The sequence below is a fragment of the Lagopus muta genome, chromosome 30 (genome assembly GCF_023343835.1).
Source record: "Lagopus muta isolate bLagMut1 chromosome 30, bLagMut1 primary, whole genome shotgun sequence".
In the NCBI taxonomy this organism is placed as follows: Eukaryota; Metazoa; Chordata; class Aves; order Galliformes; family Phasianidae; genus Lagopus; species Lagopus muta.
In genome coordinates, this window is record NC_064462.1 from 847,537 (window position 1) to 950,154 (window position 102,618).

At 52.5% G+C, this 102,618-nt stretch overlaps 3 protein-coding genes and 2 pseudogenes across 17 annotated transcripts; 4 read left to right on the forward strand and 1 right to left on the reverse strand.

Moving 5' to 3' along the window:
• Window positions 1-19,762: 19,762 nt before the first annotated feature.
• LOC125686052 (maternal embryonic leucine zipper kinase-like) lies at window positions 19,763-39,752 on the forward strand. Of its 15 annotated transcripts, none has more exons than XM_048929712.1 (10): window positions 19,763-19,902; window positions 20,996-21,082; window positions 21,519-21,635; window positions 22,177-22,320; window positions 24,025-24,102; window positions 25,162-25,254; window positions 26,361-26,463; window positions 27,940-28,676; window positions 29,590-29,676; window positions 30,397-30,499. In XM_048929712.1, exons 3-8 carry the CDS (start codon window positions 21,624-21,626, stop codon window positions 27,975-27,977), a joined length of 468 nt encoding a protein of 155 aa, XP_048785669.1. In that variant the 5' UTR covers window positions 19,763-19,902; window positions 20,996-21,082; window positions 21,519-21,623; the 3' UTR covers window positions 27,978-28,676; window positions 29,590-29,676; window positions 30,397-30,499. The 15 variants fall into 15 exon arrangements, 3 of the variants coding, with proteins under 3 accessions (XP_048785669.1, XP_048785670.1, XP_048785671.1); XM_048929713.1 differs by having other exon boundaries at window positions 27,940-28,544; XM_048929714.1 differs by lacking the exon at window positions 27,940-28,676.
• A 3,468-nt stretch (window positions 39,753-43,220) lies between these two features.
• Window positions 43,221-54,435, forward strand: LOC125685962 (translation initiation factor IF-2-like). Its single transcript, XM_048929501.1, has 9 exons — window positions 43,221-43,278; window positions 43,327-44,321; window positions 46,470-46,525; window positions 46,670-46,848; window positions 47,108-47,200; window positions 47,452-47,811; window positions 48,534-48,712; window positions 50,774-51,118; window positions 52,077-54,435. The coding sequence occupies exons 1-3, from the start codon at window positions 43,221-43,223 to the stop codon at window positions 46,494-46,496; spliced, it is 1,080 nt and encodes a 359-aa protein (XP_048785458.1). The 3' UTR covers window positions 46,497-46,525; window positions 46,670-46,848; window positions 47,108-47,200; window positions 47,452-47,811; window positions 48,534-48,712; window positions 50,774-51,118; window positions 52,077-54,435.
• A 959-nt stretch (window positions 54,436-55,394) lies between these two features.
• On the reverse strand, window positions 55,395-64,753 carry LOC125686051 (coiled-coil domain-containing protein 81-like). The gene is made up of 12 exons (XM_048929711.1): window positions 64,072-64,753; window positions 60,406-60,467; window positions 59,701-59,854; window positions 59,202-59,458; window positions 58,786-58,856; window positions 58,324-58,403; window positions 58,091-58,202; window positions 57,611-57,731; window positions 56,903-57,040; window positions 56,462-56,604; window positions 56,128-56,253; window positions 55,395-56,024 (listed from the first exon to the last, which is right to left on the reverse strand). The coding sequence occupies exons 2-12, from the start codon at window positions 60,418-60,420 to the stop codon at window positions 55,904-55,906; spliced, it is 1,338 nt and encodes a 445-aa protein (XP_048785668.1). The 5' UTR covers window positions 60,421-60,467; window positions 64,072-64,753; the 3' UTR covers window positions 55,395-55,903.
• Window positions 64,535-73,931, forward strand: LOC125685963 (E3 SUMO-protein ligase RanBP2-like; annotated as a pseudogene).
• A 4,012-nt stretch (window positions 73,932-77,943) lies between these two features.
• Window positions 77,944-97,221, forward strand: LOC125685964 (maternal embryonic leucine zipper kinase-like; annotated as a pseudogene).
• The last annotated feature ends 5,397 nt before the right edge of the window (window positions 97,222-102,618 follow it).

The following is a 102,618-nucleotide window of genomic DNA, read 5'->3' on the forward strand; positions in this document are numbered from 1 at the left end:
TCCAGTCAGCCAGCCAAGGCAGGCAGGCAGGAGGCAGGACTCCAGTCAGCCAGCCAAGGCAGGCGGGAAGGAGCCAGGACTCCAGTCAGCCAGCCAAGGCAGGCAGGCAGGAGTCAGGACTCCAGTCAGCCAGCCAAGGCAGGCAGGCAGGGGCCAGGACTCCAGCCCGCCTGCCAAGGCAGGCAGGCAAGGACCATGACTCCAGTCAGCCAGCCAAGGCAGGCAGGCAGGAGCCAGGACTCCAGTCAGCCAGCCAAGGCAGGCAGGCAAGGACCATGACTCCAGTCAGCCAGCCAAGGCAGGCAAGCAGGGGCCAGGACTCCAGTCAGCCAGCCAAGGCAGGCAGGCAAGGACCATGACTCCAGTCAGCCAGCCAAGGCAGGCAGGCAGGAGGCAGGACTCCAGTCAGCCAGCCAAGGCAGGAAGGCAGGAGCCAGGACTCCAGTCAGCCAGCCAAGGCAGGCAGGCAGGAGTCAGGACGCAAGCCCGCCTGCCAAGGCAGGCAGGCAAGGACCATGACTCCAGTGAGCCAGCCAAGGCAGGCAGGCAGGGGCCGGGACTCCAGCCAGCCTGCTAAGGCAGGCAGGCAAGGACCATGACTCCATTCAGCCAGCCAAGGCAGGCAGGCAGGAGCCAGGACTCCAGCCAGCAAGTCAATGCAGGCAGGCAGGAGCCAGGACTCCAGCCAGCCAGCCAAGGCAGACAGGCAAGGACCATGACTCCAGTCAGCCAGCCAAGGCAGGCAGTCAGTGGCCAGGACTCCAGCCAGCCAGACAATGTAGGCAAGGAGGGCCAAGGTTCCAGCCAGACAGCCAATGCAGGCAGGCAAGGACCACGACTCCAGCCAGCCAGCGAAGGCAGACAGGCAGTGGCCAGGAATCCAGGCAGCCAGACATGGCAGGCAAGGAGGGCCACGGTTCCAGCAAGCCAGACAAGGCAGGCAGGCAGGAGCCAGGATTCCAGTCAGCCAGCCATGGCAGACAGGCAGGAGCCAGGACTCTAGTCAGCCAGCCAAGGCAGGCAGGCAAGGTCCATGACTCCAGTCAGCCAGCCAAGGCAGGCAGGCAAGGACCATGACTCCATTCAGCCAGCCAAGACAGGCTGGCAGGACCCAGGATTCCACTCAGCCAGCCAAGGCAGGCAAGCACGAGTCAGGACTCCAGGCAACCAGCCAAGGCAGGCAGGCAGAGGCCAGGACTCCAGTAAGCTAGCCAAGGCAGGCAGGCAGGAGCCAGGACTCTAGCCAGCCAGCCAATGCAGGCAGGCAGGAGCCAGGACTCCAGTCAGCCAGCCAATGCAGGCAGGCAGGAGCCAGGACTCCAGTAAGCTAGCCAAGGCAGGCAGGCAGGAGCCAGGACTCAAGCAAGGACCACGACTACAGGTTGCCAAACAAGGCAGGCAGGCAGGGGCCACAACCACAGCCAGCCAGCCAAGGCAGGCAGGCAGGACCCAGGAACTCCAGCCACGAAGCCAAGGCAGGCAGGCAGGAGCCAGGACTCAAGCAAGGACCACGACTACAGGCTGCCAGACAAGGCAGGCAGGCAGTGGCCAGGACTCCAGCCAGCCAGACATGGCAGGCAAGGAGGGCCACGGTTCCAGCAAGCCAGCCAAGGCAGGCAGGCAGGGGCCACAACCACAGCCAGCCAGCCAAAAGAGGCAGGCAGGGTCCACAGTTCCAGCTAGCCAGCCAAGGCAGGTAGGCAGGACCCAGGACTCCAGCCACCCAGCCAAGGCAGGCAGGCAGGAGCCAGGACTCCAGCCAGCTAGGCATGGCAGGCAGGAGCCAGGACTCCAGTCAGCCAGCCAAGGCAGGCAGGCAGGAGTCAGGACTCCAGTCAGCCAGCCAAGGCAGGCAGGCAGGAGCCAGGACTCCAGTCAGCCAGCCAAGGCAGGCAGGCAGCGGCCACAACCTCAGCCAGCCAGCCAAAAGAGGCAGGTAGGGGCCACAGTTCCAGCTAGCCAGCCAAGGCAGGCAGGCAGGACCCAGGACTCCAGCCATCCAGTCAGGGCAGGCAGGCAGTCAGGAGCCACGACTCAAGCCACCCAGTAAATGCAGGCAGGCAAGGACCAGGACTCCAGTCAGCCAGCCAAGGCAGGCAGGCAGGAGTCAGGACTCCAGTCAGCCAGCCAAGGCAGGCAGGCAGGAGTCAGGACTCCAGTCAGCCAGCCAAGGCAGGCAGGCAGGGGCTACGACTGCAGCCATCCAGCCAAGGCAGGCAGGCAGGGGCCAGGTCTCCAGCCAGCCTGCCAAGGCAGGCAGGCAAGGACCATGACTCCACTCAACCAGCCAAGGCAGGCAGGCAGGAGCCAGGACTCCAGCCCGCCAGCCAAGGCAGGCAGGCAGGAGTCAGGACTCCAGTCAGCCAGCCAAGGCAGGCAGGCAGGAGTCAGGACTCCAGTCAGCCAGCCAAGGCAGGCAGGCAGGAGCCAGGACTACAGCCACCCAGCCAAGGCAGGCAAGCAAGGACCACGACCACAGGCCGCCAGACAAGGCAGGCAGGCAGGGGCCACAACAACAGCCAGCAAGCCAAGGCAGGCAGGTAGGCAGGAGCCAGGACTGCAACCAGCCAGCCAAGGCAGACAGTCAGTGGCCAGGACTCCAGCCAGCCTGCCATGGCAGGCAGGCAGGAGCCAGGACTCCAGTCAGCCAGCCAAGGCAGGCAGGCAAGGACCATGACTCCACTCAGCCAGCCAAGGCAGGCAGGCAGGAGCCAGGACTCCAGTCAGGAAGCCAATGCAGGCAGGCAGGAGCCAGGACTCCAGTCAGCCAGCCAAGGCAGGCAAGCAAGCACCACGACTACAGGCTCTCAGCGATGGCAGGCAGGCAGGGGCCACAACCACAGCCAGCGAGCCAAGGCAGGCAGGCAGTGGCCAGGACTCCAGCCAGCCAGACATGGCAGGCAAGGAGGGCCACGGTTCCTGCAAGCCAGCCAAGGCAGGCAGGCAGGGGCCACAACCACAGCCAGCCATCCAAAAGAGGCAGGCAGGGTCCACAGTTCCAGCTAGCCAGCCATGGCAGGCAGGCAGGAGACAGGACTCCAGCCAGCCAGCCAAGGCAGGCAGGCAGGGGCCAGGACTCCAGTCAGCCTGCCAAGGCTGGCAGGCAAGGACCATGACTCCAGTCAGCCAGCCAATGCAGGCAAGCAAGGACCACGACTACAGGCTGCCAGACAAGGCAGGCAGGCTGTGGCCAGGATTCCAGCCAGCCAGACAAGGCAGGCAAGGAGGGCCACGGTTCCAGCCTGGCAGCCAATGCAGGCAGGCAAGGACCACGAATCCAGCCAGCCAGCCAATGCAGGCAGGCAGGAGCCAGGAATCCAGACAGCCAGCCATGGCAGGCAGGCAGGAGCCAGGACTCCAGTCAGCCAGCCAAGGCAGGCAGGCAGGAGCCAGGACTCCAGCCAGCCAGCCAAGGCAGGCAGGCAGAAGCCAGGACTCCAGTCAGCCAGACAAGGCAGGCAGGCACGAGCCAGGACTCCAGCCAGCTGGCCAAGTCAGACAGGGAAGGACCATGACTCCAGTCAGCCAGCAAAGGCAGGCAGGCAGGAGTCAGAACTCCAGTCAGCCAGCCAAGGCAGGCAGGCAGGAGCCAGGACTCCAGCCAGCCAGAAAAGGCAGGCAGGCAGGGGCCAGGACACCAGCCAGCCAGCCAAGGCAGGCAAGCAAGGACCATGACTACAGGCAGCCAGACAAGGCAGGCAGGCTGTGGGCAGGAGTCCAGGCAGCCAGACATGGCAGGCAAAGAGGGCCACCGTTCCAGCAAGCCAGCCAAGGCAGGCAGGCAGGAGCCAGGACTCCAGTCAGCCAGCCATGGCAGGCAGGCAGGAGCCAGGACTCCAGTCAGGCAGCCAAGGCAGGCAGGCAGGAGCCAGGACTCCAGTCAGCAAGCGAATGCTGGCAGGCAGGAGCCAGAAGTCCAGTCAGCCAGCCAAGGCAGGCAGGAAGGGGCCAGGACTCCAGTCAGCCAGCCAAGGCAGGCAGGCAGGAGCCAGGACTCCAGCCAGCCAGCCATGGCAGGCAGGCAGGAGCCAGGACTCCAGTCAGCCAGCCAAGGCATGCAGGCAGGAGGCAGGACTCCCGTCAGCAAGCCAATGCAGGCAGGCAGGAGCCAGGACTCCAGCCAGCCAGCCAAGGCAGGCAGGCAGGAGCCAGGATTCCAGCCAGCCAGCCATGGCAGGCAGGCAGGAGCCAGGACTCCAGTCAGCCAGCCAAGGCAGGCAGGAAGGAGCCAGAACTCCAGCCAGCCAGCCAAGGCAGGCAGGAAGACAGGAGCCAGGACTCTAGCCAACCAGCCAAGGCAGGCAGGCAGGAGCAAGGACTCCAGCCAGCCAGCCATGGCAGGCAGGCAGGAGCCAGGACTCCAGTCAGCCAGCCATGGCAGGCAGGCAGGAGCCAGGACTCCAGCCAGCCAGCCAAGGCAGGCAGGCAGGGGCCAGGACTCCAGTCAGCTAGCCAAGGCAGGCAGGCAAGGACCATGACTCCAGTCAGCCAGCCAAGGCAGGCAGGCAGGAGGCAGGACTCCAGTCAGCCAGCCAAGGCAGGAAGGCAGGAGCCAGGACTCCAGTCAGCCAGCCAAGGCAGGCAGGCAGGAGTCAGGACTCCAGCCATCCAGCCAAGGCAGGCAGGCAGGGGCCAGGACTGCATTCAGCCAGCCAAGGTAGGCAGGCAGGAGCCAGGACTCCAGGCAGCCAGCCAATGCAGGCAAGCAAGGACCACGACTACAGGCTGCCAGACAAGGCAGACAGTCAGTGGCCAGGACTCCAGCCAGCCAGACAATGTAGGCAAGGAGGGCCACGGTTCCAGCCAGACAGCCAATGCAGGCAGGCAAGGACCACGACTCCAGCCAGCCAGCGAAGGCAGACAGGCAGGAGCCAGGACTCCAGCCAGCCAGACAAGGCAGGCAAGGAAGGACCACGACTACAGGCGGCCAGACAAGGCAGGCAGGCAGTGGCCAGGACTCCAGGCAGCCAGACATGGCAGGCAAGGAGGGCCACGGTTCCAGCAAGCCAGCCATGGCAGACAGGCAGGAGCCAGGACTCCAGTCAGCCAGCCAAGGCAGGCAGGCAGGGGCCAGGACTCCAGCCAGCCTGCCAAGGCAGGCAGGCAAGGTCCATGACTCCAGTCAGCCAGCCAAGGCAGGCAGGCAGGGGCCAGGACTCCAGCCAGCCAGACAAGGCAGACAGGCAAGGACCATGACTCCAGTCAGCCAGCCAAGGCATGCAGGCAGGAGCCAGGACTCCAGTCAGCAAGCCAATGCAGGCAGGCAGGAGTCAGGACTCCAGTCAGCCAGCCAAGGCAGGCAGGCAGGGGCCCGGACTCCAGCCAGCCAGCCAAGGCAGGCAGGCAGGAGCCAGGACTCCAGCCACCCAGCCAAGGCAGGTGGGCAGGAGTCAGGACTCCAGTCAGACAGCCAATGCAGGCAAGCAAGGACCACGACTACAGGCTGCAAGACAAGGCAGGCAGGCAGTGGCCAGGATTCCAGCCAGCCAGACAAGGCAGGCAAGGAGGGCCACGTTTCCAGCCAGGCAGCCAATGCAGGCAGGCAAGGACCACGAATCCAGCCAGCCAGCCAATGCAGGCAGGCAGGAGCCAGGACTCCAGCCAGCTTGCCAAGTCAGACAGGGAAGGACCATGACTCCAGTCAGCCAGCAAAGGCAGGCAGGCAGGAGTCAGAACTCCAGTCAGCCAGCCAAGGCAGGCAGGCAGGAGCCAGGACTCCAGCCAGCCAGAAAAGGCTGGCAGGCAGGAGCCAGGACTCCAGCCAGCCAGCCAAGGCAGGCAAGCAAGGACCATGACTACAGGCGGCCAGACAAGGCAGGCAGGCAGTGGGCAGGAGTCCAGGCAGCCAGACATGGCAGGCAAAGAGGGCCACCGTTCCAGCAAGCCAGCCAAGGCAGGCAGGCAGGAGCCAGGACTCCAGTCAGCCAGCCATGGCAGGCAGGCAGGAGCCAGGACTCCAGCCAGCCAGCCAAGGCAGGCAGGCAGGAGCCAGGACTCCAGTCAGCAAGCGAATGCTGGCAGGCAGGAGCCAGGAGTCCAGTCAGCCAGCCAAGGCAGGCAGGCAGGAGCCAGGACTCCAGTCAGCCAGCCAAGGCAGGCAGGCAGGAGCCAGGACTCCCGTCAGCAAGCCAATGCAGGCAGGCAGGAGCCAGGACTCCAGCCAGCTAGCCAAGGCAGGCAGGCAGGAGCCAGGACTCCAGTCAGCCAGCCAAGGCAGGCAGGCAGGAGCCAGGACTCCAGCGAACCAGAAAAGGCTGGCAGGCAGGAGCCAGGACTCCAGCCAGCCAGACATAGCAGGCAAGGAGGGCCACGGTTTCAGCAAGCCAGCCATGGCAGGCAGGCAGGGGCCACAACCACAGCCAGCCATCCAGCCAAGGCAGGCAGGTAGGCAGGAGCCAGGACTCTAGCCACCCAGCCAAGGCAGGCAGGCAGGAGTTAGGATTCCAGCCAGCCAGCCAAGGCAGGCAGGTGGACAGGAGCCAGGACTCTAGCCACCCAGCCAAGGCAGGCAGGCAGGAGCCAGGATTCCAGCCAGCCAGCCATGGCAGGCAGGCAGGAGCCAGGACTCCAGTCAGCCAGCCAAGGCAGGCAGGAAGGAGCCAGAACTCCAGCCAGCCAGACATGGCAGGCAAGGAGGGCCAAGGTTCCAGCAAGCCAGCCAAGGCAGGCAGGCAGCGGCCACAACCACAGCCAGGCAGCCAAGGCATGCAGGCAGAGTCCAGAGTTCCAGCCTGACAGCCAAGGCAGGCAGGCAGAAGCCAGGACTCCAGCCGTCCTGCCAAGGCAGGCAGGTAGGGACCAGGACTCCAGCCGTCCTGCCAAGGCAGGCAGGTAGGGGCCATGACTCCAGCCAGCTAGCCATGGCAGGCAGGCAGGAGCCAGGACTCCAGCCAGCCAGCCAAGGCAGGCAGGCAGGGGCCCTGACTCCAGCCAGCTAGCCAAAGCAGGCTGGCAGGAGCCAGGACTCCAGTCAGCCAGCCAAAGCAGGCAGGCAGGAGCCAGGACTCCAGCCAGCCGGCCAAGGCAGGCAGGCAGGAGCCAGGACTCCAGTCAGCAAGCCAATGCAGGCAGGCAAAAGCCAGGACTCCAGCCACCTAGCCAAGGCAGGCATGCAGGAGCCAGGACTCCAGTCAGCCAGCCAAGGCAGGCAGGCAGGAGCCAGGACTCCAGTCAGCCAGCCTAGGCAGGCAAGCAAGGACCACAAATACAGGCTGCTATAAAAGGCAGGCAGGCAGGGGCCAGGACTCCAGCCAGGCGGACAAGGCAGGCAAGGAGGGCCCGGGTTCCAGCCAGACAGCCAATGCAGGCAGGCAAGGTCCACGACCCCAGCCAGCCTGCCAAGGCAGGCAGGCAGGAGCCAGGACTCCAGCCGTCCTGCCAAGGCAGGCAGGTAGGGGCCAGGACTCCAGCCATCCAGCCAAGGCATGGAGGCAGGAGGCAGGAGTCCATCCAGCTAGCCATTACTTTCTGGCAGGAGCCAGGACTCCAGCCAGCCAGCCAAGGCATTCAGGCAGGAGACATTACTCCAGTCTCCCAGCCAGGGCAGGCAGGCAGGGGCCACAACTACAGCTAGCCAGCCAAGGCAGGCAGGCAGGAGCCAGGACTCTAGCCAGCTAGCCAAGGCATGCATGCAGGGACCATGACTCCAGCCAGCTAGCAAAGGCAGGCATACAGGGGGCAGGACTACAGCCAGCCAGCCAAGGCATGCAGGCAGGAGCCAGGACTCCAGTCAGCCAGCCAAGGCAGGCAATTAGGGGCCATGACTCCAGCCAGACAGACATGGAAGGCAGGCAGGGTCCATGGTTCCAGCCAGCCAGCCGTGGCTTGCAGGCAGGAGCCAGGAATTTAGCAAGCCAGCCAAGGCAGGGAGGCAGGGGAAGGACTCCAACCACCTAGCTAAACCGGGCAGGCAGTGGCCCGGAATCCAGCCTGCTAGCCAATGTAGGCAGGCAGGGGCCAGGACACCAGCCATCCAGCCAAGGCATGGAGGCAGGAGCCAGGACTCCAGTCAGCCAGCCAAGGCAGGCAGGCAGGAGTCAGGACTCCAGTCAGCCAGCCAAGGCAGGCAGGCAAGGACCAAGACTCCAGTCAGCCAGCCAAGGCAGGCAGGCAGGAGCCAGGACTCCAGCCATCCAGCCAAGGCAGGCAGGTAGACAGGAGCCAGGGCTCTAGGTACCCATCCAAGGCAGGCAGGCAGGAGGCAGGACTCCAGCCAGCCAGCCATGGCAGGCAGGCAGGAGGCAGGACTCCAGTCAGCCTGCCAAGGCAGGCAGGCAGGAGCCAGTACTCCACTCAGCGAGCCAAGGCAGGCAGGCAGCAGCCAGGACTCCAGCCAGCCAGCCAAGGCAGGGAGGCAGGAGCCAGGACCCAGCCATCCAGCGAAGGCAGGCAGGTAGGGAGGAGTCAGGACCCCAGTCAGCCAGCCAAGGCAGGCAGGCAGGAGCCAGGACTCCAGTCAGGAAGCCAATGCAGTCAGGCAGTAGCCAGGACTCCAGTCAGCCAGCCAAGGCAGGCAGGCAGGGAACCGGACTCCAGCCAGCCAGCCAAGGCAGGCCGGCAGGAGTCTGGACTCCAGTCAGCAAGCCAATGCAGGCAGGTAGGAGCCAGGACTCCAGCCAGCCAGCCAAGGCAGGCAGGCAGGAGCCAGGACTCCAGCCAGCCAGCCAAGGCAGGCAGGCAGGAGCCAGGACTGCAGCCTGCCAGCCAAGGCAGGCAGGCAGTGGCCAGGACTCCAGCCAGCTAGCCAAGTCAGGCAGGCAGGGGCCACAACCACAGCCAGCCAGCCAAAAGAGGCAGGCAGGGTCCACAGTTCCAGCTTGCCAGCCAAGGCAGGCAGGCAGGACCCAGGACTCCAGCCATCCAGTCAAGGCAGGCAGGTAGGCAGGAGCCAGGACTCCAGCCAGCCAGCAATGGCAGGGAGGCAGGAGCCAGGACTCCAGCCAGCCAGCTATGGCAGGGAGGCAGGAGCCAGGACTCCAGCCAGCCAGCCAAGGCAGGCAGGATGTGGTTTGGAAGTGGCTGTGATGCCAGCCAGGATGCAAAATAATGAAATAAACAAACAAACAAAAAAAAGAATTAAACAATCCTTGTTCATGCCTGGTTTCTCAATACTCAATACGATTCTCAATACGGCAGATTCTCCCCATAACAACTTTTCAGAGACACAACTAGTTGAGTGTTTTTTGTCTTCTTTTTGTTTGTTTGTTTGTGTGTTTTTGTTTTGTTTTGTTTTGGTATATGTTAAGGCACTGTCTAAATCAAGTCACTTTCTTGGAGTGGGTCCAGATGAGGGCCAGTAAGATGATGAGAGGGCTGGAGCACCTCTCCTATGCAGAAAGGTTGAAGGAACTGGGCTTGTTTAGCCTGGAGAAGAGAAGGCTCCAGGTCCTTCCAGTCCTTGAGGGGAGCGTATAAAGAGGAGGGGAATGGCTGATTATGAGGGTCGCAGTGCTAGGACAAAGGGGAATGGTCTTGTTGGAAATATCCAAGTCATGTTTGTCAGGACGGTATCTCTGATAAAAGCAGATCTTATTCGCGATTGCAATGGCGGCGTCCCGCAAGCAGCAGCGCCTATGGACACGACATGACAGCCTTTAGACCCTGCTTTCTCCCCCTTGCCTCCCCCCTCCCCTGTTTCCCCACTGGCTGGGTACTCCAGGTTCACAACCTTATCAGAAGGTTGACATTTGCTATTTACTTGTTAATTTATTTGTTACCTGGTGTCAGTCAGCAGCCATCCTGTTGTTTCCAAGCTGTCTTGGTGCTCTCCTGGTCCTGTTGATATGATATTCCTTAAAGTCTTCGTTGAACAAAGAGCGCTGGGGATGATGCCAGGCCTTCCGATGTCTCTCGAGGTGCTTCCTCGGGCTGCCATCACTGTTCTCTGGTTTGCTCTCGTTCAGGATATTCTTGCAGTGTGTATGACAAAATATACATCTATACACCTCTATACAGAGTGTGCGTGCCTGGGAAGGTTCGTCCAGAGGATCAGTGATGTAAACTTATCCACCTCTGGAGCTCTCCTTTGGACACTCTCTCCTAGCATCTCATGGAGTGGCAGCCCAAGCTGCCCCCAGCGCTGGAGACAAGGCCGCACAGCGCAGAGCAGAGCGGGACAGCCGCTTCCCTGGCCTGGCAGTGCTGGGCCTGACGCAGCCCAGGGTACGGTTGACCCTTGTGACTGCCAGGCGCACTGCCGGCTCAGATTCCATTGGCCATCAAACCAGATCCCTTTTTACCAGGCTGCGCTCCAGAACTTCCCCCCTCATGTCTGCACACAGAGCCAGGGCACCCCGTCCCAGGTGCAGAACCCAGCGCTTGCCCTTCTTCGTGCAGAAGGGAACCACCCCCATTTTGTCCAGATCTCAAGGCAAGGCCTCTTTATCCTCAAGGAGGTCTAAACTCCTCCCAGCTTAGCATCATCCACAAACTGATTGATACAACCAACAGATCTTTAGTGGAACCAACAGTAAAAACAAGATAGAGAAATGGCCTTAAAATGGAGCCCAGCAGACTCCCAGTGGTGACACACAGGGCAACTGTCAGGACAAAGTCACCGAATCCTCCAGTGCAGCCATGTTTTAGTTGTCAAGGGACATTCTAAGGAATGCATAGCCAAGGCTTTATGATGCCATGAGCCACCTCCCTGACAAAAGCTCTAGATCTGGGAAACCTGGCAACAGAACACCAGCTGTGATGCAAGGCAGCCAGCCAACAAAGGCACGCAGTCAGGGGCCAGAACTCCAGCCAGCCAGCCAGCCAGCCAGCCAAGGAAGGCAGGCAGGGGCCAGGACTCCATCCAGCCAGACAAGGCAGGCAGGCAGAGGCCATGACTCCATCCAGCCAGGCAAGACAGGCAGGCAGGGGCCATGACTACAGCCAGCCAGCCAAGGCGGGCAGGCAGGATCCACAGTTCCAGCCAGCCAGCCAAAGCAGGCAGGCAGGAGACAGGACTCCAGCCAGCCAGCCAAGGCAGGCAAGCAGGAGCCAGGACTCCAGCCAGCCAGCCAAGGCAGGCAGGCATACAAGAGCCACGGTTCCAGCCAGCCAGCCAAGGCAGGTAGGTACGAAACATGTCTCCAGCCATCCAGCCAAGGCAGGCAGGAAGGCATGGACCATGACTACAGCCAGCCAGCCAAGGCAGGCAAGCAAGGACCACGACTACAGGCAGCCAGACAAGGCAGGCAGGCAGTGGCCAGGACTCCAGCCAGCCAGCCAAGGCAAGGACAGCCACGGTTCCAGCAAGCCAGCCAAGGCAGGCAGGCAGGGGCCACAACCACAGCCAGCCAGCCAAGACAGGCAGGCAGGGTCCACAGTTCCAGCCAGACATCCAAGGCAGGCAGGCAGGAGCCAGGACTCCAGCCATCCAGCCAAGGCAGGCAGGCAGGAGCCAGGACTCCAGCCAGCCAGCCAAGGCAGGCAGGCAGGGGCTAGGACTGCAGCCATCCAGCCTAGGCAGGGATGCAGGAGCCATGACTCCAGCCAGCTAGCCAAGGCAGGCAAGCAGGGTCCACGGTTCCAGCCAGCGAGCCAAGACAGACAGGCAGGCAAGGTCCATTGTTCCAGCAAGCCAGCCAAGGGAGGCAGGCAGCAACCAGGACTCCAGCCAGCCAGCCAAGGCAGGCAGGCAGGAGCCAGGACTCCAGTCAGCCAGCCAAGGCAGGCAGGCAGGAGCCAGGACTCCAGCCAGCCAGCCAAGGCAGGCAGGCAGGGGCCAGGACTCCAACCAGCCAGCCATGGCAGGCAGGCAGGTAGGGGCCAGGACTACAGACAGCCAGCCAAGGCAGGCAAGCAAGGACCACGATTACAGGCAGCCAGACAAGGCAGGCAGGCAGTGGCCAGGACTCCAGCCAGCCAGACATGGCAGGCAAGGAGGGCCACGGTTCCAACAAGCCAGCCAAGGCAGGCAGGCAGGGGCCACAACCACAGCCAGCCAGCCAAAAGAGGCAGGCAGGGTCCACAGTTCCATCCAGCTAGCCAAGTCAGGCAGGCAGAGTCCACGGTTCCAGCCAGCCAGCCAAGGCAGGCAGGCAGGCAGGAGCCAGGACTGCAGCCATCCAGCCAAGGAAGGTATGCAGAAGCCATGACTCCAGCCAGCTAGCCAAGGTAGGCAGGCAGGGGCCACGGTTCCAGACTGCCAGCCAGCCAAGGCAGGCAGGCAGGGGCCAGGACTCCAGCCTGCTAGCCAATGTAGGCAGGCATGGGCCAGGACTCCAGCAATCCAGCCAAGGCATGGAGGCAGGAGGCAGGAGTCCAGCCAGCTAGCCATTACTTTCAGGCAGGAGCCAGGACTCCAGCCAGCCAGCCAGCCAGCCAAGGCATTCAGGCAGGAGACATTACTCCAGTCACCCAGCCAGGGCAGGCAGGCAGGGGCCACAACTACAGCTAGCCAGCCAAGGCAGGCAGGCAGGAGCCAGGACTCCAGCCAGCTAGCCAAGGCATGCATGCAGGGACCATGATTCCAGCCACCTAGCAAAGGCAGGCATGCAGGGGGCAGGACTCCATCCCGACAGCCAAGGCAGGCAGGCAAAGACCACAACTCCAGCCAGCCAATCAAGGCAGACTGACTGGGGCCTAGACTCCAGCCAGGCAGCCAAGGCAGGCAGGCAGGAGCCAGGACTCCAGTCAGCCAGCCAAGGCAGGCAAGTAGGGGCCATGACTCCAGCCAGCCAGACATGGAAGGCAGGCAGGGTCCATGGTTCCAGCCAGCCAGCCGTGGCTTGCAGGCAGGAGCCAGGAATTTAGCAAGCGAGCCAAGGCAGGGAGGCAGGGGCAAGGACTCCAACCACCTAGCTAAACCGGGCAGGCAGTGGCCCGGACTCCAGCCTGCTAGCCAATGTAGGCAGGCAGGGGCCAGGACACCAGCCATCCAGCCAAGGCATGGAGGCAGGAGCCAGGACTCCAGTCAGCCAGCCAAGGCAGGCAGGCAGGGGCCAAGACTCCAGCCAGCCTGACAAGACAGGCAGGCAAGGACCAAGACTCCACTCAACCAGCCAAGGCAGGCAGGCAGGAGCCAGGACTCCAGTCAGCTAGCCAAGGCAGGGAGGCAGGAGCCAGGACCCAGCCATCCAACGAAGGCAGGCAGGTAGGCAGGAGCCAGGACCCCAGTCAGCCAGCCAAGGAAGGCAGGCAGGGGCCAGGACACCAGTCAGCCAGCCAAGGCAGGCAGGCAGGAGCCAGGACTCCAGTCAGTCAGCCAAGGCTGACAGGCAGGAGCCAGGACTCCAGTCAGCTAGCCAAGGCAGGCAGGCAGGAGCCAGGACACCAGTCAGCCAGCCAAGGCAGACAGGCAGGAGCCAGGACTCCAGTCAGCTAGCCAAGGCAGGCGGGCAGGAGCCAGGACTCCAGTCAGCCAGCCAAGGCAGGCAGGCAGGAGGCAGGACTCCAGTCAGCCAGCCAAGGCAGGCAGGCAGGGGCCCGGACTCCAGCAAAACAGTCAAGGCAGGCAGGCAGGGACCACATCCACAGCCAGCCAGCCAAGGCAGGCAGTTAGAGTCCACAGTTCCAGCCAGCCAGCCAAGGCAGGCAGGTAGGCAGGAGCCAGGACTCGAACCAGCCAGCCAAGGCAGGCAGGCAGGGGCTAGGACTGCAGCCAACCAGCCAAGGCGGGCAGGTAGGCAGGAGCCAGGACACCAGGCATCCAGCCAAGGCAGGCAGGTAGGCAGGAGCCAGGACTCCAGTAAGCCAGCCAAGGCAGGAAGGCAGGGGCCAGGACTCCAGCCAGCCAGCCAAGGCAGGCAGGCAAGGACCATGACTCCACTCAGCCAGCCATGGCAGGAAGGCAGGGGCCAGGACTCCAGCCAGCCAGCCAAGGCAGGCAGGCAAGGACCATGACTCCACTCAGCCAGCCAAGGCAGGCAGGCAGGAGCCAGGACTCCAGTCAGCTAGCGAAGGCAGGCAGGCAGGAGCCAGGACTGCAGCCAGCAAGGCAAGGCAGGCAGGCAAGGACCATGACTCCACTCAGCCAGCCAAGGCAGGCAGGCAGGAGCCAGGACTCCAGCCATCCAGCCAAGGCACGCAGGTAGGCAGTAGCCAGGACTCCAACCAGCCAGCCAAGGCAGGCAGGCAGCAGCCAGGACTACAGCCACCAAGCCAAGGCAGTCAAGCAAGGACCACGACTACAGTCTGCCAGACAAGGCAGGCAGTCAGGGGCCAGGACACCAGCCAGCCAGCCAAGGCAGGCAGGCAGAGTCCACAGTTCCAGCCTGCCTGCCAAGGCAGCGAGGCAGGAGCCAGGACTCCAGCCAACTAGCCAAGGCAGGCAGGCAGGAGCCAGGACTCAAGTCAGCAAGCCAATGCAGGCAGGCAAGGAGCCAGGACTCCAGCCAGCCAGCCAAGGCAGGCAAGCAAGGAACACGACTACAGTCTACCAGACAAGGCAGGCAGGCAGGAGCCAGGACTCCAGTCAGCCAGCCAAGGCAGGCAGGCAGGAGGCAGGACTCCAGTCAGCCAGCCAAGGCAGGCAGGCAGGGGCCCGGACTCCAGCAAAACAGTCAAGGCAGGCAGGCAGGGACCACATCCACAGCCAGCCAGCCAAGACAGGCAGTTAGAGTCCACAGTTCCAGCCAGCCAGCCAAGGCAGGCAGGTAGGCAGGAGCCAGGACTCCAGGCATCCAGCCAAGGCAGGCAGGTAGGCAGGAGCCAGTACTCCAGTAAGCCAGCCAAGGCAGGCAGGCAGGAGCCAGGACTCCAGCCAGCCAGCCAAGGCAGGCAGGCAGGAGCCAGGACTCCAGTCAGCCGGCCACGGAAGGCAAGTAGGGGCCATGACTCCAGCCAGCCAGACATTGAAGGCAGGCAGGGTCCATGGTTCCAGCCAGCCAGCTGTGGCTTCCAGGCAGGAGCCAGGAATTTAGCAAGCCAGCCAAGGCAGGGAGGCAGGGGCAAGGACTCCAACCACCTAGCTAAACCGGGCAGGCAGTGGCCCGGACTCCAGCCTGCTAGCCAATGTAGGCAGGCAGGGGCCAGGACTCCAGCCAGCTAGCCATAACAGGCAGGCATGCAGAGCCAGGACTCCAGCCAGCCAGCCAAGGCAGGCAGGTAGGCTGGGGCCAGGACTCTAGCCAGTCTGCCAAGGCAGGCAGGCAAGGAGCATGACTCCACTCAGCCAGCCAAGGCAGACAGGCAGGAGCCAGGACTCCAGCCAGCCGGCCAAGGCAGGCAGGCAGGAGGCAGGACTCCAGTCAGCCAGCCAAGGCAGGCAGGCAGGAGCCAGGACTCCAGTCAGCTAGCAAAGGCAGACAGGCAGGAGCCAGGACTCTACCCAGCTAGCCAAGGCAGGCAGGCAGGGGCCAGGACTCCAGCCAGCTAGCCAAGGCAAGCAGGCAGGAGCCAGGACTCCAACCAGCCAGCCAAGGCAAGCAGGCAGGAGCCAGGACTCCAGCCATCCAGCGAATGCAGGCAGGTAGGCAGGAGCCAGGACTCCAGTCAGCCAGCCAAGGCAGGCAGGCAGTACCCAGGACCCAAACCAGCCAGCAAAGGCAGGCAGGCAGGAGTCAGGACTCCAGTCAGTCAGCCAAGGCAGGCAGGCAGGAGCCAGGACTCCAGACATCCAGTCAAGGCAGGCAGGTAGACAGGAGCCAGGACTCTAGCCACCCAGCAAAGGCAGGCAGGCAGGAGCCAGGACTCCAGTCAGCCAGCCAAGGCAGGCAGGCAGGGGCAGGACTCCAGCCAGCTAGCAAGGCAGGCAGGCAGGAGCCAGGACTCCAGTCAGCCAGCCATGGCAGGCAGGCAGGAGCCAGGACTACAGCCACCAAGCCAAGGCAGTCAAGCAAGGACCACGACTACAGTCTGCCAGACAAGGCAGGCAGTCAGGGGCAGGAATCCAGCCAGCCAGCCAAGGCAGGCAGGCAGAGTCCACAGTTCCAGCCTGCCAGCCAAGGCAGCGAGGCAGGAGCCAGGACTCCTGCCGTCCAGCCAAGGCAGGCAGGCAGGGGCCAGGAATCCAGTCAGTCAGCCAAGGCAGGCAGGCAGGGGCCAGGAATCCAGTCAGTCAGCCAAGGCAGGCAGGCAGGGGCCAGGCCTCCAGCCAGGTAGCCAAGGCTGGCAGGCAGGAGTCAGCACTCCAGCCAGCCAGCCAAGGCAGGCAAGCAAGGACCACAACTACAGGCTGCCAGACAAGGCAGGCAGGCAGTGGCCAGGACTCCAGCCAGCCAAACATGGCACGCAAGGAGGGCCACCGTTCCAGGAAGACAGCCAAGGCAGGCATGCAAGGACCATAATACCAGCCAGCCAATCAAGGCAGGCAGGGAGGCGCCAGGACTCCAGCCAGCCATCCAAGGCAGGCAGGCAGGAGTAATGACTCCAGTCAGTCAGCCAAGGCAGGCAGGCAGCAGCCAGGACTCCAGTCAGTAAGCCAATGCAGACAGGCAGCAGCCAGGACTCCAGTCAGTAAGCCAATGCAGACAGGCAGGAGCCAGGACTCCAGACATCCAGTCAAGGCAGGCAGGTAGACAGGAGCCAGGACTCTAGCCACCCAGCAAAGGCAGGCAGGCAGGAGCCAGGACTCCAGTCAGCCAGCCATGGCAGGCAGGCAGGAGCCAGGACTCCAGTCAGCCTGCCAAGGCAGGCATGCAGGAGCCAGGACTCCAGCCAGCCAGCCAAGGCAGGCAGGCAGGAGCCAGGACTCCAGCCAGCTAGCCAAGACAGGCAGGCAGGAGCCAGGACTCCAACCAGCCAGCCAAGGCAGGCATGCAGGAGCCAGGACTCCAGTCAGCCAGCCAAGACAGGCAGGCAGGAGCCAGGACTCCAGTCAGCCTGCCAAGCCAGGCAGGCAGGGGCCAGGACTTCAGCCAGCCAGCCAAGGCAGGCAGGCAGGAGCCAGGACTCCAGTCAGCCAGCCAAGGCAGGCAGGCAGGAGCCAGGACTCCAGCCAGCCAGCCAAGGCAGGCAGGCAGGAGCCAGGACTCCAGCCAGCCAGCCAAGGCAGGCAGGCAGGGGCTAGGACTGCAGCCATCCAGCCAAGGCAGGAAAGTATGGGCCATGACTCCAGCCAGCCAGACATGGAACTCAAGGAGGGCCACGTTTCCATCAAGCCAGCCAAGGCAGGCAGGCAGGGGTCACGGTTCCAGCCATCTAGCCAAGGCAGGCAGGCAGGGGCCACAACCAGAGCCAGCCAGCCAAAAGAGGCAGGCAGGGTCCACAGTTCCAGCTAGCCAGCAAAGTGAGGCAGGCAGGAGCCAGGACTCCAGCCAGCCAGCCATGGCAGGCATGCAGGAGCCAGGACTCCAGCCAGCCAGCCAAGGCAGGCAAGCAAGGACCACGAATACAGGCTGCCAGCCAAGGCAGGCCGGCAGGATCCAGGACTGCAGCCAGCCAGCCAAGGCAGGAAAGTATGGGCCATGACTCCAGCCAGCCAGACATGGAAGGCAGGCAGGGTCCATGGTTCCAACCAGCCAGCCGTGGCATGCAGGCAGGAGCCAGGAATTTAGCAAGCCAGCCAAGGCAGGGTGTCAGGGGCCAGGACTCCAGGCATCGAGCCAAGGCAGGCAGGCAAGGTCCATAGCTCCAGCCATCCAACCATGGCAGGGAAGCAGGGCCACAGTTCCAGCAAGCCAGCCAAGGCATGCATGCAGGGACCATGACTCCAGCCAGCTAGCAAAGGCAGGCAGGCAGGGGTCAGGACTCCAGTCAACCAGACATGGCAGGCAGGCAGGAGCCAGGACTCCAGTCAGCCAGCCAAGGCAGGCAGGCAGGAGCCAGGACTCCAGCCAGCTAGCAAGGCAGGCAGGCAGGAGCCAGGACTCCAATCAGCCAGCCAAGACAGGCAGGCAGGAGCCAGGACTCCAGCCAGCCAGCCAAGGCAGGCAGGCAGGAGCCAGGACTACAGCCACCCAGACAAGGCAGGCAAGCAAGGACCACGACTACAGCCAGCCAGCCAAGGCTGGCAGGCAGAGTCCACAGTTCCAGCCAGCCAGCCAAGGCAGGCAGGCAGGAGCCAGGACTCCAGCCATCCAGTCCAGGCAGGCAGGCAGGCAGGAGCCAGGACTCCAGGCAGCCAAGGCTAGCAGGCAGGCAGGAGCCAGGACTCCAGTCAGCCAGCCAAGGCAGGCAGGCAGGGGCCAGGAGTCCAGCCAGCCAAGGCAGGCAGGCAGGAGCCAGGACTCCAGTCAGCAAGCGAAGGCAGGCAGGCAGCAGCCAGGACTCCAGCCAGCCAGCCAAGGCAGACAGGCAGGAGCCAGGACTCCAGGCAGCCAGCCAAGGCAGGCAGGCAGGGGCTAGGACTGCAGCCATCCAGCCAAGGCAGGAAAGTATGGGCCATGACTCCAGCCAGCCAGACATGGAACTCAAGGAGGGCCACGTTTCCATCAAGCCAGCCAAGGCAGGCAGGCAGGGGTCACGGTTCCAGCCAGCTAGCCAAGGCAGGCAGGCAGGGGCCACAACCAGAGCCAGCCAGCCAAAAGAGGCAGGCAGGGTCCACAGTTCCAGCTAGCCAGCAAAGTGAGGCAGGCAGGAGCCAGGACTCCAGCCAGCCAGCCATGGCAGGCATGCAGGAGCCAGGACTCCAGCCAGCCAGCCAAGGCAGGCAAGCAAGGACCACGAATACAGGCTGCCAGCCAAGGCAGGCCGGCAGGATCCAGGACTGCAGCCAGCCAGCCAAGGCAGGAAAGTATGGGCCATGACTCCAGCCAGCCAGACATGGAAGGCAGGCAGGGTCCATGGTTCCAACCAGCCAGCCGTGGCATGCAGGCAGGAGCCAGGAATTTAGCAAGCCAGCCAAGGCAGGGTGTCAGGGGCCAGGACTCCAGGCATCGAGCCAAGGCAGGCAGGCAAGGTCCATAGCTCCAGCCATCCAACCATGGCAGGGAAGCAGGGCCACAGTTCCAGCAAGCCAGCCAAGGCATGCATGCAGGGACCATGACTCCAGCTAGCTAGCAAAGGCAGGCAGGCAGGGTCCAGGACTCCAGCCAGCCAATCAAGGCAGGCAGGCAGGACCAGGACTACAGACATCCAGCAAAGGCAGATATGCAGGAGCCATGACTCCAGTCAGCCAGCCAAGGCAGGCAGGCAGGGGCCAGGATTCCAGCCAGCCAGCCAAGGCAGGCAAGCAAAGACCACGACTACAGGCAGCCAGACAAAACAGGTAGGCAGTGGCCAGGACTCCAGCCAGCCAGCCATGGCAGGCAAGGAGGGCCACGGTTCCAGCAAGCCAGCCAAGGCAGGCAGGCAGGAGCCAGGACTACAGTCAGCTAGCCAAGATAGGCAGGCAGGCAGGGGCCAGGATTCCAGCCACCCAGCCAAGGCAGGCAGACAGGGCCCACGACTCCAGCCAGCCAGCCAAGGTAGGCAGGCACAAGTCAGGACTCCAGCCAGCCAGCCAAGGTAGGCAGGCAAAAGCCAGGACTACAGGCTGCCAGCCAAGGCAGGCAGGCAGGGGCCACGACTCCAGTCAGCCAAACAAGGCAGGCAGGCAGGGGCCAGGACTCCAGCCAGCCAGGGGCCGAGTTGATTCAAAATTCCACTGATGCTCCTAAAGCACTCAAAGTGCGTTTGGGGGGCAGTGATAAAGCGGCTCTGACCGATTCGTCATTAACGTGCGTTATGCGGCAATCCAGGCCTCCTTGGCCTGCATGAATTCAGTTTCACCACCGCGTTCCATCTCTCTTCAGCGCGGCAGTGGAGCCGGAGACCCACTCAACATGGTGCCGCTGTGTTACCGCACCGCATCCCGTTCCTACCTTCCTCCCGTCATGCACTGCGCCACAACAGCCGTTCCGGTTTCGGCGCTGCGGTGATTGGTTCATCCTCTCCCCCGGCCGGAAGTGAGCCTTCCGACAGCGACGTTCGAACCCGGCGTGCTGCCGGCCGGGCCGCGCTCTGTGCAGCTGCCGGCTGTCCCGCTCGCATTCGGCCCGTCGTAGCGCTGTTCCGGTCTGCGGCGGAGGCCTGGGTCCCCCTGGAAAGGAGGTTGGAGGGCTGGGAGTAGCGCTCCGTGTGTCTGCGCTGAGGCGGCGGCGCTCCTCGGGCGGAGCGGCCTGCAGAAAGGCCGGGCTGCGCTGTGCCGGAGCGGAGCGCGGGGTGGGATCGAAGCTGAGGCGGTCCTGCTAAGGGACAGAGCGCTGCTGGGCCGCTTAGGCGTATAGGGAGTGGCTCTAGCTGCTTCCTAACGAGGTTCAGCAAGGCCGAGTGCCGGGTCCTGCACGTTGGCCACAGTAACCCCCATGCAGCGTTACAGGCTTGGGGCTGAGTGGCTGGTTGACTGTTAAGAGGAAAGGGACCTGGGGGTGCTTGTCTGAACACGAGCCAGCAGCGTGCCCAGGTGGCCAAGAGGGCCTGCGGCCTCCTGGCCTGCATTAGAAATAGTGTGGCCAGCAGGAGCTGTACTCAGCTGTGGTGAGGCCGCACCTCGAGTATTGTGTTTGGTTTTCGGCCCCTCACTGCAAGAGAGACATTGAGGCCTGGAGTGTGTCCCGAGAAGGGCAACGAAACTGGTGAGGGGTCTGGAGCACAAGTCTTATGAACAGCGGCTGAGGGAGCTGGGATTGTTCAGTGTGCAGAAGAGGAGGCTCAGGGGAGACCTCATTGCACACTACAACTTCCTGAAGCTCCTTGTGATGAGGAGGGGTTTGGCCTCTTCTCCCAGGCAACAAACAGGACTGGAGGAAACGGCCCCAGGTTGTACCAGAAGAGGTTTAGGTTAGACATAAGGAAGAGCTTTTTCTCTCAGAGAGGGAAAGAGAATTAGGATAGGCTACTGGCTGCGCAGAGAGGTGGCGGGGTTGCCGTCCCTGGCAGCGTCCAAGAGGCGTCTGGATGAGGAGCTGCGAGATCTGGTTCAGTGCTTGTGGGAGCAGTGGTGATGGGAGGGCGGTTGGGACTAGATGATCTTGCAGGTGGTTTTCAACCTTGTGATTCTATGATTCTAAAGCTGTAGTCCAGCCCTGCTGCTGCTCTGTGGCACGAAGCTCTGAGCAGTGCTCTGTACTGTTAGCGTAAGGGAAGTCTGAGCCTTGCAGTGTGATTCACAGTCAACTTTTAGCATTTTTGTTTTGAATTTTAGGTGGTTTTGCAGAGGTGAAACTCGGACGGCATCTTTTTACTGGTGGAAAAAGTTGGAGCAAAAATCATGGACCAAGTTGCTTTAGGGGTAAGCCAAAAGGTATTTAAATATGATGACACCTTCTGTTGGAGTTGTGGAGTTCTCGAGAACACAGAGAGGTGGTACATAGAAATGTAGCCTACTTTTGAAAGATGCTGTAGGAGTGGAAAAAGTTCAGCAGAACACCACAAATCTTGTTCCTCGTTGTTCAGAGGGCAATGTTCTCTGGCTGGAGGAAGTTCAACAGTACTACAGCAACTTTAACAAAATGCTAGTAAAATTACTGGATATTTTACCTTTCAGCTTTCTCTGATCTGTGTTTTACAATTCCTATGGGAGTGATGTCAGCCATTGCTGAGTTGATGCTGAATTGTGTACTGTCACATACAGGCTTTGACATCTTATGTTACACAGTAGTCAGATGTGGTACCTGGTGTGCCAAATTAGTTAGCAATTTCATAGCTTGCTTTTATGGTCTCTTAAGGATGACTTGCCTCGTGTTGGAACAGGAGTTGGTGCCATGAAGAACTGAAGTCAGCAAGATGTTTGCCAATTGTATCATGTAACAGAGACATCAAAGAAAATATTCATGGTCTTGGAGGTAAGAAATAGTGCTTGTGCCACGCTTAAGGCTACTGTTTTTATCTTTAGCAGCAGACAATACTATAGAAATGAAGCTGAAATGAAATGATTCTTAAATATCTCAGTGGTGAATGGGTTCAAGATTCATTGGTTTTAAAATGAAGAATGCAATGTTCTATATTCTGTCTTTCTGTAAAAGGCACTAATCAGCATTCACAGTAAGGGAACTGGTTTTAATTCCTAACTCACACTTCAGTTTTTAAAGTAGCATCTGCAAGGTCTGCAGGACACCAGAGCCCCCACGTTGTTGCCATCTCCTGAGTGATTTATGCCACCCACGACATTGAGTGCAGTGCCTCAGTTACCAGATTGGAGGCAAGGGTCAGATTGTGTAGCTTGTGTGGTGTGCCACAGTGCTGGCCCATGGCATAACTGGAGCACTCTGTACTGCTCTGAGCACGGGGAATGGTGTCCTGTGCTTGCTGTGCTCTCACTGCTGCTTATTTTTCTCGGATGCATTCTAAATACGTTGTCAGATAACTTTACCTTTCTCATTAAAGCACTGTCCTGGAGGGAAGCTGTTTGATTATATTGTTTCTAAGGACCACCTTTCAGAAGAGGAAGCTCGAGTCTTTTTTCGACAGACTGTTTCAGCACTTGCTTATGTTCCCAGTCAGGGTCATGCCCACAGAGACCTCAAACCAGTAAGTCTGAACTGTATTCAGTCTTTCATAAATAACAATGAGCGTGTTTTTATTTTTCCATTGGGAGAGAAAGTTGTCCCTTTGTGGTTGTGGTTTATTTAACCTGGCAGGTGCCTGAGCATCACGCAGTGCTTCACTCAATCCACTCCTTTCCAGTGAATTGCAGGAGGTAATGGAAGGGGGAAGAAAACCACACAAAGTAGAACTCATGGGTTGAGATAAAATTATTTACTGAGGTAGAGGAAGGGAAAAGGATAACAGTTCTGATGAATGCAAAAGCAATTGCTCACCACCTACCAATCAATGTCCAGTTAGGCTCCTCGTAGTAGAAGAGATTTACATGAACTTCTACGCCCTTCAGAACTCCTTCCACACCATGTCATATGGTGTGGGATATCCCTTTGGCCAGTTTAAGTCAGCTGTCCTAATTCTGTTCCCTCTCACTTCCTTGGGCTCTCAGCTGAGAATGACTTTGGCTCTGTGCAACACTGCCTAGCAGTAACTACAGGTGTCAGCGTGCAGTGTGCTCCAGTTTTGTGCCTCAAGGAAGAGTGGTCCTTCAAACAAACAGTGGCTATGCAGAGTATGGGATGAGGTGCATGCCTTGGCTCCATCCAGTGGGTTTTCTGTCACTGAAGGCTTTAAGCATGGGTTAGATACTGGAAGGTTTGAGTCTTTCTACACAAGTAGGTTAGAACTTTGCATTTCTTAAGTTGCTGATATCGCCGAGTAAAGCAAATCATTACAGCACAAGCATTTTCCTAGGCATCTTATGAAATCCTCATATCTAAAGAATCTTTCCCCTCTGAAAAATAAAGCATTGCCTATACTTTTTGCAAGGAACTGGCTTCCAGCTGAAAAGCTGGTGGATTCACAGGCTCAGACAGTAACTTGGAATGGAGGTGACTTCTAGAGATTTGTGCCTGAACCTGCTGCTCCGAGAATCCTGACACCAAGTTTCTCAGAGCTTTTTCGTTTTCATGCTCAACCTCTCCCAAGGATGAGGCTGCATGCTCTCTGTGGGCAATCTGTTCAATGCTTGAGCAGTTTTGTTTCCTTCTGTCCAGTCTGCTGTTTCCATGAATGACTGTTTTCGGTCACTATCCCACCATGACCTGCTGTACGGATTCTCAGGAATCTGTCTTCCTTTCTTCATGCCTCCCTAGTGGGCGTTTAGAAGTTGCCATGAGGTTCCTCTGCACTCTGAACAAACCTCTTTCTCCCCAGTTTCTCTTCTCTGAGTGGGAGCTTCAGCTCCCTGCACTGACTGGAGGCCATCCACAAAGCTTGCTTCAGGTTGTTATCTTTCCCAGCCAAAAACTAACTACAGTATTGTAAATGTGGTCCAATGAGTGTGCAGCAGGGGTGACTTGTCCTGGTCTGGTTGTGCTGCTTTTGAATGCAGCCCATTATCCTGTTGTGCTTTTTTTTCTGTCAACACACACTGCTGGCTTGCATTCATCTTGTGGTCTTTCACCACTTGTCCTCCTAGTCCCCGGGCCCTTTCTAACCCACCTAGGGTATGGGAACTTGTTAGCAGTCAGTGAAAATCTCTGAGAGACAGAGACAGAGAGACAGAGAAAGAGAGACAGAGACAGAGAGAGAGAGCTAACCACTGACCACATGAAGAAATAACAGAAGAGAAAATATGTTTCCTTGAGCATTCAGGTGAAAATAATTCCTGACTGCTTTTTCATTCACCAGGAAGATCCGCTGATTGATGAGAAACATGTTTCTCATAATTTGAAGCTGACAGACTTTGGACTCTGTACAAAGCCAAAGGTAAGAGTATCTGAAATCAAATATAATGTGCCCCCAAGTAATGCATGTTTTTCTACAGTATGCAACAGGGACTTGCCCAAACACCCTACATTCAAGCTGTCTCTGTGGTTGACATGCAGTTGCATCTTGCTTGGAAGGGCCTTAGCTGTGTGAGAGTGAACAGATTGCTCAGAAGCACACTCAGATTCTTTTCTCTACCCAGACTTCCTATTTTCACAGTCTAACTGTAGATAATCTTGTACGTGTATCACCTGTCTTATGCAAGGGCCTGCCATAGGAGCACTGGGCTGGCATGCCATTATCTCTTCAAAGGAACTGTGTGTAGATTGAGATTATGGATAAAACCAAAGAGTTTTGCAGGTGACAAACAGATCCTGTGGTTGCATATGCTTGAACTGAATTGTTTCTTGATCTTAAAATGGCTTGCTAGGAGCCTTTACTTAACATGCCAGATGGGTGCTGGTGAGAAAGAATTCAATGGGAAGAGTGCCTTCCTGATTCAAAGAGAATTACTTATCCTCAAATCGCTTTTCCTGGCCAAATTTAGAGCCTCTCGCAGGTAATCAAGACCAACAGGCTGTTGTCCCAGTGGTATAATGTCATCTTGCTCTGACCTGTTTAGCACAAAACCCAAGTAGAGTAATAGGATACTCTGAATAAGGAAGTATTCTACCAGTTGTTCTTTGTCAAGTTTGTAAAGTGATTGCATGAAATTGCTCTAAATGACCAGCGAGCCTCAAACACAACAGCTCTTGCATGACTTCTTTCTCAGTTTGGTGTTTGCACAGACAGTTCATCTTAGTAGGTGATCAGCTGAGGAAAATAATGCATCATGCCAAGGATACATCAGATAAGTGAGCAGCTTGGGATCTGTGTATTTGTACAGTGCTCATGGTCTTAGACAATATTTGCTTAGTGAGGTCACCTATTGAATGAAAGCCAAATATGTAGTGAATGAAAGTATGCCCAGGAGAAGAAGCCTCTGAGGCTTCTGAAGTGTCACTGCAGAAAGCATGGACTCTGTTAAAGCAAACTCTTCTGTTTTCTGTGTTATTCCAGGGAGGCCTTGATGACCGCCTGAACACGTGCTGTGGAAGCCCAGCATGTGCAGCACCAGAGCTAATCCAGGGCAAAGCCTATATTGGCTCAGAGGTATGCAGACCAGAGTTTGTTTTGCACCTCTCCCCTCTTTCCCTCCCCAGAGAGCGATTAAAGGCAGTGCAGCTCAGATACGCTCACTTGGTTCCCCTCCTGAATTCTGCTGGGTTGCGTTGCTCAGTAGCTCTCAGAAGCTGTCAATGGCCACAGACTGAAAAGTGCAATGGGCCGCAGTTCACACAGCTGGCTGGTTTGTCTCTGGCTGATCCTCATCTGTCTCCACCAATTGTTCCCTACTTTGGGGCTCTGTAAAACAGCAACTTCAGAGATCTCCTACTATTAGTAAGTTTTTGAAACAGCAATTTGCTCTGCTTATTGTCCATCATTGGTCAAACTCTTGTGCGGTCTCAGGATCTTACATGTTTTGTTAGACTTGTCTTTAGCTTCCAAGTTGTGTTGAAGACTTGCTTCCACTGTGATGCTCAATGTACTAAAAATTGAGAGATGAAAACGTGAAGAGTTTTTCCAGCCTTGATTTCATGTCTAGAACTTTGGAACCCACTACTTGCAGTTGTTCAACTGGTCTGGTTTGAAATGCCCTGGTGCTTGTTGAATTGCTCTGCTGTTAAAGATGGAGCAATTCTTTCGGGTACCATTGCACCGCTGTTGATGGCTTCTAATTCTTGCTTTCTTTGTTTTCCACAGACTGCTTTTCAAGCCTCCTTTTTCTTTACAGTCAAAGTGAGAATTGCACTGTGAGGTGTAGAGCCTTGTTGTGCCTGTACATAAAGAGAACAGCAGCAGAGCCTCACAGCTGACTGCTGGCAGCTCTCGTTGTAGCCAGTAGCACATAACTGTGCCAAATCCTTTGTGATGGGTTTGATTTCATTTTTGCCAGTGAAATCCTTGTAGGTATAAGGTACTGCAGAAGGGTGATGAGCTAAGATGGAGATACTGGTTTTCGTGGTGCTTTAAGTTGAGCGGAAGAGCAATTGAATTAGGGTCATATGCTTTGTCTGGAGCCATAAGGTTTTTTTCCTGGGGGAAAGAGCCAGCTTTTCATAGGCTGCATGTGGCCTTTGGCAAGGGCAGACAATGCAGTCTGTCAGTAAGGCATTTTAGGTGCTTCAGGTTTGTAAACTTGTCCTTTTATTTTTCAGGCAGATTTTTGGAGCATGGGTGCACTGCGGTACGCTCTGCTGTGTGGGTTTCTTCCTTTTGACGATGGCAGTGTGATGGCACTCTACAGCAGGATAACAGGAGGTATCGATGGTGCTAGAATACACTGAGAAGGGAAATAGCTGAGCATGACGAGAGGCCTTGCTTTTCTGATGGCAGAACATGCTGAGCTGTGCTGTGTGTGGAAAGGCCTGTCTGCTGAATATTGTCCCCTTTTTTGCTGCTTTGTCTACCAGTATTTTGTGGGTTTGGTTCTGCACTTGGTTGGCCTATGCGGCGCTGTAGCCTGATTATATAACATGGTAGCATGCAGAGTTTGAGGAGAAGTGTTTGCTTGCCAATGGGCTAATTTCTGTATCTGGTTCTTCAACTGGCTGCTCCCTGTACTACCTGTAGTAAAAATAGAAATACATCGTTTGATTTACCAGAAATGAATGTTATGGAATGCCAGCTCTTCTCCTGTCTAGGAAGAGCACAGTTCTGCAGCTGCTATCAGAATTTCCTCTTCCAGAACCAGGAGGAAATGTAGGACCCCACTGATTGCCTTTGAATTCAGCAGTTCGTTCTGTTTCCTTTCAGAGCGCACAACAACCTGAGCGTGTGAATCAAGTGACACGGCTTTTCAGGCTGGTGTGAACTGTGTTGTGCACTGAGCCTTTGTCCCTTTGTAATTAGGACGTTGTCCATGTCTGCAGGACTGCAGAAAATCCTTTGTGCTAATCACTACCCCAATTTGCAGAACGTGGCAAATGGAAAATGATCCAACTGCTTCAGGTGCACATTTCCTTAAAATTGTGGATAGTTTTGGACTGCGAGTCTGTAAGCAGAATGGAGCTCTTAAAGCTGTCCAAGATTGTTTCTGCACCATTTAGTTCTATCTGTCTGATGCACACAGGAGCTGAGGGCTGCAGTGCTTGAACTGGTGGAACTTGTTTAAGTGAACTGGGATGAGCAAGTTTCAGAACTGAGTCAGAATGCAGTAAAAAATGGATACTCTCACAAGTATTAAGATACTGCCTTGCTATTTCTGCACTGAATTTGTTTTGATTTTATGTGGCTGTGATCTGAAAAGTGCTTGGAATGCAGACACCAAGGCATTGTTGTGTCATTGACTGTCACACGTTACAGATCCTGAGATATCCTGGAATCTAAAACTCAGAACTGGTTTAAGTCTACTGCTTGAATCCAATCACAGCATCTGTGTTCAGTGTTCTTTTCCCTGCTCCACATCACTTCATTTGGGAAATACTTAAGGAAATTGACTATGTGCCATAACTGCTGTTAGAACAAAGTATTTCTGGTGTGCTGTTGGGCATTTTGTAGCTCTTGTGAGCAGTTTCCCTTCCAGCATTGCCCTCAGCCAAGCACGTGTGAATTTTTACCATTACATTTGTTCAAGCTGTTCTTAAAGCAGAGTTTGTAATCTCTGTTCCTACGCTTTGAAAGGAAAGAGATGTCAATATCATCCAAATAATTTAATAGTTCCTTTTGAGCTAGTTGTTGAAGGTTCATTCTCAATCCTCTCTTATTTTAGTGAAGAAAATAACTTTTTTATTGCAGAGAGGAAAAGACACTGTTCCAAAATGGCTTTCCCCTAGCAGCACGCTGCTACTTGACCAACTGCTGCAGGTAAAAGGGCTGCTTCTATTCAGATTGATGTACAAAATGCTGTTGCATCAGCTCAAAGCATTGATGGAGTGCTTAGAAAATATGCGGTGTTTAAACAAGTTAAACTGCTCCACACCTGATGTCCTTGAAGAAAAGGTTAGCATTGCCTTGTGCTGAAAATTCTCCAATAGTCACGTAGTACTAGTTAATGGTTATAGAAATGATTGCAGTTTTAATAACTACACAGTCTTCAAGCAGCTTGCATTTGGATGTTCTTAATTGTGCTGTGTAATTAAAAGTGATCTGTACACAAAAGCTGTTTCTCCAAGGAAGCTGAACGTACTGAGTGTGCCTTTGGGCTGTATCTACGCAGTCTCACATACAAAATGCTCGTGGAACATTTACTGTAACCATAGGTGCTGTAACTGTTCTTCACAGCTCAGGTGTTTGACCTTCCTTCTGGTGAAGGGAATAAATACTGCTGGTCTCTATTTGTGCTTCCAGGCACCTTGAAGTTGTTAGGAAAAGAATAACTGTCTGCAGTTCTTCTCGGTGATGTAAGTAACAGCTTGAATGTTGCTGCCCACTAGGCAGACCCAAAGAAGCAGATGACAGTTAAACTCCTGTGAAATCACCCTTGGCTCATGCAAGGTTATTCTGGTGCTGTTCAGTGGCAAAGTAAATACCCAGTAAGTACACGCACTCGAAGAAGCCTAAGTATGTTCTGGAGTCTTTCCTGGACCACTGGCATCCTCTCAGAAAGGGAGTGATAACACATTTCTTCAGAGGCTGCTGACAAGTGGTGACTCTCCGGGGTCCATTTTGGCACCTTCAACACCTTTGTCAGTGACAGAGAGAATGGACCTAGAGAGCACCTTCAGAAAGCTTGCAGGCAGCCCCGTGCTGAGAGGTGCGGTGGATCAAACAGGAGGTAGGGATGTCTCATCCTGGTGGCATTCAGGGCCGGGTTGGATGAGGCCCCGGACAGTTTGATCTGGTGAGTTGCAGCTCTGCAACTTGGAGCTTGATGGTCTTTAAGGTCCCTTCCAACTCAAGCCGTTCTATGATTCTCTGGAACTGTGCTTGTGCTCCTTATCTCTCAATTGTCTGACCTGTGTGAGAGGTTGGGGTAGCGGGGTTGGGGTGGGAATTGGGGGTGCGAGGGAGATTCTTGCTGCAGATACTGAGAAGTTGCTGTGTATTTGCAGCCAATGGCTGCTGCTGGCCTCTGGGTGCCACTGTTTCTCTGAAGAACAGCTGTGCTGATGGTACACCACCATGTGCTGTGCATGCCGTGCAACTGAATAATTAAGAGGGGACAGAGGTGTAACTTGTGCTCTAGTGAAAATCTCATCTGCTGACAGGCTTTTGTACTTGAATGCAGAACCTGTTGCCACAGAGGGACCAGTTGCTGAAGCGTGGTGACTCTTTCTGTTTACTCCTTGCAGTATTTAGCCCTGATGCTAACTATTTAAAATAGAAAATCTGAAATGGTGGCTAACTATTGGCTTGATTGGTGCATATCAGAAGACTATCATGGTGATAGTGGCTCTGTGAGATGACTTGGAAGCTGTTTCTTCAGTACAGGTCTTGTTCTTGCAGCTGGGGCACCTTGATGAAGACTGTGCAACAGAACTTGCTGTGTTTCACAACCAGAGCAGAGAGAGTATATTGGCATTAATATCAGAGGTAATGAATGTATGTAACTCATTGTATTTAAGCTCACTACTGCAGTAAATAACCTTTCTGTATTAACAGACTCTAATGCTTGCTTCTTCTCAAACGTGAAATCTTTCATACCTTTCAGAGCTAAGGTACCCCCGCTGAACTCCATAGTCTATCTGTAGCTAATAACTACATTTCTGAAGTTCACACTATTTGTCTGCTTTAATTTTGTTTCCTAAGCCTTTCTGTTATTTTGTACCATGTTAAAATCCTGATGAATCTCTGGAAGTCCAGATAGACTCAAAACAGGAACTTATGGATGCACAGCAGGTGTCAGGTGCTGGCTGAACTCACTGCTCTGAAATGTTTCATTAATAAGTGGAAAATATCAACTCCTCGCTCAGACAACGAAACAAGTTTTGGGAATTACAGCTCACAAACTCTTAAAGAAATGAATCCATCCCAGTAGCTTTTGAAAATGAATGAGAAAAGCTAAACTGAGTGCTTGTAGAAATATTGTATCAGTGTTACTAATGACATTCCAAGCTGCAGAAGAGATTTAAAACACGATGTGTACTCTGGCTTTAACCTGAATCTGAAAACTGTTTCTTGAAATTGAATTGTCTTTCTATTAAATAGAAAGTGGTAGAACTTGGAAGGATTGTTAAGATTTCCAGATAACTTTAGTAGGAATAGATATAAAATGTAAGTTTTACCTAGGGGAGACATTTCTACTTTTTTCAGGTGCAGAAAATAATGAGAACAATCTAGCTACAAGGGGAAGAAGTTCTTCCATGTTAGTCTGTGATATTTTCACAGTCCTTTATCAGAGGACTTCTAATGCCTTATAAGTAATTCAAGCTCATTGTGCTACACTGTGAGTCTATCAAGCAATTTACCCATCGTTCTCATAGCAGTCAAAAAGCTGCTGAAAACCAAGTTGAATGTTGATGCTCCTTGGAGCTGGGCTGAAATATGACCCCCAAAAATGGGAGTCCAGCTGAAATACTGTGCAAAGTGCATTAATAGGAGCTTTGCCATTCACTCCAGTAGAGCCATTCTGGCACCAGCTTTACTTTTCACTTTCAGCAATTGTACTGCTCTCAAGCAAAAACAAGAGCAGTCTGCTTCTCTATCTTAAACTTGTTGTGTGAGCAGCTAAGGTCTGAAACTAGCCTGATGTGATCAGACATGAAGGTTGCACGTCAAGGGGAAAATATTCCAGACATGCAGAAACGTTCAGAACACTAAGCTTTCTTTGTACTGACAACTTCTCTGAAGAGATCTAAATACTCTTGTTTTCAGGTGGAATCGTGACCAGATGTCACAGCCTATCTCTTGCTTCAATCCAGGAAGGTTCGTGGCAAGCGCATCCACTTAAGGATTCCATCACAAACGACGTGCAGTACAACACAGCCAGCAAGCCAGGGGTAAGTGTTAGAGTTCAGCACAACATTCTGGTAAAAACACTGCTGTGTGCTAAAGCTCAGCCTGGGTAAACAGCCTGGTGGCCTCAACATCTGTAAGAGAGATGTGTGCAGCCAGTCTTGGTCGTCAGATCTTGTTCTATGATAAGGCCCCCCACTTTGTGTATGAAGGCAGAGGATGTAATCCTTCTAGATTTCAGGGAGGCCTTTGATCCTGTCCCTCGTGGCATCCTTCCAGACAAGTCATCCAAATGTGAGATGGACAGGTACAGGCTATACTGAGTGGCTCCGTGGCAGAGCTCAAAGAGTCACAGTGAATGGGGCTCCCATTGACTTGGACGCAGGAGAGGCGTGCATCCTCTGCAGGTTTTCTTAAACAGCTGATGATATTTAACTGGGAAGTGCTGGAGGCACCCTGGAGGGATGGGAGACCTTGCAGAAGAATCTAGATAGATCAGAGCGTTAGGCAATCAGCAGAGGAAAATGCCAGACATTGTACCAGCAATGGAATAGGAACAAACATACAGATGAGGAGACAAGTGTCTGGAGAGCAGTACTAGGACAGGGTCTAGAGGTGGTGGGGACAGCAAGTTTAACATGAGCCAGTGGTGTGCCCTGGCAGCCAGGAGGAGGGGAACAAAGCTGCTAACAGGACTGGAAGGTGTGTGCTCTGGGGAGAGGCTGAGGGCACTTGCATTGCCTAGTCCAGAGAAGAAAAGGCCAGGAGATGACCTCTTTGCTCTCTGCATCTCCCTGAAGAGGGGAGAGCAGAGGAAGGTGCTGTGTTTACCTGGGAACCAATGACAGGACGATCAGGAATGGCCCAGAGCTGCATCAGGGGAAGTTCAGACCAGACAATAGGAAACATTTATTTACTGTTAGTGTGGTCAGCTGCTGATACAGGCTTCTTAGGCTGGTGGTTGATTCCCCACCAAAAAAAATCAAAGCCATACAGAGTTGAAGTTAGGCAAACAACTCGAGGTGATTGCTCTTGAAGAAGGACCTTGCACAGAGAAATGCCCTTTTGCTGCATGTTCCCCGTCGGCCATGAAGACCAATAGTACTATTGAGGTTGGAGATCTTCCTGCTCTGGATTGGTTCCTTTCATTGTCTCTTGGTGGATTGTTTTCTCCAATCTTCAGGACTGTGAGATCTGCCAATGCTTGCAGAGTCTCAATTTAGTCTTTCTTACTTCCTTATCTTGCAGTTAGAGTAAGCTCTGTGGCTTTCTTTACTTGCAGCTGGGTGAAAGTCCAGCAGTCTGTTTCCTCAGGCTTCAGCAGATTTAATTGCATCTTCTAAGCAAGTTCTGTGCAAGATTATTCTATTCAAGTAGCACAACAAATTAGAGAACAAGAATAGCCTTATGAATATAGAATCATAGAATGGTATGGATTGGAAGGGACCTTTAAGATTATCTAGTATCTATAGGCAGGGAATACCTCCCCCTAGATCAGGCTGCTCAAAAGTCCTATCCAGCCTGGCTTTGAATGCTTGGAAGGAGGAGGCATTCACAACCTTGCTGGACAACCTGTTGCAGTGTCTCACCATCCCCACTGTAAAAAGTTTCTTCCTAATATGTAGTCTAAATCTACCCTTTTCCAGTTTAAGCCATTTCCCCTTGTCCTGTCACTACCTGGCCTCATAAAAAGTCCCTCCCCAGTTTTCCTGTAGGGCCCTTCTGGTACTGGGAGGCCACTACAAGGTCTCCTTGGAGCCTTCTCTTCTCCACATCGATGAGCTCCAGCTCTCTCAGCCTTTCCCTACAGGTGAGGTGTTTCAGCCCTCTGATCATCTTTGTGGCCCTCCTCTGGACCTGCTTAACAACTCCGTGTCCTTGTGCTGAGGGCTGCAGAACTGGACGCAGTACTGCAGATGGTGTGTCAGTGAGAGCAGAGCAGAGGGGCAGCATCACCTCCCTTGAACTGCTGGTCACAGAATCACAGAATTGCAAGGTTGGAAACGACCTGCAAGATCATCTAGTGCAACCACCCTCCCATTCCTATTAGTGCCACAAGCTACTAAACCATATCTCGTAGCTAATAATAATGTGATTTCTGTGATCACAGTGAGTTAGTCTTTCACACCCAGATCATTAGTCTTTCTGGGTTCAGCAACAGTGAAGTTGCTCTATCTATCTAGCTGGCACTTGTGACATGGGTGCCAGGTAGGTCTGGTTAGTGCTGCTATTGAAAAAATGCATTATGCCCTCACATACGATGATGAAAATCACGTAACACAGCAGCCTACCAGTCCTTCCACAGTAGTCAGAACAAACTTCACCTGCCTGCCTGAAGATAAGGCATCTGAATACATGCTCAACCTGCCAAAATACATGAACAGCAAATGCCTCTAATTAGAACTGGTCTCATGTGAAGACAAGAAAGTGAGAGAATGTAACCTTTCACATAACCTGGCATTGTTCAGCCTGGGGAAGAGATGGCTCAGGAAGATCTTATTGTGAGTGAATACCTGGGCTGAGGATGCAAAGAAGGTGCAGCCAGGCTCTTTTCATTGGTGCCCAGTTGCAGGACATGGGCAGAAACTGGACTGCAAGAGATTCTGTCTAAACATCAGGAAAAAATTCTGTGTGTGGGTGACCAAGCACTGTCACACGTTGGCCAGAAATGTTGTGGAGTTTCCCTCCTTGGAGATTTTCAAAAGCTGACAGAAATAGTTTGGGGCAGCCTGCTTTAGGTGACCCTGCTTGGGCAAGAACGTAGGACCAGGTGAGCTGCGAAGTCCCTGCCAACCCAGTGTGTGATTCTGTGAATTTGATGGCACAAGAGTATGCGTAACACCACCTTATTGGAAACAGTTTTATGTGTAAGGAAATTCCAAAAAAATCATTATGGCCTACATTTCTTCTGAAACACAATAGTCACGATATCCTGCTCAGGCATTCATATTGTAATGGAACGTGATTTCAGTTACAGAATAGAGATTGCCCATAGCTAGCAGCCCTCTGGAAAGGGCTTTTTAGTAAGTCATCATAGAGCTTCCCTAGATCTGCTGTTTCTGCTTTCACTAGCAATGAGACACGTGATCGTTGTGACATCTATGAACACAGGTCAGGAGACACTTATCTGTCAGTAGAACGTAGCTTCCAAAAATGCCTCCTTTCTATCTCAGGACTGATAAGGTAGCTGTATGCAGTATTGGCAAAGTGGTATGAAATAAGTCCATGGGAAGGATGTTCCTGAAATCATAATGAGCTGTTAGAAACAAAAGATGTTTTGAGACCACAGTCATGTGTGGTGTGAGATGTGAAGGTTAGCAATCTTGACTGAAATACTGAATTCCATGATTCAGTAAAGAACTTTTGCCTGGGCTTCCTCATAGGCTTCCAAACACTGCTTCAAGCAGTGCTGCAGATTGCACAGTTATATGTTTTGGATATGACTTGTTTACCTTTCTATGAGCCACTTTCAGACCTCACGGCATTCTGTTCTTCAGTTCTTTCCAGGCTGTTATTTGACTTTTGTTGAAAAGAGCTTGTGGTCCAAGTCTCCAAATGGAAGGCTCTGAGATGCTGCTCTTGTTGACACAGGTTGTAAAAGATGACTGGAGCTTTAAGAATAATTTCCCTTCTGCTACTGATATGAATGTCAAATCCACAATTACAATATTAAGAGCATGATATAAAATTGGGGCTGTTGGCATGTGGACTTCCATTAGCTGTTAGCCATAGTTAGGAACTTGCAAAGCAATCATATTTAGATTTTACTGGTATTATTTTTTTCTGATGAAACCTTCCTTTTAATCCTGCAGAAGAATCTCAACTGAACACTTCTTTTCAGTCTGAAAAGGCTGTGACATCTGAAGATGTGCCAGGTTGCAGCCATGTGCCACATGCATTTGGATCCATGGAATTTGCTGATGGAACTTCATTGTTTGAAGAATCTCCACTAGAAGAGTTTGTTCTAAATGCTCACAGAACAAAGCAGGTGTCTGAAGATCCAGTGCTAGTTTCTGACAGAAAAAAATACAATTCTTAATCCAGAAATCTGCTTCTCAGTGTGTATAATGCTTATTACATATTTAAGTATCTAGAGGACCTTGACCAAAGGGAGATACAGATTGAGCAAAGAAGTATGTTGAGCATAAATTGTGATGCCTTCTACCTGAAAGCCATGGTTCATTTGATGAGAACCTTAACTTCAGTGTTCAGTTTGCACTGAAACAGCGAGTAAGGAAACAAGCGAAGGAGTCAGTGAGGATTTTAAAACAAAATGGGAAGTGATAAGGCACAGTTAATAAGATTTTGGAGTTAGGCAAGAGGTGGACAGAGCTTTAAATGTACCAACAGAAATTCAATCTCTCTGTATTGGACAAGAAAACCCACAGTGAAGCAATTCAAATTTCGCAGCTAAAAAAGTGATAATTCATAGCTATGTTTAGATAAGCTGGTGAGGAGTAATCCTAAATGTAGAATTTAGATGAACAGATAGAAAAATGGCACTTGACAATCTATAAGAAGCAAACTCATTTTAGGGGAGAATCAGAGGTACTGAAGAGTTTTTAACTACTTTGCTCAATAGACAAGTAGTGTAGGATGTTTTTATGAGCATTGTGTCTGACCTGCTTAGATGTTAGAATTTCCTTGACAGTGACTTCTCTGGATGTGATTGCAGTACCTGGCAGCATTCAAGGTGTGATACTCAGCTGGGCGATATGGAATTCACACTGTCAGCTCCAGTGACAGGAAAAGTGGCATCTATGAAGCATGCAAAGAAATGTGGATGCAGAGTCAGCATGAAGAAATGCGCTGCCCTTTGCACTTCCTGCTCCAAAGGCCTCCTTTCCAAAGAGTGAGACACAGAAGCAAGTGCAAGGCAAACCCCTCCAGGCACCTCCTTCCACAGGTATGTTGTGTCTAACAGATGAGAACCTAGAACATGTGTAGCTTAGGGATTTTTTAAATTCAAACGTGAACACAATACTTGTAGATCCTAACCTTCTGTTTCTGGAAGATGTAGGTTTGGGGTTTTTTTGGTCACAGCGCATGTATTCACCAGCCTGTACATCTGACAGTGCACAGCAAGAGGTTTAGCCATATGTCAGGGCAGGTTACTCGTCTGTTCATTACAGAGGTTCTCACGGTTTCACAAGGAGGTGCCTTTAGATGCATCCAGATAATGAGACAATTGCTGTTCCTAAAACTGGCACGTGGTTCCACTTCTCGTGGAGATCTAGGAGAAAATTTCTTCAACGTTCATTATGGTTTTTTGTTTTCTTCTGGGCTGCTGTGTTGAGTGAAAGAAAAGGGTAAATGCTTTTATTTAACTGTGCTCTTATTGCATCTTGCTTCTAAATGAAATGTAACCTGTACTTTCACATATCTGCTTGGTGTGGCATTGAAAATACTGAGGCTAGCAATGTTAACAGCTGCATTTACGTGATGGACCAGAAACGTGTCCATGCTGTATCAGCTCCTCTGGGTTACAGAGATGTTTGTCCTCATCCTTTGTGTTGATACTGCACGTGTTCACTCTGCCCTTTAAAGTATTAAGCGCTTCTTACAGTTGAAGATTCTTCTGTTCCAAGTGCTAGGGAATATTGTTGAGAAATGCTCCATCTCTGCAGGCTAATATGTTACTGAGAGTCACTGAACATACCACTTTCCTTTGCTAAGTGTTCAACGAAGCGCATTACGAAGGCTGGTTGTTCACACAGGTTTTATTTTTGTCTTAAGACTGCATGTGGTAACTTCTGATGTTGGTCTTATGGCAAGCTTAAAAAGTGAAAGTAGGTATTTCTTACGTGAGAAGTGCAGAAGTGTGATTTCAGCTCATTTCTGTTAGATATTCCTGAGAGTTAAGCAATTAAAATACTGTTGTTGTTCTATTGGAAGTTCTTGCATTCAGGATAGTTAAAGCAGTGCTTAGAGATATAACAATAAATGGTGGGAGTATCTCTTGGAAGTGTTGAGAACATGGCTGTCTGGGGCCAGCTGCTGCTATGGAAAGCTGAATCTTCGAGCTGTATTGAGTTGTCTCCACAAATGCAAAGCTGCTCCACAGAGCTCTTTTCCAACACATGGGCAATAGAACTTTTTAGGCCGTTATTCAACATGTAGTATTAACTGTGGTGATGCAACTCGCACCTTTCACATAAAGGAAAATGCTTGATGTGGAATGCAACCTTTTGACATAGTAAATTCCTCAGTGTTTGTCCTGAGACCAGTGGCAGAACAAGAAGCCAGTTCTGGTCCTCATCCCTTCCAAACTGTAGTACTGCACTGCGCCGGCCCCTCAAAGACTTGAATACAGAGCTCAGGGGGGATCAGTCTCAGTTTTCTGTTTAGTCTTGTTGTTCTAGTTAAAACCTATTTTATCACGCTGAAGATGCAGACTAGAGATAGATAGGAGGCTGGCTTTAAAAAAGTAATTGCTAATCGTGAGAAATCCTGACTGAAGAGAAGTCAATCCTCTACTGCAGAAACATACCTGCTTTGGTTTGGATACTTTCTTTCAGAGAGCCAGTGCACGACAGTCATCGCAGTTAAGAAGCCCAAAACACCAGCAAATACGTATGAACTGACAGCAGCTGAGGTTCTTCCTGAGAGGAGGTAAGTGTGCAGTTATCTGTATATGTTCTTGGTTTAGAGCAGTGCTACCTCAATCAGTGAACAGCCTAGGAAGCATTGTTCACAACAGCAAGCTGTATTTCCTTTCTCTTGGTTAAAATTCTCCTAAAACCTCTTGTATTCCCTGGGAAACACTGAAAGCAGAAAATAAAAATTAAAACTAGAAGTCACTCATCTTCAGAATGCATTCCTGTTTTCCATAACATAAATCCCATCTTGTTCCATTTTCCCTGTGCTGCAGTTTTAAAAAGCATCTCTGAGCTTCAAGCTCAACTGACATGTAAGCAGAAACTCTCATAATACACGACACTTCCTTTTGTTTTCTTCTTTATCTGATCATATTCTAATAGTGCATATGAAATAACTACAGTCTGATTGCTGAGGAAAAGTGCCGCCACACTAACAGCTGCTGTTATTCCCAGTTGACCTCCTCCTCTCCAGAGGCTCCCAGTACCAACACTGCGATTCTCTCTGCAGAGGCTAGCCTCACTTCCAGTGCCCTGTCCTCTCCACCTCCCCCTGTGCAAGTCATGCTGTTTACAGCAGCAGTCTCCATCTGCAGCTCACTCTCTCACACCAAGTTCTGCTCGCAGGGAACGGTGTGGGGGGTTGCTCTCACCCCAGCACAGATGAACTCACTTTCTCTTTAACCCTTTTTCCTTTGTCGTACCCTCAGTTACACTTCCACATACCCTCCATTCTACTTCTGTATACCAGTAACAATTGCCTTTCTTATGCCATCAAAACAGTTTGTCCCATTCCTTTCACAATCCACAAATCAAACCGTACAGTTCTTCAGCTTCCACAAACACCCAGCACTTGGTCTCTCATGATTAGGGTACTCCATTATAAAACTGGTCCCGTTATTCCATTTATGTTCCTAGTTCCTTATTTGATATTCCCCCCGGCCCTCCTGCAGCATCCTTCCAATGTGCCAACATACACCTGAGAGGTGTTTGTTTGTTTGTTCTGTTGGTATTTCTTTCCCTTGCGATCCTCCCATAGCGCTATTTTGTTGTTTTATTAGTTTATTAACGTTTCCACTAATTACTCCTTTTACCCTGAAGTTTCCCCAAAACAATCCCCAAAACTTGTTCCACCACTGTTGTCCACACTCCAGACACGAGTAACACCAATCCCCTTGCTGTATCTCTTTACAAGCTGAGCAGAGTATAACATAATCTGGATAAAATAATATGTGAAATATACACCTTTATTCCGGTCGGTCACTGTAATTTATGACATATAGGTTCCCATATTCATCCCACTCCAAAAAGTTCATTTGCATTTACACTAAAACCATTCAGATTCCCTTTTTCCCAATTTATCAAAAAGAAGAATTTTACTTCTTTATTGGTGAGCGAGAGGGATGGGAATGTAACAAATGAGCCTTGACATAAGGCACTTGATTAAGAATTGATTTTTTTAATGACAGATTCAATTTCGTTTTGAAAACCAAAACAAAACATTTGGCAATCAAAGAAAAGCTCTATAAATACTGGTTAATAAGCTTTAATATCATACCAAAATACTTTTTCACGTCAGTTAACGTAGTTAATAAGGTATTTGTGGGTTTTGTTTATATACATACAATATATGGCTTTATTTCACAAAAACAACAACAACGAACACCAAAGCATTGCTAACAGCAACAATTAGTCACCAAGATTCCCTTTTGAGCCCTTTTCACATTAACCAGAGCAGGGGTTGGCGTTAGACTTGGGTACATCAAGGATTTCGGTTCAGGATAGGGTTCTGAGAAAGAAACAGTCCTGCAAGAGGACTCGAGGTCGGGAACGGACTCCATCAGGCATGCAGACCCCCGGCCGCGTGCCACTGCCAGACCCTCGCCCCGAGTCCAACAGGAGCACCCCAACAAACAGCCCCGTGCCACCCTCAGCTCCGCGAGACCCCCACCTCCCCCAGCCCCCAGCCACAAGCGGCCCCCAAAACGCGCCCAGGCCTTCAGGGCTCCAGAGGGACGCCCCAAATGCCCGCGGGACCCCGCAAGTCCCCACGATCCACAGCCCAGCCCCGCAAGGAGCCCCATTCCGCATCCCGAGCCCCGGAGCCGCTCCCGGCCCCAAACCGCAGCCCCCCCCCCCCCCCGCTCACGTGACGCGCAGCCCGTGCTCCGCGCGTCGCCTAACGATGACGTCACGCCGCCGCACGGCCGTAGCCCGGGCATGCCCTCACTCGGCATGGCGGGCCGGGCACCGCCGGACGAAACGCGCACGCGCACGGCGTGGAGAGGAAGCCCGCCCTGGAGTCGAGCGACGGCCGCGGCGGCCAATCGGCTCTGCGGAGACGGGGGGGCGGGCACGCGCGTGCAGCCAATAGCGGCCGCAGACGTCACGCATCTCCCGGCCCCGTTCCCTGCGGTGGCGTGCCGTGTGTCGGAGGCGCAGCGCTGCCGTCAGAGCCGCCGGCCCGGCCGGGCTGCCGTGCCGTGTGCCGCCCTCCCGCAGTGAAGGTGCTCGGGGGGGCCTCAGCGAGGCGTCCGGCTGCAGGCTGCAGCTGCAGGAGAGCCCTGCTCCCTCGTGTTCCCTCTCCTCGGAGGCCATATCCTCCAAGCCCTTCCCCAGCCTTGCTGCCCTGCTTTGGAGCTGCTCCAGCACCTCCGTGTCCTTTCTGTGCTGAGGTGCCCAAATCTGAGCACCGAACTCCAGGTGAGGCCTCAGCAGTGCCGAGTACAGGGCAGGATGAGTTCCCTAGTCCTGCTCACCACTCCGTGCCTGATCCAAGCCTGGGTGCCGTTGGCCTTCTTGGCCACCTGGACACACTGCGGGCTCGTATTCAGCCGGCTGTCCGTCAGCACAAGGTCCCTTTCTGCCAGGCAGCTTTCCAGCCACTCCTCCCTAAGCCTTCAGGGTTGCCTGGGGTTGTTGTGACCGAAATGCAGGACCAGACACTTGGCCCTACTGAGACTCCAGCAGTCAGCCTTGTCCCACGGATCCAGTCTATCCAGGTCCCTCTGCAGTGCCTTTCTCCCCTCAGGCAGATCAACACTCCTCCCAGCTTGGTGTCCTCTGCTAACCTACTGAGGGCACGCTCAGTCCCCTCATCAATGTCGGTAGTAGAGATGTTCAATAGAAGCGGCCCCAGTGCTGAGCCCTGGTATATTGTATTATATTGTGTTACAGTGTGTTATCTTGCATTCTGATCTCTTGTTTAGTAAATTAGTTTGTTTCTCCTCAGAACGTTGCCGCTGTTTTGTTTTGGGGCCCATCTCTCTATCCTTTATCCCTGATCCCTTTCCGGGGTCCCTCCACCCTGCCAGTCACGGAACCGGGCCAAACCAGCCCATAAACTGTTGACAAAACCCCATTCCTGGAGACATTCGAGGTCGGGCTGGACGGGGCTCTGAGCGACCGGATCAAGAACCTCCTCAGACACTGTACACCTCCCCTACAGCCAGCCCAGGGCCTCACAGAAACCCACAGTCCCCATCAGCACCCCTTATCCCTTCCCTGGGCTCCCCCAGAACTCCCGTTTCCTCCTTCTGACTTCCCTTACCCCTCGGGTCACCCTTGGGATCTCACAGTCCTGACAGGACCCCCCTCACCATCCCAGGACCCCCATATCCCACCTGGGGCTCTGCTGCTCAACCCGGCGTCCTCAGTGAGCCGTGCCGCAGTGCTGCACCCTGAGCCCTTCTGCAGCGCTGCAGGACGGGACACACGCAGATCCCAGGGCAGTGGGCACAGCTCTGCGTGTCACCACCCGGCCCAGGAACGCCACCCTGCGCTGCCTGTGAAAGTCTTGCCTTGGCTCCTGGCACATCTTCCATCTCCAGAGCACACGAGCAGTGTCCCTCAGGCTGCGGCTCCGGGTTGACCCCGCAGCGTCCAAACGAGGCACCCTGCAGCAACCTACATCTCAGGATGGGCTGCAGCTGCGCCCCAGTGCCTTCATTACAGAGAGGAGAATGAAGGAGCGCAGCGGGGCATATTTGCTCCTGACATTTCCCCCGTCTGCATTGGCTGTGCCATGGGAGCGGCATTTGTCACAGAGCTGTGAGTGCAGGTGTGTGTGCATGCAGGGTGTGCAGAGATCATAGAATCACAGAACGGCCTGGGTTGAAAAGGAGCACAGTGCTAATCCAGTCCCAACCCCCTGCTGTGTGCAGGTCGCCAACCAGCAGCCAGGCTGCCCAGAGCCACATCCAGCCTGGCCTTGAATGCCTGCAGGGATGGGGCATCCACAGCCTCCTTGGGCAACCTGTTCCAGTGCCTCACCACCCTCTGGGGGAAAAACCTCTTCCTAATATCCAACCTAAACCTCCCCTGTCTCAGTTTAAAGCCTCTTGTCCCATCACCACCCACCCTCACACACAGCCCTTCCCCTCCTGTTTATATGCTCCCTTCAAAGACTGGAAGGCCACAATGAGGTCTCCCCAGGGCCTTGTCTTCTCCAAGCTAAACAAGCCCAGTTCCCTCAACCTTTCCTCACGGCAGAGCTGCTCCAGGCCTCCGATCATCTTAGAGGCGGTGTTGAACATCAGTGTGCATTGCACGTGGGTGTGAGCAGGGTGTTTCCACGTGAATGTTAGTTTTGCACGTGCGTGTGTGTGCACACGGCTGTGTGCAGGGCTGGAGCTGCACTCGTGTCTTCATGCACGTTGGTGTGCGGAGGGGTGGGTTTGCACTCGGGTGTGTGTGCGTGAACACGGGTGTGTGCATCAAGGTCTTTGCACAAGGCTGTGTGGTTTTGCACACGTTTGCGTGCACGTGGATGGAGCGTGCACACAGGGCTGTGCAAGGATGTGCTTGCATGTGCGTGTGGTTGCACAGGTGTGTGTGCAGGGAAGTCCTTGCACGTGGACGTGCGGTTCTGCACAGGGCTGTGCACACAGATCTGCGTGCAAGGGAGCGGCGGAGGTTCCTGGGAACAGGAGATTCCTGGGAGAGGCAGAACTCACACGAGAGTGCTGGAGAGCACAGGGCCGGGAAGCACAGCTCCGCAGCACTGCGCTGTGCACAGCAGCCTGCAGGATGGCACCGATGGAACCAGGACACGGCGTCACACCAGGCGCTGCAAAGGAAAAGCTCCATCCCAGCCCACACAGGGACAGGCAGGCAGGCGTTGTGGAGGGCTGCACGACAGAGGGGCGCCTTCTGAGTGCCACGACCTGGAGTGCTGTCTGTGGGCAGAGCAGCGCCGGGATGGTGGTCCTAAGCTGCAGAGATGCATGTTGATAAATCCTTGTTATCCTGCTTTACAGGAGTAGGGTGTGACAAGAAACCAATGACTACCAGTTTACAGGAGGTAATGAATTTAAAGTTTCCCTTCTTCCCTTGGCACTTAGCTTACAGAGTTCTGCAGTGCCGGGTGCTGGTGTCATACCTCTAAGCCACAATATTGATGGGCTCAGCTGCCACCAACTGGTAGCTACTCAGCCACCTTGTGTGTGAAACGAGGAAAAAACGCCATTCTGAACCCACAGCACCTCAAAGCCCCTTCAAGAGCCCCCAGTACTGCCCTGAGCCCTCCAGTTTTCCCCGCTGCCCCTTCAAAGCCTCAGGAGTGCCAGCAGCACCTCGTGCCTTAGGATGCCCGGTGGATTTCACAAGGATGCTCCCATCTCCTGCATTGTGATCAGTGGCAAAAGTATCCAACGGCGCTGACCGGAGCTGGGGGCTCAGCGGTGACATACAGGGAAACCTGCTGTGCTGCAGCGTGAGCCTCCGGTCCCGCTGCTGGGCACCGCCGGGTGCAGCCCGGCTCCGTCCTCTGCGCAGCTCCCTGTACGGACCGATGGCCGCGCCCGGGATCGCCCCGAGCCTCCTCTTCTGCAGGCTGAGCCGCCCCAGCTCTCCCGGAATCCCACCCCAGCCATTTCCCACGCGGTGCCGAGGAGGGAGGGGACGCGGGGGGAGCGACGGGGCCGGCGCTCGCAGTGCTACGACACGGCCGTTTGCGCCGCCCCGTCCTTACCCGGCGGTGGGTACGGGGACGGGGCGGCTTATTGGAGCTGCAGAAACGACCGCGGGCAGAAGCGCCGAGAAACGAACGGGAAACGTTTAATCCACGAACGCACACAGCGACAAACAGAGAAACGACCGCGTTGCCAACCGGCTCCCGTACAAACGGCGACTCTGGAGGACGGCTCGGTGCCGGCGGGGGATGGACAGGCCCCGCGCCGCCTTCCTCCGACCGCCCGGCGTCCCCGAGGCACGGGGCGGGCGGCGGCGCAGCGCCGCTTTCCCCGCACGGAGCCCCGCGGCTCCGCCGCCACTGCAGAAGGGGCCGGGCGCTGCGCGCGGGGTCCTTTCCGCCCGCTGTCGCGCCGTCATTGCGTCATCACCGCGCGTCCCGCAGGGCCCCGGCCCGGCTGCCCGCGGCGATGCCTGCGGTTGTTGCGTTGCGGGAACTCAGCGCAGCCTGCAGAGAGCGGTCCGGCGGCACGGGAAGATGGAGGCCGTGCGGTGCGAGTGCCTCAGCGGTGTGTGCAGCCCGCGAGGAGCCGAGCGGGGCCGGGAAGAGGAAGCCGTGAGAGTCCCGGGGAGGGACGCGCGATGGCAGCGTCAGCGGCGGGCTCGGCTGCTGCCTCCTCCGCTCCTGACGCCGCGCGCTGGCGCACTTTGAGAAGCGCCCAGAAGCCGGAGCCCGCTGTCACATCTGTGGGGTTCCACGGAACGCGCAGACGTGGGGTGAGTTGAGGTTGGATATCAGGACCAACTGCTGTACGGAAAGGGTTGGTAAGCACTGCAGTGGGCTGCCCAGGGAGGGGGTTGAGTCACCATCCCCGATGTGTTTAAAAATCGTCCGGGTGCGGTGCTCAGGGCCGTGATTTAGCGGAGGGAGCAGCCTGGAAGGAGCGGTCCTTGAGAGCAGCCCTGCGGAGAAGGACCTGGGGGTCCTGAGGGATGAAAAGCTGGACATGAGGCAGCAGTGCTCCTGCAGCTGGGAAAGCAAGTGGGATCCTGGGCTCCATCAGCAGAGGGGTGACAGCAGGGACAGGGAGGTGATCGTCCCCCTCTGCTCCGCTCTTGTGAGGCCCCATCTGCAGCACTGCGTCCAGGTCTGAGATTGAATAGAGACTGAATATGAGCCAGCAGTGCGCTCTGGCAGCTCGAAAGGCAAATGGGATCCTGGGCTCCATCAGGAGAGGGGTGGCCAGCAGGGACAGGGAGGTGATTGTCCCTCTCTACTCTGCTCTTGTGAGGCCCCATCTGGAGTACTGTGTCCAGGTGTGGAGCCCTCAGTACAAGAAAGACATTGAGATTTTGGAAAGGGTCCAGAGGAGGGCGACTAAGATGATCAGGGGGCTGGAGCACCTCCCCTATGAGGACAGGCTGAGGGAGTTGGGCTTGTTCAGGCTGGAGAAGAGAAGGCTGCGGGGTGACCTCATTGCAGCCTATCAATACGTGAAGGGAACCTACACCCAGGAGGGGAGTAAACTCTTCAAAAGGGCTGACGACAGCAGGACGAGGGGAAATGGTTTTAAGTTGAAGGAGGGAAGATTTAGGTTAGATGTTAGGGGCAAGTTCTTTACTAGGAGAGTGGTTAGGCCCTGGAACGGGCTGCCCAGGGAGGTTGTGGATGCCCCGTCCTTGGACGTGTTTAAGGCCAGGTTGGACGGGGTCCTGGGCAACCTGATCTGAATATGTATGTTTGGTGGCCCTGCTAGGCAGGGGGGTTGGAACTACATGATCCTTGGGGTCCCTTCCAACCCGGGTGATTCTGTGATTCTGTGATTCTGTGACCTGTCTGCAGCCCCCAGTACCAGAAAGACAGGGAGCTGTTGGAGAGGGTCCAGAGGAGAGCCACGAAGCTGATCCGGGGACTGGAGCACCTCCCCTGTGAGGACAGGCTGAGGGAGCTGGGCTTGTTCAGCGTGGGGAGAAGAGAAGGCTGCGGGGTGACCTCAGTGCAGCCTTTCAGTACCTACAGGGAGCCTGCAAACAGGAGGGGAATCAACTCTTTGAAAGGGGAGATACCTGCAGGACAAGGGGAATGGTTTGAAGTTGAGGGAGGGGAGCCTGAGGTTGGATGTCAGGGGGAAGTTCTTTACAGAGAGAGTGGTGAGGTGCTGCAACAGCTGCCCAGAGAGGCTGCGGATGCCCCGTCCATCCCTGGAGGTGTTCAAGGCCAGGCTGGATGGGGCCCTGGGTGGCCTGGTGTGGTATTGAATGTGGAGGTTGGTGGCCCTGCGTGAGGCAGGGGGTTGGAGATTTGTGATCCCTGAGGTCCCTTCCAGCCCTGGCCATTCTGAGATTCTGTGAGGGTTGTTAGAGTTAGGGCAGTATGGTCAGGCTGTGGTTGAACTCGGTGCTCTTGAAGGTCCTTTCCAACGTGAGTGATTCTGTGATTCTGCGGGATGCTGTGTGCTGGATTGCTGTTCGTTGCAGAGCAGCAGCACAGGGCAGGACTGGGGACTGGGAAGATGGGGGTGGTGAGGGCAGTGTGCGGCCGTGGGCTCCTCCGGCGGTCCCAGGAAACATCTCCACGTGTCTGCGGCTGCGTGGAGGTGTGCTTGTCTCCTGCTGTACCAGAGATGGAGGGGATGGCGCTGACTGAGGGCAGGGACTGGAGCAGCACAAAGGCGCCGTGAGGCGGCCGCAGTCAGTCCGGCCGCAGCACAGACAGATGGCGCTGCGTTGGGTTTTCTTTCTGCCGGCTCTTGTGCACTCACAGCACTTCTGCCTCCCTCCTCTGTTGCACTGACCTTGCTTTTGTGCTGCGATCTGCCTGTTTAATAGCCCTGCTTCCTGCTTATCGCCGTGCTGTACAGTCACAATCTCTTCACCAGCAGCTGTTTGCTGGAAAACTAATGCTCTTGCTGGTTTTTATTGCAGCTGCCAGCTGCTGGTGGACCTGAATGAGAAGAGATTGACCCAAAACTCGAATGATGGTGAGTGTGCTTGTTTGCAGTGCCACGCTGTGCCAGGCATTTGCTGCAATCAAGTCAGCGTAGGGAGTGTAGGTAAGCAGGAAGAGCACTGTCTGTCTGTCTTGTTATGAGTGGTAAATGTGTAACTTCTGTTTCTTCCTATAGAGGACAATGCACGTCTGCTTTTCCTGCTTGAGAAAATCCAACTGAATGCCAGCTCACAGAGGAAGTATTTTTCCAGATAAACTCTCTGGGCATGCTGTTCTCTCCTGGTTGAACCCAAAGGTTCCACCCATGCAGAGGTTATTCCTGTGCCCGTCTTCCAAAGCCCAGGCTCCATGAAGGTGAGCACTGTTTTGCTGATGATCTTCGTTGGAACACAACTGCCCTAAAAATTGTTGGAAAGTGGAAATGGAGCTGCCCTTCGTGTCCTGAAATGCAGCTGCTCTGGAGGTGTGGGTCTTTGTGGAGCTTTGTGTGCATAGCTGTAGTCCTGGGGCTGTTGAGAGCTGGCTGTGTAGGGGCCTGGAGGTGGCACAAGAGCAGAGGGCACTTGTGATTCTTGCGCAAGCAGCCTGACCAGCTTCCATTTGTTGCTTGCAGGCACAGATGAAGATGCCATCACTGACGGCTTGACCAAACTCAATGCTTCCCAACGTCAGCGAGTTCTGATCACCTACAAGAGCACTCCTGCAGGTAGGTGCTCTGCAGAGATGTGTGAATGTGGTTGGGTCACTGGGTGAAAAGCGAAAAACGACCCAGCCTCCATAAGAGAAAGGTCAGCAGAGACTTTACCTGGCCAAGGTTGTTTTGTTCCTGTTCAGTTCAGAGCAGTTGTTGATGCAAGGAGGGTTGGAGCCTGAAGAGAAGTGGTGAGCAGCTCAGTTCCTTCTGTCCTCGAAGGCCGCACCTTCTGCCAGCTCCTTTCTCCTCTCTTGGCCTTCTAGGGTTTGATCGATGACTGGAAGTGACTTGAAGCTGAGTGGGAATTCTGAGAGGGTGATGATTGGGATGATGACTGCCAGCACCGTGTGTGACGTGCAGAACTAAGGAGGGCTGTGAAGGTTTGGAAGTCTTCCTTTCGAATGGCTCAAGTTCTGGCCAAGGACTTGCTGCTTTGTTATGTATGCCTTCTTATTTATTAACTCTTAAAGAAACCTGGCTGCACGTCACAAGCAGGTGCTGGTATCTGAAATCTTGCTTGGCGATTCCCTAGGGAGCAGGAACAGGTGAAGGCTGCCTGATTGAAATTCTGGCTTCTCGCACCAGTGAAGAGATTGGTCGCATTGATGAGAACTGCGAGCTTCGTAAGCAGAGCAAAAGGCCAGGCCTTGTCCTGCTGCCTGCCATCAGTGTGTGTGTGTGCAGGCAGGCGTGATAGGAAGGAGTCTGGGGAGCTTTCAGGTGTGACAAACTGGCCAACCTGGGTGTTGCTGTTTGTGCAGAGAGAAGCTAGACTGGAATTTCAGCAGCAGCTGAGCTGGTGTAACTGAAATGGGGAGGAGCATTCTGTCTGTCAGCAGGACGTGTGGCTCTCTTGCCAGTTTCTTGCTGTCTGCGCTTCTTAATTGGAGGCTGCAGCACTGATGATGATGGCTGGAGCGCTGCAGTGATGCTGAGAGCCCTGGGCCCAGCTCTGCACCCAGCAGGTGATGGCTGGCAAATGTTATGGGCAGCACCCAGGCGGTGGCCCTGCTCCTCACGGGTGCTGTGTGTGTTCCTGCTGGAAGCTGGCTGCTCCCTTGAGGATGGCGTCGTATCTGACACATCTGCCGTGTTCCCAAGGGTCCTCGTGTCCCTCGCGGCGCTGAGCCACGCTGAGGGAGAAGGGGCTGAATGTTCAGAGCTGTGGGCACAGCTCTGCACTCGGTGGTGAGGAGCTCCAGGCTGGCTTTTTCTCACCCTGTGCGTCCCATGGCTGCTCCTCAAGCCCAGCTTCTGCAGGGAGGGGGCTCTGACTCTGGGTGTGTGTGAGTGCTGTGGGCTTTTCTTTAAACATGCCAGTAAAGTGGGTTGCTGCTCGTTTCAGAAGGAGCCCAAAGCACACCTGAGCTGCGTTTCGCTGTGTTTGTGAGCTGTGTTCCCTTTGAAGGACTCCATTATCCATCTCCAGCACCCGTTCCTGAATGGGGAGTTCTCAGGAGTTGCTTCCAGTAGATGCTCTGGTGAACCGAGTCTTCTCTCCTTGGGTCCTTGCAGGGAACAGAGGTGAGGGAATGCATGTGGATGATGGCCTTGCTCAGCAGATGCTCAGGTGTGTAGCAATGTGCTTCCCAATCTATTCTTGTGCATGTGATGTGTGGTGAAGAGAAGCCAGCCTGTGAAATGGGAATAATGGTTCTAGTCTCGTTTGCAAGCCTCTAATGAGAGTCTGTAGACTGGCTGGCTGCTTGGCAGGGGCAGTGACATTTTGGCTGTGGGTTGCCGTGCCTGGTTGGTGCTTGCTGGAAAATATCCATGGTCTAGACAAGCACAGGCCAGCAGTGCTCTAGCTGCAGGAATTAAAGATCTCCTGTATGCCCAGCCTTCTCCATCAGCCTTACTTTGTCATCCACAATGTCTGTCAGTGCCTGTACGAAGCGGGGGAGAAGAAATGGGGAACAGAGGAGGTGCAGCTGATGTCCGTCCTCTGTACACAGAACAGGGATCACCTGCTGAGAGGCAGCACCCCTGCACAGTGTGCTGGGTTTTCCTTCCCTTCCTTGTTTGTGCGTGGTGCCCTTGCAGGAGCTCCGTAGCTGTTCAGTGGATGTGAACTCCTCTGAGGCAGCAGGTGTCCTGGAGAGAGCCCCAGTGCATCCATTCCGTTCGGGCTGTTTCATTCCCTCCTGAGACTGAAAGGGGCTTCAGAAACCTCAGTACAACTGGCTGCAGCTCCAGCATGGAAAGCAGAGATCACAAAGTGATCTCCACGTCCTTGTGGAGCTCCAACTTGTCACCTTGCTCTCTGAGCGTGGAGCAGGACCAGCCATGCTGCGCTCTGTGTGTGTGTTGCCTGTGGGGCTGGAGGTGGGGAAGCTGCCCCAGTGACTGCAGAAGGGACTTGGGCTGCACTGTGCCTGCTTACAGGTCAGCCTCATCGTCTTGCTCTGTTTGCCTTGACTGGTGGGAGCGTAAGCCACCAGGTTTGTGTGTGGAGCCTTTGCTCTCAGCCCATTGCTGTCACTGGAATGGTAGCTATTAAAGAAGGACTGTCCGTAAAGCGCGTCTCATCAGCACTGCCTGATGCCTCCTACCGAGCTGCCTTGTCCTGGGGTTGCGTGCCAAAGGTGCCAGCACCTCCTGCTGGGACTCCTGGATCACACTGCCCTTAGAACCCTGCTCGTGGTGCCTTTGTGATGTGCAATTCTCTACCAACCTCTGGGTTACACCTTTCTCCTAAGCCCCACGCTCCTGCCTGCTAAGCTGTGGTTCTTAGCACTACAGAACGTGGCTCTTGTTGGCTTTTGCAGGTGTTTGTAAGTGGTGGTGATGTTGGAAATGCCCAATAATTTTCCAGGACGGTGTCTCTGATAAAGCAGGTTTTATTTGCAATGGCAGTGTTGGGCCTCCTGCAAGCAGGAGCGCGCACAGAAAGCACCTTTTATGCCCTGCTGCCCGACGCTGATCCCTTTCTGCCCTGGCTCCTCACTGCTGAGTGCTGCAGGTTCGCACTCTGTTGCGACACTTCGCTGATCCCACAAATAGCAAGTGCACACAGATCCTTGCCATGCAGACACAAACATCTCCGTTGGTTAATGGCCTTCTGACCATTGCTTTCTTAACAAACATCTGGTCGTCACTTTCGGATGCCTGCTTTACAGCATAAACGTAAACCTGACCTCTTCATTGTTTAATTACCCCCTTGGCATTTGCGCCCTTTACACTGGGTCACCGTTCTGGTCATCCGTCTGTCCTTGGATCGAGATAAGCTTGGAGGGAGGATAGAGGGGAGCATCCTGGATCTGCCTACAGCATCCTGACATTGCCACAGAGCGGGACAGCTGTGCTTTGTGTAAAAGCCCTGGCTCCTTGAAAGCTTGTTAAACGCATTTCACGTTCACTGGCTCACCAGTCTTACAGCATGTTTTCTAGTTCAGAATACTGTACCTACATTGTTTAAAACATTTAAGGTCTATTGCAACTGTGTGAGGAAGAATGTGTCGCACAGCGCAGTAACTGTGTGTCTAAAGTGTGTTCCTGATATGCAGATGATATCTCTCCTTGTCACATCAGCTACTCCTACAGACAAGTTACGGAATGCAAACACGTCGTGTTCTGTTTCTTTAGGTCAGTTGTCCATCTCAACATCCAGCGCAGGAACAACATTTCATTCCCACAGTGCATAATGCTGTGAAGGCATCGCAGGCCGCCCGCTCGTCTCCGCTGTGCTCAGGGGCTTTGCTGAGCTGCAGGCCCAGCGCTGCAGCCCCACAGCGCAGCCTCACGTCTGGTGACGGACTGCAGCTGGAAAACCCTGGCAGCGGAGGACGCTCCTGCCCCACAGAAGGACTCGCAGCTCCAGCGCCCTCAGTGCTGGAAGGAGGCTGCGGTGCCTCCACGCGATGGATGCGGTCCACCCGACAGCTCGTGTGGCTCACCGTGCGAGGCCAGCAGGAAGAAAGGTGGGCACGGGTAAGGCTGCATCAGAAGTGAGTGCAGAGCTGTGGGGCCGGTGGTCCAGGGTGCGGGGGCCCAGGTGGTGCTGCGGGACAGGCGTGACAGGAGGGCACTGGTGGTGCTGCCCGTCCTCGGCTGCAGGACTGGTGCTGGTGGCAGGGGCTCGGGTTCTGTGCCTGCAGCACCGATTTGCGGGTCGGTGTCTGCGTGGGAGGGATGGCACCCATCTCTCTAAGGGAGGCGAGGATGTTTTCGTCAGGAGGACGGCAGCTTCACAAGGGAGGCTTTGAACGAAGAGTGGGGAGGGCTGCTGAGCAACAGGATGGGGTGATGCGAGGGAGAGGGAGCAGAACATCGGCACTGCAGGGTGGCAAGGAAATGCCTGGAGGCACCACGATGGGGAGATCCCCCAGAGCTCCAGAGGAGGTTCTGGTGGGTAACGGGGGGAGGCTGCTGGGAGAGAGGAACGGATGGACAGAGGGATCGACGGAGGAGAGAAGTGTTGGAGGGAGGGAGGGAGGGATGGACAAAGGGACGGAAGGGCCGTGGGATGGATGGAACGCTTGTTGGATGAGAGGATGGATGCAAATACAAGTGGATGGAGGGATGGCCAGGAAAATAGGATTCCTGCCCCAGAGAGCAGTGTGCCTCTATGGGCACCTGTGGGGGTGGCCCTGAGGGTATGGAACCCACCTGCCATTGCCTGGAGCCCATCGGTTCGTTGTAACAGCAGTACACTGACAAAGTGCATGCTGCAATCCTTGAAACCACGGCGTGCTCGTGGATTTTGGCAGCCAACTGACAACGTGGTTTCAACATTGCTGAATAGGCATTTGTTCTCCAGCAAAACAGTTCAGCATCTGCAGAGCGCTGCCAGTAACTGCAGTGGAACAGGGAGGAATTGTGAGAACAGATTTCTGCCTAGAATGCTTTCCAATTTAGTAACTAATGCATTTTATTTTTACTCTTGTAGGATTATCATGAGCTCTAGATATGCAGCTAAAAGAGTCTGAAAACCAGGAGTCCAAACCCTTGTCTGTGGAAGGCCCACCTAGTTACCCAGCTCCTGAGCAAAGAAAAGGAAGAATCAAGTCTTCAGTCAGCACACACACTCCAGTCAGTCAGCTCCGCAATAAAAGCTACCTTTTCCATGCACCTCCACTTACGTGTGGCAGAAAAGTGTTCTGGGCATTCAGCACATTGGATTCACATTCAATTAGCAATCCAAACTCCAAACAGTTATTTATGATTTCTTCTCTCCTTCTGCAGTCTCGTTTCCTCAAAGGGCGCTGCTTTACCCTGACTGGGCTGGCTCCTGCTTTTACCTTCACTGCTATTGGGGCTGCATTTTTGGCTCTGCCAGGCATCCCTGGTAGCCACACTCCTAAGTGCACGTGGTGTAAGATTTCTGTAACTTCTGGGGGGACGACCTTGTTTTTCCCAGGTTGTGTTAAAGCCAGAGGAGGGGGAGATGGTGGGGAGGGAATGGGGTGAGGGGTGGGCGATGGGGAGCTGGAAGGGATGGAGTGGGGGGTGTGGGGGAGGAGAGCAGAATGGAGGACGTGGAAAGAGATGGATGGAGAACAGGGGAGAGGATGGGTGGAGAAGAGGATGGGTGGAAAACGTGGAAGGAGAGATGGACAGAAGCGAAGGGATGGAGAACAAGGGACCAAAGCACCAAACCCCTCTCACCTTTGGGCCCAGCTTCTTCTTCAGTGCAGCTCCTGCGGCAGGCAGGGCCTCAGCTCTTCCCACATTCCTCCCTTCCTGCAAGGTTGCTTTTTTTCACGCCTACTTTGCTGTGCTATGGGTAGCTTTCCTACTTGCTTTCCTGTATATGTTACCATCCATTGCTTTTCACTTTTTATTCTCTTTTTGTTTCATTATTTTCCCTTCAACCCTCCCCACCCCCTCTCTCCTCTCCTCACCCCTACCTCCCATTTTTTCCTTCCCCTCCCCCCCCTACTCTTTCCTCACCTTATGGCAAACTTTCCCAAATAGCTGCAGGCTTCTCCAAGTGCAGATTTGCCTGCCAGGTCTTAATAGACTAAGATGCAACTTTTTAGGAACAAAGTCAATACAAAACAAAAGAACAGAAGAACAGAAGAAACCCAAACACATTTCCACAAATGCCTTTGTTCACACCTACCCATTTCAATCACTGGATGTCAGGGAAACCGAGGAGCTATTCCACTGAGCTGAGGCTTGGCTCTTGGTGAGAGGTGTTTTCTGAATGGCAATTTTTCATTTCGCTTCTGCTTTTTAACTTTCCTACATGTGCACATGTAGCACTGGGAACAGGAGCTGTCAGGCACACAGAATTGAAGGAATCCCATGGAACACCAGTGTGAGGTTGGCATTTCCACTGAGCCGTCAGATGCACACTGCAGGATTGTTCTGGGACCTGCAGCAATGATTCTGCACATCTCCTGAGAAAACTGATAGCACTGCACAGCATCCAGGGCAAGGAGAACTTTCTAAACGGAAAAACAGGTCAAAGAAACGGCAAAGGAATGGAGAACAGGAAGGATTAAAATTTGCAGTAGCAGCTTGAGAGCTGTCTGATAGACTGCAAGAAAAAAAACAGAAGCATTGGTCTTCTGTCCATCAAATAAGTACAAAAATGACAAAGCTAAATGTAACACAAATTACATTAACTGGCTGCTGTTAATAAAGAGACATGCACATCTGAAATGCTCCACAGAATTCCCAGAGATCACACCTTGCCACAGATGCCCCAGGTACCCTGAAAGGCAGTAAGATCTGTGAGCTGCGTTTCTGAGCTCTGTTCCAGAACTCTGAGATGACAGACAGCAGGACTTCAAATGCTGACGTACCAAACTGACACCAGGATTTCCTGCCTCTCTTTAATCACGAGCAGTTTTGAGCACAGCATTACTGCACCGCAACGTTTCAGTTCACTTCTAGAGCCTTCTGCCAGACGTGGGTTTCAGAGAGGGGCAGTAGTCCAGGGGCTCAGGCACTTGCTGTGATCCAGGGCTGCAAATGGTCTTTGTCTACTGAATTTCACCAGACCGTTCCTGTAGCAGGGAGCTGCCCATAGCTTTGCATCAGTCAGCTGGCTCTGAGGGTGCAGGCAAGGCTTTGGCTCAGATAGACCGGTACTCTTCTTTTCTGCCAGTACTTGGCTGACGGAGTTTGTGGCCGTTCTGTGGCATGGAATGCAATCAGCACGGAAGCATCGTTTGTCGTTGTGGATTTTGAGTAAGATTTCTCACCCTCTGCTCATGATGGGTAAGAGTTCAGGTGTCCAAAGAGAATAGTTGAGCCGAGAAAAAAAAAACAGGGCGGGAAAGACAAAGGAACCGAGGTCGATCGGCGGGGCGGATCCGGGCGATGGGGGCGCCGCCGACCCTCACGTCTCGCCACCGTCCGGCCGAGCCATGGGGTCCGGGCTCCCGGGAGTCGGGTGGTGGGAGGAGGACGGGTGCGAGCTGCGATAAACACCCGGCGCGGTCACAGGCGCACGCACAGCTCCAAGTTCTCCCTTAGAAGCTGGTGAGCTGCTGGCACGGGCTGCCCAGAGACGCTGTGCGCATCCCGCCCCTCCGAGTCCGTTCCGGGCTCCCGCGGCGCCCCGGCTTCGGAAGCGGCCGCTTCAGCCGCGGGGAGCGGCGGCGCGCAGGCCGCGCCGGCTGCCATCGGCCCGGGGCGACAGCGGCGGCCCGTCCCGGCCTCTCATTGGTCAGTGCCGGCGCCGCCCCGCCCCCGGCCTCCCTCTCATTGGTCAGCGCCGAAGCCGCCGGCTCTGTCTCTTCTCGCTCCCCTTCCCTTCAGCTCCCCGTCCCCTTCCGTTACCTTGCAGCGTCTCCCCCCGCTTTCCTTCCCTTCCCCTCCCTTGCGGTGTTTCCCCCCGGTCCCCTTTCGTTCCCTCGTGCTGTCCTCCCCCCTTTCCCTTCTCTTCCATTACACCATCTCCCCCCCGTCCCCTTCCCTTCCCTGGCACGAGAACCTTTCTCGTGTCACACGGGCTGAATTCAGCTCAGCAGAGTCTGGGTGCTGGGCACAAGAGAATTCTGCCACAGCGTTTCTATTTCTGTTGCGGGAAGGGAGCGATGGGGATACGAGGGGATGCATGACTTGTGCACAGGAAACGTGCACGGCCGGCAGAGATGGCTGCCGTCCTGGGCACCCGCTCTTGCAGAGCATGGTCCTGCTGGGCCTTGGCAGCGGCTCTCCTTGCCACCCAAACTGCTCTCTCAAACCACCCAAACGGCTCCAGCTTCCTCACGTCAGTTGATGGCGACAGACACGACATCAGCAGACTGAGTGGAAATAAAGCCAATTCATTTTTATTGGGAATACTGCATCCAAAACTGAGGTCCCCGGTACAAGAAAGACGCAGAGCTCTTGGATGAAGTGCAGAGGAGGGCCCCTAAGGTGATCAGAGGCCTGGAGCACCTCTCCTGTCGAGAAAGGTGGAGGGAACCAGGCTTGTTTAGCTTGGTGAGGAGAAGGCTCCGGGGAGACCTCACTGCGGCCTTCCAGTTCTTGAAGGGAGGCTGTAGAGTAGAGGGGGAACGGCCGTTGATGAGGCCGGATGGTGACAGGACAAGGGGGAATGGTTTTAAACTGTGAAAGGGGGGCAGAATTTGGTTAGATGTCAGCAGGCGTTCTTCACACGGAGGGTGGTGACGTGCTGAACAGCTTGCCGAGAGCTGGGGGACGCCCCATCCCTGCGGGCATCCGAGGGCAGGCTGGATGTGGCTCTGGGCAGCCCGGTGGCGGTGATCTTCGAGACCCTTTTCAACCCAGGCCGTTCTACGAGTCTTTGGTTTTCTACGATCTTCCATTCACAGGTGGAAATCTGGACGGCTTCCCAGCCCCCGTGCCGAGAGCTCCACCGCGGTCACCACCGATGGCTGCACCTTCCCCTCTGGAGCCGTGCGAGCATTCAGCCCTAGGGAGGCGAGAAGAGCACGGAGCGTTAGGGCTGAGCGCAGGCAAGTGGTGCAGGCCGGGCTGCAGCCCGGCTCTCAGGATCTGCTGCCTACGGAGCTCACCGGAGGAGGTGCCGCTTCTGCTCCAGCTTCTGCCGGTTTCTTTCTGCTGTGCCGGCAAAAACCTCTTGCTGATGGAGGTGCGGCTCCAACCTTCGGAGCACCTGAGCCGCTCGCGGGGAAAGGAGGCTGCAACAGGAGGAGAAAGTCATCCCTCGGGCTCCGCTGAGCCGCCCCTGCCTCTGCCCTCACCCGGCCCCGCACCCCCTGCTGCCCCCCACGTGTCCCCAGCCTTGCGCCCCGCCAGCAGTTTTTGGCCCGGGCCGTGCCTGTCCCTGAGCTGCAGTCACAGCTGCCCGAGAGCCTCAGGCAGCCGGCAGAGCCCACACACACTCACTCAGCATGCAGTGTCAGCTTGGTCGTCGTCCCCATTATACTTCCCGGCAGCAGACCCTCGTCCTTCCTCCATCTCCTTCCCACTTGCTGTCTCCTGGGCTGGGCTGGAGGATGTGGAACACGCACTCTCTCCCTGGCCAGCAGCTGCCAAAGAGGAGACGCTGTCAGCAAAGCGGCTGGGAGCACGGGGCTGTTCCCCAGAGGCCCTCTGCCAAGGGCCCTGCAGCAGGCCCCGGCAAGCAGGAGACTCGTCCCTGCCGGACCATGGCTCCCGCCGCCCTTCCCTTCTCCCTGCAGGGCCGTGCCAAGCTCTCCTCCCGGGAGGAGCAGGCCAGCCCCTGCCATGCTGCACGGCGCCCATCCCGCTCCCACCCCCTGCGCCCTGCTGAGCTCGCACCCTGGCTCAGCGGCTGTTGCCAGCAGGGTCGATCCTTGACGGTACCTGGGGCGGATGCTGGTCCTCCCCTGCGCTCCAGCCTTCCCATGCCGCCATTTCTGCCTGTGCTCGCTCTATTTGCTGTTGGTGCATGGGCCACGTGTGGTCTGCTTCTTTCCACAGGGCAGACTCTTTGCGGAGCTCCTGCAGAGACACAGCAGCATACAGGATCAGCCTCTGCCCCTGGGGCCTTCCTTCAGCTCCCCACTCCTGCTCCTCGCCTCTGCCGGCCTGTCGGCACTGCTTTGCCCCTGAAGGACCAGGGGCCCCAAAGGCAGGCCGGGATCTACAACTCCTGGCCAACGTGGCTCAGAGGCCGTATTCCTCTCTCACGGCCCCTGCTCAAAATCAGTGCTGTGGCAGGTGGCAGGCCAGGAGGCGAGAAGAGACGGGGAAAGTGTGCAGCACCCTCCATCTACCAAAGAGGAGCTGAAGGAGCGGACAGAAATGTGAAACGGTGGCACCCGAAGGGCTGTGCTCCAGATCACTGCACACACAGAGGCTTTTGCTTCCCTCCCTGCAGAAGCACTCAAGGCCAGGCTGGTCGGGCTTAGAGCAACCCGGTCTAGAGACAGGTGTCCCTGCCTGCAGCAGGGGATTGGAACCAGGCGGTCTGAATGGCCCCTCCCTACCCAAACTTTCCTAGGATTCTACCGTCCTATCATTGGTGCAGTCTCAAGCAGCACAGTCCCTGCAGCAAGGCAGAGCCGATACCTGCAGTGCTCTCTTAGACTCCTCGGTGGCAGGGAGTGCAGCGCTGGTCTGGGCAGCAGATGTTTCCTTCTGTCCCGCTTTCTTTGTCCCACGGGAGCTGCCTGCACACGGCGGGAGCGCACTGCAAACAGACATAAGAGGAGTCTGCAGGAGCCCGGGGCACCTCAATTTCCCCCGTGCTCCCACAGCCATCAAGATGGGCTCCGGTGCAGAGCAGAGAGACCCCTGAAGGGAGAAGAGCTTCTGCTATCGGAAGGGATCGGCACTCAGCTCCCCCAGGGACCGGGGACCAGAGTAGAACAAAGCTGGTGTGTCTGCCTCAGGCGATCGTGCTGCGCGCTTGCCGCCCTGGAAAGAACGGCCCCCCCAGGACACACGTGTGTCAGGAGCCTTTGTGGGTGCCGAGAGCTGGCAGCTCCAAAGGGGAGGCCGCTCCTACACGAGCGCACGCATCTCCTTCTTTTTGCCCAAGGCCCTCACCTGCCAGAAGGCTCCTTCGCCACATCTTGCTGCCTTGAGCTCGGCTTGCGCTGCAGCAGCATGGAGGGGGGAAGTGTCTTCCGCCTCTGCAGCAGCCTGCCGGCAGAGACCCCTGGAACCAAGAGAGAAAGAAGTTCTTCAGAGCAGCCCCACGGGCACGGCACGTGAACCTGGATCCGGTCACCCGGCACGGGACAGGACCCCCCTCCTTACAGCTGGGACCCGCTCCTCACCTTTACTCATCTTCCGCTGTATGGCAGCTTTTTTTTCTGCGGCGGCCTCTGCTCTGCTCTTTTCCACGGTGAGCTGAAACCTGGAAACAGAGAGTGACAACCCTTGAAGAAGGATGACCTCCTGCCCCACGCAGCTGGTTGGTGGTATTTATCCCTGTGCTCTGCAGAGCGTGGCGCCCTTTTCCTTCCTGGCCATGCCAAACCAGCACACGTAGCCCAAATTCCTCTGCACGTGCAGTCCATTCTCTCTGAGGGGAATCGGGACAGCTTGGGCACCAGAAACACAACCCTGATTCCCCAAAAAGCCAAAAGGCAGCAGTGGAGAACCAGGAGCCAGACTTTCCAGCATTTCTCCCCGACTAGAGGCTGAGCACGGAGACCCAGCAGGGCACGACCCAAAGGAGGAGGTGGAAGGAAGCCTGTCTACTGGCCAGCTAAGTGCTGCAGAGGAAATGCACTCACCTCGGGAACACGTGGATGCCATGGGCAGCGGTCTCTGGCCCGAAGTCAGCAGAATCGTCTGTCCAGAATCTCTGCAAAGGGACACAGACCTGCTGGAGGCTTGCCAAGGACATTTTTTCATGGCTCTTGTTGACAGGAAGCAAGCCTGGCTCCCATGCCAAGAGAAAGCTGCTCTCCACCAAAGCCTCCTCCGTGAACATCAGAGCTTTGTTCTGCTCTGAAGGAGCAGGATGGCAAAGTAGCGAGGCCGTGCAAGAGCACTGCCAGGCTTTCTGCATGGGCAGAGATCCGGGAAATCTCTTTGCCAGTGGAGAAAGCCGTGGGGGCAAGCGTGGGGAAAGGCATTGGACTGGCCTGCCACGTCCAGGCTGGCCAGCGGTGATCCGACGGCGCACCTCACAACCTCCTCAACTTACGGTGTGGATCAGTGCGAGGACGGGGGCATTGCTCTCCAGCGTTTCAACGCAGCTGCAGAAGAACCTCATGAGGAGGAAGCCGTCTTGGCAGGTCATAACGCCGAGGTTCTTGAACACGAATGAGACGGGCTCCCTGCTCCTCAGGAGGTGACAGTACAGGAGCACGCTCTCCCGCACGCAGCGTGGCACCAAGTGCAGCGGGACGCCGGAGGCTCGCGAGAGCTGCCGGTAGTTGAGCGGCTCAATCTTGACGTCGTCTGCAAGGAGAAGGCACATCCTCACTGCCACAGCCAGCCCATGCAGCATTCATAACCAAATCCCACAGAAAAGGTGCTTTGGAGAAACAGCTCTTGGGCTGCGGTTCCTCCTGGAGGAACTCGCGCTGCACCCCGAGCTTTGCAGACACTTCTCTGCTGCTCCCGGCCGTTTCCAAAGAGCAGGGAGAACACAGCCGGCCGGACGTGGGGCGGGAAGGGGAAGGTGGCTGCTGCCTTCTCACCAGGGATGATGTCGTTGGGAGACTGGAGTTCCTGCAGCCACAGCACCCCGATGTCCAGCTGGAAGACAGGCCTTAGAACCGAAAGCGCCTCTTCTTTGCTGTGGAATTGCTCTCGGACCCCAGCAAAGACCCCGAGTCCCGGAATCAGGACTCCCTGCACAAGGAAAAGACAGAAAGGCTGACGAGCGTGTACTTTAGGGGCGGCAAAAGCCACGAACATCAGGAGCGTGGGGTCACTGCTCTCCACCCTCCCCACTCCTGATGGACAGCGGAGTGAGATGGGGCTCTCTGGAAAGCATTGGAAAAGTCTGTGCTCCCTGCAAGACAGTCACCTCCGCACAGTATTTCCCAACATCCCTCGGCTAGAGAAGAGCCCGGGCATGGACAGCACAGGGCTGAAGCCTGGGACCGATCCCAAGGATTATCCTCGGCACAGGGCCAGAAAAACCCCCCACCCATTTCTCCCTTTGCTCTCCCCGTTCTGACCAGGGCAGAGTGAAGCCCCTGCGTGTGCCAAACGTTTGCTCAGAGCAGCTCTGGCCTTGGCTTTCCCTCCCAGTTGGCCAACAAGCCGCTCTGGGCACCCGGCTTGGGCTCAGCGTGCTGCTCAGTGTGGTGCTCAGGGAGGGATTGCTCTGCGGGGCCCACACTCTGGGCAGGACTGAACCCCTCTCCAGGGCGAGGGTCACCAGCACACCAGCCCACCTTGTCCAGCTTCATCTGTTCCAGGATGTAATCAGACACAGCGTCCCAGACTGCCACAATCTCTGCAAAGGAAAGAAAAGACAAGTCAGGCTCCAGGCCAGCCTCTTCACAGCTGCTTGGCAAGCTCCTCACACAGACAGCGATCGGTGCAGGCACACGCACACACCCCAAAAAAGCACCACCATGGCTACCAGAGCTGGGCTTTGCTCCGATTTCAGCCTTATTCGGAGCCCCAGGGGGAAACGGGGACATAGGAAGCCTCTGGGACACAGGATGCCTTTCCTCCCAGAGCTGCAACCTACGGAAACACCGTCTGCCAGGGAAACCTGGCCTCGGACTGCCCTATCACAGGGGACCGAGCATGCCTAAAGGAAGCGGGGGCTCTGGGCAGCTCTGCTCTCGGGACCTGGCTGCCACGTGGTCCCCAGAGCCCAGCGGGACCCTTGGGCAGGGCTCTCGCAACAGCCCCCAGCCACGTCCAGCCAAGCACAGAGAGCAGGAGCTGCGGCTTTGGACAGCCAGCAGCCCCGCGCGATGCCTTGGGAAGGGGGTCCGGACAGCCTTACCTTCAGCAGAGAGTTCCAGCAGCGTTGGGAACGCGTAGGCCAGCTCTGAGCTGACGCTCACAGTCCAGCAGCCTTCCATGCGGCTTGCCGACAGCCTCAGTTCAGAACTAAGGATGCCCTCCGCCAACAAGGCTCCTCAACCAACCAACAATTCTCTGCAAAGCGCCCCTGCTCCTCCACGCGTCAGTGAGGGTCACCCAGAGCAGCCTGGCTGCCCCGGAATCGACTCCTGGTCGCAGAAGGACAGAGCCCCTGAGCAGTGCTGCAGCAGCGCCCAGGCCCTGCAGGGAAGTGCCGGCCCTGCCGCTGCCCCGGGGAAGATCTGCTTGTGATGCAGCGCATGGCATTGTGACATCAGCCCGTGTCACCTGGAGCTCTGTTAGGCATTGTGACATCAGCCTGTGTCACCTGGAGCTCTGTTAGGCATTGTGACATCAGCTCGTGTCACCTGGAGCTCTGTTAGGTCACCGGCACGGAGAGGGCAGCTTCTCTTCCAGGAGCAGTTCCGCTCAGCTTACTGAATTACGGTACGCAGGAAGGCAAGCCTAACTTTAATGGCTCGGTAAGAGCAGCTGTCTGCCTAATAAACAGAAACCTGTGCATTCACAGGCACACGCACACCAGGTGAGGTTGAAATATCGACCATTGCTGTTCTTTACTCGGCAAACGGCACGAGAACCTGCCATGTGTCACACAGGCTGAGGCTGGTGAGCTGCTGGCACAGCTGCCCAGAGACGCTGTGCGCACCCCGTCCTGAGGGGTGTTCAGGTCCAGGCTGGGTGGCACCCTGCGCAACCTGACCTGGAGCCTGATCTCACTGTTGGCCGCAGCAGGGGGTTGGAACTGGGTGATCTGTGAGGCCCCGTGTGCTGAAAGGCAGCCACGTGGTCTCCCCAGAGCCTTCTGCTCTCCAGGCTCAACGAGCCCCAGTCTCTCAGCCTCTCTCCAAAAGAGACGTTCCTGATGCTGGCCTTTCAAGTCCCGTTGCTGATGTCCAAGTTTTGTGCCCATCGCGTGCTGACGCTGTTGTGCCAATCCATGGGCTCAACAGGGAGAACAAAGACACCAATGTCTTTGGGACAGGCTTATTTTATTGCCTATGACAACGTAACACGAGCAATAGTATTTACTGGCAGCCTCTGTAGCCAGGAGAGAAGCTTAACAGACAAGGCAATAAGCAAGGCAGTGGGCCTACTCATGGCCATGTGAGCTCAGCGATGGAGAAAGGTGCATCACCACCTGCCCCAGCACTTTGCCATCAGCCAGACCCGCAGCCACTGGGGAGCCCTGTTTGCAATGAGGATCTGTGGGGACGTGGATTGGGGATGGGAATGGGGTGGGGGATGGGGACGAGGTATGGAGGGAGGGATACGAGATGGGTTTGAGATGGCTATGGGGTGGATGCGATGGATATGGGATGGGATAAAGGTGTGGGATAAGGATATGGGATGGCTATGAGATGAGGCTGTAGTGGTTATGGGGCCATAGGGGCTACTGGTGGGACATCTCCAGATCATCCTAGAGACTCCTCAGAGCTCCTGGGCCCATCCTCGGAGTTTCCAGATCCTTCAAGGGATCCCTGGGAGCATCCTGGAGACCCCCTGGACATCAAGACCCCACTGGGACATCTCCAGACCCTTCAGGATGAACCCATGGATCCCCCTGGACCCACCTGGGAACACCCCCGCATGCCCCAAACCCCTCGAGGACATCTGCAGATTCTTCTGCATGACTCCAGGGGTGGATAGGGGAGGTTGCGGGAGGGAGAAAAGGGGCTAGCGAGGCTTCTAGAGGTGGAAAGAGGGTCTGGAGGTGGAGAAAGGGTGGAAGAGGGAAACTGGGGGATTGTGGTGGGCTAGAAGCCCTGTGATGTGGAAAGGGGACCTGGGGGTGGAGAGGGGATTGTGAGGGGGAAAAGAGGAGAAAGAGGCTTCTGTGAGTGGAAAGGAGGGTCTGGGGGTGGAGGGGTACATTGTGGAGGGGAATATTGTGGAGGGCAACTTGAGGAGTTGAAAGGGGGAAAAGGGGTTTTTGTAGGGCAGAAAGGGCAGGTCTGGGAGTGGATGGAGGATTGTGAGGAGAAAAAAAAAAGGAGTGGGGTCTCTACAGGGAGGAAAGGGGGTCCAGGAGTGGTGAGGAGGTTGTGGGGGGCTTCTATGGGGTGGGAGTCTGGGGTAGACCTCAGGGGAGTATTGGGGGGGAGAAGAGAGGAGTGGGGTGCCTATGGGGTTGAAAAAGAGTTGGAGGGGAATTTAGTGGGTTGTGGAAGGGAAAGGGGTGAACAGAGCCTCTGCAAGGCAGAAAGCGCATCTGGGGCTGGAGGGAGGAAGGGGTGGGAGGAGAGAGCCAGGGGTTGCGGGGGGCTTCTATTGGGCAGAAAAGGAGTCCGGTTGGGGGGGAATGGAGGTCAAAATGGGGGAACTGACTGCAGGGGTCAGGGAGGAGCACACAGGGGGTACAGGGGACTCCAGAGGTCAGAAAAAGGGGTCAGAAGGTGGGGGGAGCAAGGAGGACACGGGACCCTGGGGGCCAAAGAGAAGGTAATGGGGGGTGATGGGAGACTCTAAGGATCAGAATGGGGGAAATGGAGTGGGGGTACCCGGGAGGAGGAGAGGGGATTCTGGGGGTCAGATAGAGGGGACTGGGAAAGTGGGGGGACTCTAGAGCACAGAATGGGGAGACTCGTGACGGGGTGGAGGGACATTAGAGATCAGAACGGGGTACAGGGGAGGGATCGGGAGGGCGGGGGGACAGATAGGTGGACCCTGGGGGTCAGAATGGGGGAGGCGCAGAGGGGAGGGCTGGAAGAGGACTACAGGGATCAGAACGGGGGAAACGGAAGGGGGAAAAAGAGGGAGGGAGGCGCAACCCCGGGGGTCACACAGAGGGACGGGGGGGGTTGTGGGCGATCCGTGGCAGGGGGAGGGGAGGAGGGCAGTGAAACGCACGGGGTGGGGGAGGCGGGGAGACGCAGGGCAGCCGCCCCCGCCGAGCGGAACCCCGAGCACCACAGTGACGGCACGAGGCCAACGCAGAGCGGCACGCGGCCCCTGCAGCACCTGAACCCCGGCCCCCGCCCCGATGCCCCCCGAACAGCCACCTGCAGAAGCCGAGGCGGCTCTCGGAGGCCCGGCTGCTCCGCACGGCCGCCTCCTGCTCGGGTCGCGGGGCTGATGACGTCACTCAGCGGGGACGGCGCCTCGCCGCAACGACGGAGGACGGCTCGGTTCCGCCTACCGAGGACAGCTGGATTCCGACGGGGGACGGACGGGGCCGGCGGCCGTGCCTTCCCCTGACCTCCCGGCGTCCCCGAGGCACGGGGCGGCGGAGCGCCGCTTTCTCCGCGCGGAGCCTCGCGGCTCCGCCATCCCCCCGGCCCCATCGCTCCGCTTCCGGGGCCCCGGCTGCGGCTGCGGGGACGTGGGGGACCTCAGCGAAGCCGAGCCCGCGCCGCCCCGGCCCCGCTCCGCTCCGCTCCGTGCTTCCTGGAGAGCGGCGAGCACGGGCTGGCGGCCGCCGGCAGGTGGGGGAGCGGGGCGTCCGGCGGGCGGCGCGGCCCGGCGATGGCGCTGGGGAACTCGCTGGAGACGAGCGGCTCCGCGGGCGCCTTGATGTCGCGCTCCAGGCGGCGGTCGCGATGCCGGCCCGAGGCCGGCGCTGTGCGGAGCGGGACACTTCTACGTGCGTGCTGGAACTTTCCTGCTGGAAACAGCCCAGAGCAGCGCGGCACGATGGAGAGATGCGTGTGAACTCGCAGCCTGGTGTTACCTGAACAGTTTCCATGTAAGTCCCTGTTCAGTTTGTGCCTGCAGTGGTTGCAGTTGAGTGCTCTTTTTGTGCTTTTTCTTTTTGTCTCCAGGGCGTTAAGATAGAATTTGACTTTCAGTGTCTCCTAGTCTGCTGGTTTCTGCCTACTAATACACTATTTGTACGCACTGCTAGTCCCAAGTGTAAAAGAAAATACTGCTCTTTTCCTGTCACTTCTGTTCCCTTCTTTGTTCCAACAGGTTTGCTGCTTTTTTTTCTTTCTTTTTTTCTTTCTTTCTTTTTCTTTTTTTTTTTTTTATGGTAAAGCTGAGGCAGACATTTTCAGTCTTCACTATCCTATGGGCTGTAGATGAAAACAAAGAAAACGATGGGCATCGGGCTGAATTGTTCCTGAATAGATGAGACTGACAGCTACTTATTTTGAAGACAATTGCAGTGCCCTTATAATAAAAATTCACAGTAACTCTGGAGAACTGGATTTGAAAATGCCTTGGGACTGCTGTCAGCCCATATGCTAAAAGAGTGGCTTAATTACAGGGAGAGTGTAAGTTAGAAATTTGCAAATATCATAAGGGGAAATCTTGCTTCCCAGCCTGAAGCAGCAGGAACAACCCACTGCATCAAACATTGTTGTCCTTGTTTGAGTGTTCTTATGTGACACCATGTTTCTCTAGGTCATGTGCTGCTGAACTGAAGCCACGGCAAGGAAGACTTCTTGAAAGAGATTGTGGAATCTTTTGCAAACAAAAGTGGTTTATTTACATTGTTTGAAAGCCTCGTTGGGAGTGGAGCTTCTAAAGAGAGATTTTTCTCGGCACAGATGATGTGGGAGATGTCAGTCCCCAGGCACCAGAGCAAGGAGAAGTTACTGAACACGATATTGGTGAGAGGTGCTGCTTAAACTCCGCATACACGTGACTCTGTATCAGAGGTTCTTCTCCAAGTGCTTCATTTGCAGCAACAGACCAGTGTCTGTCATAGCTGTTCATCGTTCCCCTAATGAGAGGGTGCTTTGCAAGAAGTTTCACCTTCAGCTGCAGCGGAGAGGCAGCGTCATCATGCCAGGTTCTGAAGAATTTCTCACATACTTCCTGCTTCCACACTGTTGTCTTCTGGTCTGTTCTGATTCATTTCCAGTTGAAGCTGCCTGTTGAGCTTTGTGTGCTTGTACGCTGGTAAGGGCTGACAGGAAGGCCCGTACTTATTTATGTGTCATCTATGAACACAGGTTAGAGGCATGAAAGTGAAATAATTCCAGCATGAGTTGTGAACTAATGAGGTCTTCCCATTTTTTAAGCTTAACCTGATGATGAAGTCTGGCTTTGAATTTGAGCGTAACAAGAGTAGAATGCTGGTGGCCTCCTACTTGGCTGTTAGTGGTCGGAAACATGTAGACTATTCAGGGTGCAAAGCAATGAGGCTTATGGCCCTTTCTCTTTGTATGTGTGTTATATTTGTGCATCTGTTTTATATATAAAATAGAAGTTTCTGCTACTGCGGCCTCTCTGAAGAAGTTTGTTCATCATGTTTTGAAATACATAACGCACCATTTAAAAAACGGTTTGTGCTTCTTGCTCGTAGGCCAAAGATTTTCCTTGTTAGAGAAGTGTGATGTTATCTCCATTCTGTGCTTTGTCAAAACCACTGACAAGTGCCAATGTACTTTGGTTGCGCCCTTCTGTGAAGTAGCTGTTGCTTCTGCAGGAGTTATTTGTGTAATGTGAACAGGTGCAGAAGTTACTTGAAGAAAGCAGCATCTTACTTGGAACTTCTTAGTTGCAGCTTGTTAGACAGAGGCGAGCAGGTGGGAGGAGGTTGGTGGGGAAGTGCTTTGATGGGAGAAACGTTCAGAGCTCGCTCCTCTAGCAGTGAAACCCAGCTCTGATCAGATGCAGGTCTTCCTAACTCGGACGCAGACCCTAGCTTCTCACAACCCTTGTTGTTGCACAGGTGCTGTTCGGATGCACAGCTGTAGTCTCCAGCACCTCGCGTGGCTTGGCTTGCAGTGGAATTCTGTGTCAGTGTTATTCCCACTGCGCAGATCGTTACAACAACTTTTTCACTCGCCCACGAGACATCGAGACTGGAAACAGGTGCTCCTGAGTCTGTTTGCCTGCTGGTCCCTGAAGTAAGCAAGCTTCCCAAGTTCTTAAATGCATTTAAATGCCGGGTTTTTGGTCCCTAATTCCTTCTGTTTGTTTGTTTTTACCAAAGCAGGATTTTTTCCTCGGGATGGTGTTCACTAGCAACTTAGAACTGCAAGAGAAGTTCAGCACTCAGCGTGGCACACATCAACCTCCTTGCTTACCGTTGCTGCTGTGCAAACAGAACTGTACTGAGAAGCAAAGGTCCTGGTGGGATGCTGTGTGTACTCTCATGCAGAAAAAAACAACGTAGGAATTCTTCAGTTTGGAAATATTGGAAGCAACCTTCTAGAGGGCTTCTGAATAGATTGCCATGGGCTGCATAAAACCAGTTCCTTTTGTTTGAACGTTCAAGGCTTTTTGCTGCAGGGGTGTGAGATGGTGAAGAGCTTTGTAAAAACGGGCTTTATGGTTTCTGATACTGCATTTGTAAAGTACTGGCTTAGGACTAAAGCTGCTTGTTGTGTTCATCAAACAAGTGACGTGTGAGCAGATGGAAAAGAGGGAATGCTAACTGAGGAATGTTTCTGTTGACATTCAGGCCGGACTCGGCAGCCACGGTGAAGCTTCTTGTACAGCGTGGATTGAGTACTGTGTGAGCCCTGGAGAGACACGGCCTTCACCTGCCTTAATTATACACTGGGCAAGAAGCCTGCAAGCAACAGTAAGTTAAGATTGTCTGTAAATAAGTACCGTCTGTTTTTCTCTGATGTGCAAAGGTAACAGGCTAAATAAAATCAGATGAGAATGTAGTATTGAGAAGTGCTGCTGATTTTGGTGGCATGACTGGAGCAACCACCTTGCCTGACAAGTACTCTCTACCTCACGACTCTGAACGGCACAGGTAAAAGCAACGTTGTTTTCTCCCCATGTTGCTTTCTGTGACTATAGAGAGACCTTCTGAAATACGTCCCAAGTGTCAGAGAAAAGTTCTTGAAACTTCTCGAGAAAACAACTGCATCAGAGAAGAAAAAGTAAGAATGACATTTTATTGGGATTTTCTGTGACAGTTTGAATTTCTCTTCCTCAACAGGGCGTTAGCCTGAACTCGTGCGACCAGAAGGAATCTATTGGAAGAAGCGTCTGCTACTGGAAGGAAATTCTGCTTAGGTTGAAAACTATCAAAAAGCACAGAAGTATTCCTGAACCTGCTGATCCTCTCTTCAAGCATTTCCATGGTGTGGACATCCAGGTACTGATGGATATTCAAAGAGGAGAGTAAGAGGGGTTGTACGTCGCGGGCTTGCATGCGAATGGTTGTTTGGTTGGTGTTTTGTTTTGGTTGGCTTTGTGTGTTGATGGGTGGTGGTTGTCTTATTTTTTTGTCACTGTACTGCTAATGCTGAGATTTGGTAGTATCTTTCTGTTGAACTCCTCGGAGTTTTAAAACTCTGTGATTGGAGGACACTGAACTGCCTTAGTACCAGCTTTCTGAAAAGCTGCTTTCCTGTCATACAGGGAAACCAGGCATAGTCTTAACCTCCTCCTGTCTGCCTACTTACTGGATGCTTACAGTCTTACACCGACTGTTCCAGGTGTCCACACTGTGTTGTGTGTGACTTGTCTGTGGCTTTGGTTGTAGGTCCTCCAGGTTGCAGCCTGTGAAGAAGAGGCACGTGTGGCTTTTGCAATGCTGGGTGCAGCTGAAGGCAAAACTGATGATGCTTTATTAGCCTTTGAAGCTGTTAACAATGCGGTTTCGTACTGGAACCTATGCACTGTAAGTTTGTGAATTGCATTCCCTCAGAATGCTTTTCTGTCACTTGCGTTCTGACCAATTCTTCCTGATCGATATGCTGTTACTTAGCTGTGTCAAAGAAAGGCAGAGGAGGTTGAGAGTGATGGTGTGCTACCAGAGGAACAAGAAGAACGCAAAGCCTGTCTTGTTGAAAGGCAGCACTGCCTGATGAAGATGATTGAGGAAAGCTCCACTGACCCGTCAGTAGCTGCCCAAGTAAGTAAAGGAATTAATGCTTGTGTGAATGGTCCTCTTAGTTAATGTTAACAGATGTAGGGCTTTCCTGGGGGAAAACAACAACAAAAGCACCCAGAGTTTCTGCAGAAAGCCGTGTGCACTGTTCAGCCGTAGATCAGGACGCAGTCTCTTGCTCTGAGGAAGAACTGCCCTCACGACTTGCGTTTCCAATCAATTTCTAGCTGCCGCTATCTGTTAGAGCTGTGACGGAAATGCTGAACGCAGTGATCCGGGAGCTTGGGGAGAACGGTGAGGAGGGAAGTCTTGCCTCCAGAAACATCTCACGAGCTGCGCACGTGGAAGTGAAAGATGCAGTTCCATCACCCAAGAAGTTCTCTTCTCACCAACTAACACCTACCAGGTATATTAGCCGGTTACTCTTTTGGGGAAGTGTTCCTTTTGTGTAAGAAAATCCAAGTTCAGTAAGCCTTTGCTCAGACTCTCCTTCAGTGGGCAGAAGATCACAAGTCCTTACTTCAAAAGCTGTGTCAGCAAGTGGAAGCTTTAAAGGTAAACAGCTTTTGTCACTATACTGGATGCAGAACAGTTGATCTTTTTGTTCTGGTAAGTACTTTGTGACCCAAGCATTGAACTAAGCTTCACTTGCCAGGCTGCCTCTTAACTCAGTGAAGAGAACTGCTATAAACATCCGCTTAAATTCAGGGCAAGAGTGAAACTTTGTTGCCTACAAACTGTAATTTGGTACTCAGATATAGGAAGTAATCCTGAGGATTGTGTGTGCAGAAAGTTGTGCTTTCTTCAGCTTAGCTGTTGTCATCTTGGCTCTGGGTTTATTTCTAGCTTCAAGGAACAGTCTCGGTTTTGTAAAGCATGGGCAGATCGTGGATTATTGCAGCAGTTAACTCTTCTTTTTTTTTGTCTCAGATCTTGAACGTGCTTTTAAATAGCAAAGGAGCGTAGGGATCATTCCTTGGGTTTTCCCCACATACCTGTGTTTCATACGTTTCCATTCTCTTAATTGAAACCCTGTCTTTAACAGAATGAAACACGGGAAATGAAACGTAACAGTTGCAGTGTAAGCGTGCCATCTCATCGCTGGCCTGCTGAAAGCTGTGGAGCAGATCCTGTGTCAGATGGTTATGGGAGAGCACAACATGTTTGTGAAGCTCCTTGGAAGGGTAAGTTGATGCTGAATTTTTAATTGACCACGTAGCTAAACAGAGTGAGACTTCTTAAAACCTTTCTGCAGTGTTCTGAGATGAATGAGTAAAACTGGTCCCTGGGGAAAGTTCATTCAAGTCAGAAATGAAAACTGGATGTAAACCCTTTTCTTGGTGTTCCTTTTCAGTTGCTACCTCTGGCCCGTCTGTTTGCAGTAGCCAGTCACCTGCTGTGACTCGCAGTGTCTTTGAAGAACTGCTGCAACCAATGTACCACCAACAGAGGTGAGGACAAACGAATCTGCTCAAGCCATTTCTACTGCTTTGTTGAAAACAGCTGGTTGTGATTCTGTGTGCAGCTGGGTATAACTGCGGTTCCCTAGAGAGCATTTACTGCACTTGAGGTCTGCTGGAGACAGGCAGAAAGTTCCATTATCAGCTGATCTTTGGGATGTGGGATTTGGGAGAAACAGCCAGCAAGAGATGTTTTTAACGTGCTGGCACATGTCCTCTGCTCGTTGTCTGCGATGTTCTTTTCCCCACAGTAGTATGGGGACTTGCTGGTTTTGACTTTTTTGATACTGAAGGAAATGAGTCAGTTCACTTACGCTTCTCTCCAGTCTGTGTGTTCAGATACCATCCAAGTTTTGAACGTATGATTTCAGTTTAAACTGGTGAGAGTTGAGATCTAATTTTAAGGTGCACCTTGCTATGAAGAGTGCACGTTGCATGGGCTTCAGCCCCCTGATCCCTTTTTCTCCTTTTGCACGAGGAAGTAACGGTGTGTTTTTCTTTAGGCACCTGTCTGTGGCATGAACGGAGCTGCACCTCAGCACGTAGACGTGCTCAGCAACAAGCGATCCACGCGCCGCCCCTGCACAGCACTTGTGCTGGTGTGTTTCCTCAAGGCACCTGTGGTGCACCTGTGTGTTTTGATGCTCCATCTGCTGGAATCCTTTCTCCTCGTGGAGGTGATGATCGCTACAACTACGGCCTGCCCCAGGCGAGCGCAAATCCACCTCTGCCTGAACCAGGCTGTTTTACAAAACCTGCGTTTGCACCCACAGCTTTAAAACCTGCAGAGTCCTGTGTCGGTGCCGCACAGGACAAATTAGGATCCGCCTTTGTGAAAAAGGAAGGGCAGTGGGACTGTAACATCTCTTCAGTGAGAAATGAACCCACTGCCCCAAAATGTGTTGCCCTGCAGAACGCAAACAAAACTCGTTCAGCAGTATCTCTTCAAGAAGTTTCCTTTAAACTCGATGGGAAAACCCCAGCGTGTACCTCTCAGAATCTGGCAGATGCTGAAGCGAAGCCTGCAGAGGGAAGATGTAACTTCTCAGTGTGGATGCCTCCAGGCGGATTTAAATTTGGCATAGAGGAGTGCAATACAAATTGCGCTAAGAAAGATGATCCACCCAAGGAGCGTACAGCAGACTTGACAAACATGGATGGAAAAGACAAAAATGAACTGCCCTCAGGTGGTGGAGTTACACTCCAATCTCAAGAAACAGCAAACAGGGACAAGAGTGAACACACCTGTGAGAAAGGCACGTGGATAACACCTCATGTTTCTGGTACGAACGCAGCCAAAGCATCTCCTTGTGGTGCGAACTCTGTAGCTGTGCTGGAGGAAGCTACCAGGGAACAAAGTGACCTCAGCCATGGTGGTGATGGTTCTGATGCTGCTGTAGAGGCCTCAGAGGCTTTAAGCACCTCTGAAACGCCAAGAAAAACCATGGTTTCTGCTCCAAAGTTTGTATTTAGGTCTGAATGTGTCAAGAGCGTTTTCAGTAATGAAAAGACATTCCCATCTGGCAATACCTCTGCCATTGGTTCCCTCTTTGGATTCGGCTTTAATCCTCCAGGAAAGAGCGCTGATGGAATTTCAACATCTCAGAAAGCAGAGCAGGAAAAACCGGGAGTGGCTGAAGCACCCAAAAGCTGCAGTGCAGCTCAGAAGAGCCCAGAAGAGATGTGAAATAAGTTCTGTTCAGTCGCTGTGTCATATCTTCTGGAATTTCATATGCTCAGAGCTCATCGGTAGTACAGCTGCTGCAGACAGGGAAATTGTGGCCAGCACACTGGATAGCTTAAAAATCAAACAACTTCCTGTGCAGCGTGGTGCAGGCAGTGTTGCATTGCTAAAATGAATTTCAAACGCTGGAACCTGTTGGGCTCTTCCTAATGAGGTTCAACACGGCAAAGTGCAGGGTTTTGCATTTGGGCCGGAAGAACCCCAGGCACCTGTAGAGGCTGGGAGGAGCAGTCCTTGAAAGCAGCTCGGCAGAGAAGGACCTGGGGGTCCTGATGGACGAGAGACTGAACATGAGCCAGCAGTGCGCTCTGGCAGCTCGAAAGGCAAATGGGATCCTGGGCTCCATCAGGAGAGGGGTGGCCAGCAGGGACAGGGAGGTGATTGTCCCTCTCTACTCGGCTCTTGTGAGGCCCCATCTGGAGTACTGTGTCCAGGTGTGGAGCCCTCAGTACAAGAAAGACATTGAGATTTTGGAAAGGGTCCAGAGGAGGGCGACTAAGATGATCAGGGGGCTGGAGCACCTCCCCTATGAGGACAGGCTGAGGGAGTTGGGCTTGTTCAGGCTGGAGAAGAGAAGGCTGCGGGGTGACCTCATTGCAGCCTATCAATACCTGAAGGGAACCCACACCCAGGAGGGGAGTAAACTCTTCAAAAGGGCTGACAACAGCAGGACTAGGGGAAATGGTTTTAAGTGAAGGAGGGAAGATTTAGGTTGGATGTTAGAGGGAAGTTCTTTACTAGGAGAGTGGTTAGGCCCTGGAACGGGCTGCCCAGGGAAGTTGTGGATGCCCCGTCCTTGGACGTGTTTAAGGCCAGGTTGGACGGGGTCCTGGGCAACCTGATCTGAATGTGTATGTTTGGTGGCCCTGCTAGGCAGGGGGGTTGGAACTACATGATCCTTGGGGTCCCTTCCAACCTGGGTGATTCTGTGATTCTGTGATCTGTGATTCTGTGATTTTGAGAAGGCAGGGCTTTTCATTCACTTCAGTGCATGATGAGTGTCGAGCTGAGGGTACAAAGCCACTGAAGAAAGGAAAACACTGAATAATTCTGCATTATCTGATGTCAGAATTGTAACAGTGCTGTAGGTGACAACAGCTTCTGGGGAAATCACGCATTACTGTGCTGTGTTTTAGGTGGAGGTAAAGTCTGGAGAAGAATGTGAAGGAATTGTCTTCAAAGAGAGGGCAGAACTTTACAGCTGGGCCAGAGATGCTGCTCAGCGGAAGGAGCGCGCTCTTGGAGAGCTGAAGGTCCTCTTCCGGACACAGCAGAAGTATTCCAGGACCCTCATGAGAAGGGACCAAGTTGTTGAGGTGCGTGCAAAGCATGTCATCGCCACAGAAATGAACTCCTTGCCCTCTGAAACATCAAACTGTTTGAATTTGGACAGCTACAGGTGATGCTGGTGAGTCGGTTGGGTGGTTTTTACAGTTCTTTTCGGTCTCTCCTGCAGTTTGTTTGGCTTTGTTTTACCCTGGAGATCCTACAGAACAAAAGCTGCTGATCTCTGGCTGCAGTGAGTAGAGCTAAGGAAATCTCTTCTTGGGTTTGTTTTCAGACGGTGAAGTGGAAGTAGAGCGAGTTGCGGTCAGATGAGAAGTTCAAGAACTGGCTGATTCTTTCGAGAGGAGATTGAAGAATGCCAGCAAAGCTTGTCAGAGCTGCAGAAGGGCCAGCTCTCTCTGGCAGCGGAGCTGTCAAAGGACACCAGCCCTGTTGTTGTGTATTTTGACGTTTCTGCCAGCGATGAACCTTCAGGACACACAGCCACGGAGCTGCTTTCACACATTGTCCCTCGAACGGCTGAAAAGTTCAGGGCCCTGTGCACCGGGGAGAAAGGCTCGTGGATTCAAGAGTACCACGTTTCACAGGATAGTTAGTGACTTCCTATGTCAGGTAAGCTTAATGTGAAGGCTTTTCACGGAGAGAAAAAACCCACCTGGGCTGCAGCAGCGCATGGATCCTGCCTGAAAGTGGGCTTTTCCGGTTTTTGACTGTAGTGAGAGTAGCCAAAATCAGCAGGGCTGCTGTCAGCAGCGATGCCTCAAGCTTTCCCGACACTTCTAGAGACGATCACGTTTTATTCTTGGACAGCTGTGACTTCATGGGAACGCCACAGCCTGCATGTGAGACTTCATTTTGTTCATGCTGTTATCTGCCTGATCGCTCCTCTTTGACAGCTGTTTGATTTGTGGGCTCTTGAGAGCCAGCTTTCAGCCTTTGGCAGCAGCAGGAAGCGGAGCTCCCGACGTGTTGTAGGCAGCGTTTGCTCTGCTCAGGGGCCTTGGCTGCAGCGTGCGTGCAGAGAACAGCGTGTGTGTTTGGCATGGCTGTGCAGCAGAGAATGGAAATGGTAGTTTTCTCATTTTTCAGTGCCTCCCAGGACAGGACTCTGTGGTAGATCAGAAATTGGTGTGCGTGTTGGATTTGCTGTTTAGCAGGTGCATTCTCCTGCTGCATCTCTGTGTATCTCTGTATCCTACTGTACTTTGACTGCAGGAGTTTTCTCGCAGTAGGGTCAAGGCCACCCAAACTCAGTTCTGTTGTGCTTTGAGTATGGAGCCCTTTCAAGGCTTGATTATAGACCTAGCAGAGTAGAAGCCAACGCTGTGTGAACGACAATTCAAGAGTGTCCTTTTCTAGAAGAAGAGCAAGGCAAAAGCGAGGACGTAATTCTAGCGATTCAGCTGCAGGCTTCTTTTAACTTTGTGTAGCAGGGCATTTTACATCCTGTTACTGTGTTTCCTACAGGTGAGTTCATTCTTGGTTGTGTGACTGCTATAAACAACCGCTGGTATCCAGAGTGCTTCTGCTGTGATATCTGCCAACAGGTATTGGCAGGTATTGGATTTGTCAAGAATGCTGGCAGGTGGGTCTTCACCCTTCCTTCTGTCACTGGTAATGATGAAAATGGAATGAAAGTTGGGAGGGATGTGCAGGGTTTGGTTCCTAAAGCTTTCCTGCTGAGATGGAGTAAGCGAAGTGTCTTTTATGAGGAAAAGGTCTTAGAATGCATCACAAAACTGAGAGTGGTATCTTAGAATGTGCACGTGAAATATTAACTACTTATCCACTTCGACACCAGATTTCCTGTCAAGTGTGTGTTTTGTGCTGGTGATGTTTCAGGATCAGTAGGATGATACAGTGCCACAGACCTTTAGAAACAAATCAGATGCAGAAGTTTTGTAATTTTTAAACAGATTTTTATTTTCCTGACGTGGGTTCCCAGTATGAGTCCAGTTTATCACCGTTTTCACTACTAAATGCTCTCATTTCAGTGGGATCCTTCAGGGATTTTTTTTGAATAGACGTGTAGCTGTTGCTTTCATATCTCTAATGTGATACACACAGTTATGTAGAGAATTAGGGCCTGTTTTGCCATCCAGCTTCCGATCTAAATCTCTGAAGAGTCTGAGGGTAAAGCATGGGAGTGGGGCGGGATGGAAGACTGCAGTTTGCAGCACAGGGTGCTTCCTTAGGAAATAGGAAATCTGGGTGCCAACTTGCTTATGGCAGCAAAATGATTGACATTATTTTTCTGATACAGAGGGCAGGAAATTGGTCTTCTTCAGCTGCCTCAGTCGTTGTCTTGCCTACATTCTTTGTTTTCAGTTGAGTTGCCTGAGCATGCTTTTCTTGTCATCTTCCCCTCACCTCGTCTTGCCGGCTTCTGCAGCTGCAGAATACGGAGCTGCGTGTTTCTGCGTCCCCCAGCGATGCATGGATCAGGGGCAGTGCAGGATGTAGCACACGTTGTTAGTTGTTTGGTTCTTAGTACAGGGGAAGCTCTCATTGCAGTGTCATGGCAGAGGCTGGTTTGAAAAACAACCTGTAGTACTGTGTCAGTGCTATTGTCAGCTTACATTTTTCTTTCTCTGATGTTTGACATCATGGGGAAAATGCAGAGGCGTGCATTTTGCTTTGGGTTACGTTTATGTAAATCTAATGAAACCAGTGCTAAGAGAGCCAGGATGTAAGCCAGGCAATGAGTACAGCTTTCTGACCTGTTTGTGACGAGTTCAGTAGCTATTTTCAGAGAGATTTGATGCATCCTACTTAGCAGGCTTTTCTCAGGATCAATCAAGCTTGTTTAAAAAGTAATCATACTGAACTGTCGTGTGTGATGCTGGTGAAGACATTACTGCAGTATAAATCCTGTTACTGAAACAAGTGCTGAAAATTAAATGATCTCTACAGACAAGAAATGATCTCCTGCTTCAGCTCATGCTCTCAATTAATGAATCTTTGAACAAGAAGGAACTCGCTGCTGATGCTCGCGAACCGAAAGTAGAATGATTACATTGTTTACCTGCCGTGACAAAATGGGCGTCCCCACCTGTGGAGCACGTGGAACACCAGTGAAAGGACGTGTGGTGAACGCTGTGGGCAAGCAGTGGCACGTGGAGGTAAGCATCAGCTGACACGTGATCTGTCACACATGTAAGGGCTGACGTGCTTAACTGGAATATCGCCGACCAGCTGCTGTGAAAGGATTAGAAAAGTGTGCAGCAGCGATCAGCAAATCATCTCCTCATCCCTTGTTCAACCTTCATTTGCCTGATCTTCCACTGAGAAAAGACCTCTGCCTGCGGAGCTGAAATCAGCAGTCCAAGGAAGCATTGCAAGGTCCCTGTAGAACAACATGTCACCAAGTGAGAAGCAGGATGTGTGGAAAGGCAGCCATGTTCTGTGACAAACGCAGCACTAGTGGGCATCATAACATTGCTATGGCTTCCAGTTACTTGCCAAATAAACATCTCTAAGGCAGTTGAGGTGACAGTTCCTATTTCAAGTCCGTGTGCAAGATTTACTTCTTCCATTTAAGCTGTGAAGATAAGCATTCTAGTCCTTTTGCTGTGAAATTCTCCTGCAGCAGGTGCTTTCTTCACAAGATGCAGTGGTGGTGCAAATTACTTGACCTCACTGGGTTCTGTCAATAATAACATACCAGAATCACTTCAGTGCTTTTTTTTTTTTTTCTTTTTTGTACCTTTTGAGTTGAAATGTTAAAGACAGTAAAAGGAACGTTATTTTAGTGATCCAAAAGTACAGAGCAATAGTTGTAATTCTTATTTCCAAGATGGCACAGCGAACTCAATAGGCTTTGGTCATGTTCAGCATAGGGATTGTTTGTTTGCTTTCTCGGAAAAAAAAAAACAACACCATTATTTACAAGAAATTGAAAAAGGATCTGTACTTTTCTTCGTAGCATTTTGTTTGTGCAAAATGTGAAAAGCCATTCCTGGGTCGTGGTCATCATGAGAGAAAAGGCTTGGCATATTGTGAAACCCACTGCAGCCATCAGGTAAGGCTGCATGTTTTTGAAAATTGTGATTTTTAAACTCACAAACAGATGTTATTAATGGGAGCAGGAAAATCAGGGAGAGTCTGTTTTCTTAGGATCACCTGTGAGTGTAAAGCCTAATCAGTAGGTGTTCTGCTGCAGTCGGTTTGTGCGGGTTTCTCTGTAGGTAAGTTTTGCATTGCAGAAAGAAAACTGCAGGTAATTCACAAAGGATAGCTGGGCTAATCAGAATCTAATTGCTCTTCAAGCTTAGTGTTGCTTATCTTGAGCTGTTTCAAGCTTTTGCAGATGTCTAAGATGGGAGCAGCTTGTGACACCCAGTTTTCCCCAAGCACATCAGGACGATCTGCCGCTCAGGAGCTGTGGTTTCACACAAAGCCTTTGGGTGGCGTGGACTTCCTTACAGCTGCAGTTCTCAGACGACCGTGCGTTAAGATGCGCTGCATCAAGCAGCTCTTCCATCCGGTTGCTGAAGACCAACAAAGACTGAACTTGTCAGAGGACAGCACCTAGCATTGAAAGAAGAGCTGTACGTAGTTGCACCGTTTCCCTCCAGCCTCCCTTGACTGTGCGGTCCAGGACCGTAATGGATAGAGCTTTCTGCTTTGGAAGATGTGAATGTCGTTGGAGTCCAGCAGGGCATATCTGGAAATATTTGGATACAGCCGAAGAGCCCTCGAGCACACTGAGGAGCTGTGAGAAGGCACTAGGGTGCTCTGAGATGTCTCTTGGTCCCCCTGCAGCACGCATGATTGCTCTAGGGCGTGTCTGGATATCTGCGGAGCAAACTGTGGGGCCCTGAGAAACCTCTGTGGCACATTAGGGGGCACTGGAAGCCAGAGGTCAACAGGGGAGTCCTTGGAGACCCCTTGGTAAGACTGCATGGGCCCTGGAGAGTAGGAGCAGCTTGTACTGCTTGCACCTGCTGGGCTGGGAGCTGATTGCCTGGGAGCTGATTCCCTTGGTTTGATTAATGTAATTACCGGATGATAATTAAATCACGCTATTCAACAGTCATTACAGATCACTTTTTTCCCAAAGTTCTGTCACGCAGCTGTTGCAGCTTTGCTACAATATGCCGAGTTGATTCAAAGTTCCACTGATGCTCCTAAAGCACTCAAAGTGCTTTTGGGGGCAGTGAGGAAACGGCTCTGACAGATTCGTCATTAACGTGCGTTATGCGGCAATCCAGGCCTCCTTGGGCTGCATGAATTCAGTTTCCCCGCCGCGTTCCATCTCCCTTCGGCGCGGCAGTGGAGCCGGAGACCCACTCAACATGGCGCACTGAGGCACCGCACCGCATCCCGTTCCTACCTTCCTCCCGTCATGCACTGCGCGACAACAGCCGTTCCGGTTTCGGCGCTGCGGTGATTGGTCCATCCTCTCCCCCGGCCGGAAGTGAGCGTTCCGACAGCGAAGTTGGAACCCGGCGAGCTGCCGGCCGGGCCGCGCTCTGTGCAGCTGCCGGCTGCCCCGCTCGCATTCGGCCCGTCGTAGCGCGGTTCCGGTCTGCGGCGGAGGCCGGGTCGCCCCGGAAAGGAGGTTGGGGGGCTGGGAGTAGCGCTCCGTGTGTTTGCGCTGAGGCGGCGGCGCTCCTCGGGCGGAGCGGCCTGCAGAAAGGCCGGGCTGCGCTGTGCCGGAGCGGCGCGCGGGGTGGGATCGAAGCTGAGGCGGTGCTGCTAAGGGACAGAGCGCTGCTGGGCCGCTTAGGCCTATGGGGAGAGGCTCCCGCTGCTTCCTAACGAGGTTCAGCAAGGCCGAGTGCCGGGTCCTGCACGTTGGCCACAGTAACCCCCATGCAGCGTTACAGGCTTGGGGCTGAGTGGCTGGGTGACTGTTAAGAGGAAAGGGACCTGGGGGTGCTTGTCTGAACACGAGCCAGCAGCGTGCCTAGGTGGCCAAGAGGGCCAGCGGCCTCCTGGCCTGCATTAGAAATAGTGTGGCTGGCAGGAGCAGGGAGGTGATCGTCCCCCTGTACTCAGCTGTGGTGAGGCCGCACCTCGAGTATTGTGTTTGGTTTTAGGCCCCTCACTGCAAGAAAGACATTGAGGCCTGGAGTGTGTCCCGAGAAGGGCAACGAAACTGGTGAGGGGTCTGGAGCACAAGTCTTATGAACAGCGGCTGAGGGAGCTGCGATTGTTCAGTGTGCAGAAGAGGAGGCTCAGGGGAGGCCTCATTGCACTCTACAACTTCCTGAAGCTCCTTGTGATGAGGAGGGGTTTGGCCTCTTCTCCCAGGCAACAAACAGGACTGGAGGAAATGGCCCCAAGTTGTACCAGAAGAGGTTTAGGTTAGACGTAAGGCAGAACTTTTTCTCTCAGAGAGAGAAAGAGAATTAGGATAGGCTACTGGCTGCCCAGAGAGGTGGCGGGGTCGCTGTCCCTGGCAGCGTCCAAGAGGCGTCTGGATGAGGAGCTGTGAGATCTGGTCGAGTGCTTGTGGGAGCAGTGGTGATGGGAGGGCAGTTGGGACTAGATGATCTTGCAGGTGGTTTTCAACCTTGTGATTCTATGATTCTAAAGCTGTAGTCCAGCCCTGCTGCTGCTCTGTGGCACGAAGCTCTGAGCAGTGCTCTGTACTGTTAGCATAAGGGAAGTCCGAGCCATGCAGTGTGATTCACAGTCAACTTTAAGCCTTTTTGTTTTGAATTTTAGGTGGTTTTGCAGAGGTGAAACTCGGACGGCATCTTTTTACTGGTGAAAAAGTTGGAGCAAAAACCATGGACCAAGTTGCTTTAGGGGTAAGCCAAAAGATATTTAAATATGATGACACCTTCTGTTGCAGTTGTGGAGTTCTCGAGAACACAGGGAGGTGGTATATAGAAATGCAGCCTACTAGTGCCATTGCCTTTTGAAGGATGCTGTAGGAGTGGAAAAAGTTCAGCAGAACACCACAAATCTTGTTCCTCGTTGTTCAGAGGGCAATGCTCTCTGGCTGTAAAATGGAGGAAGTTCAACATTACTACAGCAACTTTAACAAAATGCGAATGAAAATACTGGATATTTTACCTTTCAGCTTTCTCTGATCTGTGTTTTAGAATTCCTATGGGAGTAATGTCAGCCATTGCTGAGTTGATGCTGAATTGTGTACTGTCACATACAAGCTTTGACATCTTATGTTACACAGTAGTCAGATGTGGTACCTGGTGTGCCAAATTAGTTAGCAATTTCATAGCTTGCTTTTATGGTCTCTTAAGGATGACTTGCCTCATGTTAGAACAGAAATTGGTGCCATGAAGAACTGAAGTCAGCAAGATGTTTGCCAATTGTATCATGTAACAGAGACATCAAAGAAAATATTCATGGTCTTGGAGGTAAGAAATAGTGTTTCTGCCACGCTTAAGGCTACTTTTTTTATCTTTAGCAGCAGACAATAATATAGAAATGAAGCTGAAATGAAATGATTCTTAAATATCTCAGTGGTGAATGGGTTCAAGATTCATTGGTTTTAAAATGAAGAATGCAATGTTCTATATTCTGTCTTTCTGTAAAAGGCACTAATCAGCATTCACAGTAAGGGAACTGGTTTTAATTCCTAACTCACACTTCAGTTTTTAAAGTAGCATCTGCAAGGTCTGCAGGACACCAGAGCCCCCACGTTGTTGCCATCTCCTGAGTGATTTATGCCACCCACGACATTGAGTGCAGTGCCTCAGTTACCAGATTGGAGGCAAGGGTCAGATTGTGTAGCTTGTGTGGTGTGCCACAGTGCTGGCCCATGGCATAACTGGAGCACTCTGTACTGCTCTGACTGAGCACGGGGAATGGTGTCCTGTGCTTGCTGTGCTCTCACTGCTGCTTATTTTTCTCGGATGCATTCTAAATACGTTGTCAGATAACTTTACCTTTCTCATTAAAGCATTGTCCTGGAGGGAAGCTGTTTGATTATATTGTTTCTAAGGACCACCTTTCAGAAGAGGAAGCTACGAGTCTTTTTTCGACAGACTGTTTCAGCACTTGCTTATGTTCCCAGTCAGGGTCATGCCCACAGAGACATCAAACCAGTAAGTCTGAACTGTATTCAGTCTTTCATAAATAACAATGAGCGTGTTTTTATTTTTCCATTGGGAGAGAAAGTTGTCCCTTTGTGGTTGTGGTTTATTTAACCTGGCAGGTGCCTGAGCATCACGCAGTGCTTCACTCAATCCACTCCTTTCCAGTGAATTGCAGAAGGTGATGGAAGGGGGAAGAAAACCACACAAAGTAGAACTCATGGGTTGAGATAAAATTGTTTACTGAGGTAGAGGAAGGGAAAAGGATAACAGTTCTGATGAATGCAAAAGCAATTGCTCACCACCTACCAATCAATGTCCAGTTAGGCTCCCAGCAGTAGAAGAGATTTACATGAACTTCTACGCCCTTCAGAACTCCTTCCACACCATGTCATATGGTGTGGGATATCCCTTTGGCCAGTTTAAGTCAGCTGTCCTAATTCTGTTCCCTCTCACTTCCTTGGGCTCTCAGCTGAGAATGACTTTGGCTCTTTGCAACACTGCCTAGCAGTAACTACAGGTGTCAGCGTGCAGTGTGCTCCAGTTTTGTGCCTCAAGGGAGAGTGATCCTTCAAACAAACAGTGGCTATGCAGAGTATGGGATGGGGTGCATGCCTTGGCTCCATCCAGTGGGTTTTCTGTCACTGAAGGCTTTAAGCACGGGTTAGATACTGGAAGGTTTGAGTCTTTCTACACAAGTAGGTTAGAACTTTGCATTTCTTAAGTTGCTGATATTGCCGAGTAAAGCAAATCATTACAGCACAAGCATTTTCCTAGGCATCTTATGAAATCCTCGTATCTAAAGAATCTTTCCCCTCTGAAAAATAAAGCATTGCCTATACTTTTTGCAAGGAACTGGCTTCCAGCTGAAAAGCTGGTGGATTCACAGGCTCAGACAGGCACTTGGAATGGAGGTGACTTCTAGAGATTTGTGCCTGAACCTGCTGCTCCGAGAATCCTGACACCAAGTTTCTCAGAGCTTTTTCGTTTTCATGCTCAACCTCTCCCAAGGATGAGGCTGCATGCTCTCTGTGGGCAATCTGTTCAATGCTTGAGCAGTTTTGTTTCCTTCTGTCCAGTCTGCTGTTTCCATGAATGACTGTTTTCGGTCACTATCCCACCATGACCTGCTGTACGGATTCTCAGGAATCTGTCTTCCTTTCTTCATGCCTCCCTAGTGGGCGTTTAGAAGTTGCCATGAGGTTCCTCTGCACTCTGAACAAACCTCTTTCTCCCCAGTTTCTCTTCTCTGAGTGGGAGCTTCAGCTCCCTGCACTGACTGGAGGCCATCCACAAAGCTTGCTTCAGGTTGTTATCTTTCCCAGCCAAAAACTAACTACAGTATTGTAAATGTGGTCCAATGAGTGTGCAGCAGGGGTGACTTGTCCTGGTCTGGTTGTGCTGCTTTTGAATGCAGCCCATTATCCTGTTGTGCTTTTTTTCCTGTCAACACACACTGCTGGCTTGCATTCATCTTGTGGTCTTTCACCACTTGTCCTCCTAGTCCCCGGGCCCTTTCTAACCCACCTAGGGTATGGGAACTTGTTAGCAGTCAGTGAAAATCTCTGAGAGACAGAGAGACATAGAGAGACAGAGAGAGAGAGAGAGACAGAGAGAGACAGTGACAGAGAGAGAGAGCTAACCACTGACCACATGAAGAAATAACAGAAGAGAAAATATGTTTCCTTGAGCATTCAGGTGAAAATAATTCCTGACTGCTTTTTCATTCACCAGGAAGATCCGCTGATTGATGAGAAACATGTTTCTCATAATTTGAAGCTGACAGACTTTGGACTCTGTACAAAGCCAAAGGTAAGAGTATCTGAAATCAAATATAATGTGCCCCCAAGTAATGCATGTTTTTCTACAGTATGCAACAGGGAGTGCCCAAACACCCTACATTCAAGCTGTCTCTGTGGTTGACATGCAGTTGCATCTTGCTTGGAAGGGCCTTAGCTGTGTGAGAGTGAACAGATTGCTCAGAAGCACACTCAGATTCTTTTCTCTACCCAGACTTCCTATTTTCACAGTCTAACTGTAGATAATCTTGTACGTGTATCACCTGTCTTATGCAAGGGCCTGCCATAGGAGCACTGGGCTGGCATGCCATTATCTCTTCAAAGGAACTGTGTGTAGATTGAGATTATGGATAAAACCAAAGAGTTTTGCAGGTGACAAACAGATCCTGTGGTTGCATATGCTTGAACTGAATTGTTTCTTGATCTTAAAACGGCTTGCTAGGAGCCTTTACTTAACATGCCAGATGGGTGCTGGTGAGAAAGAATTCAATGGGAAGAGTGCCTTCCTGATTCAAAGAGAATTACTTATCCTCAAATCGCTTTTCCTGGCCAAATTTAGAGCCTCTCGCAGGTAATCAAGACCAACAGGCTGTTGTCCCAGTGGTATAATGTCATCTTGCTCTGACCTGTTTAGCACAAAACCCAAGTAGAGTAATAGGATACTCTGAATAAGGAAGTATTCTACCAGTTGTTCTTTGTCAAGTTTGTAAAGTGATTGCATGAAATTGCTCTAAATGACCAGCGAGCCTCAAACACAACAGCTCTTGCATGACTTCTTTCTCAGTTTGGTGTTTGCACAGACAGTTCATCTTAGTAGGTGATCAGCTGAGGAAAATAATGCATCATGCCAAGGATACATCAGATAAGTGAGCAGCTTGGGATCTGTGTATTTGTACAGTGCTCATGGTCTTAGACAATATTTGCTTAGTGAGGTCACCTATTGAATGAAAGCCAAATATGTAGTGAATGAAAGTATGCCCAGGAGAAGAAGCCTCTGAGGCTTCTGAAGTGTCACTGCAGAAAGCATGGACTCTGTTAAAGCAAACTCTTCTGTTTTCTGTGTTATTCCAGGGAGGCCTTGATGACCGCCTGAACACGTGCTGTGGAAGCCCAGCATGTGCAGCACCAGAGCTAATCCAGGGCAAAGCCTATATTGGCTCAGAGGTATGCAGACCAGAGTTTGTTTTGCACCTCTCCCCTCTTTCCCTCCCCAGAGAGCATTTAAAGGCAGTGCAGCTCAGATACACTCACTTGGTTCCCCTCCTGAATTCTGCTGGGTTGCGTTGCTCAGTAGCTCTCAGAAGCTGTCAATGGCCACAGACTGAAAAGTGCAATGGGCCGCAGTTCACACAGCTGGCTGGTTTGTCTCTGGCTGATCCTCATCTGTCTCCACCAATTGTTCCCTACTTTGGGGCTCTGTAAAACAGCAACTTCAGAGATCTCCTACTATTAGTAAGTTTTTGAAACAGCAATTTGCTCTGCTTATTGTCCATCATTGGTCAAACTCTTGTGCGGTCTCAGGATCTTACATGTTTTGTTAGACTTGTCTTTAGCTTCCAAGTTGTGTTGAAGACTTGCTTCCACTGTGATGCTCAATGTACTAAAAATTGAGAGATGAAAACGTGAAGAGTTTTTCCAGCCTTGATTTCATGTCTAGAACTTTGGAACCCACTACTTGCAGTTGTTCAACTGGTCTGGTTTGAAATGCCCTGGTGCTTGTTGAATTGCTCTGCTGTTAAAGATGGAGCAATTCTTTCGGGTACCATTGCACCGCTGTTGATGGCTTCTAATTCTTGCTTTCTTTGTTTTCCACAGACTGCTTTTCAAGCCTCCTTTTTCTTTACAGTCAAAGTGAGAATTGCACTGTGAGGCGTAGAGCCTTGTTGTGCCTGTACATAAAGAGAACAGCAGCAGAGCCTCACAGCTGACTGCTGGCAGCTCTCGTTGTAGCCAGTAGCACATAACTGTGCCAAATCCTTTGTGATGGGTTTGATTTCATTTTTGCCAGTGAAATCCTTGTAGGTATAAGGTACTGCAGAAGGGTGATGAGCTAAGATGGAGATACTGGTTTTCGTGGTGCTTTAAGTTGAGCGGAAGAGCAATTGAATTAGGGTCATATGCTTTGTCTGGAGCCATAAGGTTTTTTTCCTGGGGGAAAGAGCCAGCTTTTCATAGGCTGCATGTGGCCTTTGGCAAGGGCAGACAATGCAGTCTGTCAGTAAGGCATTTTAGGTGCTTCAGGTTTGTAAACTTGTCCTTTTATTTTTCAGGCAGATTTTTGGAGCATGGGTGCACTGCGGTACGCTCTGCTGTGTGGGTTTCTTCCTTTTGACGATGGCAGTGTGATGGCACTCTACAGGAGGATAACAGGAGGTATCGATGGTGCTAGAATACACTGAGAAGGGAAATAGCTGAGCATGACGAGAGGCCTTGCTTCTCTGATGGCAGAACATGCTGAGCTGTGCTGTGTGTGGAAAGGCCTGTCTGCTGAATATTGTCCCCTTTTTTGCTGCTTTGTCTACCAGTATTTTGTGGGTTTGGTTCTGCACTTGGTTGGCCTATGCGGCGCTGTAGCCTGATTATATAACATGGTAGCATGCAGAGTTTGAGGAGAAGTGTTTGCTTGCCAATGGGCTAATTTCTGTATCTGGTTCTTCAACTGGCTGCTCCCTGTACTACCTGTAGTAAAAATAGAAATACATCGTTTGATTTACCAGAAATGAATGTTATGGAATGCCAGCTCTTCTCCTGTCTAGGAAGAGCACAGTTCTGCAGCTGCTATCAGAATTTCCTCTTCCAGAACCAGGAGGAAATGTAGGACCCCACTGATTGCCTTTGAATTCAGCAGTTCGTTCTGTTTCCTTTCAGAGCGCACAACAACCTGAGCGTGTGAATCAAGTGACACAGCTTTTCAGGCTGGTGTGAACTGTGTTGTGCACTGAGCTTTTGTCCCTTTGTAATTAGGACGTTGTCCATGTCTGCAGGACTGCAGAAAATCCTTTGTGCTAATCACTACCCCAATTTGCAGAACGTGGCAAATGGAAAATGATCCAACTGCTTCAGGTGCACATTTCCTTAAAATTGTGGATAGTTTTGGACTGCGAGTCTGTAAGCAGAATGGAGCTCTTAAAGCTGTCCAAGATTGTTTCTGCACCATTTAGTTCTATCTGTCTGATGCACACAGGAGCTGAGGGCTGCAGTGCTTGAACTGGTGGAACTTGTTTAAGTGAACTGGGATGAGCAAGTTTCAGAACTGAGTCAGAATGCAGTAAAAAATGGATACTCTCACAAGTATTAAGATACTGCCTTGCTATTTCTGCACTGAATTTGTTTTGATTTTATGTGGCTGTGATCTGAAAAGTGCTTGGAATGCAGACACCGAGGCATTGTTGTGTCATTGACTGTCACACGTCACAGATCCTGAGATATCCTGGAATCTAAAACTCAGAACTGGTTTAAGTCTACTGCTTGAATCCAATCACAGCATCTGTGTTCAGTGTTCTTTTCCCTGCAATGCTCCACATCACTTCATTTGGGAAATACTTAAGGAAATTGACTATGTGCCATAACTGCTGTTAGAACAAAGTATTTCTGGTGTGCTGTTGGGCATTTTGTAGCTCTTGTGAGCAGTTTCCCTTCCAGCATTGCCCTCAGCCAAGCACGTGTGAATTTTTACCATTACATTTATTCAAGCTGTTCTTAAAGCAGAGTTTGTAATCTCTGTTCCTACGCTTTGAAAGAAAAGAGATGTCAATATCATCCAAATAATTTAATAGTTCCTTTTGAGCTAGTTGTTGAAGGTTCATTCTCAATCCTCTCTTATTTTAGTGAAGAAAATAACTTTTTTATTGCAGAGAGGAAAAGACACTGTTCCAAAATGGCTTTCCCCTAGCAGCACGCTGCTACTTGACCAACTGCTGCAGGTAAAAGGGCTGCTTCTATTCAGATTGATGTACAAAATGCTGTTGCATCAGCTCAAAGCATTGATGGAGTGCTTAGAAAATATGCGGTGTTTAAACAAGTTAAACTGCTCCACGCCTGATGTCCTTGAAGAAAAGGTTAGCATTGCCTTGTGCTGAAAATTCTCCAATAGTCACGTAGTACTAGTTAATGGTTATAGAAATGATTGCAGTTTTAATAACTACACAGTCTTCAAGCAGCTTGCATTTGGATGTTCTTAATTGTGCTGTGTAATTAAAAGTGATCTGTACACAAAAGCTGTTTCTCAAAGGAAGCTGAACGTACTGAGTGTGCCTTTGGGCTGTATCTACGCAGTCTCACATACAAAATGCTCGTGGAACATTTACTGTAACCATAGGTGCTGTAACTGTTCTTCACAGCTCAGGTGTTTGACCTTCCTTCTGGTGAAGGGAATAAATACTGCTGGTCTCTATTTGTGCTTCCAGGCACCTTGAAGTTGTTAGGAAAAGAATAACTGTCTGCAGTTCTTCTCGGTGATGTAAGTAACAGCTTGAATGTTGCTGCCCACTAGGCAGACCCAAAGAAGCAGATGACAGTTAAACTCCTGTGAAATCACCCTTGGCTCATGCAAGGTTATTCTGGTGCTGTTCAGTGGCAAAGTAAATACCCAGTAAGTACACGCACTCGAAGAAGCCTAAGTATGTTCTGGAGTCTTTCCTGGACCACTGGCATCCTCTCAGAAAGGGAGTGATAACACATTTCTTCAGAGGCTGCTGACAAGTGGTGACTCTCCGGGGTCCATTTTGGCACCTTCAACACCTTTGTCAGTGACAGAGAGAATGGAACTAGAGAGCACCTTCAGAAAGCTTGCAGGCAGCCCCGTGCTGAGAGGTGCGGTGGATCAAACAGGAGGTAGGGATGTCTCATCCTGGTGGCATTCAGGGCCGGGTTGGATGAGGCCCCGGACAGTTTGATCTGGTGAGTTGCAGCTCTGCAACTTGGAGCTTGATGGTCTTTAAGGTCCCTTCCAACTCAAGCCGTTCTATGATTCTCTGGAACTGTGCTTGTGCTCCTTATCTCTCAATTGTCTGACCTGTGTGAGAGGTTGGGGTAGCGGGGTTGGGGTGGGAATTGGGGGTGCGAGGGAGATTCTTGCTGCAGATACTGAGAAGTTGCTGTGTATTTGCAGCCAATGGCTGCTGCTGGCCTCTGGGTGCCACTGTTTCTCTGAAGAACAGCTGTGCTGATGGTACACCACTGTGCTGTGCATGCCGTGCAACTGAATAATTAAGAGGGGACAGAGGTGTAACTTGTGCTCTAGTGAAAATCTCATCTGCTGACAGGCTTTTGTACTTGAATGCAGAACCTGTTGCCACAGAGGGACCAGTTGCTGAAGCGTGGTGACTCTTTCTGTTTACTCCTTGCAGTATTTAGCCCTGATGCTAACTATTTAAAATAGAAAATCTGAAATGGTGGCTAACTATTGGCTTGATTGGTGCATATCAGAAGACTATCATGGTGATAGTGGCTCTGTGAGATGACTTGGAAGCTGTTTCTTCAGTACAGGTCTTGTTCTTGCAGCTGGGGCACCTTGATGAAGACTGTGCAACAGAACTTGCTGTGTTTCACAACCAGAGCAGAGAGAGTATATTGGCATTAATATCAGAGGTAATGAATGTATGTAACTCATTGTATTTAAGCTCACTACTGCAGTAAATAACCTTTCTGTATTAACAGACTCTAATGCTTGCTTCTTCTCAAACGTGAAATCTTTCATACCTTTCAGAGCTAAGGTACCCCTGCTGAACTCCATAGTCTATCTGTAGCTAATAACTACATTTCTGAAGTTCACACTATTTGTCTGCTTTAATTTTGTTTCCTAAGCCTTTCTGTTATTTTGTACCAGGTTAAAATCCTGATGAATCTCTGGAAGTCCAGATAGACTCAAAACAGGAACTTATGGATGCACAGCAGGTGTCAGGTGCTGGCTGAACTCACTGCTCTGAAATGTTTCATTAATAAGTGGAAAATATCAACTCCTCGCTCAGACAACGAAACAAGTTTTGGGAATTACAGCTCACAAACTCTTAAAGAAATGAATCCATCCCAGTAGCTTTTGAAAATGAATGAGAAAAGCTAAACTGAGTGCTTGTAGAAATATTGTATCAGTGTTACTAATGACATTCCAAGCTGCAGAAGAGATTTAAAACACGATGTGTACTCTGGCTTTAACCTGAATCTGAAAACTGTTTCTTGAAATTGAATTGTCTTTCTATTAAATAGAAAGTGGTAGAACTTGGAAGGATTGTTAAGATTTCCAGATAACTTTAGTAGGAATAGATATAAAATGTAAGTTTTACCTAGGGGAGACATTTCTACTTTTTTCAGGTGCAGAAAATAATGAGAACAATCTAGCTACAAGGGGAAGAAGTTCTTCCATGTTAGTCTGTGATATTTTCACAGTCCTTTATCAGAGGACTTCTAATGCCTTATAAGTAATTCAAGCTGATTGTGCTACACTGTGAGTCTATCAAGCAATTTACCCATGGTTCTCATAGCAGTCAAAAAGCTGCTGAAAATCAAGTTGAATGTTGATGCTCCTTGGAGCTGGGCTGAAACATGACCCCCAAAAATGGGAGTCCAGCTGAAATACTGTGCAAAGTGCATTAATAGGAGCTTTGCCATTCACTCCAGTAGAGCCATTCTGGCACCAGCTTTACTTTTCACTTTCAGCAATTGTACTGCTCTCAAGCAAAAACAAGAGCAGTCTGCTTCTCTATCTTAAACTTGTTGTGTGAGCAGCTAAGGTCTGAAACTAGCCTGATGTGATCAGACGTGAAGGTTGCACGTCAAGGGGAAAATATTCCAGACATGCAGAAACGTTCAGAACGCTAAGCTTTCTTTGTACTGACAACTTCTCTGAAGAGATCTAAATACTCTTGTTTTCAGGTGGAATCGTGACCAGATGTCACAGCCTATCTCTTGCTTCAATCCAGGAAGGTTCGTGGCAAGCGCATCCACTTAAGGATTCCATCACAAACGACGTGCAGTACAACACAGCCAGCAAGCCAGGGGTAAGCGTTAGAGTTCAGCACAACATTCTGGTAAAAACACTGCTGTGTGCTAAAGCTCGGCCTGGGTAAACAGCCTGGTGGCCTCAACATCTGTGAGAGAGATGTGTGCAGCCAGTCTTGGTCGTCAGATCTTGTTCTATGATAAGGCCCCCCACTTTGTGTATGAAGGCAGAGGATGTAATCCTTCTAGATTTCAGGGAGGCCTTTGATCCTGTCCCTCGTGGAATCCTTCCAGACAAGTCATCCAAATGTGAGATGGACAGGTACAGGCTATACTGAGTGGCTCAGTGGCAGAGCTCAAAGAGTCACAGTGAATGGGGCTCCCATTGACTTGGACGCAGGAGAGGCGTGCATCCTCTGCAGGTTTTCTTAAACAGCTGATGATATTTAACTGGGAAGTGCTGGAGGCACCCTGGAGGGATGGGAGACCTTGCGGAAGAATCTAGATAGATCAGAGCGTTAGGCAATCAGCAGAGGAAAATGCCAGACATTGTACCAGCAATGGAATAGGAACAAACATACAGATGAGGAGACAAGTGTCTGGAGAGCAGTACTAGGACAGGGTCTAGAGGTGGTGGGGACAGCAAGTTTAACATGAGCCAGTGGTGTGCCCTGGCAGCCAGGAGGAGGGGAACAAAGCTGCTAACAGGACTGGAAGGTGTGTGCTCTGGGGAGAGGCTGAGGGCACTTGCATTGCCTAGTCCAGAGAAGAAAAGGCCAGGAGATGACCTCTTTGCTCTCTGCATCTCCCTGAAGAGGGGAGAGCAGAGGAAGGTGCTGTGTTTACCTGGGAACCAATGACAGGACGATCAGGAATGGCCCAGAGCTGCATCAGGGGAAGTTCAGACCAGACAATAGGAAACATTTATTTACTGTTAGTGTGGTCAGCTGCTGATACAGGCTTCTTAGGCTGGTGGTTGATTCCCCACCAAAAAAAATCAAAGCCATACAGAGTTGAAGTTAGGCAAAAAACTCGAGGTGATTGCTCTTGAAGAAGGACCTTGCACAGAGAAATGCCCTTTTGCTGCATGTTCCCCGTCGGCCGTGAAGACCGATAGTACTATTGAGGTTGGAGATCTTCCTGCTCTGGATTGGTTCCTTTCATTGTCTCTTGGTGGATTGTTTTCTCCAATCTTCAGGACTGTGAGATCTGCCAATGCTTGCAGAGTCTCAATTTAGTCTTTCTTACTTCCTTATCTTGCAGTTAGAGTAAGCTCTGTGGCTTTCTTTACTTGCAGCTGGGTGAAAGTCCAGCAGTCTGTTTCCTCAGGCTTCAGCAGATTTAATTGCATCTTCTAAGCAAGTTCTGTGCAAGATTATTCTATTCAAGTAGCACAACAAATTAGAGAACAAGAATAGCCTTATGAATATAGAATCATAGAATGGTATGGATTGGAAGGGACCTTTAAGATTATCTAGTATCTATAGGCAGGGAATACCTCCCCCTAGATCAGGCTGCTCAAAAGTCCTATCCAGCCTGGCTTTGAATGCTTGGAAGGAGGAGGCATTCACAACCTTGCTGGACAACCTGTTGCAGTGTCTCACCATCCCCACTGTAAAAAGTTTCTTCCTAATATGTAGTCTAAATCTACCCTTTTCCAGTTTAAGCCATTTCCCCTTGTCCTGTCACTACCTGGCCTCATAAAAAGTCCCTCCCCAGTTTTCCTGTAGGGCCCTTCTGGTACTGGGAGGCCACTACAAGGTCTCCTTGGAGCCTTCTCTTCTCCACATCGATGAGCTCCAGCTCTCTCAGCCTTTCCCTACAGGTGAGGTGTTTCAGCCCTCTGATCATCTTTGTGGCCCTCCTCTGGACCTGCTTAACAACTCCGTGTCCTTGTGCTGAGGGCTGCAGAACTGGACGCAGTACTGCAGATGGTGTGTCAGTGAGAGCAGAGCAGAGGGGCAGCATCACCTCCCTTGAACTGCTGGTCACAGAATCACAGAATTGCAAGGTTGGAAACGACCTGCAAGATCATCTAGTGCAACCACCCTCCCATTCCTATTAGTGCCACAAGCTACTAAACCATATCTCGTAGCTAATAATAATGTGATTTCTGTGATCACAGTGAGTTAGTCTTTCACACCCAGATCATTAGTCTTTCTGGGTTCAGCAACAGTGAAGTTGCTCTATCTATCTAGCTGGCACTTGTGACATGGGTGCCAGGTAGGTCTGGTTAGTGCTGCTATTGAAAAAATGCATTATGCCCTCACATACGATGATGAAAATCACGTAACACAGCAGCCTACCAGTCCTTCCACAGTAGTCAGAACAAACTTCACCTGCCTGCCTGAAGATAAGGCATCTGAATACATGCTCAACCTGCCAAAATACATGAACAGCAAATGCCTCTAATTAGAACTGGTCTCATGTGAAGACAAGAAAGTGAGAGAATGTAACCTTTCACATAACCTGGCATTGTTCAGCCTGGGGAAGAGATGGCTCAGGAAGATCTTATTGTGAGTGAATACCTGGGCTGAGGATGCAAAGAAGGTGCAGCCAGGCTCTTTTCATTGGTGCCCAGTTGCAGGACATGGGCAGAAACTGGACTGCAAGAGATTCTGTCTAAACATCAGGAAAAAATTCTGTGTGTGGGTGACCAAGCACTGTCACACATTGGCCAGAAATGTTGTGGAGTTTCCCTCCTTGGAGATTTTCAAAAGCTGACAGAAATAGTTTGGGGCAGCCTGCTTTAGGTGACCCTGCTTGGGCAAGAACGTAGGACCAGGTGAGCTGCGAAGTCCCTGCCAACCCAGTGTGTGATTCTGTGAATTTGATGGCACAAGAGTATGCGTAACACCACCTTATTGGAAACAGTTTTATGTGTAAGGAAATTCCAAAAAAATCATTATGGCCTACATTTCTTCTGAAACACAATAGTCACGATATCCTGCTCAGGCATTCATATTGTAATGGAACGTGATTTCAGTTACAGAATAGAGATTGCCCATAGCTAGCAGCCCTCTGGAAAGGGCTTTTTAGTAAGTCATCATAGAGCTTCCCTAGATCTGCTGTTTCTGCTTTCACTAGGAATGAGACACGTGATCGTTGTGACATCTATGAACACAGGTCAGGAGACACTTATCTGTCAGTAGAACGTAGCTTCCAAAAATGCCTCCTTTCTATCTCAGGACTGATAAGGTAGCTGTATGCAGTATTGGCAAAGTGGTATGAAATAAGTCCATGGGAAGGATGTTCCTGAAATCATAATGAGCTGTTAGAAACAAAAGATGTTTTGAGACCACAGTCATGTGTGGTGTGAGATGTGAAGGTTAGCAATCTTGACTGAAATACTGAATTCCATGATTCAGTAAAGAACTTTTGCCTGGGCTTCCTCATAGGCTTCCAAACACTGCTTCAAGCAGTGCTGCAGATTGCACAGTTATATGTTTTGGATATGACTTGTTTACCTTTCTATGAGCCACTTTCAGACCTCACGGCATTCTTTTCTTCAGTTCTTTCCAGGCTGTTGTTTGACTTTTGTTGAAAAGAGCTTGTGGTCCAAGTCTCCAAATGGAAGGCTCTGAGATGCTGCTCTTGTTGACACAGGTTGTAAAAGATGACTGGAGCTTTAAGAATAATTTCCCTTCTGCTCTTGATATGAATGTCAAATCCACAATTACAATATTAAGAGCATGATATAAAATTGGGGCTGTTGGCATGTGGACTTCCATTAGCTGTTAGCCATAGTTAGGAACTTGCAAAGCAATCATATTTAGATTTTACTGGTATTATTTTTTTCTGATGAAATCTTCCTTTTAATCCTGCAGAAGAATCTCAACTGAACACTTCTTTTCAGTCTGAAAAGGCTGTGACATCTGAAGATGTGCCAGGTTGCAGCCATGTGCCACATGCATTTGGATCCATGGAATTTGCTGATGGAACTTCATTGTTTGAAGAATCTCCACTAGAAGAGTTTGTTCTAAATGCTCACAGAACAAAGCAGGTGTCTGAAGATCCAGTGCTAGTTTCTGACAGAAAAAAATACAATTCTTAATCCAGAAATCTGCTTCTCAGTGTGTATAATGCTTATTACATATTTAAGTATTTAGAGGACCTTGACCAAAGGGAGATACAGATTGAGCAAAGAAGTATGTTGAGCATAAATTGTGATGCCTTCTACCTGAAAGCCATGGTTCATTTGATGAGAACCTTAACTTCAGTGTTCGGTTTGCACTGAAACAGCGAGTAAGGAAACAAGCGAAGGAGTCAGTGAGGATTTTAAAACAAAATGGGAAGTGATAAGGCACAGTTAATAAGATTTTGGAGTTAGGCAAGAGGTGGACAGAGCTTTAAATGTACCGACAGAAATTCAATCTCTCTGTATTGGACAAGAAAACCCACAGTGAAGCAATTCAAATTTCGCAGCTAAAAAAGTGATAATTCATAGCTATGTTTAGATAAGCTGGTGAGGAGTAATCCTAAATGTAGAATTTAGATGAACAGATAGAAAAATGGCACTTGACAATCTATAAGAAGCAAACTCATTTTAGGGGAGAATCAGAGGTACTGTGTATAACCAAGATGTTATAATCACAATATAATTGTGTATAATCAATAGATATCAAAATGTTATAATCGCAATATAATCAAGAGAGTAAGGCAAAGCAGACAACGATAACAAAAAGAGAATAAGTGGAAGAGCTTACCCTTGGGCTGAGCTCACCAGAAGACACCAAAAGAGGGGATCTCCACAAGAGATCCTTCCCCTCTGGTAGCCAGCTCTTAAATAGGTCCAGGAGGGGTGCAGCCTGGCTCCACCCCTTCCAGCAGCACAGGTGAATTGCCTTCACCTGTGCTCCTCTGGCTGACTCAAGGCTCACCTCAGGTGATCAATCAGAGGTTCAGGCCATGACTCAGCAGTTCCCATACATACTGAAGAGTTTTTAACTATTTTGCTCAATAGACAAGTAGTGTATGATGTTTTTATGAGCATTGTGTCTGACCTGCTTAGATGTTAGAATTTCCTTGACAGTGACTTCTCTGGATGTGATTGCAGTACCTGGCAGCATTCAAGGTGTGATACTCAGCTGGGCGATATGGAATTCACACTGTCAGCTCCAGTGACAGGAAAAGTGGCATCTATGAAGCATGCAAAGAAATGTGGATGCAGAGTCAGCATGAAGAAATGCGCTGCCCTTTGCACTTCCTGCTCCAAAGGCCTCCTTTCCAAAGAGTGAGACACAGAAGCAAGTGCAAGGCAAACCCCTCCAGGCACCTCCTTCCACAGGTATGTTGTGTCTAACAGATGAGAACCTAGAACGTGTGCAGCTTAGGGATTTTTTAAATTCAAACGTGAACACAATACTTGTAGATCCTAACCTTCTGTTTCTGGAAGATGTAGGTTTGGGGTTTTTTTGGTCACAGCGCATGTATTCACCAGCCTGTACATCTGACTGCACAGCAAGAGGTTTAGCCATATGTCAGGGCAGGTTACTCGTCTGTTCATTACAGAGGTTCTCACGGTTTCACAAGGAGGTGCCTTTAGATGCATCCAGATAATGAGACAATTGCTGTTCCTAAAACTGGCACGTGGTTCCACTTCTCATGGAGATCTAGGAGAAAATTTCTTCAACGTTCATTATGGTTTTTTGTTTTCTTCTGGGCTGCTGTGAAAGAAAAGGGTAAATGCTTTTATTTAACTGTGCTCTTATTGCATCTTGCTTCTAAATGAAATGTAACCTGTACTTTCACATATCTGCTTGGTGTGGCATTGAAAATACTGAGGCTAGCAATGTTAACAGCTGCATTTATGTGATGGACCAGAAACGTGTCCATGCTGTATCAGCTCCTCTGGGTTACAGAGATGTTTGTCCTCATCCTTTGTGTTGATACTGCACGTGTTCACTCTGCCCTTTAAAGTATTAAGCGCTTCTTACAGTTGAAGATTCTTCTGTTCCAAGTGCTAGGGAATATTGTTGAGAAATGCTCCATCTCTGCAGGCTAATATGTTACTAAGAGTCACTGAACATACCACTTTCCTTTGCTAAGTGTTCAACGAAGCGCATTACGAAGGCTGGTTGTTCACACAGGTTTTATTTTTGTCTTAAGACTGCATGTGGTAACTTCTGATGTTGGTCTTATGGCAAGCTTAAAAAGTGAAAGTAGGTATTTCTTACGTGAGAAGTGCAGAAGTGTGATTTCAGCTCATTTCTGTTAGATATTCCTGAGAGTTAAGCAATTAAAATACTGTTGTTGTTCTATTGGAAGTTCTTGCATTCAGGATAGTTAAAGCAGTGCTTAGAGATATAACAATAAATGGTGGGAGTATCTCTTGGAAGTGTTGAGAACATGGCTGTCTGGGGCCAGCTGCTGCTATGGAAAGCTGAATCTTCGAGCTGTATTGAGTTGTCTCCACAAATGCAAAGCTGCTCCACAGAGCTCTTTTCCAACACATGGGCAATAGAACTTTTTAGGCCGTTATTCAACATGTAGTATTAACTGTGGTGATGCAACTCGCACCTTTCACATAAAGGAAAATGCTTGATGTGGAATGCAACCTTTTGACATAGTAAATTCCTCAGTGTTTGTCCTGAGACCAGTGGCAGAACAAGAAGCCAGTTCTGGTCCTCATCCCTTCCAAACTGTAGTACTGCACTGCGCCGGCCCCTCAAAGACTTGAATACAGAGCTCAGGGGGGATCAGTCTCAGTTTTCTGTTTAGTCTTGTTGTTCTAGTTAAAACCTATTTTATCACGCTGAAGATGCAGACTAGAGATAGATAGGAGGCTGGCTTTAAAAAAGTAATTGCTAATCGTGAGAAATCCTGACTGAAGAGAAGTCAATCCTCTACTGCAGAAACATACCTGCTTTGGTTTGGATACTTTCTTTCAGAGAGCCAGTGCACGACAGTCATCGCAGTTAAGAAGCCCAAAACACCAGCAAATACGTATGAACTGACAGCAACTGAGGTTCTTCCTGAGAGGAGGTAAGTGTGCAGTTATCTGTATATGTTCTTGGTTTAGAGCAGTGCTACCTCAATCAGTGAACAGCCTAGGAAGCATTGTTCACAACAGCAAGCTGTATTTCCTTTCTCTTGGTTAAAATTCTCCTAAAACCTCTTGTATTCCCTGGGAAACACTGAAAGCAGAAAATAAAAATTAAAACTAGAAGTCACTCATCTTCAGAATGCATTCCTGTTTTCCATAACATAAATCCCATCTTGTTCCATTTTCCCTGTGCTGCAGTTTTAAAAAGCATCTCTGAGCTTCAAGCTCAACTGACATGTAAGCAGAAACTCTCATAATACACGACACTTCCTTTTGTTTTCTTTATCTGATCATATTCTAATAGTGCATATGAAATAACTACAGTCTGATTGCTGAGGAAAAGTGCCGCCACACTAACAGCTGCTGTTATTCCCAGTTGACCTCCTCCTCTCCAGAGGCTCCCAGTACCAACACTGCGATTCTCTCTGCAGAGGCTAGCCTCACTTCCAGTGCCCTGTCCTCTCCACCTCCCCCTGTGCAAGTCATGCTGTTTACAGCAGCAGTCTCCATCTGCAGCTCACTCTCTCACACCAAGTTCTGCTCGCAGGGAACGGTGTGGGGGGTTGCTCTCACCCCAGCACAGATGAACTCACTTTCTCTTTAACCCTTTTTCCTTTGTCGTACCCTCAGTTACACTTCCACATACCCTCCATTCTACTTCTGTATACCAGTAACTATTGCCTTTCTTATGCCATCAAAACAGTTTGTCCCATTCCTTTCACAATCCACAAATCAAACCGTACAGTTCTTCAGCTTCCACAAACACCCAGCACTTGGTCTCTCATGATTAGGGTACTCCATTATAAAACTGGTCCCGTTATTCCATTTATGTTCCTAGTTCCTTATTTGATATTCCCCCCGGCCCTCCTGCAGCACCCTTCCAATGTGCCAACATACACCTGAGAGGTGTTTGTTTGTTTGTTCTGTTCGTATTTCTTTCCCTTGCGATCCTCCCATAGCGCTATTTTGTTGTTTTATTAGTTTATTAACGTTTCCACTAATTACTCCTTTTACCCTGAAGTTTCCCCAAAACAATCCCCAAAACTTGTTCCACCACTGTTGTCCACACTCCAGACACGAGTAACACCAATCCCCTTGCTGTATCTCTTTACAAGCTGAGCAGAGTATAACATAATCTGGACAAAATAATATGTGAAATATACACCTTTCTTCCGGTCGGTCACTGTAATTTATGACATATAGGTTCCCATATTCATCCCACTCCAAAAAGTTCATTTGCATTTACACTAAAACCATTCAGATTCCCTTTTTCCCAATTTATCAAAAAGAAGAATTTTACTTCTTTATTGGTGAGCGAGAGGGATGGGAATGTAACAAATGAGCCTTGACATAAGGCACTTGATTAAGAATTGATTTTTTTAATGACAGATTCAATTTCGTTTTGAAAACCAAAACAAAACATTTGGCAATCAAAGAAAAGCTCTATAAATACTGGTTAATAAGCTTTAATATCATACCAAAATACTTTTTCACGTCAGTTAACGTAGTTAATAAGGTATTTGTGGGTTTTGTTTATATACATACAATATATGGCTTTATTTCACAAAAACAACAACAACGAACACCAAAGCATTGCTAACAGCAACAATTAGTCACCAAGATTCCCTTTTGAGCCCTTTTCACATTAGCCAGAGCAGGGGTTGGCGTTAGACTTGGGTACATCAAGGATTTCGGTTCAGGATAGGGTTCTGAGAAAGAAACAGTCCTGCAAGAGGACTCGAGGTCGGGAACGGACTCCATCAGGCATGCAGACCCCCGGCCGCGTGCCACTGCCAGACCCTCGCCCCGAGTCCAACAGGAGCACCCCAACAAACAGCCCCGTGCCGCCCTCAGCCCCGCGAGACCCCCGCTTCCCCCAGCCCCCAGCCACAAGCGGCCCCCAAAACGCGCCCAGGCCTTCAGGGCTCCAGAGGGACGCCCCAAATCCCCGCGGGACCCCGCAAGTCCCCACGATCCACAGCCCAGCCCCGCAAGGAGCCCCATTCCGCATCCCGAGCCCCAGAGCCGCTCCCGGCCCCAAACCGCAGCCCCCCCCCCCCCGCTCACGTGACACGCAGCCCGAGCTCCGCGCGTCGCCTAACGATGACGTCACGCCGCCGCACGGCCGTAGCCCGGGCATGCCCTCACTCGGCATGGCGGGCCGGGCACCGCCGGACGAAACGCGCACGCGCACGGCGTGGAGAGGAAGCCCGCCCTGGAGTCGAGTGACGGCCGCGGCGGCCAATCGGCTCTGCGGAGACGGGGGGGGGGGCGGGCACGCGCTGGCAGCCAATAGCGGCCGCAGACGTCACGCATCTCCCGGCCCCGCTCCCTGCGGTGGCGTGCCGTGTGTTGGAGGCGCAGCGCTGCCGTCAGAGCCGCCGGCCCGGCCGGGCTGCCCGTGCCGTGTGCCGCCCTCCCGCAGTGAAGGTGCTCGGGGGGGCCTCAGCGAGGCGCCCGGCTGCAGGCTGCAGCTGCAGGAGAGCCCTGCTCCCTCGTGTTCCCTCTCCTCGGAGGCCATATCCTCCAAGCCCTTCCCCAGCCTTGCTGCCCTGCTTTGGAGCTGCTCCAGCACCTCCGTGTCCTTTCTGTGCTGAGGTGCCCAAATCTGAGCACCGAACTCCAGGTGAGGCCTCAGCAGTGCCGAGTACAGGGCAGGATGAGTTCCCTAGTCCTGCTCACCACTCCGTGCCTGATCCAAGCCTGGGTGCCGTTGGCCTTCTTGGCCACCTGGACACACTGCGGGCTCGTATTCAGCCGGCTGTCCGTCAGCACAACAAGGTCCCTTTCTGCCAGGCAGCTTTCCAGCCACTCCTCCCTAAGCCTTCAGGGTTGCCTGGGGTTGCTGTGACCGAAATGCAGGACCAGACACTTGGCCCTATTGAGACTCCTGCAGTCAGCCTTGTCCCACGGATCCAGTCTATCCAGGTCCCTCTGCAGTGCCTTTCTCCCCTCAGGCAGATCAACGCTCCTCCCAGCTTGGTGTCCTCTGCTAACCTACTGAGGGCACGCTCAGTCCCCTCATCAATATCGGTAGTAGAGATGTTCAATAGAAGCGGCCCCAGTGCTGAGCCCTGGTATATTGTATTATATTGTGTTACAGTGTGTTATCTTGCATTCTGATCTCTTGTTTAGTAAATTAGTTTATTTCTCCTCAGAACGTTGCTGCTGTTTTGTTTTGGGGCCCATCTCTCTATCCTTTATCCCTGATCCCTTTCCGGGGTCCCTCCACCCTGCCAGTCACGGAACCGGGCCAAACCAGCCCATAAACTGTTGACAAAACCCCATTCCTGGAGACATTCGAGGTCGGGCTGGACGGGGCTCTGAGCGACCGGATCAAGAACCTCCTCAGACACTGTACACCTCCCCTACAGCCAGCCCAGGGCCTCACAGAAACCCACAGTCCCCATCAGCACCCCTTATCCCTTCCCTGGGCTCCCCCAGAACTCCCGTTTCCTCCTTCTGACTTCCCTTACCCCTCGGGTCACCCTTGGGATCTCACAGTCCTGACAGGACCCCCCTCACCATCCCAGGACCCCCATATCCCACCTGGGGCTCTGCTGCTCAACCCGGCGTCCTCAGTGAGCCGTGCCGCAGTGCTGCACCCTGAGCCCTTCTGCAGCGCTGCAGGACGGGACACACGCAGATCCCAGGGCAGTGGGCACAGCTCTGCGTGTCACCGCCCGGCACAGGAACGCCACCCTGCGCTGCCTGTGAAAGTCTTGCCTTGGCTCCTGGCACATCTTCCATCTCCAGAGCACACGAGCACTGTCCCTCAGGCTGCGGCTCCGGGTTGACCCCGCAGCGTCCAAACGAGGCACCCTGCAGCAACCCACATCTCAGGATGGGCTGCAGCTGCGCCCCAGTGCCTTCATTACAGAGAGGAGAATGAAGGAGCGCAGCGGGGCATATTTGCTCCTGACATTTCCCCCGTCTGCATTGGCTGTGCCATGGGAGCGGCATTTGTCACAGAGCTGTGAGTGCAGGTGTGTGTGCATGCAGGGTGTGCAGAGATCATAGAATCACAGAACGGCCTGGGTTGAAAAGGAGCACAGTGCTAATCCCTGTGCAGGTCGCCAACCAGCAGCCAGGCTGCCCAGAGCCACATCCAGCCTGGCCTTGAATGCCTGCAGGGATGGGGCATCCACAGCCTCCTTGGGCAACCTGTTCCAGTGCCTCACCACCCTCTGGGGGAAAAACCTCTTCCTAATATCCAACCTAAACCTCCCCTGTCTCAGTTTAAAGCCTCTTGTCCCATCACCACCCACCCTCACACACAGCCGTTCCCCTCCTGTTTATACGCTCCCTTCAAGGACTGGAAGGCCACAATGAGGTCTCCCCAAGGCCTTGTCTTCTCCAAGCTAAACAAGCCCAGTTCCCTCAACCTTTCCTCACAGCAGAGCTGCTCCAGGCCTCCGATCATCTTAGAGGCGGTGTTGAACATCAGTGTGCATTGCACGTGGGTGTGAGCAGGGTGTTTCCACGTGAATGTTAGTTTTGCACGTGCGTGTGTGTGCACACGGCTGTGTGCAGGGCTGGAGCTGCACTCGTGTCTTCATGCACGTTGGTGTGCGGAGGGGTGGGTTTGCACTCGGGTGTGTGTGCGTGAACACGGGTGTGTGCATCAAGGTCTTTGCACAAGGCTGTGTGGTTTTGCACACGTTTGCGTGCACGTGGATGGAGCGTGCACACAGGGCTGTGCAAGGATGTGCTTGCATGTGCGTGTGGTTGCACAGGTGTGTGTGCAGGGAAGTCCTTGCACGTGGGCGTGCGGTTCTGCACAGGGCTGTGCACACAGATCTGCGTGCAAGGGAGCGGCGGAGGTTCCTGGGAACAGGAGATTCCTGGGAGAGGCAGAACTCACATGAGAGTGCTGGAGAGCACAGGGCCGGGAAGCACAGCTCCGCAGCACTGCGCTGTGCACAGCAGCCTGCAGGATGGCACCGATGGAACCAGGACACGGCGTCACACCAGGCGCTGCAAAGGAAAAGCTCCATCCCAGCCCACACAGGGACAGGCAGGCAGGCGCTGTGGAGGGCTGCACGACAGAGGGGCGCCTTCTGAGTGCCACGACCTGCAGCGCTGTCTGTGGGCAGAGCAGCGCCGGGATGGTGGTCCTAAGCTGCAGAGATGCATGTTGATAAATCCTTGTTATCCTGCTTTACAGGAGTAGGGTGTGACAAGAAACCAATGACTACCAGTTTACAGGAGGTAATGAATTTAAAGTTTCCCTTCTTCCCTTGGCACTTAGCTTATAGAGTTCTGCTGTGCCGGGTGCTGGTGTCATACCTCTAAGCCACAATATTGATGGGCTCAGCTGCCACCAACTGGTAGCTACTGAGCCACCTTGTGTGTGAAACGAGGAAAAAACGCCATTCTGAACCCACAGCACCTCAAAGCCCCTTCAAGAGCCCCCAGTACTGCCCTGAGCCCTCCAGTTTTCCCCGCTGCCCCTTCAAAGCCTCAGGAGTGCCAGCAGCACCTCGTGCCTTAGGATGCCCGGTGGATTTCACAAGGATGCT

Bases quoted from the DNA above. Each gene is read 5' to 3' on its own strand.
- LOC125686052 (XM_048929712.1), top strand. The intron at 22,321-24,024 runs GTAAGTCTGAAC...TTCATTCACCAG, and splicing joins CCCACAGAGACCTCAAACCA to GAAGATCCGCTGATTGATGA. The intron at 25,255-26,360 runs GTATGCAGACCA...TTTATTTTTCAG, and splicing joins AAGCCTATATTGGCTCAGAG to GCAGATTTTTGGAGCATGGG.
- LOC125685962 (XM_048929501.1), top strand. From the start codon at position 43,221: ATGCCCGGTGGATTTCACAAGGATGCTCCCATCTCCTGCATTGTGATC. The intron at 43,279-43,326 runs GTATCCAACGGC...GGTGACATACAG, and splicing joins CATTGTGATCAGTGGCAAAA to GGAAACCTGCTGTGCTGCAG. The intron at 44,322-46,469 runs GTGAGTTGAGGT...TTTTTATTGCAG, and splicing joins ACGGAACGCGCAGACGTGGG to CTGCCAGCTGCTGGTGGACC.
- LOC125686051 (XM_048929711.1), bottom strand. The intron at 58,857-59,201 runs GTAAGTTGAGGA...GTCCCTTTGCAG, and splicing joins TCCTCGCACTGATCCACACC to AGATTCTGGACAGACGATTC. The intron at 57,041-57,610 runs GTATCGGCTCTG...GTGTCTCTGCAG, and splicing joins AGTCTAAGAGAGCACTGCAG to GAGCTCCGCAAAGAGTCTGC.